This window comes from Sphaerodactylus townsendi, linkage group LG05, assembly GCF_021028975.2.
Source record: "Sphaerodactylus townsendi isolate TG3544 linkage group LG05, MPM_Stown_v2.3, whole genome shotgun sequence".
Classification (NCBI taxonomy): Eukaryota; Metazoa; Chordata; class Lepidosauria; order Squamata; family Sphaerodactylidae; genus Sphaerodactylus; species Sphaerodactylus townsendi.
The window spans coordinates 8434111-8569154 of NC_059429.1; the positions used below are offsets into that span (position 1 = coordinate 8434111).

Genomic DNA, 135044 nt, shown 5'->3' on the forward strand with positions numbered 1-135044 from the left:
ATGCTGGCAGGGAGCTGATGAGAGAATTGTAGTCCATAGCACATCTAAGGAGTGCTCAAAAGGTTCTACTCCTGTTTCCCATCCTACAATAAATAGGTGGCTACAGTGTAAAACAGCAAGGAAAATAGAATCACCTTATACTTGTACTATGAAAGTCCCTCTCAAACTTATAGAAGTGCACAAAGAAATTTTAAAGTGCAAAGTATGTAATCACTGGAGAACTGCACAACAAGAGCTGCACAAGTTTCACAACTGTTAAGCCCAAAGGCGGAGCCTTCTGCAGTCAAAAAGGTCCCTTCCTTGTATGGGCTATTCTTGATCCACAGAACTATCCATGGCCTTGACTGCGCTTCTTTTGTTTTCAAATCCTACCAGGAATTTCTTGAGGAACTTAATGTTGTACCCTCCAAAATTTTTTACAGCACTTCAGGACTCCTGAGCCTTTCCAGTGTTAATGCACCCGAGGACTTCCCCCATTAGGATTTGGCCCCCCTACATCCCTGGCAGCTTGTGGTATTTGGATGGTGCTGGTTCACCTACCCCGTTTCCCCGAAAATAAGACTTATCCCGAAAATAAGCCCTAGCACTTGATTTACCGGGATTTTTTTGGAAAGAATAAGGTTGAAATATAAGCTCCTGTGATGGAAGTGGTTCTATTTCACTGTATCCACAATCACCCACCCACCTGCTGTGAAAGGGTCTCTTGATCTCCGGATGGGAGAAACCAGAAGAGACTATGGAAATTTCTGCTTAACAATAACTAGGAATAGGCAAACCCTGCACTTCAAATGTCTTGGAAGGCCGCATGGCAAAGGGAGGAGAAGTTTCTTTAGGAGATGAGGATAGGGGGAGCTTGGTGGGTTCCACCTTAGGATTTGGCCAGAGAAGCATCCTCTGGAGCCATGGGCTCATTCCCGAGGAATGAGGACAAAGGGAATCCAAAGGGATAATGTTCAACTGAGGAGATCTGCTGTAACTAAAGAGTTTGTTTCTTTCTTTGATTTAGATTTTTGCAATAAAATCCTTAGGGAGAACTCAGCTGGTGTGGAGTTTTTAGACAAGAACCCAGGAGTACTACAAAGAGACCAAGCAAAAAAAAATTGGCCCCCCTCAATTTTGGTTTTACTTTTCGACCTTAGCCTACTCAAAGAATATAGAAGCCTTAAGATTTAGCAGATTTCCAAGTAGCTGATCTAGTCATGTAGAGAGTATAAAATCAGGAGAAAAATGTAAGACATCCCCTGGAAAAATGGCCTAGGACACATCTTTTGAAGCAAAAGATTGAAAGTATAAGACCCATATCTTATTTTCTCCAGGGAAACAGGTACCTTATATATGCACTAACTTGACACATTGATTTGGATTGCAAGCTGCCATATATATAGCCTTGGATTTAGTGGGACATAAGACTGTATTGGTCATTATGTGTATATATATTTTGATTAAGCTTGCACTTTAGAATTTCTTTTTGCACCTTCTATGCTTGAGAGAAGCGTTCCTACACAGCAACCAAGAGGAGTCCAATTTAGTTTTTATTTTTTTTTTTCCTTATTTTACCGCAACCTTTCCCACAAAGCTAATAGTTTTGTATGTTTGTAATGAACAGAATTCTAGAATTTTGCATCCCAAGCCGCAAGTTCTTAAGTGCACGTCCACTGGAGGCCTCAAAAGAACCCAGAGCTAGAAGTGAAGCTTAACTGGGTCCCAGGCAGATAGAGCTATGAAGCTGGAGATTTACACCCCACCCCGTCTGTCATGTAGAGGGTGCAAAATTTACATAGCCAAACTGAATCTATAGAGTATAGCCACGACCAAGCTAGATAGCACACTTGCCTTAGGGCAAGGGGTAGAGTAATTGTATTTTCCTCATAGGGCCTCATAAGAAACAGAAAGGAAATGTGTGGAGGGTCCGGACTGCAAGTGGGAAAAGCGGAAATTTCGGCTTGCAGAAACCGCAGCCAAGGCAATAGGAGCAGCTGGCTGCAGGGCTTCAAGCACTCCTTCCTTAACTTCTGTTAGAGACCAGTCAGAGTCATCTGCATTTGGGCGAGGATAGCTGACCCATGAGGCCGTATAATGCCCAGGTCTGCCTTAGGAACATGCTGGTAGGGGCTGATGGTAGTGGTGGCCCATGTGAGACATCTAGGAGCCAGTGAAGTCAGCTGGGGTCCAGATGAGCTCATGAGACATGGCAGCCAAATCAAACCAGTCTTCTTTGGTAAGAGAGTCCTTCTCGGATAGCTCCCCACCACTGCTTGGAAGTCCCCTAGCGGTGGAGTGGAACCCAGGCTGCTCGGGAGGCTCCCCCCCTGCTGGGTGAGTGGCCACATAGTCCTATAGCGGCACCAGCACCCAGTGGCTGCATTGATGTGCACGCACGACTTTACAGAGAGGAACATTGCTCCTCTACCCGGGAGTAAATGGCGGGGGGGTTGGTCAAGGGCTTTCTCTGCAGAGCTGTGTTTCCAGTGATTGCACTGGGTGTTGTAGACTCCATAGCACCTGGGGGCAAATTTTCCATGCTGGACTACACTTCCTCTATCAGCTTCCCAGCTACCATAATGAGGTGGCTGTGAGTGGCGGGGGAGCTGATAGAGATTTGTAATCAATGCACATCTAGGAGAGCCACAGGTTCCTGACCCCTACACTAGGTGGATTCAGAATCTCAACTTGTCCTGTGGAGTACCAGTTTGACCTACCTTTCAGCAGCCTCTAGGGACCGGAACAGTTGCTTTGACTGGATTTCTGTTTCTAAATGGTTGGCCACTTAAGATCAGACCACAGAGTGAATTTTAGGAGAGAAAAGCGTGTCGGTCTGCATTCGTAGAAGAGCTCAGTGCAGATCAAGAAGCACATTCTGGGACCAATAAAATCAAGTTGTAGGAGGTAGGAACTTCTTTGAAAGAAACCACTACCTCCTATCGCAGTGCTACTGGACTTTCGATCCAGGTTTTGGAAAAGTGCCGCTTAGAATAAATCACTATCCGAATTCGCGGGAAGCAGTGCACTCCGATGTCGGCATGTGGTAGGAGCCAAGTTAACCCAGCAAGGAGCTATTTGGGTCCTAAACAGGGCTAGAAATAAAAGAATTCCAGTTCCACTCCAAGGTTTCTGCAACCTGGATGGAAGTTAAACTAAGTATGCATGATTTGCTTGGCTGCTCATAGAGACCAGAGATAAGAGCTATGGAATGAAGAGACCTCCCCTCTAACCAAAATAGGCCTCAAATCCTAATATTTCAGTGGGGTGGGTCTATTATTTAATATTTCAACAGGCAGTACCCATCTTAAACACTTACCAAGAGCACTTTAAAAAACAAATGGAAACCTAGAGATGGGTATGGGGTGGGTTTTCTGAGGCCTGTGTAGCGTGGTCACAGAGCACGAAGACAACTTTTTTTAACTTAAGGAAGAAGAGAAGTCTGAGATTTAACAAAGCTCGCTACCAGTATTTACAGAAACACCCAGTAGCCGGAGCCAAGGGACATCACCCTAAGTCAGTGATAGAGAATCCTGTAGCACGGGTGCCAAGAGGTGGTGCACTCGAGAACCCTCTGTAGGTACGCACACTGGGAGTTTGGTCATGTAGAGTTGGAAAAATCACCCCCCCCCACACACACATCCCCTGGAGGCTGGCCAGGGCCCACTAGAAAGCATGATGTGTGCACGCACTGGGCAGTGAGTAGGGAGGGACTTGGCCTGTGGCAGGTCTGGTGCCTGTGCTCCTGAGGTGGCTACTCACCCGGGAGGAGGGGCAGAGGAGGCAGAGATGCCTAGGGAGGCTGGCACAGGCGGTCTGCTGATGGGACTTGCTGGAGGCTACAACAGGCTGACCTTCTGCAGCAGGTGGGAAGTAGGAAGGAAGAGGAATATTAACCGCTTTTTCTAAAACGTAAACCCTCCAGCATTCCAGGTTATTAAAGTGCGGAGGATTGGCACTTTATGCAAGAAGTCAGGGTTTAGGTTACTGAGGTGGGCACTTTCGGGTCTCAAAAAAAAAAAGGTTCGCATCATCCCCTAGACTAAAGTTTAAAGCTGGACTGTCCATAGAACTGGGATTGTGAAAACAGGATTAGCTAGTTGCCGCCAGCTTGCCATATCCGCCGCTGCTGCAGCAGAGATGCAAATCATGTGAAAACCCTCCTGCAGTACTATACCTTATCAGCCCTGACCTTGCATAGTGCGTCCCACTGTGGAGAAATGGCTCCTTCCCCTTTCTGTTTCCTTTTCTTTCATCCTCATCCTTCTCCAACCCAGGTGCCTAGAGATTTGAGGACTTGAGAATCCTCTAGAGAAACATCCAGAATCTTACTACACAACCTAGGGGAAATGATATCTTATTAGTACAACCCTGAATCTGGTCAAAAAGGAGGGTGGGAGTCTGGGATCCTGATAAATTGAGGGGAAGAGAGGGAGGCCGAGGTCTCTAGGCTCAAGTCTCTGGGAGAGGGAGGCAAGGCTCTCTGCCCCTGAACTGGGAAGAGCAGCTGCCATTTTTCTGGACCATGCTCATCCAATAGGAGTAATGTGAGCAGACTCTTACCAATTGTAGCATTGTTTAAGCTTCCTAAGGGACCTACCCCTACTTTCTACCATCTTTAGTTCCCAGAGGTATGTATTAGTAGGGATAGGAAAAGAGGATTTTAAGCGATTTATCTCCTTTATTTGACAGCCCAACCCATACTAAATCTGGTGTGTACTTTCAGGCTTATACATATGGTAATTCATTTTCTTACAGCCGTGCTTACAAAACCTTAGCTGTGGGAGGAGACGTTCCCTTCTGTACCACTTGTATGCCCTTCTGTCTTGGATGCAGCTATGGCTGTAAATCCAGGAGGTAGAGGGAGAAGGCTAGAGCAGCTTTTCCTCCAGGATCTCCCAGTCTACCCTATGGAACCCAGGAGAGGGGAACCAAGGGAAACCTGAGGGGCAGGAGCCTCGTGCAGTGGGAAAGGAAGCTGCAGGAAATCTAGTCTTCCCTGCAGCAGGCAGTCCCTCAACTGATCAGGGTGTGGTAGCGTATACCCAAAGAGAAGAGACAGCCCTCCCAAGGAAGAGCTTCAGTAGCTCCCTGAGGGGTGTGCATAGGTGTAGAAATAGGGCCCAAGCCAGCCAAAGAAAGCCATTGGGTCGCATACACCCACCCAAATACTTACTGAGATTGGACACACACCTGGGACATGACAATTCATACAATTCCACTCCGAGAGCAATTTCCACGCCTCTCTGGGACACAGTGTAGCAGCAGACTTCCCTCTGTGATACACCTCTAGAAGATGCCAGTACACAGATGCAAGTGAAGCGTTAGAACCAAGATCCACCAGACCACAGCCACACAGCCGGGAGAGCCTACACTGGCAATCCTCAGTTGGGAGTCCGGCATTAGAAGCCTTCCTCGACAAACCACAGAGATCCCCAGGGTTGTGCACCGCCAACATCATAATGTGCTGTTGCATAGCGTTTTAAAGCCGAGATTGTGGCTCACTGTGGAAATGGACCCAGGTGAAAGCCAATGGTCCAGGTTTATGCCTCGTGCAATTTTAAGAGCCACAAGATTTGAGCTATCGCGCTTGAAGACCTTTTAGAAGATTTTATTTTTACATATAAGGCTGAATTGCCTATCTGAGGAACGAGGAAAAAGAGCCGCATGATCTCGTTACCAGTGCGTCCTTACCATCTGTAGCCATCTGTTGAGTGAGCACTTCCTATTTTCTGCTAGTCCAGTGAGCTACAGAAATTGAAGGAAGTTGGCTGGATATCAAGATGGAGATTCTCCTTCCCAGGTAGGAGGCCACTTTCTCCTCTTTAAATGCACCTTAAAAATCACAGGGAGAGGACAATGGGAAATGAAGACCGAATTCTCCCCCATCCCCGGTTTTATAACCATCCACATCCAATGGCTGTGGCCCAGAGTGGTCAGAGGTATCCAGGCTTCTCAACTCCGATGGGCATAGGTGGATTCTGTGTACTAGAAGATGTACTTCTAGATGCATAAGGTTCTGGAAGTGCGACATTCACAAATGCGTCCAGTGCTCCTCTTCCTTGGGGAAGGAATTAGAGCTAGGGACCATTACTCTGGATCAGGCAGGAATGAGAGCCTATGTATTTCCAACCTACAGAACAAGTGGTAGGTGAACCTTGGGCAGATGTTATGGACTACAATTCCCATCAGCCCCTGCCAGCATGGCCAATTGGCTGATGGGAATTGTAGTCCCACTTAACACATCTAGGAGATATGCGCTAAAGTTTCGCCACCCACTTTGCTATAGAAGCCCTAAGAGCAGTCAGCCATGCGACTCCAAGAGCGTTTGGTGTCCACCTCTGCCCTGTTTCTGATGCTCAACCATCCCTGGCCAGGGAACACTTGCTTGCGCGCATGACACACCTGCGACACACACCTTACCACCTGCACGCACTCTTACACTCTCACGTACACGCAACCAACAGGAATGTCTTAGAGTATGTAATCAAATCCTGTAGCATGGTGCACAGTTTTGAACAAGCTGAAGCCAAGGGGAGGTCACACTCAGCAAATTGTTTTGTAAAAAAAAGATGTTTTGGTCAAATGACTACCCATTGCGTGCAGGTGGGTTTTAACCACAGAAGCAACGGAGTCAATGCTTTAAAAGACCGGAGACGGGGGGAGTGCGGTGAGGGCGGGAAGGTTGTGCCAGGATAGCCGAGGGAGAAGAAGCTACTCCCTGAGAGTCGAGTGGGGATCCAGGTGCATGGCCAGCCAGGTGGTGCCCTGACTGCTCCCTTGGCAGCATTTCACCTCTGAGAGCCCCATCGGATTCACGACCATAGAGGTCCAGAAGAATTAGGAGAATGGGATGGGGAACTTTAAGAGAGGATGGGGAAACAAGACCCAGGAAAAGGAGCAGTTATGGGGTGCAGGGACAGAAGGAAGATGGAGAGCTACTTAAGGACCTCCCTCCCCTCACATGGCCTGTATGGGAACTTGCACTGAGTGGTGTCGCAGCTAGGCCAAATCTTAGAGAAATACATTAAGAAGCCCCTGGGTTCAGTCCAGCAAAGCATTTCTTCATGTCCCGAGATCAGCCTCAAGACGGTCTCAGGGCTACCAGCTTGGATGGTTCGTAAAAAGGGCTGGGATCACTGGTGGTGCAAAGGAGAGGAAGGGGCAGCTCCATCAAGGGCGATAAGACAAAAATGGAACCTCCGTGGACAGAGGCAGAAGAGTCCCAAATCCCAGAGGTGGGGGAGGAGCAATGGGGGGAAGCCACCTCCCCGAACTCTTACATGGGAGAGTCTTGCTGGCAAAAAATGCTGGTCCTGACCCAAGCGGGAAGGAGACTAGTGTAGAGGCAGTCCCATTTCTACTGTAGCAGTTAGAAGGAAATAGGGTGGGAATTTAAGGGGGGCAAAGGATCCAAAGGAGGCTAAAAGGGAGGGGTAGAATCTCACCCCCTTGTGGAGTCCTGGGCTCTATGTTGGCAGAAGGGGAGGCAAGAGGCAAGTGAAGGGCTGAGGCAGTACAGAAATAAAATAGCCAGCTGGCTCTTTGGCTGTACAGAAGTCCTCGACCACGTTGCTGTGGTAGAGAGAGAGAGAACTGTACATACTGGATGAGGAAATCCATCAGAAGAGAAGTCTTCATGCAGCGAGCGATGCGCATACATCAGCATGGAAGGGTTTGGGAGTGCCAGCCATCGGCAATATCCATACACAAGAACAGTGTAAGGGGAGTTCGAGTCCTATTTAGCAGTGTTTGCAAGCCCTAAAGAAAGGTTGTATTTTCCTGAATTGTCGCTTTCGTTTCCCTTGCACGCTTGAAAGAGTTTGCACAGTTAGCCCTCCGATGCGATCCGGACCCACCGTTTAGTGTCTGAGAATCCGCACCCACTTCCTTCAGGACCGTGGGCAAAACCACAAGGGGCACTTCCGTCCACACAGCAAGAGCCCACGGCCCCAGCTGTCCTCAGCTCGGAGAACCAACAGCACCAGCACCCTGCCTCCTTCCCACCCTGGCGTAGCAACAACGCTTCTCTCCCTTGTACTTGCAGAAAGCCACAAATAAATTACCGAGCATCCAAATCTTAAAGGCGGGCCTTTCACAAGATAGGATCCAGAGGCGCTTGCAGCCCTTGATTCACCCCAGTCCTCCAAACCAAACACTAAGAAGAGGGGAAGGAAAAGTTTGATCCCTCTGATTTTGTATTCCACTTTTTTAAAAAAAAATAGAATTAGCTATAACTGTCTCATATATATATATATATATATATATATATATATATATATATATATATATATATATATATATATATATATATATATATATATATATATATATATATATATATATATATATATGTATATATATATATATATATATATATATATAGGATATATATATTATATATAATATATTATATATAATATAATATTATATATAATATTATATATGCATATATAGTATATATATATATATATATAATAACAATATCATATATATAGAATTTTCTATGTATATACATATATTTTAAATATAAGTCAGTGTTTGGTGGCTGCAGAGAGGTGCATCCGAGTCGTTTGATTGGCCCGCGTGCCCCATTCCTAACTGGGGGGGCTGTCCGTGGTCCTGAAATGTCCAGGGGGTGGGGGGTTTGTTCCCAGCAGATGGAATTTTCTCCCCTGCCCCCCCCCCCAAAAGGTGGGGGATAATAGTTTTTGGGTCTCTTCTTTAAAACCGAAAGAAATTAAGTGGAAGAGGAAGGTTACTTTCACCTAGATGATAAAGAGAGGAGAGGTTAAAACGGTTCACAGTACACGCTCCAAAACATCAGGGGGGGCGGCGGGAGGCGGGGGAGGTTGCTTCTCCTTACAAATTACCAGAACCGAGCAAGTTGGCCGGCATTACAAGGAAGGCCGAGTGGCTCAGTGATGAAGCAGCGTCATATTGCAGGTGGGATCTTGCTTAGCACCACTGAAAATGGATTTTTCAGGCCGCAGGGTAGGGAAGCTATCTGTGTGCCTGAGCCCTTGCAGAGCCTGTCAGTTGCCAGATACTAGGGGTCCCCAGCATGGTGCCCACGCACAAGAGTTCTGAGAAAGTAGGTACTTTTATTAATCTAATTATATATACGCTACGATACACAAAGGGTAGCTACATTTATGTTTCTTTCTACCAAACTTCGAACACAGAAAGTTTGTAGTTTAAAGAACAAACTATAAGATGTAAGTTCTGAACATTGGTAAATTCCTTAAGGTCATGTTTTACCATTTGTGTATATAATTTGGTTTTAAAATGGATTGTGTCTTAAACTGTAGATTTATTATGTAATTTGAAAGGCCTATGGCTAACAAATAAAGACTCTTACTTACTTACCTATTATATTATAAGTTTAAATAGTATATATTATATATATATAAATAATATAATAATATATAATATTATATCTAATCATATTTAGTAATATAAGGGTGAGGCTCGAATTGTAATGAAAGGCCAACAACCAGCTAAAGAACTGGCAGCTGTGATAATAAACAATATCGTAATATAAATTTAATCAATTAAATTATACTATATAGAGACTAATACAAGCCCCTCTGACCAGGGCCAGGTGCCGCAGGTGCTCAGAAGACCCACAGGTAGCGGCTGAGTCACTGAGTGTGTATCACAAATTTGGAAGGCCCAGCTTCACATATGCCAACCTCAATTACCTTTACTTGAAATTCAGCAGGTAAATCAGTTATCTTGTTATATTCTGCAGAACCTCTTTTTAAAAAAAAATTGTGGAAGATCTTCCCCACCCCGCCCCCCAGGATGGAACTGCTGGATGTAAAGGTGCTCGGGAGCAGCAGCAGCAGAAGGCCCTTGCTTTCACATCCTGCCTGTGAGCTCCCAAAGGCACCTGGTGGGCCACTGCGAGTAGCAGAGTGCTGGACTAGATGGACTCTGGTCTGATCCAGCAGGCTCTTTCTTATGTTCTTAAAGGGTTTGGAAAACATCCACTAGAGAGGGGTCCGTACGAAATCGCTTTTACATAGCAACCATTTTGTTTTCTCTGCTACCCAGTAGAAGTTTGGAAGAAGCTCACAAAGGGAAAAGTTCTTGCCTTACCTGTGGGAGCAAATAGTCCACCACAATCACAGACCTCCATCAGTAGGGGTGGCTGGCATCCTTGGGCCGCTTCAGCTGCACCTTCAATCTCTTCATGCCAATCTGGAAACCATTCATGGCTTGGATGGCCGTTTGGGCACTGGATGGATTGTCAAAACTCACAAAACCTAAACACCGGGATGGAACACCAGTTCAATAAGACGAGGAGGAAGAGGAGGAGGAGAAGGAGGAGGAGGAGAAGAAGAAGAGGAGGAGGAGGAGGAGGAGGAGAAGAAGAAGAAGAGGAGGAGGAGGAGAAGAAGAGGAGGAGGAGAAAAAGAAGAGGAGGAGGAGGAGGAGGAGGAGGAAAAGAAGGAGGAGAAGAAGAAGAAAAGGAGGAGGAGGAGAAGAGGAGGAGGAGAAGGAGGAGGAGAAGAAGAGGAGGCGGAGGAGAAGAAGAAGAAGAGGAGGAGGAGGAGAAGAAGAGGAGGAGGAGAAAAAGAAGAGGAGGAGAAGAAGAAGAAGAGGAGGAGGAGGAGAAGAAGAAGAAGAGGAGGAGGAGGAGTTTGGATTTATACAGGATTCTCTCCTGTAAGGAGATTCAAAGGGGCTTACAATCTCCTTCCCCCACGCCCCACCCCCAACAAACACCCTGTGAGGTAGGCTGAGGGAGCTCAGAAGAACTATGACTAACCCAAGGTCACCCAGCTGGCGTGTGTGGGAGTGCACAGGCTAATCTGAATTCCCCAGAGAAGCCTCCACAGCTCAAGCGGCAGAGCGGGGAATCAAACCCGGTTCCTCCAGATTATAGAGTGCACCTGCTCTTAACCACTACGCCACTGCTGCTGCTATTGAGGATCCATAGTGAATCCTCAATAGAAATGTCTCGCAGGTCCCACTTTAGGGGTACAAATATTTGCAGAAGGGGTTCAAGATCCACTGGGGAAAACACCACTGGATCATCCACTATGAACTCTGGCACATTCCCAGTCCAGGTGAGCCCAGGTGCAATACGGTCTATAGACACTTGAAAGTTGTGGAAATAAGAATTGTTGGGCTTGAATCCCGGCAGGCGTTCAGTTCACTAGATGGGAACGTTATGCTTTCCCTGGGTGCTCCCAGGATTCCACACAATCAAATGTGTATTGTGAGTTGTGACTGCTTAAACACAGGGGCAGGCAGTCCTGATTGGAATTAGCACCCTGGAATCAGGAGGCTTATTTCTTCCCAGCCTCCTTTTTGCCAACCAGAAATGGCCTCAGGCTGTGGCGTAGCACCAACGGGGAGCGCGCCTGTGCAGGGGCGTGGCTGGGTCATGGAGGGGCTGGGGTGGGCGGGTGCATGGCAGGGGTGGAGGACGCAGGCATGTCCTGGGTGCAGTTCCCCCTCGTTCTGCCCCTGGCCCCAGGCTGGTAGTATCCGCCCCAATAGGGCAGCCTTGGGGTATGCTACCAGTGCACAAGAAGCCGCCCTCCCCCCACAATGGTCTCCTAGGCGACTTACACAAAACCCCCTCTTTCCTTGCTTACCAAAACATTTGCTCTGGTTTGTGGCCCGGTCCATGAACACTTTGGAAGAGATGATGTTCCCGAAAGGAAGAAACATTTGCATGAGTTCGTTGTCCCCAAACTCTTGAGGGAGGTGATAGATGAAGAGGTTGCAGCCTTCAGGTCCTGCCATTGGGATTCGAGGGGGTGTTGGGGGAGCAGAACCCCGTCCAAGCCGGAAGAGGGAAATGAAAAGACGACCCACCATTAAGCCCAAGTACACACACGCAGAGGCGTAGCTAGGGAAAATGCAGCCTGGTGCAAAATCTGCGTTTTGTTTGTTTGTTTGTGTTTGTATTTTTAGTGTTTTTTCAGTTTTAGACCTGCAGGGGGCGCGGTTTTTAGGCTAGCAGCATCAAAATTTCCGGGTTTCTTTAGGAGACTGTCCTGATGATACCACCCAGGTTTGGTGAAGTTTGGTTCAGGGGGTTGAAAGTGATGAACTCTCAAAAGTGTAGCCCCCATCTCCTATTAGCTCCCATTGGAAACAATGCGGGATGGGGCACCTCCTTTGGGAGTCCATAACTTTAAACCCTCTGAACCAAACCTCACCAAACTTTGGTGGTATCATCAGGAGAGTCCCCCTCAAAATCCCTGAAATTCCGGTGCCACTAGCCTAAAAACTGTGTCCCCTGCAGGCAAAAAACTGAAAAACGCTAAACAATTTTAAAAAACCTGAAATTTTTGCTGCCCACCCGCAGATGCATGCCCGGAGCAACGCGCACCTCCCCCCAGCCCCCTTGTAGCTTCGCCTCTGCACACACGCACCAGGCTGATGACTGAAATTTTCAGGGGCAACGAATGGAGGCGCTTCGTTGACCCCTTAATGAAGTACTGCCAAGTCTTCCCAGAGTCCTCCATTTTGCCCCTGCACTCTGCAGCCCCCCGCCCCCCGCCCCCCCGGCCACTGAGCAGAGGAGACTCACCTTCTCGTTGCTGGTGCTGAAGAATTGGCAGGGGCTGCGGAATCGCCTGAGCTAGTGGGGTGATGGTCGTCGCTGGGTACACGGCTGCGTGGGGCAAGACGGGACAGGCAGAGTGAGCGGAAGAGAAAACAGGGCAGGGCGCTGAGAGTCGAGATGGATTTCAAGTCAGGTCTAGACGGTGCCCAGCTTAGCTACCATTATTATTTCACAGCCTCGAGCCCAGGAGTTCCCAACGTTTTTGAGCCTGTGGGCCCCACTGAATTCTGACAGGGGGCGATAAGTGCAGCCGCGAGAATGCTACTGCGGGAGGCGAAATCAGTTGCAAAATGGCCGCCCCAGCTTACCTTCAATCACTATGTTTGTAAAGAGATGGTGGCGGCTGCTAAAGCAACATTTTAACACACACACACACACACACACCCATTATCAATTTAGTCTTGTTTTGGGCTCAATGACGAACCCTCAACCAATGGGCACACAGGACAATCTTGTGCACCCATTGGTTGAGCATCGGAACACTTTGCATGCATGCGCAAAAGAGCAAGCTGAGTTTCAGGGCGGCGGCTGCTTGCCGCTCGCTGCCCTGGAGCCCAGCCCAAACCTCCTTCCAGCCGGGCCCGCTGGCACCCTTCCCTTCCCCCCACCCGTGCCCTTTCCCAGTTTCCAAACACCTGCCCTGCCTGGCAGGAAAGCACCCTCCATGCCGGGCCTGCCAGCGCCCTTCCCTTCTCCCCCACCCTCCACAAACCCCAGAACACCTGCTCACCACACTGGCAGAGAACGCTGTCTCCATGCCAACCCTGCCAGCAACCTTCTCAATCCCTTTCCCGTAGCCTACACGCAGTGGTGTAGCTGCCACGGGACAGGGTGGAGACAGGTGCTCTGGACAAACGCCATTGGGGTCATGTGGGGGGTGGAAAATCGGCCCTCTTGCCTTGCCTTGCCTGGCCTGGTGGAGGCCGCTGGCGGGAGCCCCTACCTGGCCCCGCTGTCGGCTAAGGTAAGTGGGGTGCAGGGGGGGGCACAGGGGAGGTAGCGCGGGAGCCCATGAAGGGGGGAACGGAAAACTTGGAATCTGCCCTAGCCTACACCCTGCCTACACATCTCCCACCCCCTACCACTTCTGACCTAAACTCCGCTGCTTCTGTCACCCCTCCACTACTTCTACCACCCCCTGGTTCTGCCGCCCCCGCAAGCAGCTTTCAGCACTCCCCAACAACAGTGTCCTGGAACTATTACATCCTTGAGGCTGATCAGTGGGGGGTGGGAGAGGGCAGGTAAAGCAGCAGTTAAAGCCCATTGCGGGGAAAAAATGCTTGCTTCCCCCACACCCCGTTTCTAGACCCCATTGCATTTCCCCACACAATGGGCTTTACTGCTAGTCCATCTGGAAACAGGAGAGCGCCTCATATTTAAAACGGCTTTCAAAAAGGACACGCGAGGCTCTTGTTCATTGTTCTACATCACAGGTGTCCAACTCGCGGCCCTCCAGATGTTATGGACTACAGTTCCCATCATCCCTTGCCAGCATGGCAGGGGATGATGGGAACTGTAGTCCATAACATCTGGAGGGCTGCGAGTTGGACACCTATGTTCTACATGGAAAAAGTGAAACTGCACGGGGGGGGGGAGTCCTTTCTTTGGCTTTCTGGTTTAGGAAGAATTTGTGCAGGACAGACTCAGAGGGAAGGGGACAGTCAGCAAAGATGGAACTTGTGACAAAGCTTTTTGATCGTCGAAGCAAAAGGAAGTGCTGGAAGGCCTCTGCCCACAATGTTGTGACCAATCAGAAGAGAAAAAGAAGAGTTTGGATTAAGAGGAGGAGGAGGAGGGGGTGGGGGAGAGGGGGAGGAAGAGGAGGAGGAGGAAAAGGAAGAAGAGGAGGAGGAGAAAGAAGAAGAAAAGGAGAAGAATTTACATTTATATTCTGTCTTTCTCTTGTGTCGGAAGACTCAGGGCGGCTTCCAGACTCCTTCTCTCCCCACCACAGACCCTTTGTGAAGTTGGTGGGACTGAGAGAATTCTGAGAGAACCGCAGCTAGCCCGAGGTGACCCAGCAGGCTTCATGTGCAGGAGCAGGGAAACAAATCCAGTTCTTCAGATTAGAGTCTGCTGCTCGTGTGGAAGAGAGAAAGTGTGTGTGTGTGGGGGGAGGGTCGAACTAGAGTCCATCACTCTTAATCACTACACCACACCGAATCGCTAAAATGGAGGATGCGTTTAAAACATTTTCAAACTGGAAATAAAACGTTTTGGGTTAAAGACGGTGCAGAATTCCTTGGAGGAAATGTTTCATTTCCTGCCTCAAAAATGTTTTGTTATGGTTGTACGGAAGAGGACATCATTTTTCCACTGACTGCCTCTCTAGTGTTTACTCATGCTTTCTCTGGCCACCTTTGACCGTATCTGAGAAAGCAAAGGAAAAAAGGGAAGACAACAAGATGAGGATATGAGAAAGCTCCGAGAAAAATCACAGTTGAAGCCAAAGGGACAAGAGTTTTTGCAGAAGCCGACTGCCCCAGGAGTCTCCAACAGTGTTCCGGGGAAGCGTTTCATTTTGCAGTTCCACTATCATGACAACTCACCCTACAAACCAAGGGACAGAATTGACTCGGGGTTGGTACCTGCATACTGCTGCACTCCGGTGAACGCTGGATGTAAAGTCTCTGCTACTGAAGGGTTCTGGGCTGAAAAGGAGAGATTTAAGGAAAATAATAATTATTTGAAGTTATGAACTGTGACAAGTTGACATGGCTCTTGAGAGACAATCCTGGGAAATTTAAAGAAATTTGGCAACCTTATCTATTTAAGAACATAAGAACATAAGAACAAGCCAGCTGGATCAGACCAGAGTCCATCTAGTCCAGCACTCTGCTACTCGCAGTGGCCCACCAGGTGCCTTTGGGAGCTCACATGCAGGAGGTGAAAGCAATGGCCTTCTGCTGCTGCTGCTGCCGAGCACCTGGTCTGCTAAGGCATTTGCAATCTCAGATCAAAGAGGATCAAGATTGGTAGCCATAGATCGACTTCTCCTCCATCAATCTGTCCAAAGCCTCCCTTTCTTTTAAAGAGTTTCTAAGCATCCCAGGTTAGTGGCCCATCCACCACCTCCTGCTGGCAGCATATTTCAAACCACCAGTAATCACGCAGTTCGCGTGAAGAAGTGTTTGGTACTTGCTGAGATTAGTCCTAATTCTTCCCCCCAGCATTTTCAATGGACGCCCCCTGGTTCTAGTATTGTGAGAAAGAGAGAAAAAATTCTCTCTGTCAACAGTTTCTACCCCATGCATAATTTTATAATTTTATAGACTCTACCCCATGCATAATTTTATAATTTTATAGACTTCAGTCATATCCCCCCTCAGACGTCTCCTCTCCAAACTAAAGAGTCCCAAACGCTGCAGCCTCTCCTCATAGGGAAGGTGCTCCAGTCCCTCAATCATCCTCGTTGCCCTTCTCTGCACTTTTTCTATCTCTTCAATATCCTTTTTGAGATGTGGCGACCAGAAATACATTTAGACACATTGACGTAAAATCGGAATTAGAATTGAAAGTTCATTCATGGATATTGAATTGCTTGTATGAATGGTAAGACCTAGAAAACATCATGCACCAATATAGAAAATCTTTATAGAAAACAAAGCCTGAGAAGGCCTCAGGTAGTAAAATGTCTTTTCATCCTTTAGATGGGATAAATGCACCATATAAAAAGAATGAATAAGCGAGTAACGTCAACATCCTCAGCCGTGAAGCCTTCTGTAGAGATGGTGCTTGACTAAATTTTGGTTATCCCATATATATATGTGACAGATTGTTAAAATAATTTACTTTTTACTTTTTTTGCAACTATTGTAATAACTAATTGACACATGTATTGTAAACCTTTAAAAAACTTATTCTGTACTATTTTAACTGCAAAATAAAGACTATGAAAAAAAATGAAGAGCTTGAGAAGAAACGGGAAAAGGGCCTGCCTCAGAGGAGCTGGAAGTCCTAAAATTAGCCTGGAACTAAAACAGCAATGAAATTTCACACCAGCGTTCAAAATTAGCCCTCGAGGTGGCAAATAGAGCTGGTATTTAAACCACAGATGCTCGTCTCTTTTTAAAAACCCCTCCCCCTTAGGAAGATTTTCCTGATAAAGCAGTTCCTTGGTAGAACAGACTTCCCTGGGAGGCTCTCTTTCTTTGGAGGATTCTTCTTCTTCTTCTTCTTCTTCTTCTTCTTCTTCTTCTTCTTCTTCTTCTTCTTCTTCTTCTTCTTCTTCTTCTTCTTCTTCTTCTTCTTCTTCTTCTTCTTCTTCTTCTTCTTCTTCTTCTTCTTCTTCTCCTTCTCCTTCTCCTTCTCCTTCTCCTTCTCCTTCTCCTTCTCCTCCTCCTCCTCCTCCTCCTCCTCCTCCTCCTCCTCCTCCTCCTCCCTCCTCCCTCCTCCTCCTCCTCCTCCTCCTCCTCCTCCTCCTCCTCCTCCTCTTCTTCTTCTTCTTCTTCTTCTTCTTCTTCTTCTTCTTCTTCTTCTTCTTCTTCTTCTTCTTCTTCTTCTTCTTCCAAACCCATGTTTCCTTACTTCCTAAGAGAACAAGGCTCTCCATTCTGTCACTTGTAAAAGAAATTTTGCTACTTTTCCCAAGAGCACGACGTCTGTATTTTTTAACAGCAGCCCCACAACAGAATCATTGTCAAGTAATCTCTCTTTTTTAGATTTAAAGCTAGGAGAGAGGGGTAAAATTCCCTAATACTCCACTGTTCTAATGGAGAAATAAAGCTTTCCCCCTCCCCGCATCCTCTTTTCCTATCTTCCCCTTTTGTCCCCAACCAGGCACCATAGAGCGGGTGGGCAGACGTTGCAGTGAGCCTGGTAACAACATCAGGGGGAGCCAAAAAAGGGAGGGAAGAAAAGAGAGATAAAACCAACCAGGACCCTGTGGGTGGGGTCTTCTTTGTATCTTACTTTGGTCTCGGGGGGGAAGGAGGAGAGGAAGCTCTGCCTGGGAGAGAAGGCAGCGGCCATTTTCCTTGAGGCCCATTGGTGCTAGAGCCCAGTCTATGATGGGAAGCCATTCCTCATAAGCAATACCTACTTAAGCCGAGGACCCTACCCTGCTGGGGAAACAACTAGTAGGCAGGGTGTGTGGTAGCGACAAGAGCCAGAGGGACTTGCTTGGTTTTGCTTTTTCTTCTAGTTTGTGTTCCCTTGTTATCTTTGGGGGTGCTGTGCCAGAAAGCAGCTCTCTAGAAGTTATTCTTCTGTTATTGTAAAGAATTGACTTAGTTAGAGGAAGCCTTTACTTCAGGGAGTGGGACTGTTCTTCTGTACTCAGCAGCGCTGCTCCCCCTGTTTTGGACACGCTAGTGTGAGAGGAGACTGGGAAGTCCTGGTCCTTCCCAGTGGACAATCCAAAAACTGACCAGGGGGTGGCGCGAACCCTGGAAATAAGATAGCCCTCTCCAGGGGAAGGTTGGCAACTCTGGGAGAGGTCAGAGGGCGAAATAGGGCCTGCAAGCCATAGGCAAGCCTGTTTCGCCACACCCACGTATCTCGGACAGTCAAGTATAATATGAGCAAGAATCTCCACTTGGTTTTTACAGTGTGGACAAACCCGATCCTGGAGAGGGATAGATAAACAGCAACCCTTCATAATGAAAGAACTGTGACTAGTCCAAGGTCACCCAGGAGGAACATAGGAGTGCAGAAACACATCTGGTTCACCAGATAAGTCTCAGCCACTCAGGTGGAGGAGTGGGGAATCAAACCCAGTTCTCCAGATTAGAATCCACCTGGTCTTAACCGCTACACCACGCTGGCCGCCCTGCAGGACCACCTCCCGGGACACAAATCCTTTTTCACCCAGCCGGTTGCCTTTTTCTCCTGCTTAGTCTTACCTGTGCAGGGCATGAGCCCATTAGCATAAACTGCCTCCAGGGTCGGATGGCCATTAGAGATAGGCACCACTCCGGTGAAGCTGTTGGCAATCGGCGTGACCAGCCCGGGGACTGCAGTTGTTCCCAAAAGGGGAGGAGACTGTAAGCCTGCAGGCCAGAGAAAAAGAAAGCGAGCATGCTGACAGATGTGGCGTGGGTAGATTCCGCACAGCACAAATATAATGTCTTTAGGATGTTACAGTGACAAAGGGAGGGGGAACTGCACCCGGTGTCAGGCTCTCGAACGTTGAAATAACAGAGACCGTAGGAAAGTCCTAAAGCAGTTTATTTCTACAACGCGTAGAGTAACAGAGAAAGCTGAATCTAAGCTCTCCCGCTTAGATCCAGCAATTATATCCTTCAATCCCCCCCATTTGATTCCCACCAAACGTGTTTCACAAAGTGTATAACATTTGCACTACAGAGCTTCAAGAAACCTGGGAACCGTTCGCACCTTCCTGCAGGAGGGCTGGCGCCAGGGAATTGCCAGGGAGAGGAGAGGGAAACAGGAAAGCCTTTACAGGAAACATTTGCAATTCCCACACAGCCAAGACATCTAAAAGCACTGACAGGCATGGACTGAGCACCCGGGGGCCTCCCTCATTGGACTGCAATGGTGGCTCAAGAGCCGAGATACCCCTAGATGTCCCCCCATTGCAGCTACCACCTCTGGGTGATAGTTTACATTTGGGGAAAAAAAGCATTTGGGGAAGAGAAGAAGAAGAAGAAGAAGAGAGAAGAAGAAGAAGAAGAAGAGAGAAGAAGAAAGAAGAAGAGAAGAGAGAAGAAGAAGGAAGAGAGGAGAGGAGAGAGAAAGGAAAGAGAAGGAAGAAGAGGTGGAGGGAGGAGGAGGGAGGGAGGAGGAGGGAGGAAGGTTGGATTTTATACTGCCTTTCTCTGTTGTAGGAGGGCACACAATCTCCTTGCCCTTCCCCCTCACAACAAAAACCACCCTGCGGTGGGGCCGAGAGAGCTTCCCAGAGGGGAACTGTGACTAGCCCAAAGGTCACCCTAGCCATGGCAGTGTGGGAGTGCACAGGGTAATCTGAATTCCCCAGATAAGCCTCCACAGCTCAAGCGGCAGAGCGGGGAATCAAACCCAGTTCCTCCAGATTAGAATGCACCTGCTCTTAACCACTACGCCACTGCTGCTCCTGAAGAAGGAGGAGGAGGAGGAGGAGGAGGAGGAGGAGGAGGAGGGGGGAAGTAAAACTGGCTAAGAGTTTCACAGTGTGCTTCATGGCAGGTATCCAAACTCATATTGTTATCCGATATGGGAACGCTCCAACCCGTGAGCTCCCCCATTGCCTTCATACACAGATGCGTACCTGAGGTTTGAGTGATAGGTGTGGCCGGCAGGCCGTTTAAGCTGACCGTGCCGATTTGCTGGATGTGACACGGGGAGAAGGTGAGGCTGGGGCTCACGAAGCTGCCGTGGGAAGCCGAGAGGACTGTCTGCTGCTGCATCAGCTGCAAAAGTCATAATAAAGCATAATAAATATATATGTAGAGGCCGGAGATGAGGCAGGGAGGAGGGCGCTTCCAACCGACCTTCCGGCAATGTTCATTTCCTTTTCCGTGGTCGTTGCTGAACTGGACAAGAGAATATTTGAATTGGGCAACACTAGCCAGGGAAAGTCCCACTTTGCCTCAGGCCAAGTGTGTGTATGTACATGCAGAGAGATGTCTCCCAAATGAAGCCAAGGCCCCAGAGGCGTAGCTGGGCCAAACTGTGCCTGGTTCGCAGTCTATATTTCCCACCCCCCAATCCCCCCCGTGGCGCCCTGCCCCCTCGCAGCGTCTCCCCTTCCCCCTTCCCACACTTAGTTCCTTTCCTTTTCCTAACAGAGACTTTTTTTCCGAGGCTGAAAGAAAAGCGCCTATTCAGGAATTCCAGGCTAAAGAAAGCGATACCTGATGGGGAACTACTCACTTCCCAAGGAGACCTTGCAGGGCCCCAAAGTCTCCTGGGAACTGCAGTTCCTCAGACCTGTAGTTCCTCCATGTGACCTTGCGCATGGAGGCTCCATCACCGCTAACGGTTAACCTGTACTCGATATCCTCCCTGAATTTGCCAGTCTCTCTTTTAAAAGCTATTTTAGCTAGTGCAAGAAGCCACTGTTGGGACTTTGTCCCCAGGAGTGAACCGCAAGGTTCTCTTACGTACACAAACACACCCGAGCAAATCTCACGACAGCACTCCGCCGCCCTTCCCGGAGCCCCAGAGAAAACGTTTTCGGGCTGCAGCCCTGAGCCAGCCGTGAAGCCCCTCAAAAATAATATTTCAGAAAGGGGAAATTAGCTCCTCGTGTGTGTCCACGCATGCACACACAGCCCGTGGCAAAAAAAACTGGCCAGTGCTCTCAAGTGTGACATTCAATTACACAGATCTAACTCTGCTCCACAACAAAGAAGAAAAAAAGAAGAAATCCCTTCGTGACCTCACTCTCCTTCTCCCTGTCTTTCTCCTCTCTTCTCCAGAAGGAGGCCCTAACTGACCCCACCCCCTCTGCTCCTGTCACTTCTCACCATCAAGAATGTCACGCAGAGAGATGGTGTGAAATTTTGTAAGGAACAGGAGAGGACCAGACAGTGTTTTTTTTAAAGGGAGGGAGGAATCTGGTAGCAAGACAGCTTCAACCAAGTGTACTCCCCTTCAACAGGGCTCCTTTTTGGCCCCGAAAGCGGCGAGATTCAGCCCTGCCACCGGTTTGCAACATCGGGGCTCGACAATAGGCAATCCCAAAAGCGGGAATAGATCTGAGCAGATGTGCAGCCCGTTCGCCTTGGGTCAGTGGCCATGCTCTTCATTCACCCAGGGCAGAGGTGGGATCCAGCAGGTTCTCACAGGTTCCCGAGAGTAGGTTACTAATTATTTGCGTGTGCCGAGAGGGGGTTACTAATTGGTGATTTTGCCACGTGATTTTTGCCTTCGTTACGCCCCTCCTCTCAGCAGTAGCGCGCAGAACTTGGAGCAGTCTAGCAGGAGGTACACCTGCATGCGTGGCAGCCTGCGCCTGCGTGCATTCGTTTCTCGCCCAAGGACCGGCGCAGCGGCTGCGTCCTTGCCACAGCCCCGCCCAGGAATGCCCGGCCACGCCCCCGTCATGCCCCGCCCAGCCCCATTGGCGCTACGCCACAGTTTGAATCCCACCACCATGGGAACCTGTTACTAAAATTTTTGGATCCCACCACTGACCCAGGGCCAAACGAAATGTAACAGTGCCTTTGTGCCTGCCATGGAGACACTGCCTCCGTTTGATTTAAAAATGTGGCAAGGGCCCGATCCTGATCAGGACCACAGTTCAGTGGGTTGAGGCATGCTTGTCGTTGTATGCGCCAAATTGGTTGCATGTTCACCCCCAGAGGCGTATTGCCTACATGGGTCACCCCATGTCCCCGGGCGCACACCTTTTGGTCGTGCCCCCAAAAGGCGTCTGCCCCTGCTGCACACCAGAGCCCCGCTTGCAGGGAGGTGGGGCTCGGCAGTGGGTGGCCGCGGTGCCTACCTAGGCCGCTCACCGCTGCCGAGCCCCGCCCCTGGCCTCCGCGCAGGTTGGCTTTTGGCCTCCCCAGGCCCTCCCGGCCTGTACGAGGGGGCAGGGCTTGGCCTGCATGGAAGACAGGGGGTGAGGCTCAGCGGCAGCCAGCTCCACCCCACTGCATGGCCCTTGCCTCTGGGCAGGCTGGCAGGAGGGGCCCGGTGTCCCATAAACCACGCCTCCAAAGCATGGGGGTGGGGGTGGGGGGCGCAGGGGGGCACCCAGAGGAAGGGTTGTCTCCGGGTGCCATTTCCCCCCGATACGCCCACTGTGCTGTAGGCTTTTACTGTGTGACTGAAGGTAAGCTGCTGCAGCCATTTTGTGCTGCCTCCGCCTTCTTTGGCAGCCATTTTGTGCTGCCTCCGCCTTCCTTGGCAGCCATTTTGTGGCTGCACCCACAACACTGTGTCAGAACTTCCAAGGTGCCCACAGGCTCAAAAAGGCTGGGGACCCCTGCGTTACATTAAAAACAATATTTGAAGTACACCTGGAAAAAAAATATAATGTGCTAACTGGCCTTTATGGGTCTGGCCAAACCCAAATAAATAAATAAGTAAGTAAGTAAGTAAGTAAGTAAGTAAGTAAGTAAGTAGAAGTAGAAGTAAGTGCAAGTAAGTAGAGCAATGCGTAGAAGTAGAGTAGTAGAGTGCAATTAAGAGTAGTGAGTAAAAATTGAAATTGAAATTAGAAGTAGGCAGAGTAAATAGAAATAAAGAGACCGTATGTTGTAAGGCCTGAGGGGTTATGAATCTATCCCACATAGGTTGTCCAGGTCTAAATGGTGTATCCAGATGTGTTATATGGACTCTGAAGGTTCCCATCATCCCCTGCCAGCACGATGCTGGCAGGGATGAAAGTCAGGAACTGTAGTCCATAACATCCTCTTTGAGGGTCAGCGAAGCCTGACACCTGTGATCTATCAGTTTGACAAAAAATGATTCCCAAAGGGAGGCAGAATTCGATACATTGCTTTAGGAAGAGGCTCCCTTGTTTCTGGAACAAATGGGTGGATTGTTCCATGGCCAATGGTCAAACGGTCAGAAAAAGAGCCACGAGGGAGGTTTGAGATCCTCCTCTGGGACTTCAGCTTTGAGAGCGTGAAGCACCGTGCGCAGCCGCTGTCACGGGCTTGCCCCATCTTGCCTTCTGGTGAATACTCACAGCCTGTGCATAGGTGCTGTATGTGCTGAACGGCAAAGCCAGCGACGGCGTCAGGATCCCCAGCTGCCCCACCATTTGCTGCATCCGCGAAGAGTCCGTTCCACTTATCCCAGAGTGGTCGGGCAAATTCTTCACCCACAAGGCTGGAGGAAGCGCCTCTGCACCAGGAGGGAGGGGAGACAGGATTGCAGGGAAGAGGAGCAATGGGATGGAGAGAGGAGACCAGCGTCAGCAAGGAGTTCACGAGCCCTTAAGCGAGAAGCGTGTCAGTTTACTGTGTATTCTTCGCAGTCACCGCTTACCTCGTTTACTTTGGCTCCTAGAGCAGGGGGGGGGGTTCAAACTATAATCTCCAGATGTTCAGAGATCTGGCGAGTCCCCATGATTCCTACCACTTAGCCATGCTGGCAGGGGCTGAGTGGGAATTGCAGTCCATTAACATCTCTCGGAGAGCCAAGTAGGGTTGCAGACCCCTGAGGGGGGAAGGCTTTGGTGTAATAGGCTATCAGCTGCTCTAAGGCATGTTGAGAGAGGCGTCAATGGCTTCGCGACACCGTTTCGCAGATGTTGAACTGGACTGCACAGGCGAAGTTATCCACCGACTGCCCTTTACTAGCGCGATGATTCTACTGCTTGAAGGGGATGATGGGAACTATAATCCATAACACCTGGAGGGCCGCGAGTTATGCTCTTCAAACTATGGCCCTCCAGATGTTCAGAGATCATAATCCCCATGAGCTCCTACTCACTTGGCCATGCTGGCAGGGCTGATGGGAATCGCGGAGTCCATGAACATCTGGAGGGACCATAGGTTTGAAGACCCTGCTGTAGAGCAGAAGCAGCCAAAGGACGCTTATGAATGGCAGAGGAAGAGCCGGTGCAATGAGTGGTAAAGCTTAGCAGACCCTTGGAGGCACCCATACTGAGGGAAGTCCCTTTCTAAAAAGCTCAGTGTCAGAGGGGAGCAGAAGAGCAGGTTTTATTTATTTACTTAAAATGTTTACTTGCCACCTTTCTCCCTGGCAGGGGGAGACTCAAAGCACTACAGAACAGCTTGGTGGCGTAGGCAGGGGAGGGTTAAGAGCTCGCGGGTATCTATTAATCTGGAGGAGGGCCGGTTTTGACATTCCCCTCGCTTCCGCCACCCTGAGCCTGTGGAGGCTTCCTCTGGGGAATTCCAGATTAGCCTGTACACTCCCACACACCTGCCATGGCTGGGTGACCTTGGAGCCCGTCACATGGAAGCTCCGAGCTCTCTCAGTCCACCTACCCCACCTGCACAGGGTGTTTGTTGTGAGGGGGGGAGGGCAAGGAGATTGTAAGCCCCTTTGAGTCTCCTGCAGGAGAGAGAAGGGGGATATAAATCCAAACTCTTCTTCTTCTTCAAGGCAGCTGACAATATAAATAAAATGTTTTATTTAAAAAAAAACACTCACAAGATAACAGTGATAAAAACCCATAAAAAGGAACAATTAAAAAAACCCTCCAGTTAGGACTGCCAATAAAGAAAACCTCAGTCGGTCAAATGCAGTCCTGTCCTCAGCTGCCACCTGAACGCCGACAGTGGCCCTTTCCGCACAAACCGTTTAAAACGTTTTGAGGCAGAAAACAAAACGTTTCCTCCATGGAGTTCCACATGTTTTTTTTACTCCCTTTGGTTCCCAAAATATTTTATTTGCAGCCTCAAAACATTTTAAAACCGTTCTTGAGTTAAAACGTTTCCAAAATAAACGTTTCCAAAATAAAACGTTTCCAAAATAGTTTCTTTTGCCTGTGGGATTTCTTCAAGACGTTTCCGATGCCTCTCTGCCTCCTCTGAACTTTCTCCTCAGCGCCATTTTCTGAGCCCACTCCCTGCTCCTCATCTGTTTTTTTCTGCACCATTTCTGTGAGTTTCTTTAGTTTTTTTTTTGGGGGGGGGGCTAATCTTCAAAAGATGGAGTATAGAAGGCTCAGAGAAGCACAAAACTGAAACATAGAAGCATTGATTGGACAATGTACATCGTGGTAAAGTGGGGGACTGAAAACACTCTAGAAACAGCACTAATGCAGCTTCTCTGTCTTACATCCCTATGGGAGTCTACAAGAGAACTGTAGCCACCCTAGTGCTGATGTAGCCACCCTAGTGCTGCTCTACCAATCACTGGGGTATTTGCTTCTGGCTGATGGCTGCTCATTTCATGCCAGTGGCTGATTGATTCAGTGAAAGGAACTCAGGAAAAGGCCACCAGCATTGGGGGATTGGACAGAATTGTGCCAGTGTAGTCACCCTAGTTGTGCTCTGTCCCATCACTTGGAAGGCTGCCTCTGGCTGGTTTCTGCTCACCTCAGGTGAGTGGCAGATTGATTCAACAGAACACATAGAGAAAGGGACCACTCTACGATCCTGTGGGAAAAGAGAATGATACTCACTCTAGCTTACGCCTCTAGCTCAAGTGCAGAACCCACCAATTGGTTGTTCACCCTGGCTGGCTTCTAATAGCCTTAGGGGAGCAGCAAATTCTGACACAGCACAGAACCCTGGAGAAAGGCCACCCACAAGATGGCAGCACCTCAGACTCTTACTCACAGGCATAGTTTGAGAAACTACCTGCCGTGGAGGGCGGATTGCGAAGCTTGAGGCCTCCCGTGTGTAGGAAGGAGGGAATTTAACAAAGGCGCAGCCTGGAGAACAGCATAGTTGAGAAGGAGAACATAAGAGAGACAGAGAGAAGGACAGTAAGAAATACGGAAAGTGAAAGCCAAGTAGGTATACTCTGTCTCACAAAAAGATGTCAGAAGATTGCTTGATATTCCTAACTTGCCATTTAGAACCCAACATGCGGACCTTCGGTTGTGGTAGAATGCTCCTGCTTACCTGGGCCTTGTGGGCAAGTGATGTGGCTTAACCCTACTGCTGACCACGCAGGTGCCAGAGGTGGCACTCACGAAAGCCACCTCTCTGTAGGCACGCTGACAACAGAGTTCATCGTATGTGGGAGAAATCGCCCCCCCCCCCACATCTAAGTTAGCCTGGGCCACTGGGCTTGTTTATTAGCATTAAACCTAAGACCTAGTTTCCTTTGGGGAAGCAGTGTAGGGTAACCCTGTTGTTAAGCACTGCTTAAAACCCCACTGTGGCAATTTTTCATCACCTTAACGCGATGCAATCCTTTTACCTGGGAGTAAGCTCTGATTTGCTGCTTGTAATGGGGCTTGCTTTCCTGAGTAAACCTCCTAGGAGTCGGCCGGATTACACCCGTTCCAATAATTGCATGGATTTGCTTCAAAGCAAAGTCACCTTCTACCACCAAGCTTACTCCCGATTAACATGCATAGCCTCAGAGGCCAAATCCATTTTTCTAATTCAAAGGCCTTACCTCAGTACTCAGGTTAAATTGCTGTGTTGGCAACTTTTACATTCAATGAAGTGGGGTTTGGGAGTTTGCGAAGTTTTGGGCACTTGCGGTCTCCAAAAAGGGTTCGGCCCATCACTGCCCTAAGTGCCTGCACCTAGCCCTGTTCCTCCCCATCCATTTTGAAAGATGTTCAATGAACCTATAAACAGCACTTTTGTATCAAAGTGCGTTTCAATGGTTTGCTTTACAATGCACAATAATGGTTTTGACAAAGGCAGTAGTGTTAGGAAATTGAATGATGAATTCTCTCATTTACGCTTCAGGACTATATTCTAGTGGAAGGCCCATTACACCTCAAATCAGTGGACTGTACCTAACACGTATCTTTAAGTGAGGCAGATAGTCTAAGAAGCTTTGCTCCCCTTTACAAAGGGAGGGCAGAATCATAGTGCAAGGTTTTATGAAGATAGTCCATATGCCCCCAACACACAAACACACACACACACACACACACACACACACACACACACACACACACACACACACACACACACACACACACACACACACACACACCAAAATCCCCTCTCAGAACTTCACTGCCTTTATTGCACGGAGTCCTGCTCTTTAAAATCGCAGTGGGTCTATGTAGAACTTTCAGTGCATCGGAAAAATCATAAAACCTTTTGCTTTTTTTTTTAAAAAAAAACCCATACAAAATAATTGTTCCTCAAAATCAATCACATTATTAGTACATAATTGATACAATCACAACTTGTCAATAATGTTGCTGCAGTCCTGATGACATTTTAAACCAACATTTTGTTGACTTTTAATGCAATCCATCCATCCATCCATCCATCAAACAATCAATCAATCAATCAATCAATCAATCAATCAATCAATCAATCAATCAATCAATCAATCAATCAATCAAACAATCAAACAAACAAACAATCAAAATCAATCAAACAAACAAACAAACAATCAAAATCAATCAATCAATCACCTTTATTAGGCATAATTTAAAATAAAATAAAAATATTAAAAGGGGAGGAAAATAGAATAAAACCTAATCAGGTTAACTAAGTTTTGTTCAGGGCCAAAGCAAGAAACTTTGCCACATCCTCGGTCCGTTTAGAGCAACAATAGTTGAGGAGTATCTGGCCCCTTCCGCACACGCCAAATAATGCGTTTTCAAACCACTTTCACAACTGTTTGCAAGTGGATTTTGGCCATTCACACAGCTTCAAAGAGCACTGAAAGCAGTTTGAAAGTGCATTATTCTGCATAAAAGTTGGAATGAGCCTCTGAGTCTTAAACAACCCCTGTTGGAAAGAGCAGGTTTTGGAGTTTTATATATCGCTCAATAAATTGCTGCGTAAGTCAGTGTGATGGGAACAATACAATAGAATGTGTTCTGTCGTTTCCAACGTGACTGAAGAACATGGACAGGTCCTTTTAAGTGGTGGAATACGAAGGTATCTTCCACGTGTTATTGCAGTGGGGAGGATATTGAAAAGGGCCTGCATAAAAGCACGTCGTAAAACAGGGGACGTAAGGTTAGAGAAATAATCTGGTAAGGCTCTTGAGCATAGGTGTCAAACTCGCAGCCCTCCAGATGTTATGGACTGCAGTTCCCATCATCCCTTGTCAGCATCATGCTGGCAGGGGATGATGGGAACTGTAGTCCATAACATCTGGAGGGCCACGAGTTTGACACCTGTGCTCTTGAGGATGACTGGGATATCCCATAAATCAGTGGCGAACAAGGACCAATGGAGTGGGCTAGTAGAGTTTGTTTTTCCATCACCAGAATTCCTTTGTTTTAGTATGTAAAGTATTTGGGCCTCATCATGGTTTGTGGAAACATATCTAAAAGTTAGATGGCTGTTGAGATGAGATGTAATCCTAATTCCAGGATAGTTATGGACTACAATTCCCATCAGCCAATTGGCCATGCTGGCAAGGGCTGATGGGAATTGTAGTCCATAACATCTGGAGGGCCAAAGGTTCGCCACCACAGACATAATGTAATATTTTGGAGTCCCAACTAGAATAGTGGGAATCGTTTAGACTGTGCCACAATAGGCTGTGACTTTTAATGCAATACTCTCGCCTGAACAAAACTGAAAGATTAAAAGAATAAAAGGAACAACTTGAAACATTTTTTTTTAAAAAAACACTGTCAATTCAGTACTTTGAACCCACGGAGTTTTCTTATTTTTTCTTCATTTTTCACTTCTCTTTAAGGTATTTTCCCATCATTATGGATACTAGGAAATCCGGCACAAATGCTCTTAAAAGAGATTCCTGCCAATGCAATTGGGACACTAAGTTGTTTTAAAAATACAATCCACAGGATTCTAGTCCTCATGGTTGAAAAGGAAAGACAAGGAAATACAAATTCAAACTGGTTTCAGACGTATCAAAAGGCAGGGCTGATAAAATGTTCCCCATTTCATTTCATTTCATTTCTTTTTATCTAAATCTATATTTTTATTTGGTTCTCCGCTTCTCACTGTTGGCTAGAAATGCATTTGCATTATCCTACAGATTTTATAAACAATTTGTATGGCAGTTACAGCTCTAATGTGTGTCATTTGTACATTTGCAAAACGAGTATATTTTATAGGGACATTTGGTGGGAAAATAGGGTCACGCTTTGAATCAAAGAATCGTGGTAGCCTGGATTTGCATGAGGGAGAAGACCAATCAAAACAGGGATTCCTCAGGCTGAAACAGAAGGAAGGGGGGGGGGGGGATCAGCCCAGAAGCCAAAAACAAATACCAAGAATTGCAGATTTGCTAAAGGAGCCAGATTAGTAAACTTTCAAGGAACTGGCAACAGTCTTAGCAAACAAAAAAGTCCCAGAATTCTTTTGAAGGGATGCTCTGGGAGTGAAATGGTTTTGAAACCAGATTGCATTTTGTAGCGCAGTGGTGGCGAACCTATGGCACGCGTGCCAGAGGTGGCACTCAGTGCCCTTTTTGTGGGCATGCACGCTGTTGCCCCAGTTTGGGCGACTTCCCTGCAGTAATATAGCGCCAAGGCGTTAATGTACTGGGTGCTAGTGTAACCCCCATGCTCAGAGTGGGTTGACCCAGAAAGGGGTGGAGACTCAAAGCAGCAGATGGCTGCAGAGCTCATGTAGTTTGGAGGAGACAAGGCCTTGTTAAGGGTTTTTTATGTTTGTAATGGGTGAGAGTTCTCCTGGAAACCTTCATCATGTTGAATCCTGTTCACCAAGCCCTTGGAGTCTTCAGGAGCCAACCCACTTGCAAAGAAGAATTGGACTTTTGGATTTTTGGACTTTTGGACCAAATCCAGGAAAGGGATTTGGGCGTCTTAGTTGATAGTTCCATGGGAATGTCAACTCAATGTATGGCAGCTGTGAAAAAGGCAAACTCTATGCTGGGGATAATTAGGAAAGGAGTTGATAATAAAACTGCAAGGATTGTCATGCCCCTTATATAGCTAAGGGTGCGACTCTAGCACTTGGAGTACTGTGTTTCAGTTCTGGTGCATACACCCCAAAAGGATATCAAGAGATAGAAAAAAAGTGCAGAGAAGGGCAACAGGATGATTGAAGGATTGGAGCACCTCCTTATGAGGAGTTGGTGGTGCCGCTTAGACTCTTTAGTTTGGAGAGGAGACGTCTGGAGGGGATAAGTTGAAGTCTATAAAATTATGCATGGGTAGAGTACCATGAGAGAAATTCTCTTTCTCTGCTCACAATACTAGAACCAGGGGCATTCTCATTGAAATGCTGGGGAAGAATTAGGGACTAATCAAAGGAAACACTTCTTCACGCAACGTGTGATTGGTGTTTGAAATATGCTGCCACAGGAGGTGGTGATGGCCACTAACCTGGATAGCTTTAAAAAGGGCTTGGACAGATTTATGGAGGAGAAGTCGATCTATGGCTACCAATCTTGATCCTCCTTGATCTCAGATTGCAAATGCCTTAGCAGACCAGGTGCTCAGGAGCAGCAGCAGCAGCAGAAGGCCATTGCTTTCACATCCTGCATGTGAGCTCCTGAGCACCTGGTGGGCCACTGCGAGTAGCAGAATGCTGGACTAGATGGACTCTGGTCTGATCCAGCAGGCTAGTTCTTATGTTCTTATGTTCTTATGACTTAGCAATATCAGAAGACTGTAACCAGAAGGACTTGAAATGAAACCTGAACAAGACCTTGAAGTGTGATGTTAAATGTTGATGTTTGATGTTCTATGTTAAGAAAGTAAACCATTTTGTTTTAAAATTTGTTGTTGCAAACTCATTCCAAGTTCTGCCCCACAGAACCCACAGTTAGAGGTTACACTAGCGCCTGCAAGGGCATGGCGAGGGCATTCCGGGGGTGTGGTGGGGTGTTTTGGCCCGTTCCAGGGGTGTTCCAGGACAGGGTGGAGGCAGATAGAGCGTGGCAAGGGCCCAGGGCGCATGCCTGCCCCGGATGCAGTTTCCCCTTGCTCCGCCCCTGGCACTCTGTCTCTAAAAGGTTCGCCATCACTGTTGTAATGTAACCAGGACCAGTTCCAGACAGCACTGAAAGCCAAAGAATATGACACAGACCTTTGCTGTTCCCATCCGGCCCTCTGAGCACTGTACATTCGTCGATTACTCCAAATGGTTCAAAAAGCCGCAGAATGTCGTCCTCCGACTGCTGTTTATTCAGCATGCCCACAAAGAGTTTCCTGTCCCCTGAAAGCAAAACACAGAACCATCAACTTTCTGGGGGGGTTCTCAGGATTTTGAAGAAGCTAATAGGGCAGGGAAATGGGGGTATTCCTCAAAGACTGGTAAGCTAAAGGTGGGCAAGAGTTCATTTTTTTTTAATTTAGATTTTTCTTTATATTCCTCGTTTCCTCTTGGTTCATTTCTACTGAGTACATCAATCAATCAATATTTTATTTCGGTCAAAGACCAATAGGTATCAAATATCGAATATAAAATCCACATTGTACATTTCCAGACCAAATGCAAAATAAAATTGAGGTAACCTGTTTCCAAAGACTGTTTGTCCAAAGGCTAATATAAGTTCAAGTTAAAAACCGGAATAACATTTGAATAAAAGATAAAATCTAGTGATCCAGACTTCACATCCTTATTGCCCCTTTGTGGCTTAAACTAGTGGGCTTGCTTTGGCTGGTGGCAGGCCCTATTTCTTCACACCTCTGCACACCCCCCCCAGGAGTTAATGCTGACTTTTCCTAGGGGAGGGGCTAATTACCTCTCTTTGGGTATGCTGCCACCACCATGATCCAGTTGAGGACTGCTGCCTGCTGGGAAGATCAGGATTTCCCAGCTTCCTTTCCCACTTACTTGCACGAGGCCCCTGCCTCAGTTTCCCCTTGGTTTCCCCCCTCTCCTGGGTTCCACAGGAGTAGACTGGAGATCCCTGGAGAGGAAAAGCTGCTCCAGCCTTCCTCTACCTCCTGGTTACATAAGCGCATGTCAAGAACAGTAGGGCATTTTCAAGTGAGGTACAGGAGAACTTTCACCTCCCATACAGCTACAAGGTTTTAAAAGTATTTATTAAAAGGAAAATGATTAAATTTCCCTGCTATCAGTGCTTTAGGCACACACCAGGATTTAGTATAGCGGTTAAGCAAAGGAAATAAAAAGGGAGATAAAACGCATGGAAATCCCTCTTTTCCTATCAATGCCAAGTACGCTAATACCCTGGCTAAAAGATGGTAGAAAGCAGGAGTAGGTCCTTAGGAGCTTAAAATGTTGCCATTGGCAAAGAGCCTACATTACCTGGCTGGAGCACATGGGTCCAGAAAATGGCAGCCGCCTTCCAGTTCAGGCAAGAGCTCTGCTCACACCTCCAGAGAGACCTGAGCTAAAGAGGTCCCTCGCCCCTCTCTCTTCCCCCCCTCAATTTATCAGATCCCAGACCCCACCCTCCTTTGACCAGGTCAGGCTGGGTCAAGATATCATTTCCCCCTAGGTCAGGTAGCATTTCCTGATGTATCTCTGGGATTTCTTAGTCCTCCAAATCTCTGGTACCTGGTTGGAGAAGGAGAGGATGAAAGAAAAAGGAAACAGAAGGGGGGGGGGGAGGAGCCATTTCTCCACAGCCCTACTTGTCCACGCCTTTTGACAAAATAAGCACTAAATTTCGCCGCTTCTCTGGTAATATGAGGATTAGCATCTTCTAGTAGACTTTTCATGGCACATTCCTCGGGGCCAAGAAAAACTGTTGTTGGAAGAGAGACAAACAGATTTGCCCTCATTTCTTTGTGAGTGGGGCATCGTAAGAAAATATGTGTCAGGGACTCTATTTCCCCCATATCACATGGACTGAGTACATAGGTTAAGGTGACCAGATGGTCACCTTTGTAAACTGGGACCGAGAGCAGGTAGGCGGACCGTCACGTGCGCGCCTTGTACGCAAGATTTATGAACGCTTATAAGATCGGGCACAGGAGGCACTGCACCTTCTGAAGAATGCTCCCGTTTCCCGCCCTGTGACAGGGTGGGAAACGGGAGCGCCCCAGAAGGCCGTGCTCCTGCGGCCACGTGCGCGGGAGGCTGCCTCACTGCCTTGCGCCCCAGAAGGCAGTGCGGCAGCCTTCCAAAAATCGGGACACTTCAAAAAACCAGCGGGATGTGGGACAAATTGTTTTAAGGCGGGACTGTCCCGCCAAAAGCGGGACGTCTGGTCAGCCTAACATAGGTTGCATGGTTTAATAGGCTGCGATAATCTGATCGGCCCAAACTTCAATGGCAGAGTATATTCACAAGCATAAAATGGAGAAGAGAAGAATGATAAAACCACCGGCTTCCCCATTGCAGAGAAATGCAGGGTACCCCCCGCCGCCCCCTTCATCAGGTGGTAAATTCCATTTTTCCATCCTTCCCCATTACTGCATTTGATGCTTTTCTTTCTGCATTTGTATCTCTTAGATAATTCAGAACCTAATCCAGGTCCAAATCACTCTCTGGCCTCAAGCACGAACACTTGTGTTCAAAACTTTCAGGCAAAGACCCCAGGATTACAGAAATCACATCTTCATCCTCCCAAACTTTTCCAGCTGCTCTGATTTGCATAACCATATCAACCATCCATTTTAAATGCTCATTCAAATGCCCCCTCTTTCATTCTTGCACTATAGAACTTCCTTTTTAGAAGTCTTATTTTCTTAACTGATTTCCCACAGTATTTTTCTTCCAAGCCTTTCCCAAGATCACAGGCTGATTTGCAGCTCATAATAAGGGCGCTCTCCTCATCCCCTATTGTTGGAGCCAAGAGATAGCATGCTTTGGAATCAGCCATTTTAAACAGTTCTAACTCATGGGAATTTGGGGGCATTTCTTGTTCAACCATATGGGAGAGATTCTAAATAGGAAAAGCAGACTTCATACGAAATTGCCAGACTGAAAAATTTTGCTCATCCAAACATGGGACAGCAGGTAGACTGGGACAGCTTGCCAGAGCATATTGTTTTTGGGTTTGTACTGGACTCATGTTTGCTGGGTTAGAGATGCTGATTGAGGCTTCTTCATCTGACATCTTGCTTCTTTAGGAGCTTTCTTTATATAAGCAACTCATTTGGCATCAAGTAGAAAAGTATATGCAGGGGAGTCTTCTGGGCCTATAAGCTAAAAACTGCCTGAGGAACTATACTTCCCAGGAGACCTTGTGAGCCCCAAGGTCTCCTGGGAACTGTAGTTCCTCAGACCGTTTTTGAGCCTGAACTGTAAATAGGCTGCTTTTTTCAGCCTGAAAAAGTACTAGAAAAAGAAAAGGAACTAAGGTAAAAGTGAAAAGGGGGCGGGGGGGGGGGCGCTGCGCAAGTGTGTGCGCGGGGGTGCAAGAAAAGAGGGAGGGGCCGGGGCCGGGGCCGATTTTCCGTCCCCCAGGTGTGGGCCCGGTGCATGACGCACCCCTCGTCCCCTTGCCACTCCGCCACTGCCCTCAATCCAATATGGTGCTTCTCATTTTTTGTTACCCAGAAGTAGAACTCTCCGCTTACCCTCAATATCCCTGTTCATTTTTCAGCTTGCTCAGATCTCGTTGAATTCTATCTCTATATTCTAAGCTGTTCAATACTTATTGAAGGCTTTCACAGCTGGATTCAACTGGTTGTGGTGGGTTTTCTGGGCTGTGTGGCCGAGGTCTGGTAGATCTTGTTCCTAATGTTTCGCCTGCATCTGTGGCTGGCATCTTCAGAGGTGTATCACGGAGAGAAGTCTGTTACACAGGAACAAGATCTACCAGACCAAGGCCACATAGCCCAGAAAACCCACAACAACCTGTTCAAGATTCCTCCCAATTTGGGGTCACCTGCAAATTTAATAAGTAGTCCCTCCACCCCCTTATCCAGACTTTAACAAAATAATTGAAAAGTGTTGCTCCAGAACTGAGATCTGTAAGAAGAGTTTTAGAAGAAGAGTTCGGATTTATATCCCCCCTTTCTCTCCTGCAGGAGACTCAACCCTATCAAAAGGGGCTTGGACAGATTTGTGGAGGAGAAGTCGATCTGTGGCTACCAATCTTGATCCTCCTTGATCTGAGATTGCAAATGCCTTAGCAGACCAGGTGCTCGGGAGCAGCAGCAGCAGAAGAAGAAGACCATTGCTTTCACATCATAAGAACATAAGAACATAAGAACAAGCCAGCTGGATCAGACCAGAGTCCATCTAGTCCAGCTCTCTGCTACTCGCAGCGGCCCACCAGGTGCCTTTGGGAGCTCACATGCAGGATGTGAAAGCAATGGCCTTCTGCGGCTGTTCCTCCCGATCACCTGGTCTGTTAAGGCATTTGCAATCTCAGATCAAAGAGGATCAAGATTGGTAGCCATAAATCGACTTCTCCTCCATAAATCTGTCCAAGCCCTTTTTAAAGCTATCCAGGTTAGTGGCCATCACCACCTCCTGTGGCAGCATATTCCAAACACCAATCACACGTTGCGTGAAGAAGTGTTTCCTTTGATTAGTCCTAATTCTTCCCCCCAGCATTTTCAATGAATGCCCCCTGGTTCTAGTATTGTGAGAAAGAGAGAAAAAGTTCTCTCTGTCAACATTTTCTACCCCATGCATAATTTTATAGACTTCAATCATATCCCCCCCCCCCCCAGTCGTCTCCTCTCCAAACTAAAGAGTCCCTTCATGTGAGCTCCCAAAGGCATCTGGTGGGCCACTGCGAGTAGTAGCAGAGTGCTGGACTAGATGGACGTTGGTCTGATCCAACATGCTCTTTCTTATGTTCTTATGTTCCTAACCCTATCACTCAATCAAAGAAGGAAATGAAGTTGGTCACACAGGACCCGTTGGGAAAAATCCATGCTGACTTCCCCAAACACCAGGTTGTTCTTTAGATGCTCACAAACTGCCCTCCCCACCTAAGAAATCTGCTGCGGTATCATCCCTGGGACAGAGAGAAAGATGGTTCAAAGCAGGATAATTCCCAATGCCCCGTGTAGATAAGTAGCGGGAGGATGGGAGGGCCATTTTATCCTGGCTGCCAAAGGCTTGATATGCCAGCACGAAAACGCAGGGGAATCTCGGGGATCTCGTTTCTCACACGGGTCACCTTGAGTGGACGGCCTGCCTGCTCCAATTAGCGTGGCAGGCGTTGATGGCCGAGCTCCTCACGAGGAGAGACACGCCGTGGCAAGCCACACATCCGTAAAACTCAGGGTGTGCGCTCCAGTCACCCTCCCTCCCTCGCAGTCTTGTCCTTTTACAAGGGACTCCCGAGGAGCAAAACGTTCATCATTTTGACGGACAGGAAAAGCTGGCCCTCCAAATTGCAAAGCGCCCCCCCCTCCCACCAGGTGCCAAGCTTTTCTACGTGGGAACACTGAATCACTGCCGGGGCCCCACTCCATAGTGAGGAGGAAACTATTCGGCTCTGGGGCCCATGGGCAGCATACAATTCTCCCTCCCAGGGGTAAGTGGCATTCCTCCAGCTGCATGTTGAAAGCAAAGAGAATCATATTGTTACCACCAGGAAAATAGGAAAAATATTTTCCTGAGCCTGCCACCGAACTACACTGGCTAAGGATCAGAGCAAAGAGACCAGTGTTGTCCAAAAGCCTCCACAAGTCCTGGAAAGAACATGAATATACAAATGTGCTGATATTTCACATGGTTTCCTTCTTGCCTTTGTCCCTTTTAAGGTTTAATGTAAGCCCCTCAGCGTTGGATTTATTATTTGCCAAATGTTTAGGATTATACTTTAGCTAGGTCCTCCAGTTGATTTAAGGTTTTGTTACTGTTAATTTAGGATACTCTTGCTTATATGTTTATATGGGCTTGTACTGTATTGGCGGTTCTTTGTTATAAGGTTAAGGGATTCTATAGAGTTACTTTAAGTGATAGACAAGAAGAGAAATGGATTAGAAGTATTCTTATTACTTTATTGTATTAATAGAAGAAGCTTCTTAGGATTTTAGTAGTTTTATTTTAGCTAGGTAACAAGGAAGTAGATCAGAAAATGCAAAGTAAGGACAACTCCTTACAATCTGATAAGTTTGTCAACCTCAACAAAAGACCTTTTTGGACTTACAAGGAGTGCCTTGGCTGTTTAGAGGACATCACCCTACTTCCCATTGGACTATTTGAATTTTCACTTCTAGGATCTCAAGACCCATTGGACTATTGAAGTTTCCACTTCTAGGATCTCAAGATTCATTGGCAGCCTTTTCTTTTGGGACTTAATCCCATCAGCAAAAACAAAAGACTGTCTTCCTCCTCTTTGTTTTAGATTGTCTGTATTATGTGGCAGGGCCCTCTTCCTCCTCTGATTGGGTGAAAAACTGTATAAAAAGGGCTGTGTTTCGTTCTGTACTGGGCAGTCTGGCCTGGAAAGAGCTTGAAATCACAATAAAGAACCTCTGCTGTGAAGGCAGCCTGCCTCTGCATCCACTCACTGCTGCCAAAGCTGAAATCACTCTGAAATCACTTTCTAGTTACCCCTAGCAGTGGGTAACACAGCTGCATGTTGAAAGCAAAGAGAATAATGGGGAGGGGGGAACACCGCTGGGGTCGGTGTCGCCCCTTAGAAATCTAATTACTTTATATTGTATTAGGAAATAATTTGGACTTCTATTTTTTTAAATTTCTCTGAAGATGACAGACTCCTCTACACCTCTTATGAAGAACAGAAACAAATAACGTTCATAATTTATCTACTTTTTTCTTATCTCAACATCTCTCTCATTCCTTTTTCCTTTTCTTTCCTTCTACCTTTTTTCTTCTTCTATATTCCTTCTATCTCTCCCCTCTTCCTCTCTTTATTATCTTTTCTATCCTAACCCCACTCCCGCTTCTTTCTACAGCAGTGGCGCAGTGGTTAAGAGCAAGTGCGTTCTAATCTGGAGGAACCGGGTTTGATTCCCAGCTCTGCTGCTTGAGCTGTGGAGGCTTATCTGGGGAATTCAGATTAGCCTGTGCACTCCCACACACGCCAGCTCGGTGACCTTGGGCTACTCACAGCTTCTCGGAGCTCTCTCAGCCCCACCCACCGCACAGGGTGTTTGCTGGGGGGGGGGGGGGGAAGGGAAAGGACTTTGTAAGCCCCTTTGAATCTCCTTACAGGAGAGAAAGGGGGGATATAAATCCAACTCTCCTTCTTCTTACATTATCTTGTGAATTGACTTAAGATATTCATGTTCTTTATATTCTATAATATCTGAAACAAATTTGGTAATACCCTTACAGTACACCCTTCTTTAGTCCAAATTAGTTAAAGAACCTAGCCAACAATGAATATATATATATATGTGTGTGTGTGTGTGTGTGTGTATGTATATATATGTGTGTATGTACACATACATACATACATACACACACACACATACACATATATGTATATATATACACATATACATATATATATACACACATATACATATATATACACACACACACACACATATACTTATACATATACATATATATTCATTTATGAATTTATATATATATATATATAAATTATAGTTTTTCTTTCTTTCCCCCCCTATAATATGTCTAATGCTTATCTCTCACTTTTCTCTATATCTTTTCTCTTCTTTCTTCATCTGCCTCTTTTATTCATTCATGACAAACTATGTTGTATACAAATATAATGCTGTATATTTTAAACTCAATAAAAATGATTTACAAAAAAAAGGAAAGAAATCTAATTACTTCAGTCATTTGATCTTTGGGATTAGGGATTTTTTGTTGGAGTGCACAGGCTAATCTGAATTCCCCAGATAAGCCTCCACAGCTCAAGCGGCAGAGCGGGGAATCAAACCCGGTTCCTCCAGATTAGAGTACACCTGCTCTTAACCACCACGCCACACTGGCCTTATCACAGCCTGTATGCTTTTCAAAGCAAGACATGTTCAGAGGTGAATTGCCGTTGCCTGCCTCTGCATAGATTCCCTTGGCTAAGTCTGCTTAGATTCTGAAATCTTATGAGATTGGACTAGCGCAGAGGTCTGCAACCTGTGGCTCTCCAGATGTTCATGGACTACAATTAGCATTGCTGGCAGGGGCTGATGGGAATTGTAGTCCATGAACATCTGGAGAGCCACAGGTTGCAGATCCCTGGACTAGTCTGAGCCATCCAGGCCAGGACTTTTAAAAACATCGTTCCAGTTGAATGAAATATTCAGGTTTTGTGTCTGTGTAAGGTTTCAATTTTTGAAGAGGATCAAGAGAACTTGCAGGTAATAGAGGCCCCTTCCGCACACGTTTGCAAGTGGATTTTGCTATTCCGCACAGCTTCAAAGAGCACTGAAAGCAGTTTGAAAGTGCATTATTCTGCATGTGCGGAATGAGCCATAGTAAATTCCAAACAGTGCAATTCCAAGCCAAGTTACACTTTTCTAAACCCACTGATGGTGCTGCCAGTTCATCCAACTGAAATAAATTGTGGTGAGCGGCCCTTAGTTACCACCTGCACATCTTTGGTGAATTGGAATTTCTTGTTGCGGAATCCAGTGATCAGACTATATACAGCGGATTTTACTGGAAGGGGGTGGAGACCTGGGTTCAAATTCCGTCTCCATAGTGAAGCTTATTGGATGTCACTGAAGGGAATTGTTCTCTTGCAGCCTAGCCCAGCTCACAGGAATGTCGAAAAGATCGACGGAAGAAGGGGAAGGAGGGAGTCCACAGACACGGCTGGAAGCTCTTCGGAGGGATGGAGGGATAAAAATCAAACCAACAAATGTCCCACTTTTCTTGATGGAGCCCTTGAGGCAGCTTTGCAACCACACCATAAAACACAAGCAAATAAAAATCAGCTATAAAACCATGCAAATAAATATCAGTCATGAAAAGTAAGGCAGTTACAAAGAACAAAATCAATAGCTTAAACCGGGAAAAAAAAACATTGTAAGTTCCATGCAAAGAAACTCAGATTCCTAGTTATCCCTCTCCCCTGTATTTTAGCCTCAGTACGCCCCTGTGAGGTAGGCTAGGATGCCTCAAGGCCCATCAGCAGGTTGTTATGGTTTGTGACAGACATCCCTCAGACATGCCATAATTATTATTATTCAAAGAAGAAGAATTTGGATTTATATCCCCCCTTTCTCTCCTGCAGGAGACTCAAAGGGGCTGACAACCTCCTTGCCCTTCCCCCCTCACAACAAACACCCTGTGAGGTGGGTGGGGCTGAGAGAGCTCCGAGAAGCTGTGACTAGCCCAAGGTCACCCAGCTGGCGTGTGTGGGAGTGCACAGGCTAATCTGAATTCCCCAGATAAGCCTCCACAGCTCAGGCGGCAGAGCTGGGAATCAAACCCGGTTCCTCCAGATGAGATACATGAGCTCTTAACCTCCTACACCACTGCTGCTCCTCATGTTTTGACTGCAACTCCTTGGGGCTGGAAATCTATCTTCTTAGCTAGGAACATTCTGCTGAGAACGACAATCGCAACAATACATTTATTTAAAAAAGGTCTACAAGATAATTACTATACTTTACTCCCTCTCAAGTATTTAGGCTTCTATATGCCATTAAAAATGCGACAGGACAGGATCAGATATCAGATGTTGACCTGTGGGAGAGAATGGCTATGTTTCAGACCTGCCACAAAATCCCTCTACCCAGCTCATTTTTAACTTAGGTGTGTGTTACAGGGAAGGGCTTTCTTGGTGTTGGCCCCTATGCTGTGGAATGCACTCTGGGATGACCCCTGTGCCCTGTGGGGCCTGCTTAGTTTCCATAGGGCTTGTAAGCAGTGGTGGGATCCAAAAATTTAGTAACAGGTTCCCATGGTGGTGGGATTCAAACAGTGGGGTAGAGCCAATGGGGCTGGGCGGGGCACGACGGGGGCGTGGCCGGGCATTCCGGGGGCGGGGCATTAATAATTTCTCTGTTACTGTAAAAAACTCTTACTGTAAAAAACAAGTTCCTAATTTCCAGCTGGCATCCTTCTGTCCATAATTTAAACTCATTATAGCAAGTCCTATCGTCTGCTGCCAACAGAAACAACTACTTCTCCTCTAATTGACTGCCTGTCAAATACTTAATACTTTCAAACACTTAATTTTGTTTCTAGAAATCAAAAGAAGGATACTTTCCTTAAACAAGGAACTTTACCATATTACTAAAACATGTTTTTAAAACAGCCCAACAGGGAGAATTATCTCCCGTTTTCTACCTTCGCTAACCAGCCACATAGGAAACAACAGGACTTTATGATTTTTGGACAGAATGGAATTTCTAACGGAAAAGCAGACCCAATTAGTAACCCCCTCTCGGCACACACAAATAATGAGTAACCCACTCTCGGGAACTGGTGAGAACCTGCTGGATCCCACCTCTGCTTGTAAGGTAGAATTGTTAAGGTTGGCCATTCAGGCTGGCCTTTGGGGGTTTATAAGAAGTTCTTGGATGCTTTGATAATCGTATGGTGCTTAATCAGATATCTTAATACTTTATAAGTATTATTAGATTTTTGTTGTTTTTTTGTTTGTTATGTTGCTGAAGTTTGTATGTTCTGCCCCCCCAAGTGACTCTGTTGGAGGTGCCCTGTTCTCGGCTAGGACAGAAAGGGGGAGACACAACAGCTCTTATAATGGCTTTATTAATGGAGAGAAACAAGACCCTAACTCCTCCCTTGGGTCTAACTACCGTGTTTCCCCGAATATAAGACAGTGTCTTATATTAATTTTTGCTCCCAAAGATGCGCTATGTCTTATTTTCAGGAGATGTCTTATTTTTCTGTGTTCTGTTCGTCGGGCATGCTTCCAAACAAAAACTTTGCGATGTCTTACCTTTGGGGGATGCCTTATATTTCGCACTTCAGCAAAACCTCTACGATGTCTTATTTTTCGGGGATGTCTTATATTAGGGGAAACAGGGTAATCAGAGTAGTTGCTTGTCTTCAGGATGTTAGAAGCTGCAGACTTAGTCCTTTTCTGGCTGCTTCCAGATAGTTCACTGTCTCTTGCTTCCTTACAGCTCTGTTATTCTTGGTCTTTGCTCTAACTGCTGATAAACTTGACTTGTTCTCTTTGGACCACCATATAAACATATGGACGCCACGAATATTACGGACACCAGCCTCCCTTAGCACCTCATTGAGATTGACTGACTAAACTAAAACAGGGGGTAGCTGGGTAAGGAAAGGAAATTGCCTACTGGGAAAAGTCTTAAAAGGGGCAGGGACTAACTAAAATACCCTCCCATAGAAGACTTAACAATAAAGCAAAACCATACCAACTGTGGGGAAACTAAATCTTAAAGGGGAAATAACCAAACCTCTGTGGGGGCATGACACTGTAAGTCGCCGTGAGACACACTGGGTGAGTAGCAGCTAAAAAATAAAATCTAATATACGTAAATAAATAAACCCTGACCACTAAGGAACTCCTGTTTTTTTCTTGCCCGTTTCATCCTCACTTCAACCCTGCAAGGTAGGTTAAAGCTGAGAGTGTGTGACCAGCCACAGGTCACCCCAGAAAGCTTCCGTGGCAAGATAGAGATTCGAACCTGGGTCTCCCAAGCCTATTATATACTGCTGCTCTGCCCCACAGCGAAGGAACGTTTCCTTTGCAGCAGAGATTTTTGTACTGATGTGCTCTGTGTTACAGCACCGCAAATCCTGAAAGCCCTGCGGTTAGTGAGAACAGGAACCCACACATTTTCCCTTGTTTCGGGGTTTCCACGCCTTTTCTGATCTCCCCCCCCCCACACACACACCCTTTGTGGGCATTTCTGGGGGAATCTATGGCCGATTTTTGAGAAAAGCTCAAAGAAACTGATATAACAGAGAAATTGCGATACAACACAAAAATATTTAAATAGCATAAAAATATTGATTTAAAAATTTTAAGGACTTTAAAAACAAAGCCAGGAATCTAGCAACGACTGGAAGAGACCCAGAAGTGGGGGCAGGCAAGCTGTGCAGCAGGCAATGAGGTGCCTCCTTGCATGTAAACACAGAAACGCCGGGAGAGCCCCCTGCATTGCGGAGAGCCCCAAGGAAAACATTCCATGCATAAAGGGCCCCAAATCCTTGCCTGACACTGTAATCACCACATCAAAGTGCCTCTCCAGTTGGAACACAACAGGGCAGACCTTGCCTGACACCTCATTGCGAGCAGCGACGGGCACCATGCGGAAAGGCCAGATCCAGAGTTTCGAGGCCACCACAAAAAAGGCACCATCTCTTGTAGCCACAAACAGATCTCCTGTGAGCATCCCCACATCTGTAAGGTTGCAGTTTAACCTTGGAAAAGTGTCCGCTGGAGTTTCTGGCGGGACGCCCGGGAAGGGGAATTTCACTGTTGGGGTTATCTTGCTTTCGCTTGCTTGCCTGTGTGAAACTGTCTGTGTGAACTTCTGTGTGAGAACCTGTATTGTTTATCTTCTTTTGGCGGGAGCTTGTCTGAAGCCTGTATAAGTGGCTGTTTGAGAGTTGGGGGTTAGTTCCCGCATTGCCTGTGTCTGACTAAGAATGCCAGCTCAATAAAGAACTTAACACAGCTGCTTTTGACTGGACTTTACTGGTTCGTTACACATCAGATCTGCAATCAGCATCCTCACAATAACGTACAGCAGTTAGAGTTGCTAATTCCGGGTTGGGAAATTCCCGGAGATTTAGGGGTGGCGTCTGAGGATGGGTGGGCAGAGGTTTGGGATGGGAAGGGGTTTAAGTCAGGTAGAAACCCCACCACAAAAGCAGTCACTTTCTCTTGGGAAACTGACCTCTGTCGTCGGAGATCAATTTTGACTTGGGGCGGGGTCACGCCTCAGTGACAGATCTCTACTTTGCATGTGGAAGGTCTCAGGTTCAAACCCCAGCAGAGCCGTAGCAAGGGGGAACCGTGCCCAGTGTCAGGACTGCAACTCCCAACATGCACCAGTTCCCGCCTTTTTCCAAAAATTGCGGGAAAACAAACTGAGAAGCTACATTCCACCAGAGCTTCAGAACCAATGGGAGACCAGGAGCTGGGAGGAAGGGAAAAGCTGATTGGTTGCTGTCTGTTTTTCTAAATAGTTTAAATACTGGAACTGAGGACACGAATCCTCAGTTCCAGCACCCTGTACCTAGGGCGACATAAGTCAATAAAGTTCTTCTTTTTTAAGCTGCTTTGTTTGAGTGTGTTCAGCCTTACACCTGTGTGCCCTGCTCCCCTGCCACACTCCCGCCCACCCCGGAACACCCTCTCACGCCTCCGCACCAGTGCACGCCCAGGGCAAGATGCCCCCAGCCCCCTGGGTGCTACGCCACTGATCCCCAGCACCTCCAGTTCACAAGAACCGAGCAGCAGATGATGTGTAGGACCTTGGCCCAAAACTGCGGAAACCATCCGCTAGTCCAGGGATCTGCAACCTGTGGCTCTCCAGATGTTCATGGGCTACAGTCCCCATCAGTCTCTGATGGGAACTGTAGTCCATGAACATCTGGAGAGTCACAGGTTGCAGACCTCTGAGCAGACATTACTGATATTGGCCTCATTCAGTATAAATAAGGCAGCTTCACAGATGGGAGGAATCCTGGCCCTGCCTGATGGTTGGAAACTCTCAGAATTGTAGGGTGTGGGGTGGGGGGGAAGCTACATTTTACGAAGCGACTGGAAATATGGAGGCGCCCGCCCTATAGTGTGGGCTGGCGGTGATATTGCTAGCCCAGGGGACCCACAGAGTAGCCCGAACCTAGAAAGGAGTTATCACGTCCTTCTGCTTGATTATAGGAGAGGATGTGGATTAGCGGGGGGGGGCAGCTGAAGACCCCCAGGAAAAGGTGGAGAATCCCGGCTTCCCATTGTGATTTATTTACAACACGGCCTGTTTCATTTTCTCAATTTGACTGTGGCTCAGCACCCCCCCCCCCCAACACATTTTTTCCCTCATCCTTTCCTCCCTCCCCACCCAACCTGCCCATCTGGCCGTTAAGTTATAACAGCCTCTGGGAAATGAGAGGTTTCCATAGAAACCCTACTCCAACAATCAGGCAGCAAGAGAGAGAAAAGCAAGAGAAGTGGGGGAGCATAAAGAGGATATTTCCTAGTTCCCGTGAACTGACAATTAAAGCCATGTTTTAACTGAGGACAGGAAAGCCGCTGGAATCCGGATTTCAGACGCCTTTTCCTCCTAGGTTCCCCTTTCGTCCACACCCAAAGGTCAGTCATTTTATTAAACTGAAATGGCAGGCCTACTTGTTTCTTTGACTTACTTCATGGATACCAAGCCTTTCTCCCGAGTGGGGAGCCAGAGCAGCTCATGTCATTCTCGTATCCATTTTAACCTCGCAACACTCCTGCGAGGTAGGCTAGAATTGCAATATTGTGACTGCAATGGGGAACTGAACCTGGGTCACCTAGACTCTAAAGCACAGGTGTCAAACTCGTGGCCCTCCAGATGTTATGGACTACAGTTCCCATAATCCTCTGCCAGCACGATCCTGGCAGGGAATGATGGGAACTGTAGTCCATAACATCTGGAGGGCTGCGAGTATGACACCTATGCTCTAAAGCTACACCATGAAGGATCTCATACAATCATAGAATCATAGAGCTGGACTGTCAGTGAATTCACTTTGCCCTTTGTCCTATTCAGAAGCTTATAGGAAATTAAAAGGTCAACTATTGGATAGAGAGTTCTCTACCCTAATCACCGCAGCCAAGAAAACATGCTCCGCCCTATATTTTTCTCTCCCATTTGAACGGGGCCACTTGGCACATTACCTGTATTGCTTAATAAACCCTGCTCAAAGGAGAGCCATAATGCTCGCCAGGTTTAATGTTATGCCTTCTGCCTTGTTACATGGCAGATTTAATAAGCAAGAAAACGCTAAAAGATTGTGCCCATGTAACGATGGCTCAGTTGAATCTCTGGCCCACCAATTACTACACTGTCTCGGATTCAAGGAAATCAGATCCAAGTATGTGAATCTTACTCCTTTACATTTACCCCATCTCCCCGATTAAATTATATTACACTACTTGTTGGATAACCCTGATCCTTCTCTCTGTATGATAGTGGCAGACTTTCTCCTGGAAATTACTAAACGCCAGTAGATTTCCTTCGATCTGTATTGTATATGCTTTTTAATCTGTTTTTTATTACTGTTGTACTGTTGTCTATGCCAATAAAGGCTTGCTTCTCAAAAAAAAGGATCATAGAGCTGGATGAGATCACAAGGGCCATCCAGCCCAACCCCCCCACCCCCACCATGTATGAATACACAATTAAAGCACCCTTGACAGATGGCTATCCAGCCTCTGGTGAGAAACCTCCAAAGAAGGAGACTCCACCGTACCCTGAGGCTGTTTATTCCATTGTTGAATAGCCCTTGCCGTCACGAAGTTCTTCCTAATGTTTAGATGGAATCTCTTTTCCCGTCCTTTGAATCTATTACCCCTTGTCCCAATCTCTGGAGCAGCAGAAAACAAGCTTGCTCCCTCTTCAACATGACATCCCTTCTTATTTAAAAACGGCAATCCCTTAACCTTCTCTTCTCCAGACTAAACATACCCAGCTCCCTAAATCTTTCCTCATAGAGCGTGAATTCCAGACCTTTTCCCATTTCAATCGCCCTCCTCTGGACCCATTCCAGCTTGTCAATATTATTTTTGAATTGCGGTGCTCAGAACTGGACAGTATTCCCGGTGAGGTCTGACCAATGCAGAATAGAGCGGTACTATTATGTCCCTTGATCTAGAGACACCAAACTCCCATTGATGCAGCCCAGAATTGCATTGGCTTTCTTGGCTGCCACATCACACTGCTGACTCATGTTCAGTTTGTGGGCTATTAAGACTCACAGATGGTGGGAGGTGGGGTTACAGTAACAGCATAAACAAAGACAGAAGACAACTACCTCCACGGCTTTCGCTGTCCGCAGGCTTCACCTGGATTGGCCGTGCCATCTGCAGAAAGAGAGAGAGAGAGAGAGAGAGAGAGAGAGAGAGAGAGAGAGAGAAAGAGAGATCAAGGTATTAAAAAGATGGGCAGCATCACTCAGGCATGCACGTTCAACTTTCATTCCTGTGCACCAGTAGCTGCACTGCATGTGAAATCAAGAGCCCATGCTTCCAGAGGCGTTCCTCCCATTGGGCAAAGTGGGCAGTTGCCCAGGGCGCCGCCTTGTGGGGGGCGCAAAAACTGCAGGTTCGTTTGTGGGATTTTTTGCATTTTCAGTGTTTTTCCATTTTTGGCCTGCAGAGTCTAGTAAAGACTCTGTGTTCAGATTTGTGAGTTGGGACATGTTCTATAATGTGATAGTGACTTTGAAACGACCTGGTGTAAAAAATCACTGCTTGGTCAGAGTGGGGGAGGGTGGCTGCCCATGGGGGGGGCACCCAACTCCAGTTTGCCTAGATACGCCACTGGGTATAGCTACAAGGGGGGTGCGTGTTGCACCAGGCACGCGCCGGGGGGGGGGGGAATCAAACTCAGGTTTTGGCTCCAGGGCTCCCGTTTGCCTAGTTACGCCACTGCATGCTTCAAAGTTAATAAAATTAGCCATGAACTTGGTTCTGACATAATGCAAAACGATGGTTTAATTAAACTAGCGCTAGCATTGTCTTCTGATTGTGGGTTGCTCTTTACTCTTTGATAAGTGATAAGTGAAAGGGATGCAAAACCGTGGTTCGGAGGGGGCTGATCAACCAGATTTGGTTCAGACATATCATGAAGTCAAGAATTTGTCTGTGGTAAGCACCAGTGGTGTATCTATCTAGGAAGGGGACCCCTTGTCCCCGGGCGCCACTCTTCTGGTCATGTGGGGGGCGCAAAATCAGCCCCCCACGTGACCAGGAAGTCCTGCTGCCTCGTTTTCACGTGCCTCGACCCCATCTGTGTCAGTCGAGACTGTCATTTACGCCAGACGAGGACCGGAAACCACAGTTTAAAGTCGATTGACCATAGTCCAGTTCAGAGGCATAGCTGGGCCAAACTGTGCCCAGTGTGCAGTCTATATTTCCGCACCCCCCCTTGGCACCCCCGCAGCGCCCCCCCCCCCTTCCCATACTTTCCTTAATTCCTTCCCTTTTCCTAGAACTTTTTCAGGTTGAAAAAAAAGCCTATTCACAGTTCAGACTGAAAAACGGCCTGATGGGCACTATACTTCCCAGGAGACCTTGTGAGCCCCATGGTCTCATGGGAACTGAAGTTCCTCAGGCCATTTTTAGCCTGTCCAGTTCCATTCAGACACAGTGGCCAATTAAGGAGTGAATGTCCGTCACGGCAAGATTTCTTGAGCGGATGTATTATCCTGAGCCCCACTTTCACTCTGCACTTTCCCCGTGGCAAGCAAAACCACTTGTAGCGCACCTTTAACATGCTTTGCGGCCAGAGCAGGGCAGATTTGTCAATGAGCACAGCTTTGCCCTGCACATCGTTCCTTCATCCACAGTCGCTTCACCCCTCCCACTACCTCGCGCTGTCCTTCCCCACCTTTCCCCTTGGCCACTTCCCTGTTCCCGACTCCTTTATTTTAATGATATTGAACACCACAGCTTTTTTGGCACATTGGGGAAGGGATGATGGGGAATCCCGAAAGCTTGTGTGGTCCCTTTCCAGGTTGATGTGCCACCATCACTCCCCCCTCCTTCCTTCCCGCCATAGAAGAGAATCCGTGACCCAGTGCTAAACAAACAGTGATCCCTTGCTCAAATGTTTGTATATCAATATATAATTTTATATCAAATATAAAGGAGCAGCAGTGGCGTAAGAGGTTAAGAGCTCATATATCTAATCTGGAGGAAACCGGGTCTGGAGGAAAACTATTCCCAGTTCTGCCGCCTGAGCTGTGGAGGCTTATCTGGGGAATTCAGATTAGCCTGTACACTCCCACACATGCCAGCTGGGTGACCTTGGGCTAGTCACAGCTTCTCGGAGGTCTCTCGGCCCCACCTACCTCACAGGGTGTTTGTTGTGAGGGGGGAAGGGCAAGGAGATTGTCAGCCCCTTTGAGTCTCCTGCAGGAGAGAAAGGGGGGGGGGATATAAATCCAAACTCTTCTTCTTCTTCTTCTTCAATATTGATATAAACTTGGCGAACCAATGGAAAAATTATGCTTCTGGGGTGTTGTGTGGTTTCCGGGCTGCATGGCTGTGTTCTAGTGGCATTTTCTCCTGACATTTCGCCTGCATCTGTGGATGCCATCTCCATTGGAGTCTATATACCTGTGGAATGTCCGGGGTGGGAGAAAGAACCATTTGCCTGCCAACAAGTGCAAAGGGGGCAATTAGCAAGCTTGATTTGCATGTGATGAGTGGGGGGTGCAAATGCCGCTGCCCCAAAGAGATGTTGGGTGATTCAGTGGTGTAGGGGGGCAAAATGGCGTCCAGGGCAAAATGACGCTTCCCCCCCTCCTGGCACCCCCCCATCACCTTAGTTCAGCCGACTGCAAAGAGCAGCCTAGTGGGAACTACACTTCCCAAGAGACCTTGCAAAGCCTAACTCCTGCAGACATATCTGGGGGGGGGGGCCCCTCGCAAGGTCTCCTGGGAAGTGTAATTCCCACCAGGGTTTTTTTCAGCCGGCTGCAGCGCATGTGTGGATGGAGTCCAAATTCGCAGGGTTCCCCCTCCTTCTCTTTAGAGAGTTTGCTTCTAGAGCAATTGGGGAAGGCCTTGAAACGCACCTGTCTTATGCAAAAAAAAATTTAGAAGAGAAGAAGAGTTTGGATTTATATCCCCCCTTTCTCTCCTGTAGGAGACTCAAAGGGGCTTGCAATTTCTTTTCCCTCCCTTCCCCCACAACAAACACCCTGTGAGGTAGCGGGGGCTGAGAGAGCTCAGAGGAACTGTGACTAGCCCAGTGGCGTAATGTCCATTGGGCAAAGTGGGCAGCTGCCCAGGGCTCAGGAATTTTGCAGGGCACGCTCCAGCGTTTTTATTTTTTGGTGTTTTTTCATGTTTCAGCCTGCAGAAGGCACATTTTTGGAGATATCGGCACCAAAATTTCAGGGTATCATCAGGGGATACCTGACGGGGGAGCTCTACCTCCTTCCGCTGCCCATGGGGGCATCAAACTCAGGTTTTGCCCAGGGCTCCAGTTTGCCTCGTTACGCCCCTGGACTAGCCCAAGGTCACCCAGCTGGCGTGTGTGGGAGTGCACAGGCTAATCTGAATTCCCCAGAGAAGCCTCCACACCTCAAGCGGCAGAGCGGGGAATCAAACCCGGTTCCTCCAGATTACAGCGCACCCTGCTCTTAACCACCACGCCACTGCTGCTCCCTTCCTCCAAAAAGGCCAAACAAGGAAACGTAGCAGAAAGCAGAGAGCATCCTCAGCCAAAAAGTGTGCAGCTAGCAAAGCCCAAACCCAGTGCCCTGAGCACCCCCATTTCTCTCCCCCCCCCAACTTCTCCTTCCCCAGTAGACTTGTCACTCCTCTTGGGTTAAAAAAAAAAGGAAGGGACCGTCGCCATGGTAACGTGCATGCGCCACTCGGAACTTGACATTTGTGGTTTCCATGGCAACCGGCTGGGTGGGGGCTTTCCCTCGGTTTTTTTTCCCCGTGAGGGGAGATGGAGGGATGAGAGGATGTTAGCTGTTTCACCGGGTCTTCCCAGGACGTTCTGTGTGCACGAAAAACATTTTTTAGAGTTACCGCACGCATCCATTCCCATTTTGGGTTTGGGTGTTGGTTTGCGGCCCTTTGCCAAAAAAAGCAAGGCAGATTTTTTTTCTTTTGTACTTAATGAAATGCATTTTGTATTAGTCCTCACCTATCAAAACCTACCATAACCACTAGATCTCCAACTTCACTCGCCCACCCCAGACACCAGCGTTTCTGTCGTTAGCAATATATTCAGTGGTGGGCTCCAAAATTTTTAGTAACAGGTTCCCATGGTGGTGGGATTCAAACTGTGGCGTAGCGCCAATGGGGCTGGGTGGGGCACGACGGGGGCGGGGCTGGGAATTCCAGGGGCGGGGCATTCCTGGGCGGGGCTGTGGCAAGGACGCAGCTGCTGCGCCAGTCCTTGGGCGGGAAACAAATGCACGCAGCTGCAGGCTGCCACGCACGGCGGTGCACCTCCTGCTAGACTGTTTCAAGTTCTGCGCGCTACTGCTGAGAGGAGGGGCGTAACGAAGGCAAAAATCACGTGGCAAAATCGCCAATTAGTAACCCCCCTCTTGGCTCACACAAATAATTAGTAACCTACTCTCGGGAACCTGTGAGAACCTGCTGGATCCCACCTCTGGTCACCCCTTAACCTTCGCTTCTCCAGACTAAACATCCCCAGCTCCCTAAGCCTCTCTTCGTAGGGCATGGACTCCAGACCATTTACCATTTTGGTTGCCCTCCTCTGGACCTGCTCCTTCTTCATTTGATCCTCACAACAGCCTGTGAGGTAGGCTAGGAGAACTCGGCTGAGGAAAAGCACAAGCTAGCTTCGAAGCTGGATTTCTGTGTGGGGGAAAGTCCATTTTGTCACTGGGGGGCAGGGGATCCTTGGACAAACCGGCCCTTCCGCCTCACTGTGGTCCTATGAGAATGTGGGAGAAGAACCAAACAAAAGACCAAGCTACATTTGAAGGGGGGGGGTGTATTCCAGTACACCCCCATCCCCTGTGAATGGCTGGTCTTATTTTTTGTTTACTAGAAATGAAACCATGCAGGCAAGATGAGGCGAACGCTGCCTCCTTCCCTTCCTTGCCTCGCTGCGGGCATCCTGGCGTGGTTTTTGCTCCCAGAGAAGTTCCAAGCCTAAAATTCAGTCAAGCTGAAAGCTACAGGACAACACGGGAGAGGGAAGCGGGCATCGTGCGCCTCGCCTGCACCAGGCCCACCACCAAAAACATTATGATGATACAGTTGCTGGGCTCATTGCGGGGCCTGGAATTGCAACTGATATATCCAGACTCCTGACCAATTCTCATGGCGGAAATGCCAGCTCGAAAGGCTTTTTACTCTGTTTTAATGTACAGTGGAACCTCGGTTTTCATTGCCTTCAGTTTTCATCAATTTCGGTTTTCATCGATTTTTTCAGTGAAAAATTTGTCTCAGTTTTCATCGATTTGCCTCGGTTTTCATCGATTTGCAGTAGGGTGCAGGGGTTTGTGGAGAAAAATCACCCGGACAAAGCTGTTGCGGGCCGCGTCTGCAACTTGTTTCATGACAATGTCTTGCCCCATTTCAGACAAATCTTAAAGAGGCGTCAGAAACAAACCTCTTTGGACAGCTTTCTGGTGCGACACTGGTCCACTGGCTCTGAAGCTGGTCCTCGTGTGATTGTTTGTTACTGTTTTCAGCATTAAACACTATGTTGATTCATCAAAAATTGTTTTTGGTATGTTTTTGGGAGTGCCTAGAACAGATGAATTGGATTTACATTGATTCCTATGGAAAAGTTTGCCTCGGTTTTCATCGGTTTCGGTTTTCATCGATTCTTTTTGGACAGAATACCAACGAAAACCGAGGTTCCACTGTATATTGTTTTGCTATGTTGTTAGCCGCCCTGAGCCCTGCGAGGATAGGGCGGGGGTATAAATCGAAATACAAATACAAAATACAAATTGCAAGATGTTGTGGATGCAGTTTGAGAATTTCCCCTGGGCATCATTCTCCAAACATACACCCCTGCCCAAGCCCAAAATCTACAGGTATTTCCTCACTGGCAACCCTGCATTTACAGTCAGGAGGCAAAGAATAGCTAGCTGAGATTCATCGGGGGGGGGGGGGGCGCCTGATGTCAGTGGCGTATTGCCCAGGGAGTGAGATGTGCCATCTTGTCCCAGGCGCGCACCAGTGCGGGGGTGTGGCATAAATGGAACGGGAGTGTTTTGGGCGTTCCGGGGGAGTTCCAGGGTGGGGGCGTGGCATAAGTGGAGCGAGAGTGTTTTGGGTGTTCCGGGGGAGTTCCAGGGTGGGGGCGTGGCATAAGTGGAGCGAGAGTGTTTTGGGTGTTCCGGGGGAGTTCCAGGGTGGGGGCGTGGCATAAGTGGAGCAGGGGTGTTTTGGGCGTTCCGGGGGAGTTCCAGGGTGGGGGTGTGGCATAAGTGGAGCGGGGGTGTTTTGGGCATTCCGGGGGAGTTCCAGAGCGGGGGCGTGGCAGGGGCGCAGGGCACACACGCTCCCCTGCCTGATGTTGTCAAGGGTGAGGCTACAGTGATGTCACTTAGCAATCTCAATTGTCCTCCTTCAACACGCTGCTAGCCTTATCCCAAGTGCTACCTGTGCTTGGAAGACCTAGGCTAAAATAGAGGGCAACATGGAATTTAACTGTGTACTAAATGTTAAATGTACATGCCTGCCTTGCGATGCACAGTAGCTGCCTGAGCAGAAGACTTAGGAGAAGCCACACATCTTCAGCACAGCATATCCGCTTTCCAGGGAAAAGTTATTTGCTTATAATTCTGTCAGGAGTTCACTGTTGATTTTAATTAGCACGTTTCTCCTCTCAAGAGAGATTTCAGAATGCAAGACTCTACCTTGTACATTTGGGGGTTGGGGGATAATATTCAAAATTCTGTTGGGAAAGCTGAAGGGTGGGGGACACGGCAATTAGTCCCTCTTTAATGACTAAAATGGGAAGCTCCTGAGTTATATCTGCCTATAAATCTCTTTCATTCCAACCTAGAAATCCATCATCTAATACCAGATATTAAGGTTCCAGTATGTGGTTTCTGTGCAGTGAAGGGAACCGCACTTTGCACATGTGCACAGGATTTGACATTTCAGCATTCAGGGAGGGACTCCCTCCCCTCCCTTGCATGCCACCCCTCTCCTTCCTCCCCTCCCTCCATTAGGGTGGGTGGGCCATGTCCAGATGCTGGGCCCTTCCACCTCCCTCCCCTCCCTTGCATGCCACCCCTCCCTCCCCTTCCCTTGCATGCCACCCCTTCCCTCCCCTCCCTTGCATGCCACCCCTCCCTCCCCTTCCCTTGCATGCCACCCCTCCCTCCCCTCCCTTGCATGCCACCCCTCCCTCCCCTTCCCATGCATGCCAAACCTCCCTCCCCTTCCCTTGCATGCCACCCCTCCCTCCCCTCCCTTGCATGCCACCCCTCCCTCCCCTCCCTTGCATGCCACCCCTCCCTCCCCTTCCCTTGCATGCCACCCCTCCCTCCCCTTCCCTTGCATGCCACCCCTCCCTCCCCTTCCCTTGCATGCCACCCCTCCCTCCCCTCCCTTGCATGCCACCCCTCCCTCCCCTTCCCTTGCATGCCACCCCTCCCTCCCCTCCCTTGCATGCCACCCCTCCCTCCCCTTCCCTTGCATGCCACCCATTCCCTCCCCTCCCTTGCATGCCACCCCTCCCTCCCCTTCCCTTGCATGCCACCCCTTCCCTCCCCTCCCTTGCATGCCACCCCTCCCTCCCCTCCCTTGCATGCCACCCCTTCCCTCCCCCTCCCTTGCATGCCACCCCTCCCTCCCCTCCCTTGCATGCCACCCCTCCCTCCCCTCCCTTGCATGCCACCCCTCCCTCCCCTTCCCTTGCATGCCACCCCTCCCTCCCCTTCCCTTGCATGCCACCCCTCCCTCCCCTCCCTTGCATGCCACCCCACCCTCCCCTTCCCTTGCATGCCACCCCTCCCTCGCCTCCCTTGCATGCCACCCCTCCCTCCCCTTCCCTTGCTTGCCACCCCTCTCCTCCCTCCCCTCCCCTCCCTTCGTTAGGGTGGGTGGGCCATGTCCAGAAACCGGGCCCTTCCACCTCCCTCCCCTCCCTTGCATGCTACCCCTCCCTCCCTCCCCTCCCTTGCATGCCACCCCTCCCCTCCCTCCCCTCCAGGGAGGGCTCAGACATATTTAAATTCTCCCATTGTGTCCCCTCACCCTTTCGTAGATAGGGCTGTTTAGTGATGGAGTCCAGATTTTAAACCTTCTGTAGCGCCAGATTCCAGATTTTAAACCTTCCCAAGCCTTCTGCAATTCAGTCCTTTAGGAAATGAGGGCAAGAACTTGATTCTGGCTATGCAGTAGCAAGCCAAATGCACTCTGCATGTGTTCAGAGGATCTTGCACAAGCAAGGTGCAGCAAGAGATTTTGAAATTAACGAGGAGAGGCAGATACTATGCTAAGTGGAACCAGACATTTTTTCCCCTTCTTCTGCCCCCCTCCCAAAGCCCCACCTACCCCCAGGTCAAATTTTCTACGGCAAACAGACAAGGCAACCCCAAAGCAAAAATAAATATGACTATAGTTTCCTGCCCCAAATTCTTACTTCTTACTGTAAATATTAAAGACTAGAGAAACAAACAAGGAAAAGTGAAAGGCCAGGAAAGAACAGATGATGGGACAGAGCCGTTAAGAATTCATTTGGTCAGGAAAAGGTTAAGTAAGCCAGTTTTAATCTTCTTCCCACGCAATCCAGACAGAAACTGCTTGCACATTTCCCTTTCTTTATTCACAACAAAAAGGGATAGAGACTTATGACAAATGAATGTGACGAATGCTAGGAAATTATGGAGAGGGATGTCACATTGCTGAAGGGACATTGCCTCCAGACGTCCCCTGGTCTGCATTTTCTTTGTGTGTGTGTATGTTGTGTGTGTGTGTTTTAAAGACTCCTATCATGGGTTTTGGGCATAAACACAAGGACCCCTTCCGCGCCTGCAGAATAATGCACTTTCAATCCACTTTCACAATTGGCCCCTTCCGCACACGGAAAATAATGTGTTTTCAGACCACTTCCACAACTGTTTGCAAGTGGATTTTGCTATTCCGCACAGCTTCAAAGAGCACTGAAAGCAGTTTGGAAGTGCATTATTCTGCATGTGCGGAATGAGCCAATTGTTTGCAAGATTCTGGCCCAATCCAGCATGTTCCTTTCAATGCTTAGTTCCATCCCAAACAGTTATACCTTGATACATCTGTTGACTTCCATGGATGTAGAAGGGTACAACTACTGGTATGCACAGGACAGCAACAGTTATATATTGCCAAACATTATGGGGTTGTTGCAGCTATTGTAGAAGAAGAAGGAGAAGAAGGAGAATGAGAAGGAGAAGAAGAAGAGGAGGAGGAGAAGGAGGAGGTGGATTTATATCCCCTCTTTCTCTCCTGTAAGGAGACTCAAAGGGGCTGACAAACTCCTTTCCCTTCCCCCCCCCCCAACAAACACCCTGTGAGGTAGGTGGGGCTGAGGGAGCTCCGTAGAGCTGTGACTAGCTCAAGGTCACCCAACTGGCGTGTGTTGGAGTGCACAGGCTAATCTGAATTCCCCAGATAAGCCTCCACAGCTCAGGCGGCAGAGCGGGGAATCAAACCCGGTTCCTTCCAATTAGAGTACAGCTGCTCTTAACCGCTACGTGTGGGAAGCCACAGCTGCCTTGGCTTTGAGGTCCTGGTTTGGGCAGTCCCCGGAGTCAATCATTCTTCTGTCTGCAGGAAATGAGGAAACCAAGAAGCAGCAAAGGGACAGGAAGGAGTTTTCGTGTGAGAGATGGTCAGCGACAGCCTGTCACTGTTATGGGTCAGTCATGAGCACCGAAGCGTCATCTCTGCTCCGTGGCCCCGGCTGCCCCAAGACGATCGCATCCAGAGACTCACAGCTCTCCGTAAAGACAGAGCCATTACACCGCATTAAAATCACACAGCCGCACAAGGTGGGGGCAGACTCGATCCATCAGAGCGATTATGGGGACGCTGCGCATCGAGAAGTCTCGGGTGGACACCCACCAGGAAGGAGCCGCTCCGAAGGGGTGTGTTGCAGGCCCTTCCGGCCCCACAAGTGTCCTTCTCGATTGGCTTGATTTGCTGCCCGGAGGCTGTGAGCATCAAGAGGCCGGGCTGTGCTGAACTGACTTCTCTCTTGCACACGGTGTTCTCCCTTCCGCTAGAAAGGCTATAAATCCCCAACCACTAGAAATAAAATTAACAAAAATAATGGGCAGTTTCTGTGAGCACAAGCTACTGAGGAGGCTGCCTGTCATGACTCTGAATGATTTTGTCCTGGCTGTGCCTCCTTTCCAGTCAACCTCCCCGAAGAGCTTATCTTTCCATGGGTATGACTGGATAATTCAGTCACTCCCAGGGTGTACATCCAGCAGAACTACTGTCCCTTGGAAGAGTGTGCCCGTTGTTTCTCTCCATGAGTCACTGCCAAGGGCTTGGTATAGATTTTAAATGGGGTGGGTTCTGTGACTGAGCAACGGGTCAGTTCCCACTCCCAACAAGAGGCCAGTGCGTGGTGGGGGGGGGGGGTGCGCGCACGCAGCGGAGATAAGGGAAGCCACCCGGACCTGCACAGGCAGCCGGCATCCCATGCTTGGAAGCTGCAAGCCAGCCGGTCGGCCGGGGAAAGAAAGAAAGGAGCAGTGGCGTAGGAGGTTAAGAGCAGGTGCATTCTAATCTGGAGGAACCATGTTTGATTCCCTGCTCTGCCGCCTGAGCTGTGGAGGCTTCTCTGGGGAATTCAGATTAGCCTGTGCACTCCCACGCATGCCAGCTGGGTGACCTTGGGCTAGTCACAGCTTATCTGAGCTCTCTCAGCCCCACCCACCTCACAGGGGGTTTGTTGTGAGGGGGGAAGGGCAAGGAGATTGTCAGCCCCTTTGAGTCTCCTGCAGGAGAGAAAGGGGGGATATCAATCCAAGCTCTTCTTCTTCTTCACTTCTCGCGAAGCAGGTTTTGAGCTCGGGTGGCTTTCCTTATTTCCGCTGCGCGCATGCCCCCCCACCCCCCCGTGCACTGGTCTCTTGTTGGGAGTGGGGACTAAGGCCTCTCAAGGACTCTGCAGCGGCGGCGGCGCTCATTTGCGAGAAGTCGACTCAGCCCGGTCCGGGGGGAGGCACAGCTGGGCAGGAGGGGTGCACAGCTGAGGCAATGTGATGGGGGTTTAAACCCATGAACCCCACCCTTACCAACATCCCTGGTCACTGCTCTGGCCTCATTTCAAGGCAATCAGCAATTTTAACCCATCCCTGTAGTGGGAACGATTGAACCAGTCCATCTTCCTGCTGCAGCTGGACAGCAGAGTTGTGTCCCTGCCCGCGCCTCTAAACTGAATTGCCCTTTTTCCATAAAGGAATTACCAGAGTATTGTCGAAGGCTTTCACGGCCGGAATCGCTGGGGTGTTGTGTGGTTTCCGGGCTGCGTGGCTGTGTTCTAGTAGCATTTTCTCCTGATGTTTCGCCTGCATCAGTGGCTGGCCAGAGGATCTGATGGTAGTAAAGCAAGTGGAGTATATACAGAGGTGGGATCCAGCAAGTTCTCACAGGTTCCCGAGAATAGGTTACTAATTATTTGCGTGTGCCAAGAGGGGGTTACTAATTGGTGATTTTGCCATGGGATTTTTGCCTTAGTTACACCCCTCCTCTCAGCAGTAGCGCGCAGAACTTGAAGCAGTCTAGCAGGAGGTGCACCGGTGGGCGTGGTAGCCTGCGCCTGCGTGCATTCGTTTCCCGCCCAAGGACTGGCGCAGCGGCTGCGTCCTTGCCACAGCCCCGCCCAGGAATGCCCCGCCCCAGAATGCCTGGCCATGCCCCAGTCTTGCCCCGTCCAGCCCCATTGGCGCTATGCCACAGTTTGAATCCCACCACCATGGGAACCTGTTAATAAAAATTTTGGATCCCACCACTGAGTATATATACCTGTGGAATGTCCAGGGTGGGAGAAAGAACCACTGCAATCAAGACAGTGACTAATGAACACCACCCGGACAAAGGGTGTCTCTAGGCAGTAAGCAACCAAAGGGAACACAAGGCCAGGCTGCCACAATGCAGATGCCCTCACGAATCGATTATGCTATTTTTGTGGTTACTCACAATGCTAAATGGGTGGATCCCGCCCAACACGTGCAAATCAAGCTTGCTAATTGCACCCTTTACTCTTGTTAACAGGCAAATGGTTCTTTCTCCCACCCTGGACATTCTACAGGTATATAGACTCCACTTGCTTTACTACCGTCAGATCCTCTGAAGAGGCCAGCCACAGATGCAGGCACAACATCAGGAGAGAATGTTACTAGAACTCGGCCATGCAGCCCGGAAACCACACAGCACCCCAATTGCCAGAGTGCATTTCTTTTTGCGAAGGGTACACTTTTTTTTTACATATCTGGATTTGCTCCACTACTTGGAGAAGGAGAAATGGGAAAGAATCAGTCAACTGAGGAAAGAGAGGACTCTTGTGATGAAGGTGCCAAATGTGCTTTGAAAATGACTCCAGCCACCAGCACAATGCGGCTCGCATTCAAAACACGCGACTTTCCCCAAACATATGCATGTACAGTATGCTGCAAATCACCCCCAACCTTGCTTCAACATATGCATCTTTGTGGGCCATTATGAGCTGCCTGCCTGTACCACTCACAGCTTGCCAGGATATTTTGATTGGACGGCATTCTCCAAGTGACAAGCCCTGTTTAACTGGTTGTTGTGGGTTTTCCGGGCTGTGTGGCCATGGCCTGGTAGATTTTGTTCCTAACGTTTCGCCTGCATCTGCGGCTGACGCAGTGCGCAACAGACTTCTCTCTGCGATACACCTCTGAAGACGCCAGCCGCAGATGCAGGCGAAACGTTAGGAACAAGATCCACCAGACCACGGCCACACAGCCCGGAAAACCCACCACAACCAGTTGAATCTGGCTGTGAAAGCCTTCAACAAAACCCTGTTTAGGCCAATAAAACGCTGGCTGGGTAGCCAACCCTTGTCCAGTACATCACTCCTGGTGCAAAATGCCAGGTGAGAATGTCGTCTGAGCATCCTTTTCCAGCCCCGAAAAGCGGTGACATGGCAATTTAACCTGAATACTGAGGTTTTAGTATAGAGAAAACGGTTGGCTCCAAGGCATGCGTTACTCGGGAGTAAGCTTGGTGGTAGAAGGTGGCTCTGCTTTGAGGCAACAGTGCAACACTTCAAACGAGTGAATCACGACCCTAGGAAGGTTTACTCAGAAGCAAACCCCATTGCCAGCAACCAAGCTTACTCACAGGTAAAGGATCATGCTTTCTTCCCATGAAAATCAGTAGGGTTTAATAGCGCTTAACAGAGTCACCTACACTGTTTCCCCAAAACTAGGTCTCAGGTTTAATTCTAATAATCTCCCTGAAATAAGTACACTATTATCACATGACGAACTCTGTGCACGCGTGGCCACAGAGAGGGCTCTGAGTGCCACCTCTGGCACCCGTGCCATAGGTTCGCCATCACTGTCCCATAGTATAGTGTAGGTTTGGGGAGTTCCAAAAGAGAAGCTGAATCATCCCAGCTTGTCGGAAAGAGCCAGGGTTGTCATGGGAACCGTGAAGTTAATAAAGGCCTATATGATGCTGAAGCCAAACTGGAGAGAAGCCTTCTCATCACAGCCAGAGCTCCAGCCTCACATTCCTCGGCAACAAAGGAACATGCAGTTAGTGGAGACCCTCTCTGTCAGCAAATGACTGTCGTTCAGCCATGGATGGGGCTCTTCACCCTTGAGACCCATCTACTTGATGCAGACCTGGGTACCGCAGCCCTGGCTGCCTCCCGGAACATCTGAAACAGCCACGACTGTACAGGACGAGTTTCTTACACGGCCGGTTGTTCTAGCGCAAAAGGGAACACTCTGCTCGGGTGTGCGCACACGTCTGCTAGCAGGAGACACAAGGACTTGGCACATGCAAAGCCATGTGTTGGTTTGGTTTAGAAGACACGCCAATTAGGTTGCTGCCGGTCGCGAGTGCGAGCCGGCGAAGGTGGCTGAGAGTCCTCCGTGATCTGAAACGCAGCGGCAGGCGCCCACCTTGCGGCATTTCATCGGGGGAGGGTGTTGCTTTTAGGAATTCCAGGGAAAAGATAGTTGCAGTATGTGCATGGCCATGCTCTTTTGTATGAGAACCGTGTGTGGGGGGGGGGGGAGGGTCATAACTGTACTCACAAAAGTAAGTCCACCTTCAAAGTGGGCATGTAAACAAAATCCTTACATAGATTTAAATTCCAGAGCAGGGATCTTCAAAGTATGGCCCTCCAGATGTTCATGGACTACAATTCCCATCAACCCCTGCCAGCATGGCTAAGTGGCAGGGCTGATGGGAATTGTAGTTCATGAACATCTGGGGGGGCATCGTTTGAAGACCCCTGTTCTAGAGACTCGGGCAAGGGAGAAAAGACACCTCTGCCTGTTTTAGATCCCTTCCCTGCCCCACTGGTTGGGTTCCGTGACGCCCTATCAACTTAACAGCTGAGGGGGGAAAACGCCAGTGACAGAATGTTGACAAACGCCCAAGCTGTACTAATGAGTGTGAAAGGTCAGTTACGCAATGTGTTTATTGTAAATTCTGTAGAGCTAGTGTTAGGCATAGTTAGATTTGTTTTAGGTTTAGTTTAGTGATATGATGCTGTGTTTTTGAGATTGGTCCCTAGACTAGGCTTCTTGTGCTAACGTGGCTGTAGATTGCAGGGGCTGATGGGAATTGTAGTCCATGAACATCTGGAGAGCCGCAGGTTGCAAACCCCCGGATGGGGGTCATTGGGTCATTGTGTTTTCTGCAGTGTTTTCTGCAGTTTTCTGCAGAGGGGGAAAGTCGCCATCTAGGCTTATTATGTCTATGTATTATGTCTGCCGCCTGAGCTGTGGAGGCTTATCTGGGGAATTCAGATTAGCCTGTACACCCGGTCACCCCCACACACGCCAGCTGGGTGACCTTGGGCTAGTCACAGCTCTTCTGAGCTCTCTCAGCCCCACCCACCTCACAGGGTGTTTGTTGTGAGGGGGGAAGGGCAAGGAGATTGTAAGCCCCTTTGAGTCTCCTGCAGGAGAGAAAGGGGGGATATAAATCCAAACTCCTCCTCCTCCTCCTCTTCTTCTTCTATGTTGATTATGTCTGCTGCTATGATTATTGTTGCCTTATAGATTATGATGTTCTTGTTGTTTATAATGCTATGTCTATAATGTTATGTTTATTGATCCTAGGTTTATTGACGTTTTGCTGCTTGATGTTATGATTACTGATGTTTGCTATTATGCTGCTGTCGTTCACCGCCCTTAACCCTTCGGGGGAGGGCAGTATACAAATCGAATAATACAGTACAACACAATACATTACAACTGTAACAGTCACAATTTGAGATTCTTAAGCATGACAGGGGTGATGATTTGTTAGGGCCAGAAAGTAGGAAATCAGGAGCGATCCTAGTAAAAAAGTCCCCTTTACCAGACTGTCCCTTCTCTTTCCTCCTGCCCGATGCAGTTACTGTAAGGTGACCAGATGGTCATCTTTGTGAACCGGGACGGGCACGGGCGGCCACAGCCACAGGAGCGCCCGAAAAGGCCGTGCTCCTGCGGCCGTGCGCGCGGGAGGCTGCCGCACTGCCTTGCGCCCCAGAAGGCAGTGCGGCAGCCTTTCAAAAACCGGGACACTTGAAAAAAACCCGCGGGACGCGGGACAAATTGTTTTAAGGCTGGACTGTCCCGCCAAAAGCGGGACGTCTGGTCAGCCTAAGTTACTGTCCCCAAGCAACTGAAATGGCAGCCTTCAATAGCTGCTGCCTTTAACAAGCCACAACTGAAAAGGGTTATTGACAGCCAGCTGTGATCATGTATTGCGCTAAAAAAACTTCTTGTTAAGTGAAATTTGAAGGCAGGGCAAGGGGAGAGAATGATGCTTTTTAGTATTTCAGAGCAACGTGCCGCATCTCTTTTCATGAGCTCCCGAACGGCTGCAAATAACATGAAATTGCTCTGGGGGAAAGAAAGCAGAAGATGGAGAATGGAGCTGAGGAGGAGGAGGAGGAGGAGGAGGAGGAGGAGGAGGAGGAAAAAAGATGCGGGGTTCACTCTTTTTGCCAAAAGAACATACATTTTGGATTGGTGCTTTTATTACTAGGCCGGATTTTTTTAAAGAGAGAGAGAAAGAAGGTTGCCAAGTGGAATTCAGGAAGTGTTCAGAGGTGGGAATGTACGCCCTAAGGGTTGTCATCTCTGGTTTGGGAAATACCTGGAAGTTTGGGGAGGGGAGGGGAGGGGAGGAGAGGGGAAGGACTTCAGTGAGGTGTAATTGTTGGAATAAGCAACTTCTGCATGCCTGTATACTGGGGGGTGTTGTGTATCTCTGTGCTGTTGCCTCTCTTGTTTGCCCTCCTTGTGTGGACCAGGAGACCGCCCACTAACTTCCTTTCTTCCCCATGCTGGTCTCACTTCTGACCTGGCCTTCGTCCTGAGCGCACGGACGATGGTTGCCTGCCTTAGTGGGGCTTTCCCACTGAAGCAGTCTCTCACCTGTACGCACGTGAAGGTGCGTCAGAGCGCCCACTTGCCGTAGGGAAAGTAATTCTTAGATTCGGGTTTCTTCCTATCTACCTTTTTCCTGAAACAAGGCTGTGAACTGGAGATGCTTGAATAAATGTAAGTTTTACCTTTTACACTTATCTCTTGGGAAGTTTCTATAAACTGCACTCACACACACGACTGGGCTGATCCATAATTCTAAACTAAATCTCAGAGTAATGACACAGAGCCGTGGTGGCGAACCTTTGGCACTCCAGATGTTGTGGACTACAATTCCCATCAGCCTCCACCAGCATGGCCAATTGGCATGGGGATTGTAGTCCATAACATCTGGAGTGCCAAAGGTTCGCCACCACTGAGTCATAGAGTCCACCCTCGAAAGCAGTAATTTATCCCAGAAGAACTGATCTCTGTGGCCTGGAGATCAGTTGGCCGCCAGCTGCCGCAGTTTGGAGTTTGGCACCCCTACACACCACTGACATATTAAGATTATTTAGTGTTTTGCAGTCCTCTGGGGAGAGCAGCCTCTCTTCTCAAGACGGGGATGTGTCACATCTCCAACCACAGCACTTTCTGAAGGCACCTCGTGGTGGTCTATTGCCACAGGGTGGCTCCACCCACTGCTTTCATCTGACCTGCAGCCACCTGCCCCTCGTGGAGTCCAAAGCACACAGAGGGCGTTGGCTCTTTTGGTTCAAGGCATGCCAAGAAAAGCCTAAGTCGGCCGGGTTCTCTGGCTCTGTTCCATAATGAGGGTGCTTTCCTCCTGCACAAGAAGAATTTCTGGAATCAGAGGACTGATCCTTGCCCTAGAGCAATGTTTCCCAACCTTTTCGACATCACAGTACCCTTGACCTCACTCTTCAGGAGCAGCAGTGGCGGAGGAGGTTAAGAGCTCGTGTATCTAATCTGGAGGAACCGGGTTTGATTCCCAGCTCTGCCGCCTGAGCTGTGGAGGCTTATCTGGGGAATTCAGATTAGCCCGTGCACTCCCACACACGCCAGCTGGGTGACCTTGGGCGAGTCACAGCTTCTCGGAGCTCTCTCAGCCCCACCCACCTCACAGGGTGTTTGTTGTGAGGGGGGAAGGGCAATGAGATTGTAAGCCCCTTTGAGTCTCCTACAGGAGAGAAAGGGGGATATAAATCCAAACTCCTCCTCCTCCTCCTCCTCTACTTCCTCTTCCTCTTCCTCTTCCTCTTCCTCTTCCTCTTCCTCTTCCTCTTCTCCTCCTCCTTCATATCTCACGGTACCCCTGCCATCCCCCCACCTTCCCCTCCCAGTGCCCCTGCTTGCCCCCCCTACCTTCCCCTCCCAGGGTGAAGGGAAGCACGGGGGTGGAGGTGGGTGGGAATTGGCTGCTGACCTTGCGGCAGGCCCTGCCCCCTGGTCCAGCTCCACGTCCTTGCTGGCGCCAGCAGGAGACACCACAAAACTGAGGGGGGCCGGTAGTGTTTCCGCGGTACCCCTGGGACATGCTCACAGCACCCCCAGGGTACCACGGAACCCAGGTTGGGAATCGCTGCCCTAGAGGAAAGCAAATCAGGACTAGGGCAGATCTGCATAAAGTTGCCCACTTCCAGGTGGGGCCAGGAGGTTTGCTGCGACAAGGAAAGCTTCATCAAATATGTGAAGTGCAAGGTACAAGAGGCAATAGGCCCACTCTTGGGTCAGAATGGCTGATTACGTACCAGGTGGTTGCTGTGTGGTGGAGGTGAATGTCTGCTGTGGCAAGATTTCTTGTATGTATGTATTTCCTCTAGCCCCGCTTTCACTTCCTACTCTGTCTGCAGCAAGCACATTCACTTATAACACAGTGTCTGGAGTGAGGGATGTAACAGCACCTGTCTAGTCTGCACTGGTCAGATCTGACCTGGAATACTGTGTACAGTTCTGGGAACCAAAATTCAAGAAGGATATTGACAAGCTGGAATGGAGGACAACCAAAATGGGAAAAGGTTTGGAATCCATGCCCTACGAGGAAAGACTGAGGGAGCTGGATATGTTTAGTCTGGAGAAGAGAAGGTTAAGAGATGATATCAGAGATGTATGGGGGGGGGGATGAGTGCCCGGAGACAACCCCTTCTCCGGGCGTCCCTGAGCTCCCCACACGTGGGGACAAGGCTCTGGGGGCGGGGCCACCTGCTGATGAGTCCCGCCCCCGGCCTCTGTGCAGGCTGAGCCTCATCCCTACCCCACCCCTACCCCACCCCAAGTCTCCGTGCAGGCCAGCAGAGCCTGGGGAGGCCTGCACGGAGGCTGGAAGCGGGGCTCAAGGTAGGTGTCATGTTGAAGAGGGAGCAAGCTTATTTCTGCTGCTCCAGAGAGTAAGACAAGGAGTAATGGATTCAAGGTGCCGGAAAAGAGATTCCCCCTAAACGTCAGGAAGAACTTCCTGACGGTAAGGGCTGTTCAACAGTGGAATACTCTTCTTCTTCTAGATATTTTGCAGGTGGAGCCTGAGGAAAGTGGGGGTTTTTGGGAGGGTGGGGGGAGCTTAGCAGGGTATAATGCCATAGGGTCCCCTCTCCAAAGTAGCCTTTTTCTCCAAGGGAACTGAGAGAATTCCAGGAGCTTCACAGGCCGCACCTGCCGTCCAGGACGGGTTTTAAGCCTTCCGGGGCTTTTTGAGTGTCAACAGCTGTACAACAATGCAAAGTTCCTCGCACCAGCCCCGATTCCTTTTCTTTATATGTTGAGGCCTGGTAATTCCAATTTCCTAACAAATCGCTACTTATCTATTACATAATGCGCTAATGGATTTAAGCCCGACGTTTAAACCTCTGTTTTGCTACCTTTTACCATTATTACAGATACTTGGTTTTACAGTCATGTCATGAACGGGAGGCGTTTCTCAGTGCCTGCAAGGGGGGGGGGGAGCCCCTTGACCTGGATAGCTCAGGCAAGCCAATCTCGTCAGATCGCAAAAGCTAAGCCGGCTGAGCCCTTGTTACTACTTGGATGGGAGACCACCGAGGAAGCCCAGGGCTGCTAAGGAGAGGCAGGCAATAACAAACCACTCCTGGTTACCCCATAAAAAAAGCTGCTATGGCAGCGGCTACTAACAGCTTTCATGCCATTGTGCGCTTCTATTATGGAAAGGGCCATGCCCTTGTTCCAGCAGCAGTCAAAGTTTTTAATTCAAAAATACCCTGTTTCCCTGAATATAAGACATCCCCCAAAAATAAGACGTAGTAGAGGTTTTGCTGAAGTGCGAAATATATGGCATCCCCCGAAAGTAAGACATAGCAAAGTTTTTGTTTGGAAGCATGCCCGACGAACAGAACACAGAAAAAGAAGACTTCCCCTGAAAATAAGACATAGCGCATCTTGGGGACCAAAAATTAATATAAGACACTGTCTTATATTCGGGGAAACACGGTAGAAGCTCAGTTACTATATGGTGTTCCCATTTGGTTGAACGCAGTGGATGACTCTTTGAATATGGTTCAATCAAAAAAAAAATTGTAAAATCATGGGCCTTCCAAATTGCGTATGTTATGCGGCTCTCTGCTTAGAACTTTATGGCCAAATTTATCGACTCATCTGGTCTACAGACGGACTTTTACGGTCCTGAACGACCGAATTTGAAAATTTGGCTGCACTTGCATTATACATATATTAAGCACTCTCTTGAATTTCACCCTAATACTATCAGACTACCGAGTAATTCTATGGTTCTCACTGATAGAGAGGGAAGATCGAATCAATTGGTATACCCTTGGACTCCTCTCTATGATCCTCTTTTAATCCTTGTTCAGAATCTGATAACACTTTAACTCTGGGCAGCTGCAGGAATCCGAACTTGTTCACCCTTACATCTAACAATCAACTCTTTACAACATATTATCAGAATGGCACTCCTATCTGTGCACCTGACCAATCCTTTGAGCATCAGAGAAGAGTTTTTGATCACTCCGCTCGCTTCAATGTTTTCCCTTCTGCCATACTGACGCAGGTTGAGACTTATAACAACCCAGATGAATGTGCAAAAGACGGTGTGTTCATGTGATGCAACCAATTAGATGCAACATTAATCCCACGAGCATTATTCCGTTGTCCCAATCGTGCAAGTATTAGAGAGTCAAAGACTCTAGGACTTGCTTTCTATGACGACCTAGCGAGCTGGATAAACTAAGTAGACTATTGTTCTTATTAGAATAATTCTGATGCTACATTCTGTAAAATGGCTGCGAACTTTCTGCTGGAAATATCCCACAAGCAACAGTATGTATGAATCAACTTCATTTGTTCTATGTTGCAAGTTTGCATTTTGATGCAATTTAGATGTGATTTTATACTGTTTATGCCAAAGAAAGGCTAAATGGAAAAAAAGAAAAAAATAACAAACCACCCCTAAACTTCTCTTGCCTTGAAAACCCTACATAAGTTAGCTGTGACTTCACAGCGCTTCCCACCATTTAAAAACCTGTACCTCCCTCCCCTCCCTTGCATGCCACCCCTTACACCCTCCTCTCCCTGCCCTCCCTTGCATGCCACCCCTTACACCCTCCTCTCCCTCCCCTCCTTTGTATGCCACCCCTTACACCCTCCTCTCCCTCCCCTCCCTTGCATGCCACCCCTTACACCCTCCTCTCCCCCCCCTCCCTTGCATGCCACCCCTTACACCCTCCTCTCCCTCCCCTCCCTTGCATGCCACCCCTTACACCCTCCTCTCCCTGCCCTCCCTTGCATGCCACCCCTTACACCCTCCTCTTTGTCCTGCCCTTCCCCCTTTTAATGCCACCCCTTTATAAACCACCCTCCTCCTCCCCCTCCCCTCCCTTGCATGCCACCCCTTACACCCTCCTCTCCCTCCCCTCCCTTGCATGCCACCCCTTACACCCTCCTCTCCCTCCCCTCCCTTGCATGCCACCCCTTACACCCTCCTCTCCCTCCCCTCCCTTGCATGCCACCCCTTACACCCCCCCCTCCCTTGCATGCCACCCCACCCTCCTCCTCTCCCTGCTCTCCCTTTGTATGCTAAATTCCCCTTACACCCTCCTCTCCCTCCCCTCCCTTGCATGCCACCCCTTACACCCTCCTCTCCCTCCCCTCCCTTGCATGCCACCCCTTACACCCTCCTCTCCCTCCCCTCCCTTGCATGCCACCCCTTACACCCTCCTCTCCCTCCCCTCCCTTGCATGCCACCCCTTACACCCTCCTCTCCCTCCCCTCCCTTGCATGCCACCCCTTACCCCCTCCTCTCCCTCCCCTCCCTTGCATGCCACCCCTTACACCCTCCTCTCCCTCCCCTCCCTTGCATGCCACCTATCCCTCCCCCCTCCCTCCACTAGGGTGGGTGGGCCATGTCCAGATGCCGGCCCCCTCCCCCTCTCCCTTCCCTCCCTTGCATGCCACCTATCCCTCCCCCTCCCTCCGCCATGGGTGGGCTACGTCCAGATGCCGGCCCCCTCCCCCTCTCCCTCCCCCCCTTTAGATAAGCCACTCCATCCCTCCCCCCCCTCCCTCCACTAGGGTAGGGCTTATGTCCAGATGCCGGGCCCCCTCCCCCTCTCCCTTCCCCTCCCTTTGCATTGCCACCCTTATCCCTCCCCCTCCACTCCACCTGGGTTGGTTGGGCCGTGTCCAGATGCCGGCCCCCTCCCCCCCTCCCTTCCCTCCTTGTATGCCACCCTATCCCTCCCCCCTCCCTCCACCAGGATTGGGTGGGGCCATGTCCAGATGTCAGCCCCCTCCCCCTCTCCCCTTCCCCTCCCTTGCATGCCACACCCTATCCCTCCCACCTCCACTCCACTAGGGTTGGGATGGGGCCATGTCCAGGATCTGCCGGCCCCTCCCCCTCTCCCTTCCTTCCCTTGCATGCCACCTATCCCTCCCCCTCCCTCCACTAGGGTGGGTGGGCCATGTCCAGATGCCGGCCCCCTCCCCTCCCTTCCCTCCCTTGCATGCCACCTATCCCTCCCCCCTCCCTCCACCCTGGTGAGCCATGTCCAACTCCCGGCCCCCTCCCCCTCCCTTCCCCCTCCACTTACATGCCACCTATCCACTCCCCCCCTCCACTCCACTAAATTTGGGTGCCCCATGTCCAGATACCGGCCCCCTCCCTCCTCCTCCCCTCCTCCCCTCCCTTGCATGCCACCTATCCCCTCCCCCCCTCCTCCACCTTGGGGTGGGTGGGCTTGCATGTCCAGATACCCGTGGCCCCACTCTCCCCCCTCTCCCCTTCCCTCCCTCTCCCTCCACCTAAGTTGGGTGGGCCATGTCCAGATGCCGGCCCCCCCCCCCCCTCCCTTCCCTCCCTTGCATGCCACCTATCCCTCCCCCCTCCCTCCACTAGGGTGGGTGGGCCATGTCCAGATGCCGGCCCCCTCCCCCTCTCCCTCCCCTCCCTTGCATGCCACCTATCCCTCCCCCCTCCCTCCACTAGGGTGGGTGGGCCATGTCCAGATGCCGGCCCCCTCCCCCTCTCCCTTCCTTCCCTTCCAGGCCCCTTCCCCCTCCCCCTCCCTCCACTAGGGTGGGTGGGCCATGTCCAGATGCCGGCCCCCCCCCCCCCTCCCTTCCCTCCCTTGCATGCCCCCCCTCCCTCCCCCCCCCCCCCCACTGGGTGGGTGGGGCCATGTCCAGGATGTCGCCCCCTCCTCCCTCCTCCACTTCTCCTTCCCCTTGCGTGCCACCTGTCCACTCCCTCCACTCACTGGGGTTGGGTTGGGGCCGTGTCAGGTCTGACCTTGCGTGCCTGTCCTCCACCTCACTAGGGTTGGGTTGGGCCATGTCCAGATGCCGGCCCCTCTTCCTGTCCTCCTCTCCTCCTCCACTCCCTGGGTTGGGTGGGCCGTGTCCCGGGTCCTTCCTTCCATGCGTGCCACCTATCCCTCCCCTCACTCCGGCTGGGTGGGTGGACCGTGATCGGGATCTCTCCACTCACTCACGTGCCTCCACTCAGGTGGGTGGGGCCATGTCCAGGGATGCCGCCCCCCCTCCCCCCCTCTCCCTTCCCTCCCTTGCATGCCACCTATCCCTCCCCCCTCCCTCCACTAGGGTGGGTGGGCCATGTCCAGATGCCGGCCCCCTCCCCCTCTCCCTTCCTTCCCTTGCATGCCACCTATCCCTCCCCCTCCCTCCGCTAGGGTGGGTGGGCCATGTCCAGATGCCGGCCCCCTCCCCCTCTCCCTCCCCTCCCTTGCATGCCACCTATCCCTCCCCCCTCCCTCCACTAGGGTGGGTGGGCCATGTCCAGATGCCGGCCCCCTCCCCCCCTCCCCTCCCTCCCTTGCATGCCACCTATCCCTCCCCCCCCCCCCCCTAGGGGGGGGGGGCCATGTCCAGATGCCGGCCCCCTCCCCCTCTCCCTTCCTTCCCTTGCATGCCACCCATCCCTCCCCCCTCCCGCCTCCGGCTAGGGTTGGGTGGGCCATGTCCAGATGCCGCCCGACCCTCCCCCCTCTCCCTCTCCTTCAGCCCTTTGCATTGCCACCTATCCCTCCCCCTCCTCCTCCACGGGCTAGGGTGGGTGGAGCCATGATCCCAGATGCCGGCCCCCTCCCCCTCTTTCTTCTCCTTCCTTCCCCATTGCATGCCACCTATCCCTCCCCCTCCCTCCACTAGGGTGGGTGGGCCATGTCCAGATGCCGGCCCCCCCCCCCTCTCCCCCCCCTCCCTTGCATGCCACCTATCCCTCCCCCTCCCTCCGCTAGGGTGGGTGGGCCATGTCCAGATGCCGGCCCCCTCCCCCTCTCCCTTCCCTCCCTTGCATGCCACCTATCCCTCCCCCCTCCCTCCACTAGGGTGGGTGGGCCATGTCCAGATGCCGGCCCCCTCCCCCTCTCCCTTCCCTCCCTTGCATGCCACCTATCCCTCCCCCTCCCTCCGCTAGGGTGGGTGGGCCATGTCCAGATGCCGGCCCCCTCCCTCCCCTCCCTTGCATGACTTTGGGTTTGCGCAATCTCATCAGATTTTGGCAGTTAAGCAGAATCGCTCCTGGGAATTTGGATGGAAGGCCACTAAGGAAATCCTATGCTGCTGTTCATGGGCAGGAAACCCTAAGGTGCTATACATACGGTGGAGAAATGGCTCCTCCTCCCCCCCTTTTTCTTTCGACTCCTCCCCTTCCCCAACCAGGTACCAGAGATTTGGAGGACAGTTCTCTGTACCATGTATGCCCCACTCTCTTGATTGCGCTATCTAAATAGGAGAGAGCGGAAGGCCGAGCAGCTTTTCCGCCAGGATCTCCAATCTACCCTGTGGAACCCAGGAGAGTGGAACCAAGGGGGGAAACTGAGGCAGAGGCCTCACAGTTGGAAAGGAAGCTGGGAAATCCTGATCTTCCCCAGCGGGCAGTCCTCAAACGATCAGGTGGTGGCAGCGGAGTGCCCAAAAAGGGAAAGCTAGTGTAAAGTGGTGTGTGTGTGTTTTCTGACCTTGACGAGGTTCCTGCTGGAAACTCTTGGCTTAACGCCCGGGAAGGGGAATTTAGCTGTTTTGGTTATCTTTTACTTGCTTGCCAGTCTGTGTGAAACTTCATGTGAAATCCTGCCTTGTTTATTCCTTTTTGGCGGGAGCCTGTCTGCTAAAAGCTGTGGGTTGTAATCTGGGTTTCAGTTCTCGCATTGCCTGTTTCTGACTAAGAATGCCAGCTCAATAAAGAACTCATAACGGTTACTTTTGCCTGGACTTTACTAGTTCGTTACAGCTAGCCCTCCCCAGGAAGAGTTGGTAACTCATGGGGGTGTGCAGAGTGCGAGATAGGGCCTGCCAGGCAAAGCAAATCCGCAAAGCACCTCTATGCATTTCTTGCCTTTAAAACTCTAAAGCAAGGGTGTCCAACTGTGGCCTTCCAAGTGCTCAGGTGTCAAGGAGGAAGTCCAGGGACTCAAGAGAGGCTTACAAAACTTTGTAAAGGCCTCTGCACAGCAAGTGAAAACGTCTTGAAAACGTTTTCACAAAAAGAATTGCGAAAATAGAGGATACATATAAAATGTTTTGAGACTGGAAATAAAACGTTTGGGGCTAAAAACTAAGCAGAACTCTTCAGAAGATACGTGTTATTTCTTGTGGTTCTGGTGGGTTTCCAGGGCTGTGTGGCCGTGGTCTGGTAGATCTTGTTCCTAACGTTTCGCCTGCATCTGTGGCTGGCATCTTCAGAGGTGTACCACAGAGGGAAGTCTTTAACAGACCAGGTGCTCGGGAGCAACAGCCGCAGAAAGCCATTGCTTTCACATCCTGCATGTGAGCTCCCAAAGGCACCTGGTGGGCCACTGCAAGTAGCAGAGAGCTGGACTAGATGGACTCTGGTCTGATCCAGCTGGCTTGTTCTTATGTTCTTATGTTCTTATGTTCTTACACACTGTGTCCAGCCTGTTAGGCAGGATGGGTGGAGGTGGGGTAGCTATAACAGACTTCGCTCTGTGATACCCCTCTGAAGATGCCAGCCACGGATGCAGGCGAAACGTTAGGAACAAGATCCACCAGACCACGGCCACACAGCCCGGGAAACCCACCACAACCAGTTGAATCCAGCCGTGAAAGCCTTCAGCAATACGTTTTGTTTCTGGCCTCAAAATGTTTTATTTTCATTGTGCGGAAAGGGCCTCTGTACTGCAACCCTCCTTTTGGACTTCAGCGCCATCTCTCATTGGCTACCAGGTCAGTCAGTGTGACGCTGGTACCTTGGAACCAAGCACCCACCCACTTGGCTTGTTTTGAGTTTGGATTTTTTTTTAGTTTGGATTTATATCCCCCCTTTCTCTCCTGCAGGAGACTCAAAGGGGCTGACAATCTCCTTGCCCTTCTCCCCTCACAACAAACACCCCGTGAGGTAGGTGGGGCTGAGAGCTCCGAGAAGCTGTGACTAGCCCAAGGTCACCCAGCTGGCATGTGTGGGAGTGCACAGGCTAATCTGAATTCCCCAGAGAAGCCTCCACAGCTCAGACGGCAGAGCTGGGAATCAAACCGGCTTCCTCCAGATTAGATACACGAGCTCTTAACCTCCTACGCCACTGCTGCTCCTTTTGGATCGTCAGGGCAACCGGATGCCTACGAACGGCCAGAACTTCAGTGGTTAAAATACAGGGAAGATCACGAGGACATAAGTAATCCTTGGGGTGCCCCACGGCCAACCATTTAGTGACTGAAAGGCCACAACAAACACTAGGAGACGGAACCGCAATAAAAGAAAGTCCAGTTCTGCAAGAGTCAATCTGGGAACCTTGTCTTTTGGGAACGTTCAACATCTCCAACGGTTTTCCCTCGCAAGAGACGGTTGGAAGCAGTCTACCATGGGAGTTACCAAGGCCTGGAGAACGGACGGACTTACCCCCGGGAGCGTCTTCTGTTCATGCAGGGCTGTCTGGGCTTTGATGGCGGAATCTCGGGCACAGTATGTAAGGAACGCGCACCCTGCAATGAAATGAGAGCACACCGAATCAGCCCACGCACACGGGCAGCGTTTCGCTTTCTGCAGTTCCGATGCGGACCCTCGACCTGCTTTTGCTCCCTACACAATCCTCCCCTTGCCAAATCCCGCCGCTGTGGTTCCCTTGCAAAGTGTTCCAACAAGCATAGGTCGATTCCCCACTTCCAAAATGGAAGTAGATGCAAACCGGTTTTAGATTCGGGACCTTTTGAGCACAGTTTCATGTTCCCCGCTTGTTCCCAGAAACGCAGCAGCCACGCAGGAGTCCCCGCTATTGGCGGATCAAACGCGCGATCCGCTCAGGGGCTATCCTGATTGGCTGCAGCGTTGTACTGGAGCGGGAATTAATTTTTTTACTTTTCAAACTGACGGATCCATGTCTCCGCGAGCATGCGCAGAACGACTCTACGCGGAGACGAAGAAACGGGCAATTAAAGCAAAGCCCTGTTTCTGCGCACCTCCATGTATCCACGAGGATACGACGTGCAGCACTGCTTTGTATTGCCTTCTACTCAGTCAATCGGTCAAAACCGGCCCTATGTAGCTTCGTATCCACGTGGATCTCCGGTCCGCAACATTTTTTTAAAAGGGCTGTGCACATATCGCGCACAGCCCACTGCGTCCTGATTGGATGGGAGGCTCCATGTCACTCGCAAGGGCAGGTACTTCGAATCTGGATTCACCCCCCAACTTCCCCACCGCTCCATATTGCCCACATGTTTTTTGAAAAGGTCTACCGGTTCTAAAATAACGTGTGCTGAGCGGGGGGAGGGGGGAAGCGCCAGAAACGGGATGAATGCACGTTCAGCGCTGGTGTAGTGGGGAGTTCTGCAGGAAACCTGGCTATTTGGAGTGATGAGCATGCATCTAATCCTCAATGGGGAATCGTCCATAGTGTTCACAGCATTTGTCTTGCATTCCCTGTAAACCCGTGACAGCAAAGGTGACCAGTAAACAGTTTCAAAGGTGAATTGAGGCTTAAAAGGTACAACCAGAGGTCATCTAGTCCAACAGGTACCAAAACCCAGTGGAGCCTAGAGTTATCCTGGGCTTCCTACTGATCTTTGGACGACAGGGATTGATTCCACTGGAAGAAACAGAAGCTTTGGAAGGCGGACTGTATGGGGTCACAGCAAGGGATGCCAACGTCCAGGTGGCAGCTGGAGATCTGCTATGATAGCTCATCTCCAGGTAACAGAGATCAGTTTATTTGGGGAAAAAATGGGCACTTTGAAACGTGGACTTTATTGCATTATGCCGCCCCGCCCCCCTGAAGTCCCTCCTCTTCCCAAATCCTGACTGAACTTTAGCCGGAAATGTTTTCAAAACAGTTTCACCTGCTGTGCAATCTATTTACTACGTTTTAAAAACGTTTTCACAAAAAGAATTGCTAAAATGTTTTGAGACTGGAAATAAAACGTTGGGGGCTAAAAACTCAGCAGAACTCTTCATTGGAAACAGTGGAGGATGGAGGCACCCCATTTGGGAGTCCATAACTTTGGACCCCCTGAACCAAACCTCACCTAACTTGGGTGGTGTCATCAGGACAGTCCCCTGAAAACTCCCTGAAATGTTGGTGCTGCTAGCCTACAAAATGCATTACCCGCAGGCCCAAAACTGAAAAAAACTAAAAAATACAAAAAACAAACCTGAAAATTTTGCTGCTCCCCCAGGCGGGAGCCCAGTGCGACGCACACACCCATTTCCCTTGTAGCTACGCCTCTGTAGAACATGACTGTACAGCTCGGAAACTACACAACACCCCGCTGACTTTGGACCCTTGATCCATGAAGGTGTGTATTGTCTGCTCAGACTGGCAATGTCTCTCCAGGATGACAGGTACAGATCTTCCCTATCACTTATCTGCCTGAGCCTGGAGGGGCCGGGGATCGAACCGGATACCTCCTGCCCGCAAAGCAGAAGCTCTTCCACTAAGCCACAGCCTGCCCACCCCTATGCTTGCTGGGAGACCGTCATAAACGCCCCATTTTACATGCAGCTCCCCTCCCCCTCCCTCAAGCTGGTCTTCTATCCTCACCACTGGTTTAATCTTTTTAATGCTTTTTTAAACTTACAGCCGAGATGTTTATTTGGAAGCGTGCAGTTATCTGACGATGCACAGAAGAGTCTCTGGCGTTCTGGCATCCTTTCCTAGTTGCTTAGCTCAAGACACTTTGCCTCTGGGCCTCTCTGTCTCTCAGAGTCAGTGTGAGCTGTGACTCCGATATGAATCTTTTAAAAGCCACCTTATTACACATCGCCCGCGTTCAAGGATGCGCATGGCTGTATTCGCGTCAGATCCCCGTGTGTCAAAGGTGACAACTCGCTGTTTTTAAAAGCACTTTCTCCCTTGCATTTAACGGAGGGCAACCATCTACTGGAGAGCCGGTATGATACCGTGGTGAAGATGTCGGACTAGAACTTGGGAAACCCAAGTTCCAATTCTCTAACACGCCATCATACAATGCAGCCAAGTTCTGTGTGGCAGCATTTGAAGCACATGGCAGAATGATCCGTGCAATAAAGTAGGCTCGGTGATTTGATTTAGTCGCTATAGCATTCAAACAACCAATGTTATTGTTCATTATGGCCGATTACCCATGGCCCAGTGGTGGGATCCAAACATTTTAGTAACAGGTTCCCATGGTGGTGGGATTCAAACTGTGGCGTAGCGCCAATGGGGCTGGGCGGGGCACGATGGGGGCATGGGCGGGCATTCCCAGGGGTGGGGCATTCCTGGGCGGGGCTGTGGCAAGGACGCAGCCGCTGCACCGGTCCTTGGGCGGGAAACGAATGCACGCCAGTGCACCTCCTTCTAGACTGCTTCAAGTTCTGTGCACTACTGCTGAGACGAGGGGCGTAACTAAAGCAAAAATCACATGGGAAAATCACCTAGTAACCCCCTCTCAGCACACACAAATAATTAGTAACCTACTCTCGGGAACCTGTGAGAACCTGCTGGATCCCACCTCTGGATTTTTCTTTCTTGGCTGTCAAGTCACAGCCGACCTGTGGCCATCCTATAAGGTGTTCAAGGCAAGAAGAGTTTAAAGGCGATTTGCCAGCCCTCATGCAGTGGCGTAGCACCCACGGGATGGGGGAGTGTGACGCCCCGGGCGAGTGCCAGGACGTGGAGGGAGCATTCTGGGGCATTCTGGGATGTGTTACTAATTATTTGTGTGTGCTGAGAGGGGGTTACTAATTGGTGATTTTGACATGTGATTTTTGCCTTAGTTACGCCACTGTTTGAATCCCACCACCATGGGAACCAGTTACTAAAATTTTTGGATCCCACCACTGGAAAAATCTAATGTCTGCATTCTGAATCAATTCCCAGGACCTGCTGAAGTGGGCACAGGGGCTCTTCATTGCAACTCCCCTCCCCTTCCCTTTTGGCTAAGCTGCAAGACCCCACACGTTCTCTCTAGCCTTGAGGGCACCAACAGGGATAAGGAGGAGCCAGGACGCTGCTCATCTCCCAGGAAATAGGTCCCTACCGAGGTTCCTGACAGCAGACTCACGGTGCCGGCCCCTGCCCTACTGGAAGCAGCGCATGCGGTTGTCTCCTATTCTCCTGCCTCCATTAGCACTGGGCACCGAATTGGCTCAGAGCCCTCAGTCAAACTGCGGGCCTCAGCAGATGTCCAAACATGCCCTTATGCCAAGTCTGGCGCACAGCCTTACTTTCTTGAGTAATCCCTCCTCCATATTCCTCATCCCCCCATATTTATCATCTTGGTATTTAGCTTAATATCAGCGGTACCTCTGATGGCTTCCCTTTGTTTGTGTCGCCTAATCGCATTGTCGTATTTCTCGCGCTGTTCTCTTTCATACATTTTTGTTTTTGTTTGCACTGCAGTATATGCAGCTGGAGAAACGGCCCCCATGTCGGAGGATTGTGGTCAACCACAGGCGGGTTGTGGTCAGTCACAAGCTGAAGGAGAGTTCATTGATGAACGGCAAACGCCATTGGAAGCCACGTTAATAAAAGCCCAGCATCCAGGTCACAGGCTGCGCCTCTGACCGTGAGTGTTCGAGAGAGATCTCCTCTGTGGTCCTGGGTTTGTTCTGGGCATCATGCTTGAGGAAGGATGTAGAGAAATGATTATGGTTTCAGGGAAGGGCAATGAGGCCCAATGGGTGGGGGTCTGGAAAACCAGTGCAAGGAGATGTGGATGAGAACAGATGATAACGGACCAAATATTGGGCATTTTTAGCAGGTGAGGGAAAAAGAGAGAGAGAGAGAGAGAGAGAGAGAGAGAGAGAGAGAGAGAGAGAAAGAAAGAAAGAAAGAAAGAAAGAAAGAAAGAAAGAAAGAAAGAAAGAAAGAAGGGGGGTGAGACACAGAATGCTTTCATGCAGATGCAAAGAAGAAGAAGAGGAGGAGGGGGAGGGGGAGGAGGAGGAGTTTGGATTTATATCCCCCCTTTCTCCTCCTGTAAGGAGACTCAAAGGGGCTGACAATCTCCTTCCCCCGCCAACAAACACCCTGTGAGGTAGGTGGGGCTGAGAGAGTTCCAAAAAACTGTGCCTAGCCCAAAGTCTGGCATGTGTTGGAGTGCACAAGCTAATCTGGTTCACCAGATGAGCCTCCACAGCTCAAGTGGCAGAGCAAGGAATCAAGCCCGGTTCCTCCAGATTAGAGTGCACCTGCTCTTAACCGCTACACCACACTTAGCTCATGCACGGGAGAATCCACGCATAGAATTCCCAGCCTCCGTGGCATTATGCCCCGTGCAAGTTCCTCCCCAGACACCACCTGCAAATCTTCAAGAATTTCCCAACCCAGAATTGGCAGCGCTGCCCTCACCACAGGGTGCTCCATTCAATCCACTTTCCAGGATGCCAACACTTCTTACACCTGCAATCGTATAGATCAGTCAAAGCAGGCTTTTATGCCATGTGCATGAGAAGGTGTGTATTTTTAACTTGCCCAACTCAGTGCTATTTTCCTTCCATACAAACACGTCACCAGGAGATGTATAATCAGGGGGACAGGGGGGCTCCAACCCCAGGCGCTCCTTAAGGGGGTGCAGGAAGAAGAGTTTGGAGCAGCAGTGGCGTAGGAGGTTAAGAGCTTGTGTATCTAATCTGGAGGAACCGGGTTTGATTCCCCGCTCTGCCGCCTGAGCTGTGGAGGCTTATCTGGGGAATTCAGATTAGCCTGTGCACTCCCCACACGCCAGCTGGGTGCCCTTGGGCTAGTCACAGCTTCTCGGAGCTCTCTCAGCCCCACCTACCTCACAGTGTGTTTGTTGTGAGGGGGGAAGGGCAAGGAGATTGTCAGCTCCTTTGAGTCTCCTGCAGGAGAGAAAAGGGGGATATAAATCCAAACTCTCCTTCTTCTTTATACCCCGCCTTTCTCTCCTGTAAGGAGACTCAAAGAGGCTTACAAGCTCCTTTCCTTTCCTCTCCCCACCTTGTGAAGTAAATGGGGCTGAGAGAGTTCTTAGAGAACTGGGACTGGCCCCCCTGCCCGCCCCCCGCAGCACCCCCCACCCTCCATGACTCCCCCCCCCACACACACACACTTACCTTAGTTCAGCCTGCAAAACTGCAGGCTGGAAAAAAGCGGCCTGTTCACTTGAGGCTGAAAACGGCCTGGTAGGAACAACACTTCCCAGGAGACCTTGCAAGCCCCAAGGTCTCCTGGGAAGTACAGTTCCCGCCAGGCCATTTTCAGCCTCAAGTGAACAGGCCGCTTTTTTCCAGCCTGCAGTTTTGCAGGCTGAACTAAGGTAAGTGTGGGGGAGTTGGGGGAGGGGGAGAAAACGCAGAGTGCACACCGCAGTATGGCCCAGCTACGCCTCGGAAACCAAGAAAGCCAGTGAAAGCGGTGGGGGGGGGGGAATGTGCATGACGAAGCTCCGAAGGCTCCCACGCTTAACAAGCTGACACAAAACCAAGAGGGGATTTCTGCAAGTGCGACTCCCCCCCCCCCACAAGTGATGAGGCTCTTCCAGCACAATGGCTGGCCTTCTCTCCTAGCGTCAGAACAAATTTCAAATTCACAGGGGGGCCAGCTCTAGGTTGGGGCATTCCTGGAGGTTCGTGGGTGAAAGGGAGCTCTGTGGGGTATAATGCCATCGAGTCCGCCCTCCAAAGCAGCTATGTTCTCTGCGGGCAAGTGATCTTTGTAGTCTGGGGGTGAGCTGCCAGCCCAGGAGTTCTCTAGACCCCACCAAGAGGTCAAGCCTTCTCGTTTCAGACCAACAACCTGCGTGGCTCTTCCTTTGCATGGATCCTGCGACCCCAAGGACGATCTTTCCAGGGGTCAGATGTGGGTGTCACACACAAGGAAATGTTTGCACAGGGATGATAGGCACACACTCCCCTCTCTCCCTTCATCCACTTAGGACTAAAGCACCTGATATAAAAATCTGTACAAAATCCAATGAGTAAAAAAGAAAATAACATTCACTCAGCCCCAACCTTAGCCACCATGTTTGTTGTTCGAGTTCCACATTTCTTTCTTTCTTTCTTTCTTTCTTTCTTTCTTTCTTTCTTTCTTTCTTTCTTTCTTTCTTTCTTTCTTTCTTTCTTTCTTTCTTTCTTTCTTTCTTTCTTTCTTTCTTTCTTTCTTTCTTTCTTTCTCTCTCTCTCCCTCCCTCCCTCCCTCCCTCCCTCCCTCCCTCCCTCCCTCCCTCCCTCCCTCCCTTCCCTCCCTCCCTCCTTCCTTCCTTCCTTCCTTCCTTCCTTCCTTCCTTCCTTCCTTCCTTCCTTCCTTCCTTCCGTAGGAAGGTTAAGAGCTCGTGTATCTAATCTGGAGGAACCGTGTTTGATTCCCAGCTCTGCCGCCTGAGCTGTGGAGGCTTATCTGGGGAATTCAGATTAGCCTGTACACTCCCACACACGCCAGCTGGGTGACCTTGGGCTAGTCACAGCTTCTCGGAGCTCTCTCAGCCCCACCTACCTCACAGGATGTCTGTTGTGAGGGGGGAAGGGCAAGGAGATTGTAAGCCCCTTTGAGTCTCCTGCAGGAGAGAAAGGGGGGGATATAAATCCAAACTCTTCTTCTTCCTTCCTTCCTTCCTTCCTTCCTTCCTTCCTTCCTTCCTTCCTTCCTTCCTTCCTTCCTTCCTTCCTTCCTTCCTTCCTTCCTTCCTTCCTTCCTTCCTTCCTTCCTTCCTTTCCTAAAACATTATAAATACTTAAGATTACAATTACAAATATCCTTCAGATTTAAAATGCATCAGGAAGGAACTCCTGCAGGCCAGCAGTTCAATTTATTCTTGAAAGAAGCATACAAATGAGGTGCATCAGAGATTCTACCCCCCCCTCTCTCTCACACACACACACACACACACACTCTATTTCAGAGTTTATTTTCTCACAGTCCATCCCCAGATCACACAATCCATTGTAAATAGAAAGGATTAGACTTGTATTTTATAGTATTGGGATGAGCTGGGGTGGGCGGGGAGGTTTACCTCTATTTTTTTATTCACTTCCAAAGTTCTCTAAAGGAGAAAATAAAATTAAACTCCTCTGTCTTTCAGAAATAGGGCAAACAACGTGGGGGGAAAAAAGGCCTGCTACTCACACACAATTCTTCATGCTGGTGACAGACTTCAGTTGGGTATCACGCCATAAAATCCACCCTCAAGAGCAGCCATTTTCTCTGGGGGAACAGGTCTGTTGAGGTCTGGAGATCACATTTAATTCCAGGGGCACCCCAACCCCCATGAGGAGGCTGGCCACACTACCACTTCAAAATATAAAACCACCAGAAATTTTGAAACCAACCATGGGAGACTCAAGCAAAACAGATTTTCTCCTTTCTGCCTGCCTCCTCCCCCACCCCCGGGGTAGAAAAGCAGCCCAGTAGCCCTTCTGGTGGTACCACCACCATCAATGGTAAAAAAGGTGGAGACCTGAGACGGAGTCTTTTCAACGGTGGCTCCAAGACTGCAGGACAACCTCCCCCACTGAAATGCACCCACCATCTTCTTTAGATGCATTTCGAAAACTAGTAAAGATGCGCCTCTTTTCCTTGGCCTTTGGCTGGTAAAAAGCCTTTCTGGTAAAGAGGGATTTTATGCATTTTTAAATGGGCTTGTCTTCATTTTAATACGTTTTGTGGATTTGGGTAGGTTTTAATCAGTTTTTTAGATTTTTAGATAAGCTTCATTGTTACAGTGTTATATACTGTAATTGTTTTTAAGTGTGTCAAGGAGCAGCAGTGGCGTAGGAGGTTAAGAGCTCGTATATCTAATCTGGAGGGACCGGGTTTGATTCCCAGCTCTGCCGCCTGAGCTGTGGAGGCTTCTCTGGGGAATTCAGATTAGCCTGTGCACTCCCATACAATGGCTAGATGACAACAGGCTGAAATCCCACAGCTGCCAGGAGCTCTCTCAGCCCTACCTACCTCACAGGGTGTTTGTTGTGAGGGAAGGGCAAAGAGATTGTAAGCCCCTCTGGGTCTCTGGGAGAGGGGATATAAATCCAAACTCCTCCTCCTCCTCCTCCTCCTCCTCCTCCTCCTCCTCCTCCTCCTCCTCTTCTTCTTCTTCTTCTTCTTCTTCTTCTTCTTCTTCTTCTCCTTCTCCTTCTCCTTCTCCTTCTCCTTCTCCTTCTTCTTCCTCCAATCACCTCCTCCCAAAAACATGAGTCCATCTAAGGACACCTCAACGGGACATCTCTTGTGCCTGCAGCCCTGCTTGCTTATCCACATCTCCATGACAGGAACAATTCAGGGACATGAAAAATGGAACAGATTTTTAAGTTGGGGGGGGACATGCCATCAGCACCCTCTGAAGGCATCTTCAACCCACTCACCAGCTGGAACAATCAAACCAAGGAGAGGCTTCAAAAAGCTAGGAAGGGAGTGGGGAGGAAAATTGGGGGGGGGAGGAAAGAGGGAGGTCTGTTCTCTCCCCCCCCCACTGTCTTTCTTTAGGATGGGAAGAAGAAGAAGAAGAAGAAGAAGAAGAAGAAGAAGAAGAAGAAGAAGAAGAAGAAGAAGAAGAAGAAGAGGAGGAGGAGTTTGGATTTGTATCCCCCCTTTCTCTCCTGCAGGAGACTCAAAGGGGCTTACAATCTCCTTGCCCCACAACTCGTACCAATGTAAGCAGGCCTCTGTGACTCTCCCCACTGTGTCTTTCTTTAGGATGGGAAGAAGAAGAAGAAGAAGAAGAAGAAGAAGAAGAAGAAGAAGAAGAAGAAGAAGAAGAAGAAGAAGAAGAAGAAGAGGAGGAAGGAGGAGGAGGAGGAGGAGGAGTTTAGTTTATATCACCTTTCTCTCCTGCAGGAGACTCAAAGGGCTTACAATCTCCTTGCCCTTCCCCCCCTCACAACAAACACCCTGTGAGGTAGGTGGGGCTGAGGCTCCGAGAAGCTGTGACTAGCCCAAGGTCACACAGCTGACATGTGTGGGAGTGTCCAGGCTAATCTGAATTCCCCAGAGAAGCCTCCACAGCTCAAAAGCAGAGCTGAGAATCAAACCCGGTTCCTCCAGATTAGATACACGAGCTCTTAACCTCCTACACCACTGCTGTGGAAGCCCTCAAGCCTGGGGCTCATACTTCCCTAAGAGCCAAAATTAGGCCTGCCGGATCAGACCAACAAAGCTCAGTCTAGTCCAGTGGACTGGGGAGGACTGACTAATGTAGGGGTGGCCAACCTATGATGCTCCAGATGTTCATGGACTAATATTCCCAATTGGCCATGCTGGCAGAGGCTGATGGGAATTGTAGTCCATGAATATCTGGAGCACCACGGATTGGCCAACCCTAGACCTATAGCACAAGAAGCCAAGGCCATCCCTTGCTGCTGCTGCTGCTGCTTCCCAAGACTGCGATTCAGAGATTTGTTGCATCTGCAGATAGTCCCCATGGCTAGTAGCCGCTTTTTATAGGGTTGCCAACTGAAGGTTGGCAAATTCGTGGAGATTTAAGAACATAAGAACAAGCCAGCTGGATCAGACCAGCGTCCATCTAGTCCAGCACTCTGCTACTCGCAGTGGCCCACCAGGTGCCTTTGGGAGCTCACATGCAGGAGGTGAAAGCAATGGCCTTCTGCTGCTGCTGCTCCTGAGCACCTGGTCTGCTAAGGCATTTGCAATCTCAGATCAAGCAGGATCAAGATTGGTAGCCAGAGATCGACTTCTCCTCCATCAATCTGTCCAAGCCCCCTTTAAAGCTATCCAGGTGAGTGGCCATCACCACCTCCTGTGGCAGCATATTCCAAACACCAATCACACGTTGCGTGAAGAAGTGTTTCCTTTGATTAGTCCTAATTCTTCCCCCCAGCATTTTCAATGAATGCCCCCCTGGTTCTAGTATTGTGAGAAAGAGAGAAACATTTCTCTCTGTCAACATTTTCTACCCCATGCAATTGTATAGACTTCAATCATATCCTCAGATGTCTCCTCTCAAACTTAAGAGTCCCCAAGCGGCTGCAGCCTCTCCTCAAAGGAAGGTGCTCAGTCCCTCAATCATCCTCGTTGCCCTTCTCTGCTTTTCCATCTCTTCAATATCCTTTTTTGAGATGGCTGGCGGCCAGGAACTGAACACAGGACTCCAAGGGCGGTCACACCACTGCTTTACATAAGGGCATGACAATCCTTGCAGTTTTATTATCAACGATTTGAGGCGGTACCCGGGGAGGACAGGGCACAATACCCTACAGCCCGCATTCCAAACCAGCCATTTGTTCCATGGGAATTGACCCATCCTCCACGAGTGACCCCCTCTCCCTTTCATGTCATCTCTGTGGATGGCCCCAAGCAGCATTCACAACTCAATGATTCCTTAAGCAAAGGAGTACTGCCTTGCAGTGGCGGAGCTACCAGGGGACAGGGGGTTGCACCACCCACCGGGTGCATGTAGTTCCCACACAGGCAGGCCTGCCTCCAGCCCTGCCCGAATGCTACAAAGTAAGTGTGGGGTGCTCACGGGGCGGCATGATTTCCCCCCCCACGGCACCCCCCCCTCAGCTTGGCCCCACATACTACTTTAAGTAAACTGAGGCAGGTTGGAGAACAGGCCTGCCTGTTCCCTTCCAGGCTGCAAAGGACCTGGTGGGAACTACATTTCCCAGGAGACCCTGGCACTCCAAACCCAGTTCACCAAATAAGAGTCCGATGCTCGTGTGCGAGAGTGGGGAATCAAATCCAGTTCTCCAGATAAAAATCCACTGCTCTTAACCACTATAGTATTATTACAGGGGTGGCCAACCTATGGCGCTCCAGATATTCATGGACTACAATTCCCAGCAGCCCCTGCCAGCCTGGCCAATTGGCCAGGCTGTCAGGGGCTGATGGGAATTGTTGTCCATGAAATCTCGAGCGCTGCAGATTGGCCATCCCTGGATAGAATAACCACTATACCATGCAAGCAACGCAAACACACAAGCACTCCCATTCTATACGACATCTTCACACCACTTTTTCTCCAAAGCAGCTGACCTTTACCCCCCATCCCCATCTTACTCTCACAACTGCCACTGTAAGGTAGCTTAAGCTAGCAGTGAATCCAAGTTAACTCACTAAGGTCGATTCCGCACTTGCGTGATCAACCTAAGTTCGAGCTGCGTTCAACCTAAGTGCTCCGCACAACCACTGGGATCGACGTGGTTTTGTACCAGCTTCGCCCCATGTAACAGTCAAATTTCTGACTCCAGTTGGGAACTACTACTTTGTCAGGGAACCCCGCTCAAACTCAGCTCGATTCCAGCAAAGTGCGGAATCTCTGGTGCCAGGAGTCCCCCATTCAGCCAATCACAGCTGAGTGTTTCGGACATCGCGTATTAGTTGGCTAATCAAAAACACCACCTTCGGCCCACTCCATTCCTGTGGCAGTTTTATATAGGCAGGTGTGTGGGATAGACAGAACATGGTCAGTAGGAACAGCAGCCAATCGGAACGGGAGCGGGCGAAGAGGCACAGGATGATCCGCACTCCAAGCTGCAGGATCTGCTGGTTGCAGTGGGGAACAACAATGGCTTTGACCTAGGTCAGTACCCTTCTCAGGGAACTGGGTCGAACCTATTTTACTCGTGTGCGGAATCGCCCTATGTTTCATGAAAGAGCAGGGATTTGAATTTGGCGCTCCCCAGGCCTGGCCTAAGCACACCACCCCCCCTTCCTGGTTGGCCCCACATATATTACGTAAATACCCAGGTAATTTGTGAAGGCTTTCAGTGTGGAAAGCATCCTCTTGGTGGAATCTTGAACTAGCTGTGACTGTTAGACCACTAAGCACTGAAAAGGAACCCTGACCGAGGTAGAACTGAACTTACGCAAAGCCTGGGGCGCTGGTCTCCTGTTCGTGCAGTTTTCTGCATTTGGATGAGGCTCCAGGAAGTCCAATGAATCCAAAAACAACTACAGACTTTTGAAAATATTTTGGACTGCTCTGCTGATATTACAACGTTAACTTTGAGAGTAATGACACAGCGCTGCAGGGTTGCTTTCTGAGCCGGGGTTATTCTGGTTGGTATGCAGAGTGGAATTCGTATTGTTCGTATCACTGCAACACGCCTTATTTTTATAAACGGCATCACCTTTAGGTATAGCCTTTTTTTTTTCGTAATTTTAGGTTTCATTGGACCTTCTGTATGTCTGTTAAGGCCGCAAGAAGAAGAAGAAGGAGGAGGAGGAGGAGGAGGAGGAGGAGGAGGAGGAGAAGGAGAAGGAGAAGGAGAAGGAGAAGGAGGAGGAGGAGGAGGAGAAGGAGGAGGAGGAGGAGGAGGAGGAGGAGGAGGAGAAGGAGAAGGAGAAGGAGAAGGAGAAGGAGGAGGAGGAGGAGAAGGAGGAGGAGGAGGAGGAGGAGGAGGAGAAGGAGGAGAAGGAGGAGGAGGAGGAGGAGAAGGAGAACAAGAAGAAGTTGGATTTACATCCCCCCTTTCTCTCCTGTAGGAGACTCAAAGGGGCTTACAATCTCCTTTCCCTTCTCCCCTCACAACAAACACCCTGTGAGGTAGGTGGGGCTGAGAGAGCTCAGAAGAACTGTGACTAGCCCAAGGTCACCCAGCTGGCTAATCTGAATTCCCCAGATGAGCCTCCACAGCTCAAGCGGCAGAGCGGGGAATTAAACCCGGTTCCTCCAGATTAGAGAACACCTGCTCTTAACCCCTACGCCACTGCTGCTCCACTATTATCCCCATAGTGGGTGGATAGGTGGGGATACAACTGAGCCCACTGGGACCTGGAGCAGAGAAAAGGTTTGAATCGAGTTCACCAGGGCAGGGACATGCACAGCCCTTTGTTCGAAGAGAGGAAACAGCGACAGCACCGCTGCCCACCCCAAATCAAGATCACATTAAGGACAAAAATCGCTCAAGAAAATTTATTCCAGCCAATCCAGTCCTTCAAAATTTGGCATGACTCATCTTGTCCGAGAGCTGGCCAGAACAACTCTTACTCCAGGCAGGGAACACACACAAGAAGGAATCAAACGAGGCAACATAGCTCCGCCAACCTCCAGGTGTGTACAGATGCCCCTCTGCACCAACAGCTAGGGAATCTCTCAAACCCAATAAGTTAAACAACATTTTTAAGCAATTTATGTAATATTTAGTAGTGACTTCTCTCCCCCCGCCCCTTATAGGTACAGTCATGCATCAGCAACAATTCCAGAAGGCCAATACTTTTCACTAAACATCTTTCAATAAATTAAATGCTTCCGTGTCCTGTATTTTTTTCCCACATACAAAAATTGAACTTAAGCGCACACGCTTCAATAACTGAAATCCGAACTTCGGAACTACGCATCTGTGCCTCCATAGGGAAACATTTCCTTTAGGCGATACGGCATTATTAACATTCAAACATCATGTCAAAAAAACTGTTTTGGTTCATGACTGTACCTACAAGGAAAAAACAGAAGTCACTATTATGTAATATATAGTAGAGCCCGCTTGCTCACGGGGGGGCCTTCCGTAACCATATTCAACCAATATTGTGTCGCCTGCACTGGCTCCCAGTTGAGTTCCGAATCATCTTCAAGCTATGGGTGCTTACCTTTAAGGCCCCTAACAGCATTCGGGACCCCTATACCTCTCGGACTGCATTACCCCATAAGTATGTCCCTACTAGTCCCTAATGCTCACCTCTACTGACAGTCCCCATTCCCTCCATGACGCGGTGGCTGACCTCCCATTCGGGCCAGGGCCTTTACAGCCCTGGCCCCTGCCTGGCAGGGCCACTGCCTCTTCCCACAGTTAAGTCTGGGCCCTGTGATCTTGGTGATTTCCGCTTGGGGCTCCGTAAGACCTGAGCACTTCCACCTTGGCTTTCTTTTGGAGATGTCCTGCAGCTGAGTGTGTGCCCCCCTCCATTTTTTATGGGAATTAGGGTCCATACTTCATCTGTTGGACCCACCCTTTCTTTCCCCTCGGAAGGGCTTTAGAGAGGGATATTGCGGGCATTGTTGTGTTATGTATTAATTGCTGCATTTTAATTTATACTATTTAGAGATTAACTTATATTTGATTTTATGTTTATCTGTATTTGAATGTCATGTTGTTCACCGCCCAGAGCCCTTCGGGGGTTGGGCGGTATATAAGTTGAATATAAATAAATAAATAAAATAAATATTAGATATTATATAAATTGCTTGAAAACGTTTAACTTACTGGGGTGGAGAGAACCTCTAACATTGGTGCAGAGTGGCATAAGTATAACATCCAGGTTTGATCTGCAGATCTCCTGGAATTTTTAACATCTCCCAATTTTCCAACCCAGAGTCGGCAACCTAATGGCAATAGACCCCGCCAGCTGTCTTCATTCCAGATGCTGGAAGGCAAGACCATCAAGGGACAGCAACTGGTGGGGAGAAGAGTCATAACTGGCCTTTCCCATGGGTTCTTCTTGACCCAACACACAATTAGGAGTAATCCTTGCCTCCAGATGTTGCAGCCCGTTGCAATGCAATAATAGCAAGCAGAAGGTGGGACTTTGATGGAAGAGAGCTGTGTTCAAAACCAACACATCCTATTAAAGGGCAGACAGTTGTCTAACCTACCTTATAGGGAGGGAGGGATAAAATGCACTAGAAGAAGAAGAAGAAGAAGAAGAAGAAGAAGAAGAAGAAGAAGAAGAAGAAGAAGAAGAAGAAGAAGAAGAAGAAGAAGAAGAAGAAGAGGAGGAGGAGGAGGAGGAGGAAGAGGAGGAGGAGTTTGGATTTGTATCCCCCCTTTCTCTCCTGCAGGAGACTCAAAGGGGCTTACAATCTCCTTGCCCTTCCCCCCCTCACAACAAACACCCTGTGAGGTGGGTGGGGCTGAGAGAGCTCCGAGAAGCTGTGACTAGCCCAAGGTCACCCAGCTGGTGTGTGTGGGAGTGTACAGGCTAATCTGAATTCCCCAGATAAGCCTGAATTCCTCCAGATAAGTGGCAGAGCTGGGAATCAAACCCGGTTCCTCCAGATCAGAGTGCACCTGCTCTTAGCCGCTACGCCACTATAGCCACTAGCCCGGTTCCTCCAGGTTAGATACATGAGCTCTTAACCTCCTACGCCACTGCTGCTCCTAGGAGATGTAGCAGACACATACCACCAAGGGATCGCTTTAAGACAACAAGGGGTTATCCATAAACCCACTGGAATGCCACCTGATGTGCCAAAAATTTGTTTACCCTTGACTTTCTTTGCATGGCTTAGTGTCTATACAGGACCGCATGACAGTCACAAGGTATCACTATGGGTTCAGGGATGATGCTGCCCTTTGAGGTACCAATGCCAGCTCACTGGAGAATGGGAATGACCAGGAAACAGACTGAATCAGAGAGGAAAGTCCATCCATGACTATAAGCCCTGACAGCTAAGGGCAGACCCTCCCCATTCAGGAGCACTGTACCTGCATTTGTCAGATGCTGGCAATTTCTCCCTGCTGCTTGGATTACAAGATTCCAGGTGGGGAGGATTGGACTTGAAGACCACTAGGGAGACTCCAGCTCTCCCTCCACTCCCACTCAATCCAGAGCCTTTATCCGGGATCGTTTTTTGTCTCTGAATCCACTACAGATTCTGTCAGGCATTTCCACAGTACCATCCGTCACGATGGATTTGGGCCAGACCACATGAAGTACCCTCACCACAGCAAATACCCTGCCCTACCCAGAGGTGGGATCCAGCAGGTTCTCACAGGTTCCCGAGAGTCGGTTCCTAATCATTTTTGTGTGCTGAGAGGGGGTGACTAATGGGTGATTTTGCCCCGTGATTTTGGCCTTAGTTACGCCCCTCCTCAGCAGTAAAGCCAGCAGGAACCCAGCACTCTAGCAGGAGGTGCCCCAGGCCAGTGGCGTGGCAGCCTCGCAGCCTGCGTGCGTTCGCTTCCCCTCGAGGCCTGAGGGGATCACATGCAGCATGGCTGGGCCCTGCCACAGTCGTCACTTGCAGCGCGAGGTGCCCCCTGCCTCAGGAATGCTCCTGCCACGCCTGTCAGTGCCCTCGGCTCAGCCCGTGACATGCTACGCCACAGTTTGAATCCCACCACCATGGGAACCTGTGACTATGATTTTTGGATCCCACCACTGGCCCTACCACTCCCCAAATTGGGTTGCCAATCTCCAGGGGAGGCCTGCTCTGTCAAGATCTTAGCTGTTTCCCAGTTCTTGCCACGAGACTGCGGGGTGGGTCTGGAGAAGGTGGGAACGGGAAAAGCTTGCTTGTTATGCTGTTACTTTTGGACTTGTGTAGTTTTACTTCAAGCCTGCATGTGGACTTTATCTTTGCTTTGGCCTCGGAGGCATTACACTGCCTGAGAACGGCATTAGTGATTTCATCCTGCCAGAATGGCAAGGGAGGGAGCTGATAAGAGGCGTGAAGCTGCTACGAGGTGGACAGGGCATGTTGTACCAGGCTTTCCCTAGCCAAGGGCAAAAATTGTAGGTTCGTTTCTATTTTTGGTATTTTTAGTGTTTTTTCAGTTTTTGGCCTGCAGGGGGTGCAGTTTTTAGGCTAGCAACCCCTTTGAGGGTCCATAACTTTCGACCCCCTGAACCATACTTCACCAAACCTGGGTGGTATCATCAGGAGAGTCTCCTAAAGATACCCTGACAGGTTGGTGCTGCTAGCTTAACAATTGCATCCCCGACAGCAGGCACCCTCCAAATTTCCCCAGATTCTCCTTTTAAATCCACCCCCTTCGGCTTGGATTTAAAGGGAGAATCTGAGGTCCCCAGTTTAAACATTGAAAGTGATGCTGTTTCAGGGTGGGGGAGAATCCACCCCAAAACAGCATGACTTTCAATGTTGTTTTAACTGGGGACCCCAGATTCTCCCTTTAAGGTGGGTTTAAAAGGAGAGTCTGGGTTCCCTAGCTTGAACACCATTGAAAGTGATGCTGTTTGGGGGTGGATTCCAGCATCACAGCGGCTGCCCAAGGGGGGGGGTCAGATTTTGCCCCGGGGTCCATTTTCCCTAGCTACACCTCTGCTCGAGGGTCATTTGGGGAAAGAGATATTAACCAAAAAAATGTGCATTAGGACATCGTTCCAGCCCAAAATGTCTTGTATTCTGTTCCCAGAGTCCCTGCACGATATGCTGATTTCTGCACCCAAGAGTCTGGTTATTGCAAGGACGGTTAACAGATCCTGACACTAAAGCTCTTCCCCAAACTCCACCCTCGCCAGACTCTGCCCCCAAATCTCCAGGTATCTCCCCAAGAATCTCCCCAACTTGGAGACAGCACCCCAAACCCCAGAACAGAGTGGGGAACAGAACGGAACCCCAGAATGCCCGGATCCCGGAACTGCTGTTCACCTAAAGACTGCAGTCATCCCTGCCATCCCGCCTCTCTGCTTTTGCACCGTTCCCGCCGCGGCACAAGTCGCTCAGAGCCTGCTCTGGGCTTGCCCTCCGCCTACAGGGACAACCTAAATTTAAACATGCCTCTTGGAACGCATTTGTCAAGCATGATCCACTCGCGTGTTTTCTCTGGCCCAGTTGCAAGCCTCTTTTGCAGGGAAGCACGGGGTGTGGGTGGAGAGGAACAGAGCCAGGCAGTAGTCCTTTGCGGAGAAGGGAGGGCAGGCCAGAGGGCCAACCCCAGAGGCATTTTGGGGGGGAGGTGGCGTCCCAGTTACCCCATTGCTCTGCGTTGGCAACTTAGAATACAGAGCTGAATCAATGCAACTGGCTCAAATTCCCTGCTACAGATTCAGGGGAAGGATGGGCTATTTATTAGCAGTACTTGGGAGAAGAGGAGGAGGAGGAGGAGGAGGAGGAGGAGGAGGAGGAGGAGGAGGAGGAAGAAGAAGAAGAAGAAGAAGAAGAAGAGGAGGAGGAGGAGGAGGAGGAGGAGGAGGAGTTTGGATTTATATCCCCCCTTTCTCTCCTGCAGGAGACTCAAAGGGGCTGACAATCTCCTTTCCCTTTCCCCCTCACAACAAACACCCTATGAGGTGGGTGGGGCTGAGAGAGCTCCGAGAAGCTGTGACTAGCCCAAGGTCACCCAGCTGACGTGTGTGGGAGTGTACAGGCTAATCTGAATTCCCCAGATAAGCCCCCACAGCTCAGGCGGCAGAGCAGGGTATCAAACCCGGTGCCTCCAGATCAGAGTGCACCTGCTCTTAGCCGCTACGCCACTATAGCCACTATATCCCCTCTTTCTCTCCTGCTAGGAAAGTCAAAGGGGCTTACAAACTCCTTTCCCTTTCCCACTCCCAACAAACACCCTGTGAGGTAGGTGGGGCTGAGAGAGCTCCGAAGAACTGTGACTAGCCCGAGGTCACCCAGCTGGCGTGTGTGGGAGCGCCCAGGCTAATCTGAATTCCCCCGATTAAAGCCTCCACAGCTCAAGCGGCAGAGCGGGGAATCAAACCCGGTTCCTCCAAATTGGAGCACACCTGCTCTTAAGCACTACGCCACTGCTGCTCCTACGGTTTCCATCCAGCCCCTAACAGAGCTACATAAAAGTTTCAGGGTGGGGAGGACCGTCATTGGACAGCCTGCCCAACAAGGGACAGCAAAAGAAGAGGAAGAAGAGTTTGGATTTTTCTCCTGCAAGGAGTCTCAAAATGGCTTACAAACTCTTTCCCTTCATAAGAACATCAGAACGAGTCAGCTGGATCAGACCAGAGTCCACCTAGTCCAGCTCTCTGCTACTCGCAGTGGCCCACCAGGTGCCTTTGGGAGCTCACGTGCAGGATGTGAAAGCAATGGCCTTAAGAACATCAGAACAAGCCTGCTGGATCAGACCAGAGTCCACCTAGTCCAGCTCTCTGCTACTCGCAGTGGCCCACCAGGTGCCTTTGGGAGCTCACGTGCAGGATGTGAAAGCAATGGCCTTAAGAACATCAGAACAAGCCTGCTGGATCAGACCAGAGTCCACCTAGTCCAGCTCTCTGCTACTCGCAGTGGCCCACCAGGTGCCTTTGGGAGCTCACGTGCAGGATGTGAAAGCAATGGCCTTAAGAACATCAGAACAAGCCTGCTGGATCAGACCAGAGTCCACCTAGTCCAGCTCTCTGCTACTCTCAAGAGTGGCTCCACCAGGTGCCTTTGGGAGCTCACGCGGCAGGATGTGAAAGTAATGGCCTTTAAGAACATAAGAACAAGCCTGCTGGATCAGACCAGAGTCCATCTAGTCAGCTCTCTGCTACTGCAGTGGCCCACCAGGTGCCTTTGGGAGCTCACGTGCAGGATGTGAAAGCAATGGCCTTAAGAACATCAGAACAAGCCTGCTGGATCAGACCAGAGTCCACCTAGTCCAGCTCTCTGCTACTCGCAGTGGCCCACCAGGTGCCTTTGGGAGCTCACGTGCAGGATGTGAAAGCAATGGCCTTAAGAACATCAGAACAGAGCCTGCTGGATCAGACCAGAGTCCATCTAGTCCAGCTCTCTGCTACTGCAGTGGCCCACCAGGTGCCTTTGGGAGCTCACCTGCAGGAGGTGAAAGCAATGGCCTTAAGAACATAAGAGAAAGCCTGCTGGATCAGACCAGAGTCCATCTAGTCCAGCTCTCTGCTACTCAAGTGAGTGGGCCCACCAGGTGCTATTGGGAGCTCAATTGCAGGAGGTGAAAGCAATGGCTCCTTAAGAACATCAGAACAAGCCTGCTGGATCAGACCAGAGTCCATCTAGTCCAGCTCTCTGCTACTCGCAGTGGCCCACCAGGTGCCTTTGGGAGCTCACTGCAGGATGTGGAAAGCAATGGCCTTAAGAACATCAGAACAAGCCTGCTGGATCAGGACCAGAGTCCACCTAGTCCAGTTTCTGCTACTGCAGAGTGGCCCACAGGTGCCTTTGGGAGCTCACGTGCAGGATGTGAAAGCAATGGCCTTAAGAACATCAGAACAAGCCTGCTGGATCAGACCAGAGTCCACCTAGTCCAGCTCTCTCACTGCAGTGGCCCACCAGGTGCCTTTGGGAGCTCAATGGCAGGATGTGAGCAATGGCCTTAAGAACATAAGAACAGAGCCTGCTGGATCAGACCAGAGTCCATCTAGTCCAGCTCTCTGCTACTCGCAGTGGCCCACCAGGTGCCTTTGGGAGCTCACATGCAGGTTGTGAAAGCAATGGTCTTAAGAACGTAAGAACAAGCCTGCTGGATCAGACCAGAGTCCACCTAGTCCAGCTCTCTGCTACTCGCAGTGGCCCACCAGGTGCCTTTGGGAGCTCACGTGCAGGATGTGAAAGCAATGGCCTTAAGAACATCAGAACAAGCCTGCTGGATCAGACCAGAGTCCACCTAGTCCAGCTCTCTGCTACTCGCAGTGGCCCACCAGGTGCCTTTGGGAGCTCACCTGCAGGAGGTGAAAGCAATGGCCTTAAGAACATCAGAACAAGCCTGCTGGATCAGACCAGAGTCCATCTAGTCCAGCTCTCTGCTACTCGCAGTGGCCCACCAGGTGCCATTGGGAGCTCACCTGCAGGAGGTGAAAGCAATGGCCTTAAGAACATAAGAGAGAGCCTGCTGGATCAGACCAGAGTCCATCTAGTCCAGCTCTCTGCTACTCGCAGTGGCATTCACCAGGTTTTAAGCTCACCTGCAGGAGGTGAAAGCAATGGCTCCTTAGAACATAAGAGAGAGCCTGCTGGATCAGACCAGAGTCCATCTAGTCCCAGCTCTCTGCTACTGCAGTGGCCAACCAGGTGCCTTTGGGACCCACCTTGCAGGGTGTGAAAGCAATGGCCTAAGAACATAAGAGAGAGCCTGCTGGATCAGACCAGAGTCCATCTAGTCCAGCTCTCTGCTACTCGCAGTGGCCCACCAGGTGCCTTTGGGAGCTCACCTGCAGGAGGTGAAAGCAATGGCCTTAAGAACATAAGAGAGAGCCTGCTGGATCAGACCAGAGTCCATCTAGTCCAGCTCTCTGCTACTGCAGTGGGCCCACCAGGTGCCATTATTGGGAGCTCACCTGCAGGAGGTGAAAGCAATGGCCTTTAAGAACATAAGAGAGAGCCTGCTGGATCAGACCAGAGTCCATCTAGTCCAGCTCTCTGCTACTCGCAGTGGCCCACCAGGTCCCTTTGGGAGCTCCCATGCGGGATGTGAGCGCAAGGGCCTTAAGAACATAAGAGAGAGCCTGCTGGATCAGACCAGAGTCCATCTAGTCCAGCTCTCTGCTACTCGCAGTGGCCCACCAGGTGCCTTTGGGAGCTCACCTGCAGGATGTGAAAGCAATGGCCTTAAGAACATAAGAGAGAGCCTGCTGGATCAGACCAGAGTCCATCTAGTCCAGCTCTCTGCTACTCGCAGTGGCCCACCAGGTGCCTTTGGGAGCTCACCTGCAGGAGGTGAAAGCAATGGCCTTAAGAACATAAGAGAGAGCCTGCTGGATCAGACCAGAGTCCATCTAGTCCAGCTCTCTGCTACTCGCAGTGGCCCACCAGGTGCCTTTGGGAGCTCACCTGCAGGAGGTGAAAGCAATGGCCTTAAGAACATAAGAAAGAGCCTGCTGGAGCAGACCAGAGTCCATCTAGTCCAGCTCTCTGCCACTCGCAGTGGCCCACCAGGTGCCTTTGGGAGCTCACCTGCAGGATGTGAAAGCAATGGCCTTAAGAACATAAGAGAGAGCCTGCTGGATCAGACCAGAGTCCATCTAGTCCAGCTCTATGCTACTCGCAGTGGCCCACCAGGTGCCTTTGGGAGCTCACGTGCAGGATGTGAAAGCAATGGCCTTAAGAACATAAGAGAGCCTCCTGGATCAGACTAGAGTCCATCTAGTCCAGCTCTCTGCTACTCGCAGTGCCCATCAGGTGCCTTTGGGAGCTCACGTGCAGGATGCGAAAGCAATGCATTTAACAACATAAGAGAGAGCCTGCTGGATCAGACCAGAGTCCATCTAGTCCAGCTCTCTGCTACTGCAGTGGCCCACCAGGTGCCTTTGGGAGCCTCATGCAGGATGTGAAAGCAATGGCCTTAAGAACATAAGAGAGAGCCTGCTGGATCAGACCAGAGTCCATCTAGTCCAGCTCTCTGCTACTCACAGTGGCCCACCAGGTGCCTTTGGGAGCTCACGTGCAGGATGTGAAAGCAATGGCCTTAAGAACATAAGAGAGAGCCTGCTGGATCAGACCAGAGTCCATCTAGTCCAGCCTTCTGCCACCACAGTGGCCCACCAGGTGCCTTTGGGAGCTCACCTGCAGGATGTGAAAGCAATGGCCTTAAGAACATAAGAACTAGCCTGCTGGATCAGACCAGAGTCCATCTAGTCCAGCTCTCTGCTACTCGCAGTGGCCCACCAGGTGCCTTTGGGAGCTCACAGGCAGGGTGTGAAAGCAATGGCCTTAAGAACATAAGAGAGAGCCTGCTGGATCAGACCAGAGTCCATCTAGTCCAGCTCTCTGCTACTCGCAGTGGCCCACCAGGTGCCTTTGGGAGCTCACGTGCAGGATGTGAAAGCAATGGCCTTAAGAACATAAGAGAGAGCCTGCTGGATCAGACCAGAGTCCATCTAGTCCAGCTCTCTGCTACTCGCAGTGGCCCACCAGGTGCCTTTGGGAGCTCACGTGCAGGATGTGAAAGCAATGGCCTTAAGAACATAAGAGAGAGCCTGCTGGATCAGACCAGAGTCCATCTAGTCCAGCTCTCTGCTACTCAAGTAGTGGCTCCACCAGGTGCCTTTGGGAGCTCAATGCAGGATGTGTGAAAGCAATGGCCTTAAGAACAGAAGAAAGAGCCTGCTGGATCAGACCAGAGTCCATCTAGTCCAGCTCTCTGCTACTCGCAGTGGCCCACCAGGTGCCTTTGGGAGCTCACCTGCAGGATGTGAAAGCAATGGCCTTAAGAACAGAAGAAAGAGCCTGTTGGATCAGACCAGAGTTCATCTAGTCCAGCTCTCTGCTACTCACAGTGGCCCACCAGGTGCCATTGGGAGCTCACCTGCAGGATGTGAAAGCAATGGCCTTAAGAACAGAAGAAAGAGCCTGTTGGATCAGACCAGAGTCCATCTAGTCCAGCTCTCTGCTACTCGCAGTGGCCCACCAGGTGCCTTTGGGAGCTCACAGGCAGGATGTGAAAGCAATGGCCTTAAGAACAGAAGAAAGAGCCTGCTGGATCAGACCAGAGTCCATCTAGTCCAGCTCTCTGCTACTCGCAGTGGCCCACCAGGTGCCTTTGGGAGCTCACCTGCAGGATGTGAAAGCAATGGCCTTAAGAACATAAGAGAGAGCCTGCTGGATCAGACCAGAGTCCATCTAGTCCAGCACTCTGCTACTCGCAGTGGCCCACCAGGTGCCTTTGGGAGCTCACGGCAGGAGGTGAAAGCAATGGCTTTAAGAACACAAGAAAGAGCCTGCTGGATCAGACCAGAGTCCATCTAGTCCAGCTCTCTGCTACTCGCAGTGGCCCACCAGGTGCCTTTGGGAGCTCACGTGCAGGATGTGAAAGCAATGGCCTTAAGAACATAAGAGAGAGCCTGCTGGATCAGACCAGAGTCCATCTAGTCCAGCTCTCTGCTACTCGCAGTGGCCCACCAGGTGCCTTTGGGAGCTCACCTGCAGGGTGTGAAAGCAATGGCCTTAAGAACATAAGAGAGAGCCTGCTGGATCAGACCAGAGTCCATCTAGTCCAGCTCTCTGCTACTCGCAGTGGCCCACCAGGTGCCTTTGGGAGCTCACATGCAGGATGTGAAAGCAATGGCCTTAAGAACATAAGAGAGAGCCTGCTGGATCAGACCAGAGTCCATCTAGTCCAGCACTCTGCTACTCGCAGTGGCCCACCAGGTGCCTTTGGGAGCTCACCTGCAGGATGTGAAAGCAATGGCCTTAAGAACATAAGAGAGAGCCTGCTGGATCAGACCACAGTCCATCTAGTCCAGCTCTCTGCTACTCGCAGTGGCCCACCAGGTGCCTTTGGGAGCTCACCTGCAGGGTGTGAAAGCAATGGCCTTAAGAACATAAGAGAGAGCCTGCTGGATCAGACCAGAGTCCATCTAGTCCAGCTCTCTGCTACTGCAGTGGCTCCACCAGGGTGCCTTTGGGAGCTCACCTGCAGGGTGTGAAAGCAATGGCCTTAAGAACATAAGAGAGAGCCTGCTGGATCAACAGACCAGAGTCCATCTAGTCCAGCTCTCTGCTACTGCAAAGAGTGGCCCACCAGGTGCCTTTGGGAGCTCACCTGCAGGGTGTGAAAGCAATGGCCTTAAGAACATAAGAGAGAGCCTGCTGGATCAGACCAGAGTCCATCTAGTCCAGCACTCTTGCTACTCGGCAGTGGCTCCACCAGGTGCCTTTTGGGAGCTCCCGTGCAGGATGTGAAAGCAATGGCCTTTAAGAACATAAGAGAGAGCCTGCTGGATCAGACCACAGTCCATCTAGTCCAGCACTCTGCTACTGCAAGAGTGGCTCCACCAGGTGCCTTTGGGAGCTCACCTGCAGGGTGTGAAAGCAATGGCCTTAAGAACATAAGAGAGAGCCTGCTGGATCAGACCAGAGTCCATCTAGTCCAGCTCTCTGCTACTCGCAGTGGCCCACCAGGTGCCTTTGGGAGCTCACGTGCAGGATGTGAAAGCAATGGCCTTAAGAACATAAGAGAGAGCCTGCTGGATCAGACCAGAGTCCATCTAGTCCAGCTCTCTGCTACTCACAGTGGCCCACCAGGTGCCTTTGGGAGCTCACCTGCAGGATGTGAAAGCAATGGCCTTAAGAACATAAGAGAGAGCCTGCTGGATCAGACCAGAGTCCATCTAGTCCAGCTCTCTGCTACTCGCAGTGGCCCACCAGGTGCCTTTGGGAGCTCACAGGCAGGGTGTGAAAGCAATGGCCTTAAGAACATAAGAGAGAGCCTGCTGGATCAGACCAGAGTCCATCTAGTCCAGCTCTCTGCTACCTGCAGTGGCCCACCAGGTGCCTTTGGGAGCTCACATGCAGGATGTGAAAGCAATGGCCTTAAGAGCATAGGAGAGAGCCTGCTGGATCAGACCAGTGTCCATCTAGTCCAGCTCTCTGCTACTCGCAGTGGCCCACCAGGTGCCTTTGGGAGCTCACATGCAGGATGTGAAAGCAATGGCCTTAAGAACATAAGAGAGAGCCTGCTGGATCAGACCAGAGTCCATCTAGTCCAGCTCTCTGCTACTCGCAGTGGCCCACCAGGTGCCTTTGGGAGCTCACGTGCAGGATGTGAAAGCAATGGCCTTAAGAACATAAGAGAGAGCCTGCTGGATCAGACCACAGTCCATCTAGTCCAGCTCTCTGCTACTCGCAGTGGCCCACCAGGTGCCTTTGGGAGCTCACCTGCAGGGTGTGAAAGCAATGGCCTTAAGAACATAAGAGAGAGCCTGCTGGATCAGACCACAGTCCATCTAGTCCAGCACTCTGCTACTCGCAGTGGCCCACCAGGTGCCTTTGGGAGCTCACGTGCAGGATGTGAAAGCAGTGGCCTTAAGAACATAAGAGAGTGCCGGCTGGATAAGACCAGAGTCCATCTAGTCCAGCTCTCTGCTACTCGCAGTGGCCCACCAGGTGCCTTTGGGAGCTCACAGGCAGGGTGTGAAAGCAATGGCCTTAAGAACATAAGAGAGAGCCTGCTGGATCAGACCACAGTCCATCTAGTCCAGCTCTCTGCTACTCGCAGTGGCCCACCAGGTGCCTTTGGGAGCTCACAGGCAGGGTGTGAAAGCAATGGCCTTAAGAACATAAGAGAGAGCCTGCTGGATCAGACCAGAGTCCATCTAGTCCAGCTCTCTGCTACTCGCAGTGGCCCACCAGGTGCCTTTGGGAGCTCACCTGCAGGGTGTGAAAGCAATGGCCTTAAGAACATAAGAGAGAGCCTGCTGGATCAGACCAGAGTCCATCTAGTCCAGCTCTCTGCTACTCGCAGTGGCCCACCAGGTGCCTTTGGGAGCTCACCTGCAGGGTGTGAAAGCAATGGCCTTAAGAACATAAGAGAGAGCCTGCTGGATCAGACCAGAGTCCATCTAGTCCAGCACTCTGCTACTCGCAGTGGCCCACCAGGTGCCTTTGGGAGCTCACATGCAGGAGGTGAAAGCAATGGCCTTAAGAACATAAGAGAGAGCCTGCTGGATCAGACCAGAGTCCAGCTAGTCCAGCCCTCTGCTACTCGCAGTGGCCCACCAGGTGCCTTTGGGAGCTCACCTGCAGGAGGTGAAAGCAATGGCCTTAAGAACATAAGAGAGAGCCTGCTGGATCAGACCAGAGTCCATCTAGTCCAGCTCTCTGCTACTCGCAGTGGCCCACCAGGTGCCTTTGGGAGCTCACGTGCAGGATGTGAAAGCAATGGCCTTAAGAACATAAGAGAGAGCCTGCTGGATCAGACCAGAGTCCATCTAGTCCAGCTCTCTGCTACTCGCAGTGGCCCACCAGGTGCCTTTGGGAGCTCACAGGCAGGATGTGAAAGCAAGGGCCTTAAGAACATAAGAACATAAGAACTAGCCTGCTGGATCAGACCAGAGTCCATCTAGTCCAGCTCTCTGCTACTCGCAGTGGCCCACCAGGTGCCTTTGGGGAGCTCACCTGCAGGATGTGAAAGCAATGGCCTTATGAACATAAGAGAGAGCCTGCTGGATCAGACCACAGTCCATCTAGTCCAGCACTCTGCTACTCGCAGTGGCCCACCAGGTGCCTTTGGGAGCTCACGTGCAGGATGTGAAAGCAATGGCCTTAAAAACATATAAGAGAGAGCCTGCTGGCTCAGACCAGAGTCCATCTAGTCCAGCTCTCTGCTACTCGCAGTGGCCCACCAGGTGCCTTTGGGAGCTCACCTGCAGGATGTGAAAGCAATGGCCTTTAAGAACATAAGAGAGAGCCTGCTGATCAGCCGACAGGCCATCTACTGCAGTTCTCTGCTACTCGCAGTGGCCCACCAGGTGCCTTTGGGAGCTCAAGGCAGGATGTGAAAGCAATGGCCTTAAGAACATAAGAGAGAGCCTGCTGGATCAGACCATAGTCCATCTAGTCCAGCTCTGTGCTACTCGCAGTGGCCCACCAGGTGCCTTTTGGGAGCTCACTGGCAGGATGTGAAAGCAATGGCCTTAAGAACATAAAAGAGAGAGCCTGCTGGATCAGACCAGAGTCCATCTAGTCCAGCTCTCTCTGCTACTCGCAGTGGCCCACCAGGTGCCTTTGGGAGCTCACGTGCAGGATGTGAAAGCAATGGCCTTAAGAACATAAGAGAGAGCCTGCTGGATCAGACCAGAGTCCATCTAGTCCAGCTCTCTGCTATCGCAGTGGCCCACCAGGTGCCATTGGGAGCTCACATGCAGGATGTGAAAGCACTGGCTTTAAATACATAAGAACTCGCCTGCTGGATCAGACCAGAGTCCATCTAGTCCAGCTCTCTGCTACTCGCAGTGGCCCACCAGGTGCCTTTGGGAGCTCACGTGCAGGATGTGAAAGCAATGGCCTTAAGAACATAAGAGAGAGCCTGCTGGATCAGACCAGAGTCCATCTAGTCCAGCTCTCTGCTACTCGCAGTGGCCCACCAGGTGCCTTTGGGAGCTCACGTGCAGGATGTGAAAGCAATGGCCTTAAGAACATAAGAGAGAGCCTGCTGGATCAGACCACAGTCCATCTAGTCCAGCTCTCTGCTACTCGCAGTGGCCCACCAGGTGCCTTTGGGAGCTCACCTGCAGGAGGTGAAAGCAATGGCCTTAAGAACATAAGAGAGAGCCTGCTGGATCAGACCAGAGTCCATCTAGTCCAGCACTCTGCTACTCGCAGTGGCCCACCAGGTGCCTTTGGGAGCTCACGTGCAGGATGTGAAAGCAATGGCCTTAAGAACATAAGAGAGAGCCTGCTGGATCAGACCACAGTCCATCTAGTCCAGCACTCTGCTACTCGCAGTGGCCCACCAGGTGCCTTTGGGAGCTCACGTGCAGGATGTGAAAGCAATGGCCTTAAGAACATAAGAGAGAGCCTGCTGGATCAGACCACAGTCCATCTAGTCCAGCTCTCTGCTACTCGCAGTGGCCCACCAGGTGCCTTTGGGAGCTCACGTGCAGGATGTGAAAGCAATGGCCTTAAGAACATAAGAGAGAGCCTGCTGGATCAGACCACAGTCCATCTAGTCCAGCTCTCTGCTACTCGCAGTGGCCCACCAGGTGCCTTTGGGAGCTCACCTGCAGGGTGTGAAAGCAATGGCCTTAAGAACATAAGAGAGAGCCTGCTGGATCAGACCAGAGTCCATCTAGTCCAGCTCTCTGCTACTCGCAGTGGCCCACCAGGTGCCTTTGGGAGCTCACCTGCAGGGTGTGAAAGCAATGGCCTTAAGAAAATAAGAGGGGGCCTGCTGGATCAGAACAGTGTCCATCTACTCCAGCACTCTGATATGTAAAGTGGCCCACCAGGTGCCTTTGGGAGCTCACAGGCAGGGTGTGAAAGCAATGGCCTTAAGAACATAAGAGAGAGCCTGCTGGATCAGACCACAGTCCATCTAGTCCAGCTCTCTGCTACTCGCAGTGGCCCACCAGGTGCCTTTGGGAGCTCACCTGCAGGGTGTGAAAGCAATGGCCTTAAGAACATAAGAGAGAGCCTGCTGGATCAGACCACAGTCCATCTAGTCCAGCACTCTGCTACTCTCCGTCGCCCACCAGGTGCCTTTGGGAGCTCACGTGCAGGATGTGAAAGCAATGGCCTTAAGAACATAAGAGAGAGCCTGCTGGATCAGACCACAGTCCATCTAGTCCAGCTCTCTGCTACTCGCAGTGGCCCACCAGGTGCCTTTGGGAGCTCATGGCAGGAGGTGAAAGCAATGGCTTTAAGAACATAAGAACGAGCCTGGTAGATCAGACCAGAGTCCATCTAGTCCAGCTCTCTGCTACTCGCAGTGGCCCACCAGGTGCCTTCGGGAGCTCACAGGCAGGAGGTGAAAGCAATGGCCTTAAGAACATAAAAAAGAGCCTGCTGGATCAGACCAGAGTCCATCTAGTCCAGCTCCCTGCTACTCGCAGTGGCCCACCAGGTGCCTTTGGGAGCTCACAGGCAGGAGGTGAAAGCAATGGCCTTAAGAACATAAGAAAGAGCCTGCTGGATCAGACCAGAGTCCATCTAGTCCAGCTCTCTGCTACTCGCAGTGGCCCACCAGGTGCCTTTGGGAGCTCACCTGCAGGAGGTGAAAGCAATGGCCTTAAGAACATAAGAGAGAGCCTGCTGGATCAGACCAGAGTCCATCTAGTCCAGCTCTCTGCTACTCGCAGTGGCCCACCAGGTGCCTTTGGGAGCTCACAGGCAGGATGTGAAAGCAATGGCCTTAAGAACATAAGAGAGAGCCTGCTGGATCAGACCAGAGTCCATCTAGTCCAGCTCTCTGCTACTCGCAGTGGCCCACCAGGTGCCTTTGGGAGCTCACAGGCAGGGTGTGAAAGCAATGGCCTTAAGAACATAAGAGAGAGCCTGCTGGATCAGACCAGAGTCCATCTAGTCCAGCTCTCTGCTACTCGCAGTGGCCCACCAGGTGCCTTTGGGAGCTCACAGGCAGGATGTGAAAGCAATGGCCTTAAGAACATAAGAACGAGCCTGCTGGATCAGACCAGAGTCCATCTAGTCCAGCTCTCTGCTACTCGCAGTGGCCCACCAGGTGCCTTTGGGAGCTCACCTGCAGGATGTGAAAGCAATGGCCTTAAGAACATAAGAGAGAGCCTGCTGGATCAGACCAGAGTCCATCTAGTCCAGCTCTCTGCTACTCGCAGTGGCCCACCAGGTGCCTTTGGGAGCTCACAGGCAGGATGTGAAAGCAATGGCCTTAAGAACATAAGAGAGAGCCTGCTGGATCAGACCAGAGTCCATCTAGTCCAGCACTCTGCTACCCACAGTGGCCCACCAGGTGCCTTTGGGAGCTCACAGGCAGGATGTGAAAGCAATGGCCTTAAGAACATAAGAGAGAGCCTGCTGGATCAGACCACAGTCCATCTAGTCCAGCTCTCTGCTACTCGCAGTGGCCCACCAGGTGCCTTTGGGAGCTCACCTGCAGGATGTGAAAGCAATGGCCTTAAGAACATAAGAACTAGCCTGCTGGATCAGACCAGAGTCCATCTAGTCCAGCTCTCTGCTACTCGCAGTGGCCCACCAGGTGCCTTTGGGAGCTCACAGGCAGGATGTGAAAGCAATGGCCTTAAGAACATAAGAACTAGCCTGCTGGATCAGACCAGAGTCCATCTAGTCCAGCTCTCTCCTACTCGCAGTGGCCCACCAGGTGCCTTTGGGAGCTCACAGGCAGGAGGTGAAAGCAATGGCCTTAAGAACATAAGAACAAGCCAGCTGGATCAGACCAGAGTCCATCTAGTCCAGCTCTCTGCTACTCGCAGTGGCCCACCAGGTGCCTTTGGGAGCTCACAGGCAGGAGGTGCAACCAATGCCCTTAAGAACATAAGAAAGAGCCTGCTGGATCAGACCAGAGTCCATCTAGTCCAGCACTCTGCTACTGCAGTGGCTCCACCAGGTGCCTTTGGGAGCTCACAGGGCAGGAGGTGAAAGCAATGGCCTTAAGAACATAAGAGAGAGCCTGCTTGGATCAGACCAGAGTCCATCTAGTCCAGCTCTCTGCTACTGCAGAGTGGCTCCACCAGGTGCCTTTTGGGAGCTCACGTGCAGGATGTGAAAGCAATGGACTTAAGAACATAAGAACGAGCCTGCTGGATCAGACCAGAGTCCATCTAGTCCAGCACTCTGCTATGCAGAGTGGCTCCACCAGGGTGCCTTTGGGAGCTCACCTGCAGGAGGTGAAAGCAATGGCCTTAAGAACATAAGAACAAGCCAGCTGGATCAGACCAGAGTCCATCTAGTCCAGCTCTCTGCTACTCGCAGTGGCCCACCAGGTGCCTTTGGGAGCTCACAGGCAGGAGGTGAAAGCAATGGCCTTAAGAACATAAGAAGGAGCCTGCTGGATCAGACCAGAGTCCATCTAGTCCAGCACTCTGCTACTCGCAGTGGCCCACCAGGTGCCTTTGGGAGCTCACATGCAGGAGGTGAAAGCAATGGCCTTAAGAACATAAGAACAAGCCTGCTGGATCAGACCAGAGTCCATCTAGTCCAGCACTCTGCTACTCGCAGTGGCCCACCAGGTGCCTTTGGGAGCTCACATGCAAGAGGGTGAAGCACTGGCCTTAAGAACATAAGAACAAGCCTGCTGGATCAGACCAGAGTCCATCTAGTCCAGCTCTCTGCTACTCGCAGTGGCCCACCAGGTGCCTTTGGGAGCTCACATGGCAGGGAGGTGAAAGCAATGGCCTTAAGAACATAGGAGAGAGCCTGCTGGATCAGACCAGAGTCCATCTAGTCCAGCTCTCTGCTACTCGCAGTGGCCCACCAGGTGCCTTTGGGAGCTCACAGGCAGGAGGTGAAAGCAATGGCCTTAAGAACATAAGAAAGAGCCTGCTGGATCAGACCAGAGTCCATCTAGTCCAGCTCTCTGCTACTCGCAGTGGCCCACCAGGTGCCTTTGGGAGCTCACAGGCAGGGTGTGAAAGCAATGGCCTTAAGAACATAAGAGAGAGCCTGCTGGATCAGACCAGAGTCCATCTAGTCCAGCTCTCTGCTACTCGCAGTGGCCCACCAGGTGCCTTTGGGAGCTCACAGGCAGGAGGTGAAAGCAATGGCCTTAAGAACATAAGAACAAGCCTGCTGGATCAGACCAGAGTCCATCTAGTCCAGCTCTCTGCTACTCACAGTGGCCCACCAGGTGCCTTTGGGAGCTCACGTGCAGGATGTGAAAGCAATGGCCTTAAGAACATAAGAGAGAGCCTGCTGGATCAGACCAGAGTCCATCTAGTCCAGCTCTCTGCTACTCGCAGTGGCCCACCAGGTGCCTTTGGGAGCTCACGTGCAGGATGTGAAAGCAATGGCCTTAAGAACATAAGAACTAGCCTGCTGGATCAGACCAGAGTCCATCTAGTCCAGCTCTCTGCTACTCGCAGTGGCCCACCAGGTGCCTTTGGGAGCTCACATGCAGGAGGTGAAAGCAATGGCCTTAAGAACATAAGAACTAGCCTGCTGGATCAGACCAGAGTCCATCTAGTCCAGCTCTCTGCTACTCGCAGTGGCCCACCAGGTGCCTTTGGGAGCTCACCTGCAGGATGTGAAAGCAATGGCCTTAAGAACATAAGAACTAGCCTGCTGGATCAGACCAGAGTCCATCTAGTCCAGCTCTCTGCTACTCGCAGTGGCCCACCAGGTGCCTTTGGGAGCTCACGTGCAGGATGTGAAAGCAATGGCCTTAAGAACATAAGAGAGAGCCTGCTGGATCAGACCAGAGTCCATCTAGTCCAGCTCTCTGCTACTCGCAGTGGCCCACCAGGTGCCTTTGGGAGCTCACAGGCAGGAGGTGAAAGCAATGGCCTTAAGAACATAAGAGAGAGCCTGCTGGAGCAGACCAGAGTCCATTTAGTCCAGCTCTCTGCTACTCGCAGTGGCCCACCAGGTGTCATTGGGAGCTCACAGGCAGGAGGTGAAAGCAATGGCCTTAAGAACATAAGAGAGAGCCTGCTGGATCAGACCAGAGTCCATCTAGTCCAGCACTCTGCTACTCGCAGTGGCCCACCAGGTGCCTTTGGGAGCTCACAGGCAGGAGGTGAAAGCAATGGCCTTAAGAACATAAGAACTAGCCTGCTGGATCAGACCAGAGTCCATCTAGTCCAGCTCTCTGCTACTCGCAGTGGCCCACCAGGTGCCTTTGGGAGCTCACAGGCAGGATGTGAAAGCAATGGCCTTAAGAACATAAGAGTGAGCCTGCTGGATCAGACCAGAGTCCATCTAGTCCAGCTCTCTGCTACTCGCAGTGGCCCACCAGGTGCCTTTGGGAGCTCACAGGCAGGATGTGAAAGCAATGGCCTTAAGAACATAAGAACTAGCCAGCTGGATCAGACCAAAGTCCATCTAGTCCAGCTCTCTGCTACTTGCAGGGCCCACCAGGTGCCTTTGGGAGCTCACATGTAGGATGTGAATGCAATGGCCTTAAGAACATAAGAGAGAGCCTGCTGGATCAGACCAGAGTCCATCTAGTCCAGCTCTCTGCTACTCGCAGTGGCCCACCAGGTGCCTTTGGGAGCTCACACCAGGCAGGAGGTGAAAGCAATGGCCTTAAGAACATAAGAACGAGTCTGCTGATCAGACCAGGGTCCATCTAGTCCAGCTCTCTGCTACTCGCAGTGGCCCACCAGGTGCCTTTGGGAGCTCACATGCAGGAGGTGAAAGCAATGGCCTTAAGAACATAAGAACGAGAGCCTGCTGGATCAGACCAGGGTCCATCTAGTCCAGCTCTTCTGCTACTCGCAGTGGCCCACCAGGTGCCTTTGGGAGCTCACAGGCAGGAGGTGAAAGCAATGGCCTTAAGAACATAAGAACAAGCCTGCTGGATCAGACCAGAGTCCATCTAGTCCAGCTCTCTGCTACTCGCAGTGGCCCACCAGGTGCCTTTGGGAGCTCACAGGCAGGAGGTGAAAGCAATGGCCTTAAGAACATAAGAACTAGCCTGCTGGATCAGACCAGAGTCCATCTAGTCCAGCTCTCTGCTACTCGCAGTGGCCCACCAGGTGCCTTTTGGGAGCTCACAGGCAGGAGGTGAAAGCAATGGCCTTAAGAACATAAGAGAGAGCCTGCTGGATCAGACCAGAGTCCATCTAGTCCAGCATTCTGCTACTCACAGTGGCCCACCAGGTGCCTTTGGGAGCTCACAGGCAGGATGTGAAAGCAATGGCCTTAAGAACATAAGAACGAGCCTGCTGGATCAGACCAGAGTCCATCTAGTCCAGTACTCTGCTACTCGCAGTGGCCCACCAGGTGCCTTTTGGGAGCTCACAGGCAGGATGTGAAAGCAATGGCCTTAAGAACATAAGAAAGAGCCAGCTGGATCAGACCAGAGTCCATCTAGTCCAGCTCTCTGCTACTCGCAGTGGCCCACCAGGTGCCTTTTGGGAGCTCACAGGCAGGATGTGAAAGCAATGGCCTTAAGAACATAAGAAAGAGCCTGCTGGATCAGACCAGAGTCCATCTAGTCCAGCACTCTGCTACTCGCAGTGGCCCACCAGGTGCCTTTGGGAGCTCACAGGCAGGGTGTGAAAGCAATGGCCTTAAGAACATAAGAGAGAGCCTGCTGGATCAGACCAGAGTCCATCTAGTCCAGCTCTCTGCTACTCGCAGTGGCCCACCAGGTGCCTTTGGGAGCTCACAGGCAGGATGTGAAAGCAATGGCCTTAAGAACATAAGAACTCGCCTGCTGGATCAGACCAGAGTCCATCTAGTCCAGCTCTCTGCTACTCGCAGTGGCCCACCAGGTGCCTTTGGGAGCTCACAGGCAGGATGTGAAAGCAATGGCCTTAAGAACATAAGAACTAGTCTGCTGGATCAGACCAGAGTCCATCTAGTCCAGCTCTCTGCTACTCGCAGTGGCCCACCAGGTGCCTTTGGGAGCTCACAGGCAGGATGTGAAAGCAATGGCCTTAAGAACATAAGAACTAGCCTGCTGGATCAGACCAGGGTCCATCTAGTCCAGCTCTCTGCTACTCGCAGTGGCCCACCAGGTGCCTTTGGGAGCTCACAGGCAGGATGTGAAAGCAATGGCCTTAAGAACATAAGAGTGAGCCTGCTGGATCAGACCAGAGTCCATCTAGTCCAGCTCTCTGCTACTCGCAGTGGCCCACCAGGTGCCTTTGGGAGCTCACGTGCAGGAGGTGAAAGCAATGGCCTTAAGAACATAAGAGTGAGCCTGCTGGATCAGACCAGAGTCCATCTAGTCCAGCTCTCTGCTACTCGCAGTGGCCCACCAGGTGCCTTTGGGAGCTCACAGGCAGGGTGTGAAAGCAATGGCCTTAAGAACATAAGAGAGAGCCTGCTGGATCAGACCAGAGTCCATCTAGTCCAGCTCTCTGCTACTCGCAGTGGCCCACCAGGTGCCTTTGGGAGCTCACATGCAGGATGTGAAAGCAATGGCCTTAAGAACATAAGAGAGAGCCTGCTGGATCAGACCAGAGTCCATCTAGTCCAGCTCTCTGCTACTCGCAGTGGCCCACCAGGTGCCTTTGGGAGCTCACAGGCAGGATGTGAAAGCAATGGCCTTAAGAACATAAGAGAGAGCCTGCTGGATCAGACCAGAGTCCATCTAGTCCAGCTCTCTGCTACTCGCAGTGGCCCACCAGGTGCCTTTGGGAGCTCACAGGCAGGGTGTGAAAGCAATGGCCTTAAGAACATAAGAGAGAGCCTGCTGGATCAGACCAGAGTCCATCTAGTCCAGCACTCTGCTACTCGCAGTGGCCCACCAGGTGCCTTTGGGAGCTCACTGGCAGGATGTGAAAGCAATGGCCTTAAGAACATAAGAACCAGTCTGCTGGATCAGACCAGAGTCCATCTAGTCCAGCTCTCTGCTACTCGCAGTGGCCCACCAGGTGCCGTTGGGAGCTCACATGCAGGAGGTGAAAGCAATGGCCTTAAGAACATAAGAAAGAGCCTGCTGGATCAGACCAGAGTCCATCTAGTCCAGCACTCTGCTACTCGCAGTGGCCCACCAGGTGCCTTGGGGAGCTCAGAGGCAGGAGGTGAAAGCAATGGCCTTAAGAACATAAGAAAGAGCCTGCTGGATCAGACCAGAGTCCATCTAGTCCAGCACTCTGCTACTCGCAGTGGCCCACCAGGTGCCTTTGGGAGCTCACTGGCAGGGATGTGAAAGCAATGGCCTTAAGAACATAAGAGAGAGCCTGCTGGATCAGACCAGAGTCCATCTAGTCCAGCTCTCTGCTACTCACAGTGGCCCACCAGGTGCCTTTGGGAGCTTCCAACAATGCAGGAGGTGAAAGCAATGGCCTTAAGAACATAAGAGAGAGCCTGTTGGATCAGACCAGAGTCCATCTTAGTCCAGTTCTCTGCTACTCGCAGAAAGTGGCTCCACCAGGTGCCTTTGGGAGCTCAATGCAGGAGGTGAAAGCAATGGCCTTAAGAACATAAGAGAGAGCCTGCTGGATCAGACCAGAGTCCATCTAGTCCAGCTCTCTGCTACTGCAGTGGCCCACCAGGTGCCTTTTGGGAGCTCACAGGCAGGATGTGAAAGCAATGGCCTTAAGAACATAAGAGAGAGCCTGCTGGATCAGACCAGAGTCCATCTAGTCCAGCTCTGCTACTGCAGTGGCCCACCAGGTGCCTTTGGGAGCTCACAGGCAGGGTGTGAAAGCAATGGCCTTAAGAACATAAGAGAGAGCCTGCTGGATCAGACCAGAGTCCATCTAGTCCAGCTCTCTGCTACCTTAGTGGCTCCACCAGGTGCCTTTGGGAGCCTCACATGGCAGGATGTGAAAGCAATGGCCTTTAAGAACATAAGAGAGAGCCTGCTGGATCAGACCAGAAAGTCCATCTAGTCCACAGCACTCTTGCTACCTCACAGTGGCCCACCAGGTGCCTTTGGGAGCTCAGGCAGGGGGGGTGTGTGAAAGCAATGGCCTTTAAGAACATAAGAGAGAGCCTTCGCTGGATCAGACCAGAGTCCATCTATTGTCCAGCTCTCTCTGCTACTCACAGTGGGCCTCACCGGTGCCTTTGGAGAGCCTCACAGGCAGGTGTGTGAAAGCAATGGCCTTAAGAACATAAGAGAGAGCCTGCTGGATCAGACCAGAGTCCATCTAGTCCAGCACCTCTGCTACTCACAGTGGCCCACCAGGTGCCTTTTGGGAGCCTCACGGTGGTGGGTGGTGAAAGCAATGGCCTTAAGAACATAAGAGAGAGCCATGCTGATCGGATCAGACCAGAGTCCATCTTAAGTCCAGCTCTCTGCTACACTGCAGTGGCTCCACCAGGTGCCTTTGGGAGCTCACAGGCAGGGGTGTGTGAAAGCAATGGCTCTTAAGAACATAAGAACCAGTCTGCTGGATATCAGACCAGAGTCCATCTAGTCCAGCACTCTGCTACTCACAAAGGCCCACCAGGTGCCTTTGGGAGGCTCACAGGCAGGAGTGTGTGAGCAATGGCCTTTAAGAACATACAAGAGAGAGCCTGCTGGATCAGAATCTTCAGAGTCCATCTAGTCCCAGCACTCTTGCTACTCACAGTGGCCCCACCAGGTGCCTTTTGGGAGCTCACAGGCAGGGTGTGAAAGCAATGGCCTTTAAGAACATAAGAGAGAGCCTAGTCTGGATCAGACCAGAGTCCATCTAGTCCAGCTCTCTGCTACTCGCAGTAGTGGCCCACCAGGTGCCTTTGGGAGCTCACTGCAGGAGGTGAAAGCAATGGCCTCAAGAACATAAGAACAGAGCAAACTTCTGCTGGATCAGACCAGAGTCCATCTTAGTCCAGCTCTCTGCTACTGCAGAAGTGGGTCTACACCAGGTGTGCCTGGGAGCTCACAGGCAGGGTGTGAAAGCAATGGCCTTAAGAACATAAGTGAGAGCCTGCTGGATCAGACCAGAGTCCATCTAGTCCAGCTCTCTGCTACCGCAGTGGCCCACCAGGGTGCCTTTGGGAGCCTGGGCTACAGGTGTGAAAGCAATGGCCTTAAGAACATAAGAGAGAGAGCCTGCTGGACTGGTGACCCCAGAGTCCATCTAGTCTCAGCTCTCTGCTACTGCAGTGGCCCTAACCAGGTGCCTTTTGGGAGCCTCACCTGCAGGGTGTGAAAGCAATGGCCTTAAGAACATAAGAGAGAGCCTGCTGGATCAGACCAGAGTCCATCTAGTCCAGCTCTCAAGTCACCTAGTGGCCACCAGGTGCCCTGGGAGCTCACAGGCAGGTGTGAAAGCAATGGCCTTAAGAACATAAGAGAGAGCCTGCTGGATCAGACCAGAGTCCATCTAGTCCAGCACTCTGCTACTCACAGTGGCCCACCAGGTTCCTTTGGGAGCTCACCTGCAGGGCGGAAAGCAATGGCCTTAAGAACATAAGAGAGCCTTCCTGCTGGACTGTGACCAGAGTCCATCTTAGTCCAGCTCTCTGCTACTCGCAGTGGCCCACCTTCCTCTCCCCACTACAGACCTGTGGGGCTGAGAGAGTTCTGAGAGAACAGAGACTAGCCCAATGTCACTCAGCAGGCTTCATGTGGCGGAGCAGGGAAACAAACCTGAGTTTAGCCAAGATCGAGACTCTGCCCGGCCTCAGTAGTGGGAGGGAGTAGAGGGAACTGGATTCTCCAGATTAGAGTCCAGTTGCATGTAACTCCGACACCAGGCGGACTCCCAGCAACAACGTTGCGGACAGAGAGGATTTTGGGTCCATTTTTCAGGACCGTTGTAATCCAAAACACGGTACAGTCAGCAGCCAATCCCAAAGGAGCCAAAAGACCCGTCTCTTTCACACATGATTGGTGCTGAGATGCAATCCAGGTGGAAAAACATATTCAAGTTATGGAGCCAGCTTGTGACCCCTATTGTTACAGTCAGAGATGACAACAAATCAAAGCAGTACTGATGTTAAGGCAGAAGTATCCAACTTCCTACTGGAGATCCCCGGCTCCTCAAGGATGTGGCTGGCCTCCACTCGGGCCAGGGCCTTCTTTACCAGGCTCTGGCCTCCTGCCCAAAATGGTGGAGACACTCTTTTCCTCCAAGCTGTCCCACCCCGCTGGGACCTCAATTCGCCATTTCCTCGCAGGGCCTGTAAGACTGAGTTGTTTCCACTGGGCCTTTGGAGAGGCCAGCCGCCATGAGATGGTGCCCCCCCGCGCATTCCATGGGTTCTCAATATCATCGAGGACCCACCAGTCCCTCCCCTCTCCTTTTAGGAGGATTAAGTTGAAGTTTAAGTTAAATAAGAAGGTCTTTTGTGAGTATGCTTTTCACTAGGAAGTAACCATTGCTGCTTTTACCGTATTGTAGGCCATGATGGTAGTTTATGGTTTTATATGCTGTACACTGCCCAGAGTTCCCTTCGGGGATGGGGCCGGCGTATAAACTAAATTAGAATTAAATGAATCGAATTAAATCTCTTCTGGCCCTCCAGCTATTCATGGACTATCAGGGGCTGATGGGAATCGTAGTTCATGTACAGCTGGAGGGCCAGAGTTGGACACCCCCGGGTTAAAGGGAATTGGAACTGTGATCCGGGCTGTGGATCGGAGGATGGGAAGCCAAAAACGGCTGCTGCCTCCTCTTTGAAATCGAATTCAGAAAAAATTCCTCCCCCGTGCCCACTATCCTACCACAGCACTTACAGGAAGCTCCTTGGAATAGAGAGGTTAGAAACCTGAAGCACAGGACCCGAGTTCAAGTCCTGACTTGGCTGTCAAGCTCCCTGAGAAATCTGGGACCTGGCTCAACTTTCTCATGCTAGCATACCTCACAGACCTGTGTAAGGAAACAATTATATCACTGAACTCATTGAAGGAGGAGGAGGAGGAGGAGGAGGAGGAGTTTGGATTTATATCCCCCCTTTCTCTCCTGCAGGAGACTCCCAAGGGACTTACATAATCTCTCTCCTGCCCTTTTCCCCTCACAACAAACACCCTTGCCATGAGGTAGGTGGGAATGCTGAGAGAGTCTCCAGAAGCTGTGATCTAGCCCAAAAGAGTCACCCAGCTAAATTAGGCAGGTGTGGAGTGCACAGGTTGGCTAATCTAATCTGAATCTCAAGCATAGATAGAAGCCTCCACGAGAAACATCAGGCGTAAGGCGGAGAGCTGGGAATCAAACCCGGTTCCTCCAGATTAGATACACACGAGCTCTGAACCTCCTACGCCACTGCTGCTCCAAGACCCGAGTTCAAGTCCTGACTTGGCTGTCAAGCTCCCTGAGAAATCTGGGACCTGGCTCAACTTTCTCATACTAGCACACAACACAGACATGTGTAAGGAAACAATTATATCACTGAACTCATTGGAAGAAGAGGCAGGATTAAAGTAGTGTTAAAAATCTCTTTATTGGGCAAATAGGGATTTATTTACTTTATTCACACCCTGCCTCCTTGCCAATGGGAACCCAAAGCTGAGTTACAACATTCCCTTCTTTCTCCATTTTATTCTCACAACAACCCCAAGTGACAGGGTGGGAACAGTTCTAACATGACTTAGGCAAACCTTGCTCATTCCGGTTGGCTGCTAGGGCTCCTACAAGTAATTTGGAAAGCCCGCTTTTTAACAAATCGGGTTCGGCTGAACTCAACAGTGGCTACCAGGGTACCGCTCGGTTCAGTAGTAGAAGCTGCCCAAAATGCTGAATCGGGTTGAATCCCACCACATTCGGCTGAGAGTGTGGCTCACCCTAAGGTCACCCAGTAAGCTTTTGCTACACATATGGGGGTTTGAAGCCAACGAATCTGTGGGTTTTCTTGATCTTCTAGTTCAGCAGGTGGCCAGACACTGGTTCCACTCAGATAAGCTTATGGACTACAATTTCCCATCAGCCCTTGCCAGCACTTGGCCAATTGGAGATTGTAGTCCATAACATCTGGAGTGCCAAAGGTTCACCACCACTGTTATGTCTAATACTCACTCAAACTATGCTTTCTGTCACAAGCGTTATAACCAAAAGTTCTGGTCGGAATTAATTTTCCTCTTTAGAGAGGTATTTGAACTTGCACCATGGAGGCCCATTTGGGTTTTATTTAGAGTATTTATTTATTTATTTATTTATTTACGATTTATTTATTTATTGGTTTGGCTTATCTATACTCCTATTTTCTTAAAACTTTATACCACCCCCATCCCCTCAAGGGCTCTTGGGCTACGTGTACAACATATGGAAATAACAATAGAAGACAGTTAAAACATTTAAAAGCAGCGATTTAAAAGCAACATTTAAAAGTGCTCCTTTGAAAACAACAACAAGCAAGTAACCTGTTTTTGATTAGTTGAGCTGCATGCTCTGAGACAAATTGAGGCTGCACACGCCTGCATACCTTCCTCTAGTCTGCTTGAACTCAGCAGCTGAACGTGTATTCCCCCCGGGTCCTAGTGCACCCCACTAATTTCTCTGTGACTTCCACTGTATCCTGTAGAATGGGCCCAAAGAAAGGAAGGGAAGTCCTGCAGGAGACAGAGTGGCTTTCAGCCTAGCCTACCTCACAAGGTTGCTGTGAGCACAAAGAACTATACATGCACTCTGAGCTCCTCGGAACAAGGTAGAGCTAAAGGCGTACACGGTCAGAGGCACTAATTTCTCTCAAAGGCAGACCTCAGAATATATTGTCGAAGGGGTTCGTGACTGGAATGCGGAGGGGGCTGTCAAATGCTTTCTCCGGGTTCGCTTTTGTTCTAACGCTTGTAAGCCTGGTGGAAAACCCACAGCAGCCAAGCTTCAGAAGTTCTCTGAAGGGAGCACCAGTGGCGTAGGAGGTTAAGAGCTCGTGTATCTAATCTGGGGGAACCGGGTTTGATTCCCAGCTCTGCCGGGCCTGAGGCCTGTAGAGAGCTTATCTTGGGAATTCCAGATTAGCCTGTGTGCTCCCACACACGCCGCTAGGTGACCTTGGGCTAGATCACAGCTTCACCGAGCTCTCTCAGCCCCACCTACCTCGCGAGAGGGTGTTTGTGCTTGTGAGGGGGAAGGGCTGAGGAGAAGTTGTCAGCCCCTTTGAGTCTCCTGCAGGAGAGAAAGGAGGGATATAAATCCAAAACTCTTCTCTTCTTCTTCTCATAGTGGGTTCATTGTATCTATGAGAAAACCAGCAAAAGCTGGGGCAGCAAGGGGTGGGGGGTGGGGGTGGAGGGCGGAATCTTACCACACATTCCTCTCCTCACACATTTTCACAATCACACATTATAATTGGGACGAATCTGATCGGAAGCAAAAAAAAGAATAGAAGCAAGGAGGGTGTTTCTTTCTTTGGATTGTCAACAGCCGCTGTTTCTCAGCCCCACGATAGATCAACATACAGCAGTGCGACCTCACGCAGGCTGTGAGGAACGTTTTAGCAGGCAGAAGGCCCATTTTTTAGGAGAGATGGTAACTGCGTGAAGAATCCACCAGCAGAAGAGCTAGCCACGTTCCAGTCTTCCCGCCATGAACCCCATCACAATGCTGTCCCGTCCTTTATAATACCCATGAAATCAAACCCAGGGTCCCTACAGAAGGGCTGTCCGGAAGATGCTATTCCAAAAGTCATGACCTGTGTCAGGAAATTAAACGTTTCCGAGCAATTACACTCCTTTCCTAGGACTGGCCAGGAAGGCAGGTCCAAGGAGGTACTGTGGATAACTTGACCAGTTAGTGTCATTATGGTTTCTTCCAAAGGATACCATAGACTACAATTCCCATGGAGTCCTACCCACTTGGCCACATTGCTGGCTTGGGGCTGATGGGAATTGTAGTCCATGAACATCTGGAGGGCCATAGTTTGAAGATCCCTGACCCAAGCAGACCCTCTGGCTGTTCCCACTCATTATCAAATGCAATCGCATCCAGTAGGTTTAAAGTTCCCACGGCTGCCTCGGTCGAAAGCTTAAATAAGACAAGCTGCCCACAGAATGGAAAAAAATAGGAGAAGGGATGTAATCGCTTGGGGGGCAGGGGAGGATAGGATTGAACCAGGAAAGCAGAAATGGGCATGAGAATATACAGAATATACAGAATATACAGAATATACAGAAACAGAAGAGTATGAAGATGGGGGGGATGATTCAGGGCCCCCATAACACATGCGAGGGGTGGGGATCTCCCACTGCCTCTAACACAAACGGAGTTCTCACATTGCTTTCAACCATCTTGGGGGGCGGGGGTGGGGGGGTGCAAAACAAGACCACCGCCGGTCCCTTGGCCAATCTGGAGGGGCAGCTTCAAAGCCCCAGACAAAAAAGCAAGTGTGAAGGCTTTGCAATGAAAGGGAGGCTGTGGGGAAGGAAAAGAGAAGAGAGAGAGAGAGAAAATCTGCATATTTTGATGGACCAAAGAGGAAAATTAGGAGGAATGGGCGGGGGAAAACAGAGATTTTTTTTTCTTTTTAAGAAGGGGGAGAGGGGGCAAAGAATGGCCGAGGAGGCCACACGAGGAGGGGGAAAGGGTGACGGAATCGTGGGGATAATTTTAAAGCAGAGCCGAGAGGATACAAGGCTGAAATGCAAACTGCGGAAGGATTCAGAGGGAAAGGAACCAGAATCGCCGGAAGGATGAAGGAAGAGAGGCCAATGGAACAGGCGAGGAGGGAAGGAAGAGGAGAGAAGGGAACCAGGGAGCGTGCAGAGGATGCTCACCCTTGTGCATGCCGGTGTAGCGGTCTTTGAGCACGGTGAGCTCGTAGATCTGGCCGAACTGCTCGAAGAGGGGCTTCAGGTCTTTCTCCTCCAGGTTCCGGGGGATCTGGCCCACAAACAGCTTGATGGCATCCAGGTCCTTCATGCCCTCGGGCTCAGAGCTGCTGCCGCCGCCGCTGCTCATGGGGGAGGCGCGAGGCGGCTGCTGGGGCTGCGCCGGCCGCCTGGGCTCGCTGGCTGGGAGTCTGGCCATTCCCCGAGCCCCGGCGCGGGCTGCGCAGCCGAGGATGCTGCGGGGCGAGGATGCGGGCAGCTGGGATAACGGGCTGGCGGCTGCAGCATCAGGACCACAAAAGGCGGCCGCTCCGCAGCGACACCCGCTGGCCAAGGCTCGAACTGCACGGTGTTTGGTAATGGGGGAGAAGAATGGAGGGGGGGGGGGGGCAGCTCTGAGATTTTTGGGGTGGGGGTGGAAAGAGGGAGAAAACGCATGTCCCGAGACGAGGATGACTCTGCAACCCAGCGAAGAGAGGGAGAGGATTAAGGGTCTTATAACCTTCGGGGCTGCCTTGCTAGATCCGAGGAACAAATCAGTATTATGGGTGGATCCCACCCAACACATACAAATTAAGCTTGCTAGTTGCCCCCTTTGCACTGGTTAACAGGCAAATGGTTCTTTCTCCCACCCTGGACAGTCCACAGGTATATAGACTCCACTTGCTTTACTGCCATCAGATCCTCTGAAGAGGCCAGCCACAGATGCAGGGGAAAACGTCAGGAGAAAATGCTACTAGAACACGGCCATGCAGCCCGGAAAACCCACAACACCCCAGTGATTCTGGCCGGGAAAGCCTTCAACAATAAACTGGGGTATTACTGATTTGCCCACGAGCCTCTCCCCGGAAGTCGACAAGTCGGGCCTTTGCTCCATTTGCCTTCAACATGCACCAACATGCACTACACTGCCCTGTTTGCCCTCAATAAGCAAGAGCTACACAGCTTTTACACAGTAAGGCAAACACAATCAAACGTATGGCATGGGTAGCAGTGGGGGGTGGGGGGGTGGGGCACAGAAATGATTTTCTCATCACTCTGACAAAATCTGTGGGCACAGGAGCAGGGACTCTTCTCGAGCCAACGCGGTGTAGTGTTTAAGAGCAGGTGGACTCTGATCTGGAGAACCGGGTTCGATATCCCCATTCTTCCACATGAGCACTGGACTCTAATATGGTGAACTGGGTTTGTTTCCCTGCTCCTGCAGATAAAGCCTACTGGGTGACCTCGGGCCAGTCGCTGTTCTCTCAGAACTCTCTCAGCCCCACCTACCTCACCAGGTGTCTGTTGTGGGGAGAGAAAGGGAAAGGAATGTGGTTCTGGTGGGTTTCCTGGACTGTGTGGCCGTGGTCTGGTGGATCTTGTTCCTAACCAGAACCAGTTGAATCTGCCCATGAAAGCCTTCGACAATACATGGAAGGGAGTTTGTAAGCCACTTTGAGCCTCCTTGCAGGAAACAACGGGGTATAAATCAAATACTCCTCCTCCTCCTCCTCCTCCTCCTCCCTCCCTCCTCCCTCCTCCCTCCTCCTCCTCCCTTCCCTTCCTCCCTCCTCCTCCCTCCTCCTTCTCTCTTCTTCTCTTCTTCTTCTTCTTCTTCTTCTTCTTCTTCTTCTTCTTCTTCTTCTTCTTCTTCTTCTTCTTCTTCTTCTTCTTCTTCTTACCTGTACATTTGTTAACCAGCCAACTAGTAAGAAACAGAAGGCTACCGAGGAGGCAAACGAGCAGAAAGCTAGTTCTACAATCCACAAGCAATTCTTGGCAATATAAGGAAGTAGTTGTAAAGGACCTGGGAAATAAAGGGCCCCCTTTCCCCTACACCACACAAAGACACATCTTAAGGATGGAAGAAGAAGAAGAACAAGAAGAAGGAGGAGGAGGAGGAGGAGGAGGAGGAGGAGGAGGAGGAGGAGGAGGAGGAGAAGGAGTAGGAGAAGGAGAAGGAGAAGGAGGAAAAGAAGAAGGAAGAAGAAGAAGAAGAAGAAGAAGAAGAGGAGGAGGAGGAGGAGGAAGGAGGAGGAGGAGGAGGAGTTGGAGTTGGATTTATATCCCCCCATTTCTCTCCTGTTAGGAGACTCAAAGGGGCTTACAAACTCCTTTCCCTTGCCCACTCACAACAAACACCCTGTGAGGTAGGTGGGGCTGAGCCCAAGGTCACCCAGCTGGTGTGTGTTGGAGTGCACAGGCTAATTGAATTTCCCAGATAAGCCTCCAGAGCTCAAGTGCCAGAGCTGGGAATCAAACCCGGTTCCTCCAGATTAGAATGCACCTGCTGTTAGCCACTACGCCACTGCTGAAAAGGCCAGATCTCTACTATCCATGTGTCAATAAGACCTGACCAAACAAAGGAACAGTGGAAATTTGCACACTCCCATAAAGATGTAGAACCGAGATTTCGCTGGTTAATCCCCGACTCCTAAGCAATGAAGAAGAGAAGAAGAAGAGTTTGGATTTATATCCCCCCTTTCTCTCCTGTAGGAGACTCAAAGGGGCTGACAATCTCCTTGCCCTTCCCCCCTCACAACAAACACCCTGTGAGGTAGGGTGGGCCTGAGAGTCTCCGAGTAGTTGTGACTCACCCAAGGTCACCCAGAATATGTGCGCAGGGAGGGTACAGGCTAATCTGAATTCTGTGATAAGTCTCCTTCCACAGCTCAGGCGGCAGAGCTGGGAATCAAACCCAGTTCCTCCAGATTAGAATGCAACTGCTCTTAACCATTACGCCACTGCTGCTGTGTTTAAGACATTTTACTGAACGTGCATGCTCTGTGTCGGATATTGCCCCAATCTTGCTGGCAATGTACAATATTTGACCTTTGTTCTCTGCAGCACGTTACACGTTCACACGTTCGGGGAAAGTTTGTTGTCTGAATTGTCGGAAATCATCCAGCATCTCAAAAATCTGTTAACCTGACATCTACTGCAGCATCCGGTTTCCCCACAGGGGCATAACAAAGATTATTCACGAGGCTGAAACATTCCTGTCTCTTCAGGCAAGCAGCAAACACTGGGAAACACTTCCACTGGCTATGGAGGTTCCATTTAGCAGGCAAGGCCAAAAGTCCATCAATGAACTTATCCCGTAAAGACTTATTTCAGTACTACAGTGGAACCTCGGTTTTCATTGCCTTCGGTTTTCATCGGTTTCGGTTTTCATCGATTTTTTCAGTGGAAAATTTGTCTCGGTTTTCATCGATTTGCCCTCGGGTTTTCATCGATTTGCAGTAGGGTGCAGGGCTAGGAGAAAAATCACCCGATAAAGCTTTCGTTGCAGGCCGTGTCTGCAACTTGTTTAATGACAATGTCTTGCCCCACTTCAGACAAATCTTAAAGAGGTGTCAGAAACAGACCTATTTGGACAGCTTTCTGGTGTGATGTTGGTCCACTGGCTCTGAAGCTGGTCCCCAGGGAAAGAAAGAGCGAGTTACTAGAGCTCAGTATTAAATCACCTTATGTTTATTCACCCAAAAAGGTGTTTTGGGTATGTTTTCTGGAGTGCCTAGAACGGATGAATTGGATTTACATCGATTCCTATGGAAAAGTTTGCCTCGTTTTCGAATTCGCTCGGGTTTTCATGGATTCTTTTTGGACGGATTACCAACGAAAACCAAGGTTCCACTGTACAGGAAACCACCTTCTCAGAGCTTTGCATAGGAATAGAGTCACTGTTCAGTCAAACATGCACCAAATGTGGCCACAAAGTTTCTGGAAAACTGGAATTCTACCATTCTTGGATCTTCCACTTATCCTTTAGTAGAGGAAACACCCCCCCCCCCCCACTACCAAAAAACAATATCTAGCCTTTAGCTAGCGTGTAAAGTGGTTAAGAGTGATGGACTCTTATCTGGTGAACTAGATTTGTTTCCCCATTCCTACACTCCTGCTGGGTGACCCTGGGCTAGTCACAGTTCTCTCAGAACTCTCTCAGCCCCACCTACCTCACATGGTGTCTATTGTGGGGAATGGAGGCATTTGTAAGCCACTTTGAAACTCCTTATGGCTGAGAAAAGGGGGGAATAAATCCAAACTCTTCTTCTTTAGTTTTATTAGCTGTTCAAAAAGAATGATGCTGCTTCCCCAGCCCAACCCCCGTAAACTTTTTTTTTTAACCTACCAAACATCAATCTAAATAGTAAATTGATGGAGCATCAGTTTCTGGAATTATCTCTTTCAAATTACTCCACTGTTCAGTGGAAAGTGAAATCCCTGCATACGGAAGGGGAAAGATTACCACATGAGAATTGCATAAAGCTAGGCAGGGTTATTTAGGTGGTCCATCCTAAGATTCCTAGAGATTCATGGATTCATACAATTTTATCAGCCCCTGCCAGCATTGGCCATGCTGTCAGGGGTTGATGGGAATCACACAGTCACCTGAACCTCCTGCAGAGCACCATAGGTTGGCCAAATTTTTCACCCATGGCACACTGAGAGAATTCTGTTTCCAAGGACAGGACACACACATTACACATTTTTACATGAGCTCTATTGTTTACTGAACCTTAGACTACTCTTTTCCAGCTTCAAAGGACACTAAATCCAAAGCCCCACACCATTATATAAAGGCTGAAGCCCACCATTCAACAGTGAAAGGAACATTTGGCTTAATGAAGTTGTTTGTTTAAAATAGGTGTTTTCAGCCTGATACCAGGGTCCACAGCCTTCATCAGCCTCTACCAGCATGGCTACAATTGGCCATGCTGGTAGGGGCTGATGGGAATTGTAGTTCCTGAACATCTGGAGAGCCGCAGGTTCCCTACCCCTGGCCTAAAAACTACTGTAAGGTCAAGGGCTGATTTTTCATTACAGATCTGTTGATGTGCCGGAATCACTGGGGTGCTGTGTGGTTTCTGGGCTGCAAGGCTGTGTTCTAGTAACATTCTCTCCTGATGTTCTGCCTGCATCTGTGGCTGGCATCTTCAGAGGATCTGATGGTAGTCAAGCAAGTGGCGTCGATATACCTGTGGAATGTCTACACATTTATACCGTGTTACCTGTGTAAAAAAAATTTAGAGTTTGTAAGTTGTAACTTCTGTTAAAAAAAAGTTTGGTTGTTGATTTTGTAAATGAATGGTTAAATGATATGCCGAGACTGTTATCTGGCAAAATATTTATTAATTAAGAATAATACATTATAATTGCGTTTTGAGCCACTGGTGCAGTTATTGTTACATGTCCTATCTTGAGGTTGGCAAAGCTATTAGTCTCTCGAACAGGCCTACTAGAAGCAGGCAGCCATTTTAAATATTAGAATGATCTAAGCCCATTTGCTGGCACCAGATTAGTACAAAATGTGCCAACTACCCCTGAAGAAGCTGCCACTGTAGTGCACATGTAACCTCTTTCTGTGGGTTCTGTGGGGCAGTACTTGGAAGGAGTTGCAAAGAAATAAATTTAAACAAAACAGTTTACTTCTCTTAACAAATAACACCTTTAAAACATTTAACATTTACACTTTACAGTCCTGTTAAGTTTGCATTTTCAAGTCCTTATATTTACAGTCTACTGATATTGCCAAGTCCAATTCCTTTTCTTTGCTCGATGGTTGGTTTTGAAGACTTGTAGAGGCTTCAGGAACTGGATTCACCATGAGGAAGGTTCCCTAGAAAACTCTCACCATTTACATACACAAAAACCTGGAAACATTTACAATATAGTTAAAAAAAATAAACTCCCTTCCCACTCAGTTCCCCAACAACATTGCAGTTACCTTTAAACAAGGTGTTAAGGGCTTAATAAAATCAATCAAGGTCCCAGCCTGGTAGCCTTGCTTCCTCCAACCTCAAGGAGTTCTGCAAAAGCCTTCTTAGTTTCTTTTCTTTTCAGGTTCCACCCCTTTCTTGGTCATCCCATTCTTACACAGGGGTTACACACGCATTGTGGGACTGAAGAAAAGCTGCGGTAGCCACTTTGTGGATGCTCCCACCATGCTAAATCAGAATTCCTAAGGTGTCCATAGGCTCAATGAGGTTGGGAACCCTGGCAGTGGCGTATCTGCCTAGGGACAGGGGGTATTCTCTGCCCCGGATGGCACTAATCTGGTTTTGTGGGGGCACAAAATTGCCCCCCCCCACAAAGACGGCAAAGCAGCAGGAAGTCCTGCTGCCTCGTCGTCTTCGGGCGCCCTTGGCCTTTCCCATGTCATTATTGATGTGGGCGGGGTCAAGGAAGCCTGAGGACACTGCCCCCCAAGCCTCGCCCCTCCCACTCTGGGCTGCCAACTCCCAGCCAGCAGCCGGTAGTCCCTTCTGCCCTCCCCATTTTCCCACCATACACCTCTGGACCCAGGTTTACGGGGGGCCCTGTTAGGACCAGGAGGGCGAGACACATTGCCAAGTGAGTATCGGGCAACAGCTTCCATCCCATTTTGAGCAAAGCAGTGGTGTAGGAGGCTAAGAGCTCGTGTATCTAGGAACCGGGTTTGATTCCCAGCTCTGCCGCCTGAGCTGTGGAGGTTTATCTGGGGAATTCAGATTAGCCTGTGCACTCCCACACACGCCAGCTGGGTGACCTTGGGGCTGGGGTCACAATTCTTCAGGAGCTCTCTCAGCCCCCAGCTACTTCACAGGGGTGTTTGTTGTGAGGGGGGAAGCGGCAAGGGAGATTGTAAGCTCCCTTTGAGTCTCCCGCAGGAGAGTAAGGGGACAGTAAATCCCAACTCCTCCTCCTCCCTCCCTCCCTCCTCCTCCTACTCTTCCCTTCAAGCTACTTCACATTCTCCGCCTCTCCATACAGAGTTCCCGCAGATCTCCTAGGACTTTCCCTTTCAAAAGGGACATGTAGCTATAACAGCTTTCCTCTCTGTAAGACAATTCTTTTTAAAGGTATGCAAAGCAGCTTAACTTCTAGGAAGGATTCATTTAACCGCTTGCGTAATCGGGTCATTCTGAATTGCATTGTTGCTCTTACGAGACAGCTTCGTCTCCTCGCTGGCACGCAGGAGCAGAAGCCAACGACAATATTATTAGCGTTTCCTTTCCTTTTTAAAAACCGTATTCAGGAAACGTTAGTATTACTGCTTGGAAGCGTTCCCAAAGTGTTGAATGCCACGGGGTTATGCAACCGCCGTCGAGAAAAACTGAATGCCAAGCTACTGAACGCTCCAAAGAACAATTTGTACAGTCTTGAATTTACAGTATTAGCAATGTAATCATTTTGAAACACGGCTTTCACCGGCTTTCGCATTCGTGCCTCACAAATCCCATGTGTTTGTCACAAAACAGGGCTGACGCATCGTGGCAGATACCTGCAAGTAGCGTCACACGGTTTACAGGTTTTCTGGGCAGCTGAACGGGTCAGCCCAAAGCCAGCCTTGGCCCTGAGAGGCAGTGTGGTGTGGTGTAGTGGTTAAGAGCATGTAAATTCCAATTTGGAGAACCGGGTTTGATTCCCCACTCCTCCACCTGAGTGGCGGAGAGGCTTATCTGGTGGCCCAGATGTGTTTCCGCAGCCCTGCATTCCTGCTGGGTGACCTTGGGCTAGTCACAGTTCTCTCCGAATGTTACTGCCAGGAAAATAAACAAAATATTTTCCTGAAGTCAGTTTGCCTGGCTACACTGGCTCCATGCCCGGACGCAGAGACTTGTGTGGTTCAGAAACCTCCATGAGGCTCATATAGAGAATGCTTTCATGTATGCTTGTGCCAATGATATATGGTTTCCTTTGTTTATGCCTTTCTTAGGATGTATTAAAAGCCCCTTTTAAGCTTGAATTTAATGATGTGCCCGCAGTTTAGGGATGTTAGTTTAGTTAGGTTCTTCAGTTAGTTTAAGGTTTTGTTATTACAGATTTTAAGAAAGCCATGCCAATAAGTATCTGTAAAGTTCCTGCCCATAAGTATAAGTTCATGTGTTTATCCCTTTAAGGTTTCCTCTAACGTTTAAGTTTTCTAGAAATGTTATTTTTGAAATTTGTTTCTGATGGCCAAAGCAGTGGCCAGAAAGGTTAAAAATTAAGGGACAAGGGAAGTTAGTCCTGGAATTCAGTTTGGACCAACACCCAGGTAATCCGATCTTCACCAAATGTGCAAAAGGCCTTTGACTAACAAAGTGATGGCTCACCTACTTTTGTCATTGGACTGTTTTGAAGTTTTACTTCAGGATCCAGAAGCTCATTGGACTGTTCACATCCTTACTCTTCTAGAATCCAAGAATTCATTGGATCATTTAAACTTGTTTCAAGTTCAACACTCCCAAGGAACCACCTCAGGCAAGAAGGTGCTAGCTTTTTCTTCTGGGATTTGATCTCATCAGTGCAATGTACAAAAGGGATTAGTTTTCTCCTTTGGCGTTCTAGGATATTTCTTCTTCTTCTTTCTGTATTAGATGGAAGGAGACCGCTCTCCTGGTTTTTTTAATTGCACTACGGAGGGGTGGGAGTGCCTCTACACCCCTTTCTGCTACTGGGGAAATGTATAAAAGGGGCTGGATGCACAGCCATGTGAGAAAGTCCTGTTTAGCTGTGCCAAAAGCAAGAAATCACTTTGCCAATAAAGAACCTCCCCTGCTTTTGAAGAACATCGGGCTTCCCATGCCTCACATTAAGTTGCTGAGCTGAAATCACTTATTGTTACCTGGCAAATCGCGGTAACACGAACTCTCTCAGCCCCACCCACTTCACAAGGTGTCTGTTGTGGGGAAAGGAAGGGAAAGGAGCTTGTAAGACAGACTGAGTCTCCTTACAGGAGAGAAAGGTGGGTTATAAATCCAAACTCTTCTTCTTCCTTGTTGCTTCCAAATTTTTACCCAGGCAGACTCTGGGGTTTGCAGAGCACAGACGTCCCGGCTGATCTGATGGAATCATAGACATAGAAATCCACCTCTCTTCATTTGGTTTGTTGTTCCAGTATCTGCTCTCCAGCCCTGTAGAATATATTTGGCTAATATAGCAGAGTTTGCCCAGTCAAGGACAGCGATATTGAACGCAGCAAAAATCAGTCTTCTCAAGAAGTAAATTGCAAAAGGGTAAAATTTATATTGATTCAAGTGGATTCTGCTCACGTTCTCGTTGCAGCGGAAAGGAAGATAGGAATCCTAATCTAAAGAATACACTTCCTTGTGCAAGCGGCCAGCTAATCTGGCGTCATGTGAGTGTAAGTATGAAGTATTTGCTTCTACTGGAGAGACCTGTAGAGACTCCATGCAGGTTCATATGGAAAGTTTTTTTTCACAAGATAACTGGACTCCCAAATTGCGTGCCCTATGCAGCCCTTTGTCTGGAGTTAGGTCAAAACTCCTTGGAATCAGTCATTATTGAGGACTTTTAGATTCTTGGCTGAGCACTCATTTTCTCTCGGACTGTAACTCCTCTGGTCCACTGTCTGTTTCCTCTGGACACCTATCATTCCAACCCCCCTGGTTTTCTCCATAATTGAAGAAAAAATTGCCTCTCTATCGGACTGTCAGTGGGATTCACTTTTGCCCTTTGTCCTATTCAGGAAGCTTATAGGAAATTAAAGGTATCAACTATTGGATAGAGAGTTCTTCAAATTCCTAATGACCGCTATTAAGAAAACGTGTTCTCTCCTGTATTTTTTCTCTCCCATTTGAACTGGGCCACTTGGCACACTACCATTGTATTGCTTGATAAACTCCCTGCTCAAAGGAGAGCCATTAGCAATGCTCGCTTTAGGTTTAATGTTATGTCTTTCTGCCTTGTTGCATGGCAGATTTAATAAGCAAGAAAAGGCTAAAAGATTGTGCCCATGTAACGATGGCTCTAGCTGGAATCTCTGGCTCCACCAATTACTTTCCACTGTCTCAGATTCAAGGAAATCAGATCCAAAGTATGTGAATCTTTACCTCTTTACATTTTACCCCATCTCCCCGATTTAATTAGATTACACCCAACTTGTTGGACAACCCTGATCCCTCTCTCTCAAGGCTGAGTAAGTGGCAGACTTTCTCCTGGAAATTACTAAACGCCAGTAGATTTCCTGCGACCTAACATGTATTTCCTGAATTGTACATGCTTTTTAATCTGTTTTTTATTATTGTTGTACTGCTGTCGATGCCAATAAAGGCTTGCTTCTTCTACATATGGAAAGTTTGACAAAGAACAATGGCTACTGAGAGAGAAGAGGGAGGGGGACAGAAGGCAGCTCCCAGGTACAAAGAGAGGAATATCGCACCAAGAGTTGATAGTTAGCACCAGTGGTGGGATCCAAAAATTTTAGTAACAGGTTCCCATGATGGTGGGATTCAAACAGTGTGGGGTACGCTTCAATGGGGCTGGGCAAGGGCAACGATGGGGGCATGGCATGGGCATTCCAGGGCAGGGCACTCAATAATTTCTCTGTTACTGTAAAAACTCTTTACTGTAAAAAAAGTTCCTAGTTTCCAGCTGGTATCTTTTCTGTCCATAATTTAAACTCATTATAGTAAGTCCTATCGCTCTACCGCCAACAGAAAACAACTACTTCTCCCTCTAATCGACTGCCTGTCAAAATACCTCTAATAATTTCTCTCTAAATACCTCTAATTTTTGTTTCTAGAAATCAAAAGAAGGAGACTTTCCTAAAACAAGGAACTTTACCCTCTATTTCTAAAACATGTTTCTTAAAACAGCCCAACAGGGAGAATGATCCCGCTTTCTACCCTTCGCTAACCAGCCACATAGGGAAACAACAGGACTTCATGGTTTTTGGACCCAATGGAATTTCTAAACGGAAAAGCAGACCCACCTCGTAACACCCCTCAGCTGGCACACACAAATAATTAGTAACCCCCCCTCGGGAACCACAAGTGAGAACCTGCTGGATCCCACCTCCGGTTAGCACCCCTCCCCCAAAGTCTAACCATGCTGAGTTGCCGTCACAGGAAAGTCTTCAAGGGGCTGATTCAGCAGAAGGAAGTTTCGTGTGATGCCTGTCTGGATCTTTGTTACCAAAGACAGCCGAAGAAGAAACTGCAGCAGCCCAAATGCGACTACATCAGACAGGCCAGGCAGTGCCTTCAAAACGGAAATAATATTCCTGTGGGGCAATGCTGTTCATGTTTTCCCTTGGGAAAATTCCCCCATTTACCAATTGTGAGGATGGGAACTGTTCTAGAATCACTGTCTTCCAAAATATTTCAGAGGACAGGCATTTGGGGTTACAGATTACCCCCAAAGCAAAGGATTAACCTGGGGTCATTCCTCAGCTATTCCACATTCATTCAGGCCCCTTCCGCACGTGCAAAATAATGCGTTTTCAAACCACTTTCACAACAGTTTGCAAGTGGATTTTGCTATTCCGCACAGCTTCAAAGAGCACTGGAAGCAGTCTGAAAGTGCATTATTCTGCATGTGCGGAATGTCAGTTAGAGAAATTTTTGGAAGTATTGTCGAAGGCTTTCACAGCCGGAATCACTAGGGTGCTGTGTGGTTTCCTGAGGCTTTTATGTAATGTTCTAGCAGCATTCTCTCCTGACGTTTCGCCTGCATCTGTGGCTGGCATCCTCGCATCTTCTGATCCTCAGATCTCAGATTCTCTGAAGATGCCAGCCACAGATGCAGGCGAAATGTCAGGAGAGAACGCTGCTAGAACACGGCCATACAGCCCGGGAACCACAATAGCACCCCACTTTTGGAAGTTTCAGCTCCATTGCCTGGGTTAGGGACTCAGACTTCTTCCATAACCATGGACTACAAATCCCATCAGCCCCTGCCATGCCGGCTAATTGGCCATGCTGGCAGGGGCTGATGGGAATTGTAGTCCACGAACATCTGGAGAGTCACAGGTTGCAGACCCCTGGACGAGCTTCAGTTAGCTTCAATGTTTCCCAGGTTTCATACAAGAGACCAACTTAGAGGCACATTTGCTCTTTCACCTGAACAGACTTGTGGGACCGAAGCTTTAGCACCCACCCTAAATGCTCTGGTTTTGCCCTTCCCCAGCGATTCATACAGAGACACAATAGGCAGCCTCTTTAGGGAAAAAAACTATAACTCTGCCACATGAATGCTTCAGGAGGTGGTTCTTTGAGAAGAAAAACCAACAGATAAATACTTTGGATCCCTTTATAGCCGACTTAAACTTTCATTAAACATTCAGGAGCAGCAGTGGCGTAGGAGGTTAAGAGCTCGTGTATCTAATCTGGAGGAACCGGGTTTGATTCCCAGCTCTGCCGCCTGAGCTGTGGAGGCTTCTCTGGGGAATTCAGATTAGCCTGTGCACTCCAACACACACCAGCTGGGTGACCTTGCGCTAGTCACAGTTCTTCGGAGCTCTCTCAGCCCCACCTACCTCACAGGGTGTTTGTTGGGAGTGGGAAAGGGAAAGGAGTTTGTAAGCCCCTTTGACTTTCCTAACAGGAGAGAAAGAGGGGATATAGTGGCTATAGTGGCGATGTATTTACAGCAGGTGCACTCTGATCTGAGGCACTGGTTTGATACACTCTGCTCTGTCTGCCTGGGAGCTGTGGGGCTTATCTGGGGAATCTAGATTAGCCTGTACACTCCTGCACACATCGTCAGCAGGGTGACCTTTTAAGCTACAGGGCTGAGCTCTCAGCCCCCCACCCACCCTCTATAGGGTGTTTGTTGTGAGGGGGAAAGGGAAAGGAGATTGTCAGCCCCTTTGAGTCTCCTGCAGGAGAGAAAGGGGGGATATAAATCCAAACTCCTCCTCCTCCTCCTCCTCCTCCTCCTCCTCCTCCTCCTCCTCCTCCTCCTCCTCCTCCTGGTCCTCGTCCTCCTCGTCCTCCTCCTCCTCCTCCTCCTCCTCCTCCTCCTCCTCCTCTTCTTCTTCTTCTTCTTCTTCTTCTTCTTCTTCTTCTTCATCATCATCATCATCATCATCATCATCATCATCATCATCATCATCATCATCATCATCATCATCATCATTATGGAAAGAAACCTTTCAAACCCAGTTTGTCCCAATTTTTTCTCTTAATCTTAGCACTGCTTCTGCCGCTACCAGGAGCCACCTTTGGCAGCTAAGATGAGCCACGTTCTGAAACCTCATGCCCAATTTCACAAATTATTATTATTATTATTATTATTATTATTATTATTATTATTATTATTATTATTATTATTATTATTATTATTATTATTATTATTTATATTTCTAAACCGCCCTCCCCCGAAGGGCTCAGATGCCACTAACTCACCAAATGGCCTTGGGCAAGCCACATATTTGCCTTTTTTCATGCCTGCAAACCAAAGGTAAATATTCCGGTCATAATTGTATTGCAAAATAGCGACATCTTCAGAGGATCTTCAGAGGCTTTGACGTCCGGAATCACTAGGGAGTTGTGGGTTTTCCGGGTTGTATGGCCATGTTCCAGTAGCATTCTCTCCTGACGTTTCACCTCCACCTGTGGCTGGCATCTTCAGAGGATCAATCAATCCGAACATCCTCTGAAGAGGCCAGCCACAGATGCATGCAAAACGTCAGCAGAAAATGCTACTGGAACACAGCCATGCAGCCCGGAAAACCCACAACTCCCTAGCGATTCCGGACGTGAAGGCATTCGACAACATTTTATAATATTTCAGTGTTTAAAAGAAAAAGGAGGATAAATCCAGAACATAAAAAGCAGGCATCCCTTCCAGCAGTACTGCCAAAAGGACGGTTTTTACCTTTTGGCAATTTAAACGGGGAATGCGTTTAAGAGCTTGGGAATCTAATCTGGAGGAACCGGGTTTGATTCCCAGCTCTGCCACTTGAGCTGTGGAGGCTTCTCTGGGGAATTCAGATTAGCCTGTACACTCCCACACACGCCAGCTGGGTGATCTTCACTAGTCACAGGATCTAAGAGCTGGGATAGCCCCACCTTACTCACAGGTGTTTAGAGTTGTGAGGGGGGAAGGGCAAGGAGATTAAGTTCTCTTGAGTTCTTTCCTTGCAGGAGAGAAAGGGGGGATATAAATCCAAACTCTTCTTCTTTTTCTAAAGGAAAAAAGTGCCCATTCCTCCCAGCAGCACTGATGAACAGTTCTGAAACATTGAAAGTTATCCAGAAATTCTGTCTGCTGCTAGTCATTCGGATGATTTGCCATTAATTGCCTCTGTTGCGTATCTTTGTTTTTAATTATTGGAGTTCTATGTATATTATTACAAATTATACTTTTGAACTATTACTGGGTATAATTTATGAATACTTACAAATGATATATACATACATATTTTATGATGACTTATACATTATATATTATAAATATATATAAATAAAATGGCATACCACCTTTGGAAGTGATTAATATTGTGAAGAAAACAATAAAGTAGAAGAAGAGTTTGGATTTATATCCCCCCTTTCTCTCCTGTTAGGAGACTCAAAGGGGCTGACAATCTCCTTGCCCTTCCCCCCTCACAACAAACACCTTGTGAGGTAGGTGGGGCTGAGAGAGCTCCGAAAAGCTGTGACTAGCCCAAGGTCACCCAGCTGGCGTGTGTGGGAGTGCACGGGCTAATCTGAATTCACCAGAGAAGCCTCCACAGCTCAGGCGGCAGAGCGGGGAATCAAACCCGGTTCCTCCAGATTAGATAAAAGAGCTCTTAACCTCCTACGCCGCTGCTCCTTTTTGAATAAGTTTGTGAATTTAACACGGCAAAGCGCTCCTCATTTTCATAATACTCCTAAACAATTAGCCACAACATGCTTTGCCCTTTTCCCCCCCTTCCATCTTTGGTGTAGTATTATTTTGTTAGACCGTATCCATTCCTTTTCTATTATACCGGGTCTATTGCTCCAGCAATGGACCTTCAGTGTGATTTTAAAAAAAACCCCAACTTTCTGATCCTTTTGAAATGGTGGCTGGAAGAAAGGAACTGCTCGTGTAGGCAGGGGAAGGCAGGGAGGAGGGAGCAAACCAGAAGAAAGCACGTTCAGAGCTTTTGTAAACGATGGGGATTCTCTGATCTGAAGGCGAGGTGACTGCCGAAGATGGGGAAATGGGTGCGTGACAGAGAATTAAATCTTAAAGGGAACTTGCGCACAAAACGAAGGTGAAAACATGTGCGTAAATTGCTCCAGACAAGGTAGTTTCTAAGCCTTTCTAAGTTTCTAAGCCACAATACTAGAACCAGGGGGCATTCATTGAAAATGCTGGGGGGAAGAATTAGGACTAATAAAAGGAAACACTTCTTCACACAACGCGTGATTGGTGTTTGGAATATGCTGCCACAGGAGGTGGTGATGGCCACTAACCTGGATAGCTTTAAAAAGGGCTTGGACAGATTTATGGAGAAGTCGATCTCTGGCTACCAATCTTGATCCTCCTTGATCTGAGATTGCAAATGCCTTAACAGACCAGGTGCTCGGGAGCAGCAGCACCAGCAGAAGGCCCTTGCTTTCACATCCTGCAGGTGAGCTCCCAAAGGCACCTGGTGGGCCACTGCGAGTAGCAGAGTGCTGGACTAGATGGACTCTGGTCTGATCCAGCAGGCTAGTTCTTATGTAAGCCACTCAATGTGTCATATTTAAAAGTTCATGTTTTGTATCAGGTCTGTTTGAGATTTCTGCTTGTTATCAGATTTCTGTGATCCAAACCCGACTGTACTGCTCATGGGATGTCACGTCTTGTCAACTGTACTTGACTTAGGGGTGTAGATTTTTCAGTTTCCTGGGGGGCCCAGGGCTGACCCAACCCAGGCCCATATGTAGTAATCAGTACTAAATTCTTTCAACATGAAGACGGCTTTGGATTTATACTCCTTCCCCCTTTCTCCCCTGTAATGAGTATCAAAGGGGCTTACAAATTCCTTTTCCCTTTCTCTCCCCACAACATACACCTTGTGAAGTAGGTGGGGCTGAGAGAGTTCTGAGAGAACTTCAACTGGCCCAGGATCACCCAAGAGACTTCAAGTGGAAGAATGGGGAAACAAACCCAGTTCACCAGATAACAGTCTGCCGCTCATCTGGAGGAGTGAAGAATAAAACCCAATTCTCCAGATGAGAGTCCTCCTGCTCTCAACCACTATGGCTCTCAGGTAAACAAAGAGATTTCTTTCAAACAAATTCTCAAGGGTTTGGCATAGATGTGAAACATCAGTTTTGACAAGTTGTGCAGAATTGTGAGTTCTAAAATTTGACAAGGTCCCGGCAGAACTCTTGAAAATACATTACTCTGACACCTCGTCTTTTGTCCTTTATGAAACATGTTTTATGTGTCTCTCCAGAAAGCTCTCCCACTCAGCCCTAGAGCAGACAGAGACTAGCATCAGAAACAATCCTTTTCACTGCTTTGGAAGATTCCCCATCATTTTTATAAGACGCCTTTCTTCCTTTCGAGTGGCATAGACAGCAGTACAACAATAATAAAAACAGATTAAAAAGCATATACAATACAGGATATATATGTTAGGACGAAGGAAATCTACTGGTATTTAGTAATTTCCAGGAGAAAGTCTGCCACTATCATACAGAGAGAAGGATCAGGATTGTCCAACCAAGAGTAGTGTAAATTCCCTGAATTAAATCGGGGAGATCGGGATTAAGAAATGTGTAAAGCGGAGTCCAAAGAGATTCACATACTTGGATCTGATTTCCTTGAATCCGAGACAGCGAAGTAATTGGTGGGCCAAAGATTCAACTGAGCCGTCGTTACATGGGCACAATCTTTCAGCCTTTTCTTGCTTATTAAATCTGCCATGTAACAAGGCAGAAGGCATAACATTAAACCTGGCGAGCATTATGGCTCTCCTTTGAACAGGGTTTATTAAGCAATACAGGTAGTGTGCCAAGTGGCCCCGTTCAAATGGGAGAGAAAAATACAGGGGGAGCACGTTTTCTTGGCTGCGGTAATTCCCGAGGATGCCAGTTTACACTTACGGAGTTCGCATGATTCTCTAAGCAATAATTGTGCGATCAGCACCTTTCTTGCCATGTTGAAGGCCATTCCGCAAAGGCAAAAAAAGTGGTAAAAGGATGGTAAAAACAGCTTTATGGGCGGAGACTTCGCGCAGCTGCCGCTGCAGAAACAATGCTGCAGCAATGTAGCAACACTCCTGTGGGCCCACAACGGCGTATTCGAAAATCGCTAAACTAGCGAGTCTTTTCCACCACGCCGCTCCGCAGCCGGCGTCATGCGAAGCGCCTGGCAGGAATCGCTGCCGCAGAGCCTGCCCTCACAATGGCACTGCTGCGCAGCTGCACCCAGGAAAACAGAGAACGCCGTTTGCGAAGCGCTGCTGTGCAAAGCGCTGCGATTCAGCCGATGCGCTGCCTGTCCACGGGGCGCCTGGCCGTGCGGACGCTCCGTTGCTGCAGCACTGCCAATAACACTGAAACTGGCTGTGCAGAAACGGCCTGAGAGTCTGAGCCTGCAGGACAGTGTTAACAAAGCTCTAGCACTAACAGACCAGAAGGGATGTACTCCTCCTGCCCCAACCTGAGATTTCCTGCTGCCAGAAGGCTTGGGATTTGGCCTGGTGCTCTGGACAGAAACAAAATCATGTTACGAATGCGTAATGAACCAAAGGTTGTTTTGTTCCACATCTGTGATTGTGTGCGTGTGTGCGTGCGTGCTGTCAAGTCATGGCGGATCTTTGGTCAGCCACTGCCTGCTTCCATGTCAGGACCCTGGTATTCCTCGGAGGTTGCCTGTCCAAGTTCTAGGGCCAACTCTGGTTGATGATCAGGCTGGCCTGGGGCTACCCAGGTTACTGTTCCATATTAGCTAACTCAGGGGTCTGCAACCTGCGGCTCTCCAGATGTTCGTGGACTACAATTCCCATCAGCCCCTGCCAGCATGGCCAATTGGACAGATAGGCCAGCTTTTCTAGCAGGGGAACCAGATGCTGTTACTGTCAGAATGCTTTTTTCTTTTGAGTTTACCTCAGGGGTCTGCAAACTCTGGTACCGTGATGTTCGTGGACTACAATTCCCATCAGCCCCTGCCAGCATGGCCAATTGGACAGATAGGCCAGCTTTTCTAGCAGGGGGGGGGGGGGAACTGAGATGCTGTGTGCTGTCAGAATGCTTTTTCTTTTGAGTTACTCCTTCAGGGTCTCGCAACCCATGGCGGCTCCTCCAGATGTTCATGGACTACAAATTTCCCATCAAGTCCCTGCCAGCGCCCAAGCCAATTAGACAAATGAGCGGCTTTTTCCCCAGCAGAAGGGGGGCACTGGATGCATGTGCTGTCAGAATGTTTTTTTTCTTTTGGAAGGTTACCTCAGGGGTCT

The 135044-nt window shown here is 49.7% G+C and overlaps 1 protein-coding gene across 1 annotated transcript; it reads right to left on the reverse strand.

The window, feature by feature from the left end:
* Positions 1-8451: 8451 nt before the first annotated feature.
* Positions 8452-117214, reverse strand: CELF5 (CUGBP Elav-like family member 5). Its single transcript, XM_048497758.1, has 13 exons — positions 116876-117214; positions 73343-73425; positions 46777-46825; positions 31072-31200; positions 25722-25820; positions 23157-23314; positions 19782-19923; positions 18415-18561; positions 15160-15222; positions 12536-12619; positions 11592-11735; positions 10084-10250; positions 8452-8747 (listed from the first exon to the last, which is right to left on the reverse strand). Exons 1-12 carry the CDS (start codon positions 117126-117128, stop codon positions 10123-10125), a joined length of 1479 nt encoding a protein of 492 aa, XP_048353715.1. The 5' UTR covers positions 117129-117214; the 3' UTR covers positions 8452-8747; positions 10084-10122.
* Between the last annotated feature and the right edge of the window lie 17830 nt (positions 117215-135044).

Bases quoted from the DNA above. Each gene is read 5' to 3' on its own strand.
- CELF5 (XM_048497758.1), bottom strand. From the start codon at position 117,128: ATGGCCAGACTCCCAGCCAGCGAGCCCAGGCGGCCGGCGCAGCCCCAG. The intron at 25,821-31,071 runs GTCTGTGTCATA...GCTGTTCTCCAG, and splicing joins GCCGGATGGGAACAGCAAAG to GCTGCGCCTTTGTTAAATTC. The intron at 15,223-18,414 runs GTAAGACTAAGC...TCTCCTTTTCAG, and splicing joins TGGGCTCATGCCCTGCACAG to CCCAGAACCCTTCAGTAGCA.